This window comes from Betta splendens, chromosome 1 (assembly GCF_900634795.4).
Source record: "Betta splendens chromosome 1, fBetSpl5.4, whole genome shotgun sequence".
Lineage (NCBI taxonomy): Eukaryota > Metazoa > Chordata > Actinopteri > Anabantiformes > Osphronemidae > Betta > Betta splendens.
In genome coordinates this window covers 8,751,025-8,889,196 of record NC_040881.3, presented here as the reverse complement: position 1 = coordinate 8,889,196, position 138,172 = coordinate 8,751,025, and the positions used below count along the sequence as shown (strand labels likewise).

Genomic DNA, 138,172 nt, shown 5'->3' with positions numbered 1-138,172 from the left:
ACAACCCGGTGCTGATTCGGGCCCTGCACTGGGTCGAGCCCGACTCCGGCTCTGGTCTCTCAGACCCAGAATGACACTATCAGTCGCACACAGGCTGAAAGGGGAAAACCTGACTCTGACTCTAATAGACGTCCTCAGGCACCTCTGCTTGATGAAGGCATTTAAAAAAGAACCTTTGGGTGTGAATTTGACCCCCAGCTCACCCTGACACCCCCCACCCCCCCTCGCCCCATTCTCTGCTCTCCGGTACAACATGGCCGCTGTCTTTCGGCCCGAGGGAGCGGCGGCGGTTGCGTGGCGGCTGAGTCGCAGCCATGAGGGAAGCACACTGCCGGTCCTGTGATAGCCATATGAGACTCCACATGCTCTGATGAGTAATTCCTCCCTCCCTCCTCCATCGCCATGTGGTTCGTGGCCCTGAGTCATCGTCCACACTTTCCCTCGCTCCCCTCGCGCGCGCTTCATTCTCTTGCTCCTTCGCTCCGGGGCGAGGGGGATTTTTCCTTCCTCGCTTCCTTTCGTCCTTCCCTCCCTCCTTCTCTTCCTTCCTTTCTCCATCCCGCGGGGATCCTCGGCAGAAAAGCCTCCCTCCGGTGACTCATGCGCCGACACGGAGCGCTCCACTCCACACCGCCGTGACGGCCCACGGCGCCACACCCAGGCCTGGCTCCCAGTCCTCCGTGGCCTGCTGTTCCCTTCCTCACCTCGTGCTCTCCACCTCCGCCGTTTTCCCCTCGTGGTCTTCGTCAACCTGCCTTTAAGCCTCCCCTTTCCCCACCACTCGATGCACTCGATGCACTGCTCCCAGGATTTTTTCTGGACCTGCACGGCCACCAGCCAGCCCGTCTCTCCGTCTGTCCCCTTGCATCCCGATGCAAAGTCAAAACAGCGAAGGACGCGGCACGTCCTCCGCCGTCTGCATGCAGAACCCACCAGAAAGCTAATGACGGCGTGGCTGGCAGGCGAACACGCCGGTGCCGTTAGCGTGAAAAGCATCTCCCGGATCCCCAGATAAAGCCGCTCGCGTTTCCAACCCGCTGCTAATCTGCATCGGCAAACGTTGTGAAACTTTTTTATCGGAGGCCGCCGTTCGACTCCAGCAGCTCGGCTCTGGAGCGTGTCTGTGTCGAACAGAGGTTGAAATTCTCCGCGTAACCTATGTAACCCATACATAAACAATGGCTTGTGCTCTGGGCCTGCGCTGCAGCAGACGTGAATTCCTGCACCCTTCAGACATCCCCTACATGTTGCAACAGGAGATTTGTTGACCATTGCAAGAGCAATAAGGATTTTTAGGGGCATTATGACTGGGTTAATAAAACACAGCTGCCCCTAAAAGTCCCTCACTTTTCTTGCTGCCTTTTCTTTCTCCCTTCCTCCCTCTCTCGCCTAATCTCTCTATTTCTCATTCCAAACTTTTGAGATCAAACTACAGCATTTGCTGGCTGCTGGAGTGCACTTCGCTCAGCGGCGGCTAGCAACCGGCGCAGCGTGACCTTTCGACACGGCCTCGGGGTCACGCGTTCACGTAAATGCAGCTTTCTTCGCGTTTGTACATTGACAACGGCAGATTTTTTTCATGGGGACTTTTGCTGTGGCGTTTTCAGAGGGGCCTGAGCGATTCTCAGGGCGCGCCGCGCGTTCGTTAGAAGGTCGAAGCGTAAACACAATCGACAGCTCCGCGGAGCCGGGGTGAACTCGATGACCCGCGGCACAAAGCAGCCTGGGAAACGTAGGAAAAGTCTATTTAAAGTCAGCCCACGACCCCGCTAACAAATGGTGTGAGGAGAGAATATGATCCAGCGTGCCGTTAAAAAAAAAAAAAAGAAGAAGAAGAAGATGTAAGCAACACTGTGCAGCAAGTGGCAAGATGAGTCCGATTAGGCCTTTTAAACAATGTGAAATGCCACTGAGGGAGGCTTGGCAGGCAGCAGCAGCAGGCAGCGCTGTTTAATATCACAACTTTAATCAGCCCACTTGGTGACTATCCCAGAGCTCCCCGTAGCCATGCTGCTTATTCAAACCAGGCTCATTCCACCAAGCCTCCCTTACTAGGCCCTCAGCTCTCGCACTGGCTCGTCCTCCGCTGCAGCATATATGGAGAGCTTTTGGCTCGAGTGCCTCTATCAGCTTTCGGCGATGTGTCACTGCTCTTTAGCGGGCTACGTTGGAGGGAATCGAGGAGGATCGGGGCCCGATCGGACGCCTGCGCTCAGGTTCTGACAACGAGGACACCGGCAGGAGCGCGCCATCGCTAGCATTAGCATTAGACGCTTACTGCAACTTTAGCCACAAAATAAAAATAATAATATCAATAGTAACACACGGCCTGCCACCGTCACACACAAGCCTGCAAATCACTTATCATCCGCGTGCGAACGCTTTTAGAAACCAGTCCGACCACGAGATGAAGCTAACGGCTTCCCACCTACAGCCGCGTCTGCTTTATTTACAGCGCTAGCTGAGCGTTTTAACGGCCGCCGAGCTCTTGTGTGCTTTAAAATAAAACTCCTGCGCTGCAGCCAATGTCTTACCTACGTGCCACTTGCAGCACGGAGATGCCACCATGCACCCCCCTCCGCTCTATTAATTACATAAAGCATCTAGTGTCAGGATGCTAAATTCATTAGTGAGGTATGTACGGCATGCTAGGGTCAGGACAGATATAGCAACAGGCCACCAAAACAACTTCTCCATCTGACATCCTTGTTCGTCATAATAGAGTGCAGCACCTCTGTCTCTAATTAATTCAGGTATGTTTGCGCCAAGCTGGAGTTTTATGGTCAAATGTGCTCATTTAAATTCAGGAATGCTCTGAGTAATTTGTCTGTGATGCTAATTGAAGGTTTTATATTTGAAAGAGGTATTAATTGAGCTAATTTAACTGGTCCTCCCAGGAAGTTTAACTGTTTTGGGTTTTTTTTAATTTGGCCTATTTCTGGTCCGGCAAAAAATAAATAAAAAAATAAGCGCCTAGAGAAAAAATTGAGTTGCTTTGAAAACAATTTATCAAGGGCTGTGCTGCAGAATGAGGCCAGCTACGAGACGCAGGACCGAGAAACGGTGTGATAGTTGTTCATCACTGGATGAATCGGAGAGAAGAGCAGCTCTGCCCGGGTTTTTCTGCGACGCTCGTGCGAAACATGTGGTCTTATGAGAAAAAGTTCAGGTTTGACTAATTTAAAGGTTGTTTTTCTGCCAATTATCTAGCAGTGACATTCAACAACACAGTTATTAACCAGTTAATTTATAAACCTATTACAGTTCTTTTGGTGGTGCATCTGCAGCTCTTTGAGGGAAGTTTACTGTCTTTAACTTCACTTTAACTTTCTAAAATTCTAAAACGATTATTCTCTGCCTATTGGCACTTTCCCTAAAACCTCTCATCTGCACCCTGCTTTTCCTCCCTGGAAGATGACCATGCAGCCGAAGGGTCATGTCTAACCTGGTGGCCACATGAGCCAGAAACTGGGACTTTGTAGGCCAGTTGAATTAGCTGAGGACTCACCTTGCCCGCAAAGACCCAGCCTCTGACACACACCATCACACTAGTCCCGTGTGCGGAGGACGCTCCCAGCCTTTACCTATTGATTGTGCAACTGTCAGTGTCTGGAGAAGTAGGTGATGCTGCCCGGCTGCTGCTGCTGCTGCTGCTGCTGCTGTTGTTACCTGCGCACCGGGCAGGTGTCGGCATCCTGTAGTCGTGTATGGGGGGGGGGGGCTTCACGTGGAAAAAAAACGCGCCGACCGTCTGGCTGCTCGTCTGGCCGCGCGGGGGGAGATCAGATCGCTCCTGCGAGCGAAGTTGAACTTTAGCGTCCATCCGCCAGCACCACCGCCGCCCAGTAACGTCTAATCAGTCGGTGTGGCACGCATTCCAAATTGAGTTAGGATATCCTCGTGCGGGTGGGAGGAACGAGTTGTCTTTTTGGAATAAGTCGGACAGACCCCCCCCCCCCTCGGCCCATGTTTTCCCCCCTCTGTCCAAGGTTGAAAAAACATGCAGACGCAACAGTGTCGCGCTTTGTGCCAGTCTCCCCCTCCCGTCCTCATAAAAAAAAAAATAAAATGCTTCTGCATTTCCCACCGAGAGATCCCCGGTGCGCACCCAGCACCGGCCGGGCTCCCGGTATCCGACCTGGAAGGAGGCGTTCGGGAGGACGGGGAGAAGGGAGAGGCGGACGGAACGCGGGCCGCCGCCGCCGCCGCCGCCGCCGCCGCTGCCATGCTGCATCGTCGATATGAGCAGGATATTCCCAAACAGCTGGAAGGAGCTGATATATGGTGCTGCGCCCTCGTGTTGGGCCCTCCCCAAAATGGACCGGCGCTAAGTGGTAACCTGGTTATTTTCAGCGCGTCACTGGCACGTCTCCAATTATAGGTTCCCGTCGGGGGCGCAGCAGCGTGGCCCCGAATTGACAATAATTCTCTCGGAGGACTTGCAGCCGCTCGAGACCACAGCGCGCGCTAACGTCCGAACATGTGTGCCGGCCGACGCATTCCTGCGCCGCGCTGCGCCGGTGGATCCGCCCGCACGCGCCGCTCGGAGCGGCCCCGTGCCGTGCGCGCCGCGTCTCCGGGGCGGCTCGTGTGCGGCTGCCTCAAGGTGTTCCCTCTTTTATCGGCGCTGTTCGGCAGGCTATATGCATCCCAGGTTCATCGCACCTCTCCTGTTACCTCCCCGGCCCGGCGACATGCTGGCGCGGCGCGACGCCTGGCGGCGGCCACGCGCCACGGCGCCCGCTTCCACGCACGTGTCGGGCGACCTTTGTGGCGGCATTATTATTCGCGTCACCGCGTGTCGGTCGCGCGTGTCCGCGCACCAGCAGCGAGACGTGTGGATTCACCTGTGAGTTTGTGCTAAATGCTGAACTTTGTACAATCACTGTGCGCCATAAATCGGTTCTGTCTGCCGTGCTGCGTTTTGTCTTATTGTGACATTTAAATGTTTAAATCTGCTATTTTTAATTTTTAATTATAGTCTGATATTTTGCATCCGAGGTGTCTAATTTGAAAACGATTTCCTGCGTTTTCTCGTGACGTTCGGTCCCATCTGTGTCCCCTGCGGTGTCAATAGGCCACACAACTCTATATTCTATTCTATTCTATTCTATTCTATTCTATTCTATTCTATTCCACTCTCGCGGTCATGCTCTACTTTTAGTGCCTGTGGTGACGCTGGGAGTCAGCTGCTTCAGTGCCGATTAAGCTCGCTGCGTTGCCGGAAACTGGCTGACTTTCCTATAAATTAAATTAAAGAATATACAGACAAGTTGATGCAGATTGCTTGTTATATATTTTTGTATATTTATTTTTAACCACGTGGCATATGATGGTCTTAATACCGTCCACTTTTGAATTTTCCTGCGAGTATTGTTTTAACTGACGTTAGCAGGGAGTCGTTTTATTTTGAATTCTCAATCGGAAGCGATGTGTTTGACTCTGATGCTTTGACACCAAATAGAAATGTCCGAAACGGTCCCTGCCAAGAGCAGCCAGGCCCTGCCAGGCTTCTCCTCCACAGGGAAAGCGGTTAGTTGATGAGCAACAGCGGGACGGATGTTCATCACCAGCTCCATCATCGCTCTGACCTCTGACACCCGTCGGTGAGTTTCGCCTCCAGGCAGAAGTGTGCGTCCGTTAGGTCTTTGCGTCTTTTCCACGCGGCCCCTCGTTTCCCTCAAACTGCGGTTCCTGTTTGTGTCCCTCTCCTTGCTTTTGCTAGATCATATGTCAGATCATGTGAACCAGGCTTCACATGAGCCAAGCTTGTAACACTGCCCTGACGTCAGGTTGTGGGAGTCGACCAGTGGATCAGAGAGAGAGAGAGAGAGAGAGAGAGAGAGATGAAAAGACGAGTGTTTTTGCAGATAGTGGATTATTGTTTTTCACTCAGCTGAGTCATTGTTTCACATGTTTCCTCACTAAATTATGTAAAAAAGCTAATTCATACCTCACCAAGAGATTAGTTCTTGCTTTGCACCCTTGTCTTCATTCACTTTTCATAATTATAATAAATTAGGCTGTAATAAAATGTCATGCTGTTTTCTCTGGACACAGGATCCATTGTTATCAAGTTATCAAGTCAAGTTCTTACAGCTTTGCTTTTGTAACAAAAAAACAGACCCAAAATGTGTTGCTAAAGTTTTAAAAGAAAAATACACAATAGATTTGTTTCTTATTACAAGTAAGCATTATTATTAATGATGCATAAATGTTTCCAGGAAACATACATGGATGTGAGCTACAACTATACTGAGTTATGGATTAATACCTACTGTGACATTTTCAATTTGTAATTATGAACCGGAGCTTGTATGAAAATAAAATTAATAATAACCGTAATGATAATCATAAAAAATAAGTAATTTACTGGATGGATGCATAAACTGTGAAAAAATGAATCACAAACTATATTAATAATGAATGAAACGCGTGGCTGTGGCTGCGTATGTAGCGGCAGACTCGCTGCCCACACGTTGCTCCCTCATCACCGGGTCGCCTCCTCTCTGGCTCTGCAGCGCAGTGGGGCCGTTCGCCCGCTCCCGCCTGCAGACGATGGTCTCTCCCACTATGAAAGCGGTGGTGGATGCCGTATGGGCCGTGTGGAGCATCGGGGCCTCCATCTATGACTACATCCACACCAACGCCATGGAGGAGCGCATTCATGCCCTGGAGAACGTCATCACTGTTCACCAGTGTGTGATCGGGCTGCTGTCGGCCGGAGTCTTGGCTCTCTTCACCTACATCCTCTTCAAGAAGCTCTGAGGATGAGCGAACGGACAGGGACACAGTTGAAGGGGTTAAAGACGGACATGGGGGATTCTTACACGTTAGGTTGATGAATCATCCAACAGAGGAGACGGTCCCGGAGGGATGGGACCCAACACAAACATCCACATGCAGAATTAACCTCCTCCATAATAACTATGACTCTATAATGTTGGACTTTTAGCCTTTTTTGTCAATTTTACAATTTTGTGAGTGAGCAGCTCCTCGCAGGTTTTGCAGCCTAAGCTGTGTTGGCTAAAATATGATCCCGAGCACATTTCTATATTTCCTCAGGTTGGAAGTCTTGATATGACAAAAAAATACAATAAATAAACACAGAACAGAAACTATTAGGAAATGATGTCTAGCCAGTGTGAAGCAAGTAGCTCAATATATCAGTAAAACAATACATCAGCCCACCCTGTCTGCAACTCCTACACACTGGAGTGTGTGAGGACTAGTTCATTTACATAAAGAGAAGTTCAGCTGACAGCATCTGCAGCCTCACAGGCTTCGCTCCTTTCCTGATGGAATGGATAATGAAAATAGTTTACAATGAGATCTTTCGCCTTAAAGCACATTATTTTACTTGCTTGTTGTTTCTATAATTACAGTAGATCTTGAAGGTTGATGGGATGACTTCAGTGTTTCATTTAGGGAACGGTTAAAATTTTAATAGTGTTACATTAACCACTTCTCCTTTTTGTCTGGTACTAATGCATCTTATAGTTCCTACAGTGGTACAGGTCTGGACACATTATGTTACGGCGCTATTTTATATACGATTTCTCTGTTAACACTCAGAGCTTTACCATTTGGATTAAGTGTCCTTAAAATGTTCATGTATTTATGGACAGTTGTTTCAGCTGTTTATACTTGTGCTACTACAACAAATGCTTATTTGTTAAATTATGGTTTTGTCTTCAAAGTTTAACAGTTTTATTAAGAAAGGTGGAAATAAGAGTACTTCAAAAAACTTGAGTGTGTGAAATGAGTTGTATTGTGTATAATAAACAGAAAGGCAATGGTTTATTGGCGTACATCTGTTATGTCACTGCCACAGAAAACACAACAGTGATAGAAAGTAATGAAAGACTGTTTTATTCTCATTCATGAAAATAAAGACGGGCCTCACCTAAACTGGTCAATACAACACATTTCCAATCGGTCAGGTATCAAATACAAAGTTGTAAAACGACTCAGAAGCAGTTGTCTAAACACTGGTGGAACCACCGTGAAGGAATCAACGGCGCGGGTAAGAAACGCTTCCAGCGAAAGGCAGAAGCAGGAACGAACACCTGCTGGAAACTCCGCCGTTCCTTCAAACGACAAACGCTCTCAACAGCTGTTAAACACTGGTTGCTGACCCTGCAGGCTTTGATCCACGCTATCGGGCCCCGTGCGAACGCTTACAAGTGTCCAGTCTGAAGCAGCGTATATTTAGAGATGAACCTCTCCACGCTCTCCCCCTCCAGGAACTTCATGGCTCTCCAGTGGATCTTGCCGCAGTTTTCTGGCCGTCCGAGGGGCCCCAGCTCTTCCTGGATGTACTGCAGCCACAGATCTTCACAAACACAGAGTGGCGCGTCGTAAGGGTAATGTTTCTCCATGTCACACAATACGTTTTCCCACACAGGTCATTCAGCCTTTGTTCCATTCATGTTTTTCTATCTAGCTGAATACTGATAAAAAACATTTGGCATTGGAAGGTATTCATAGAATCTGTGCAGTGTTTCTGAAAGAAAAGATGCTTTCTTTATTTTCTCACTCTTTGTTCCTTTTATACGTTTAACCCCACTTACCGTCATCTGAAGTACCAAACTCCTGCAAGGCCCTCTCATAGTAGTCTCTCAGAGAGTTCATCTTTGGAGTCTCCTAGAAACACAGACAACCTTGTTATCACACCTGTGGATTGTGAGGATCCTTTTTGGCAGAATAAAAGACATAAAAAATAAAAGACACGCACGCGCTCCTTCTCGATCTCAATCATTCGGGTGAAGAAGGCCTTGGACAGGGGGCGGTCTTCCTCCAAGCTACAGTGCAGAGAAATGATGTGTTTATTTAGCACACACGTGCTTTAAATATATATAAATATAAAAGTGACTGGTTTTTACCTTGTAAAGGTCTTCCGGGCTTTCTTGTAGCCTCCGATGGAGTAGGACCAATCAAGGTAGCGCTCTTTCATCTCCATGGCAACAGCCGCTACTGCAGACAGCAGACCTCTCTGGGAACAAACAAGGGAACAAACTGTCTGCGAGGCAGCTTCATTTGAGGCCAAAACACTGTCCAGACATGAAGGACTATTAGGAACAGCAGCGTTTTTTCCCCCCAAACCTTTCATTTCCAAATCAATTTTCCGCAGGTAGACCTTGTACACATGGCAACAAAAATAAGCACAAACCTCAATTTGGAGTCTCAGGTCAAAGGTTTTAGAAATTTAAAATGAGACACTCCAGTTATGACAGCATAGCTCATTTTAAAGAACACTGAATACATTCTGTGAGCATAAGCATTTATAAGACATGCTGTGTGGAAAGTGCCGTGAAAGGACTTGAGTTTAGAAGAGATCACATCAGCGCTGACGTGGGTTCAAACTAATTGGTGGCAGATTCAACTACCTTGAAGACAGCTTCAGTTTCCTCAGGGGTCTGGTTGGTGATGCTCCACTGGACCTGCAGCTGCCAGAGGGGAAGACTCTCCTGTCGGGACAAGACGTGGAGGTCTTAGCTCACCATCGTCCATGCAGCTACACCTCGTATACACGCTTGCATTGCTAGTGTTAGGCCCGTTACCATCTTGCACAGCTACTAGTTTGTTTCTAATTAGCATCTTCCTGCTTCATGGGTGTGACACAGCATCAATTATACTTCCAGTGACTGTTCATCTATTTATACTTCCACATTCTACAGTTAAGAAACTTTGTGTTTTACATTTCAGCTACACTATTATGGTCCTATAACATAACAGTATGTTTATCTTGAGGCAGTGGCTTACATAATGAGTACTGTGTAGTAATCCTCCTCACAGCTACTTCCCAGAGCCAGAGTCTTGTGAAACCTCAGTACAACAATACCCAGCTATTCAGCTCATAAAGGCCTGTGGCTGAGTCTAAGCATGTGTTTTCATAGCTACAGTGTGAGGTGTCATATTGTGATGATCTGTACAAGCAGCAACACTGCTGCAATGTTAGAAGAGCACACAATAAAACCATTATTACCAGTTGTTATGTTGACTAATGGCTCCCCCAGTATCTATTAGGATAGAACAGTTAATAACTACATGAGTTGTTAATCTGCATGTCAGTATTATGTCTTTAGCTTTGCTCTCATATAGGAGGATGAGGAAGCCATCTGGAAAAAGTTAAAACGATGAAATGCAGACTAATTGGGCCAAAGAGATGACCCAGTTATGCGACAGCGCAGGAAACTGATGATGACGACGACGACAACAAGGCTGTGCGTGTGTCCATGCTCCAAAGAGAGTTGTCTGTTATATATAGGAAAAAAGTATGGAGTCGAGTCTGTGCATGTGTTTGTGTGTGTGTGTGTGTGTGTCTGTATACCTTGGGATTTACATGTGTGAGGGCGTCCTTGAATAACCTGCCCACATCTCCACTCCCCAGCTGCATTAGCGTCTGCAGACTCAGGCTCCACATGGACACTGATTGGCTGTAGCGCTGTGTGGCTGCCATGGCAACGCTGGCCGCTCCCTCAGCATCTCCGGCTGAGAGCAGGATCTGTAGCTGGCATCATGGTTCGTCGTTAACATACATCAACTGCTGTTGCTTATTTTATTGCATCTTAAAGGCACAACTATACTGACATTGTTTACTTTGGCCTAATAGGGTTTGCGCAGTCACTGGATTAACAAACAAATAGTTTGACAGCAATCGGGTGTGAAAATGTAGTCTTTATAAACCTTGTCCTAATCTTAAAGGACGCTGGCTTGTGCTGCTCTCATGAAACCAAACAACTACATCATTGTAGACATTATCTTACCCAGTTTTTATAATAGTTCTCCTTCAGCAGTGAGCAGTCATGAGCGCGTTGCAGCACTCTGAGCAACCTCTCCTGCCTCTGCCACAAAAAACACAAAACAACGTTAGATTCACCATCTAAGCAAACACCTCAAAATCACAGAAGCCGCTTTGAGCTCCCTTTTTTTTTATTTGCATCAAAAAAAAACAATGATACTGTTTCATTTCAGAATTCAAGATCATTCACTTACTTTTTCCGTCAGTTCCTGGACGTTGGTCCTTCTTTTCAGTCTTTCCAAGCAGAAAGCCACATAGCAGGTCCACATTGGCTCTACAGCACAAAGCAAGAGGGCACAGCAGTGCTGTTATTACTGGCACATCATGCTGACATGAAGCGAGTCACTACAGGACAACCTAACACGTTCAGATGCTTCAAAGGTTTTCCTGGATCTCTTGACATAATGTTGGCAGATCCAGATGATTTTCACAATAAGTTGTGACAGTAAATGCATTATGAACCAAGAGAAGGAACATTTTCCTATAAGTTATCATGTTAAATGATCCAGATGCAAAGCCAGCGTGGGCTCTGCGTATTTGATAAAAGTAGTTTAGTACTGCTACTAAACCACTAAGTCAAGAGTGTGAGATGAATGGGAGATGAATGAATCTAATTGGGTTAAATCATGATGACCCTGAAGCTTTTTCATTGTGTAATAAAAATCCTTCTCTATCTGGATAATGATAAAAGACCTTCTGTTTCAACAGTTTCATGCTTTTAAGAATTTAGGACAGTGTCCTGTAATAAGGTTTTATAACTAGACTTATAATCAAATTCCCAGTGGTCCAATTGTAAAGTTCTGGCATCTCTATTCCTCTGTTTGAGTTAGCTACCAGTGCTGAGGCTCTTGACGCCCTCCTCGTAGACCTGGCAGCAACGCTCTTCTCTTCGGCTAATGTCTGAGGCCCGGCCTTTTGCCGAATGCAGCTCCTCTCCAGCACCCGGACCTTCCAGCTGCCTTTTGGCCATGAAATCCCATGTCAAGCTCTCATCTGTGTAATTGCTGTTTAAGCTGTAAAGAAGCCAGTAGAAAGAGTAGAAGGTTTGTTCATGCTCACAGAGTATTAGACAGAGTAAATGGTTTTGTTGGTAATTGAGGCTCTTACTCTTGCAAGATGGACTCCTGCAGTTCTTTGGTGAAGTCAAAGATAGCTGCTATGTTCAAAAGTGAAATGACAAACTCTGCTTCTGTGGGGCAAAAACATCCATAACATGAGGGAAGACAATCAATCAATTATTGTTATTAATAATTATTATATACTATACAATAATCACAACAGAATCTGTGTCCCTAAATACAGTAACTTTGTGTATTAAAAAAATAAATATTAGGTTGCCAATAACTGAAATTGTAAAATATGTCAGTTTCAATCTGTGCATTGTACCTTTGATTTTTCCAGTGGCATCTTTGTAAACAAGCTCAGCCAGTTTACCTGCCAGGATCTCAGGAGAGAACTCATATTCACCCTAAAAAACGTAAATTACAATTACTGAATGTTTGTGCATGTTGACGTTTACATTTTCTCTTGTGTATATTTTATATATATATTTATATATTATTGCTCACCAGGTCCATCTCAGCATCCTCCAGCTCCTTCTTCTGCTTCTTCAGTTTTTCGCAATGCAGCAGCTCCATACGGAAGTACTAACACACACACGAACAAAGAATATACAATGGTCAGAAAATGTATCATATACTTAAACTGTACAAGACTGACTTGCTTTCTCATTCTGAAAAAAAAACTAACCTCCTGGTAGACTTTCTTGTCCTTTGGGTGGAACCTTAGAGCTCTGAGAAACAGGTGTCTGGCATTTTCAGAGGAATTCCTATCCTCAAGCTCACTCTTGGCAGCCATTATCCAGAGAGCTAACGTGTAAAAAACACACAACAACAACGGTAATTGTACCTGAACACCTGTTGATTATCAAGACTGGGAGCTCTAAAGGAGTTTGTACCTGGTTTGTCAGGGTGGATAGCAAGCATGGCTGAGAACACCTTACTGATCTGACCTTTGGTGCCCTGAGGAGTGAAACGCACCATTATTAAAATGAGAAGAGATTGTTTCTAACACAAACTGAAGACTAAAAGAAACTCATGAGATTTTTACGTACCCATTTCTTACAGAAGGCAACATGTGAGAGCCAAAGCTGCACATCGTCCTGTGGTAAACAAATATATGTGGTTTCTTTATGCTTTCATCCTTAAAGTCAGATTAAAGAAACTACAAACTGTGAATATTCTCTAAAACTGTTTCGACGCGTACTTTCAAGTCAAAATTACAGGATCGATTTGTGATTAGAATGCATAGTTGGTCACATTTTATGCTAGTAATAATCTGGCATGTAAAAACATATTTTAATTAAAAAAACATTTTACTTTTGATAAAGGCTAGAAAGATGTTTTTATTTTAATTTGACTTTCAGTGAATATTTTAAATATGATGTATGATTAAAATGCTGATGAATTAAGGTAAGGTTTCCTGACAGGAGAGTCTTCCCCTCCACCTCTATGATACAATGCTTTAACTAAACGAATAACTATTACACACACTGCATGCTGAACAGTACCTTCCACTTCTTGGTTGCTCGTTTGAAGATACTATTTATTCTGTGGATGATGGGGTATTCAATCTCTTCTCTCTTGAAATGGTAGTTTATGTGCTGCAATTTAAATGATATACAGTGAAATGAAAAAGTATCCATTCAATTAAACTGTTATTTTTTTGTCCAAATCCAAAATAAATGTTAATGCATCATCTGTCGTTCATAACTTACTATTCTTCTCTTCTTGATCAACTCTAACACGTTGATTTCATACTGCAATAACATAAAGATTCAGAATTAGGTGTTTTTACCTTCATATTTAACCCTTATTAGAAACAATTACAACAGCTTCCATACCTGAATGTATGCGATAAAGTCCTCTTTTTTGACAATCAACCTGTGAAGCTTGTATTCCAGAGCTGTTGCTTTCTTAATTATAGATCTACAATAATAAAAATATATATATACTTCATTACACAGATCCCAAGGCAGAGATGACAACATCCAATTGACAGGTATGAAATGGGAGCACAAAACTGTATTTAAAGCACAGGTTCATATGATCCCTGGTCTGTCTGGTAAAATGCATTTGCGTACTGATGGAGGTTTCGAGTATAATTCGGAGCTTGCACTTCTAAACTGTTTAGTGTGTTGTCTGACGAATCTTCATATTTCTGTCAAAAGCTGCCACACAAGTCCAACAAGTAAACATTTTTCAGGTGGATGGATGTTCTTGCGACAGTAAATAAGACGCCTAGTATGTGGTGCTTTATTATAAAAGGACGAAATTGCCTTACTTGACTTCTTTCCTGGTGAACAGTCCTACTCTTTCCAGCTGTTCCAGCTCAGGGATTCTCTCCTCAATCCGGTACTGAACGACCTCCGCCATGTTGTCGACGCTGCTGAGATGGGCCTTTGTTATTTACTAATGATGGTAATAATAATAATGTAACTAACATAAGCGTTAAATTAAAACGCCGCAAAATTACAAGCCGTATGCCGATTTTCTCCCATACACATGTGTGGAAGTTGTGCTTCACCGTTGTTCCGGTTCCGTCTGCAAATAGCTCCGTCAGGAAACACGAAACAAATGTGACCGAGTAAAGTTTTACTTCTAGTCGACTAAATTTTGCATTAATTCTGTTAAATCACGTTACACTTTTGTAGCCATTCATCAAATGGACATTTTTTTAAAACTCCTAATAAAGAAACTGAAATTAGAAAATGTTGAAAATAATATTCAGATGCTGAAATATATTTCTAAAAAGGGGATGTCTATGCTTAATGGCGTTATTCTGCAAAGTTTATTTTCCATACGAAATCATAAAATTTATCGTAACATTAAAACTACTTTCCTTTGCAAAATAACATTGTATGGAAAAAAAATAATATTGCCAAAAAATTGAACTGTTTGGGGATATTTAGTGTTTTAGTGCACCATTAATATATTAACACTTGGTACTTAAATAGCAATCTTAAATATACGAGATTATAGCTGGACATCACTTTTCGCCGGACAGACGACAACGTTTAATGAAAGAAACACGTTTGAAGAACTTGTTTAATTTGCGTTTAGCTGATTGTTCAAAAAAATAGCACTTTCGTAGCACGAGGTTGTCTGGAAGATGCCCCCAGCCTCTGAGCAGACTGTTCTGTGCCTTAGACGGTGGTTCTAAATGTGTGATGATGTTTGTGTGATAAAAACTGATCAAGACGATTTCCCGCAAAATCGCAGAAAGCGAGAGCGGGTTGTGTGTCGCCTCCGGATGTCAACGGCCAATCACAGCGCGGGATTATTTTAGCGCGTCTCCCATTGGCTGAGAACGGACTAAGGCTCTGTTGTTCAGTACGAATTGAAGGAAACCTCACCGACAAATGTTAGCGATAGATCACCAGTGATTAAATTAATTATTATCAAGTCGTGTCGGATATTAAACAATATTTGTGGCAATTGAATGCGGTGGAAATCTCAGTCGTACGGAGGATTGTTATTAGTCAACTATGCTAGCAGTGCTAGCTTACTAGCCGGGTTTCTGCTGTTGAGTCTGCCAGGCTTGCGCTAGGGGCAGAGAGGACAACAAATTAATGCCATCAGCAAGGGTTGGTTTCTTTTGTTAAAATTCGTTTTTAACAGATATCGATCTTGCATGTTTAGACATTTCTTGGAACAAAAGAATCCATATACTATGAAGTAGTTACCACGTAGCTAACACGTTAGCATTTTAGCTGAGCTAACTATCGCGAATGCTAACGCTAGTGTTTGCCTACTGGCTAAGCTAACTTGTTGTACTGGCAAAATTTGATCTGTACTGCTTTATATGTTAACACGTGCTGTTGTCTGACTCGCAGAACTCAGGTCATATTATGAGTGGGGCGAGTTGCAAAGCTAACGGAGCTGTATACCCTGCCTCATCAGCAATGATGAACTCCGTGAAGAAGCCGAAGATGGAGCAGATTCAGGCCGACCATGAGCTGTTCCTACAGGCCTTTGAAAGTAAGACTTCACCGCTTGTTAGTCCGTGAAGCAAATTTTATACTCTATAGTAAGAGTCAACTCGACAGTAACTTCCCCTCTGCTTTTAACAATACGATTGCAACGACCCTCTTTTACTAATCCAGTTGTTTTAATTTTCTGGTTCTATTTGACAGGCCGCGGGATTAACTGGTAGTTCAAAAGGCAGAGTTTGATTATAACGTTTGCCATAAATACATTTAGGGAGCAATAGTCAGCAATGAATCTGTAAAACATCCTGTTTGTTAGAGTGTCTTTAGCTGATGGGGTGAAGCCACCACCTGTTACCATGTGTCGGCATGTGTTAGTAATCACCTGGCTTACTTTCCCAGATGACACACAGACGTTGAAACACAGCAGACTGAAGGCGTTCTAGTCTCATAAAGCAACAAAACCTTTTATATACTAACAGTCAGTTTCTAAGCTTATTTTCCAGATTTTGATGTTTTTTACCTGTCAGTTTCTGAATTAGAGATTGTTTTTTTTTCTTCTTCTTTTTCCAGAACCCACTCAGATATACAGGTTTCTCCGCACAAGGAACTTGATTGCAGTAAGTTTGAAAACTCAACAGACTGCTTATCTGTTGCTGTTCTTGAAATTAAAAATTAATTTGTTGTCATTGTTTTTAGCCCATATTTTTGCACAGGACACTCACATTCATGTCTCACAGAAACAGCCGATCAAACGCCAAAAGGTAAGTTTTTATTTTTAATAAACAAACAGAAAGCACTTTCACAGCTGATGCGTTTTGTATTTTATATTCTTTTATTTGGTGTAAATAGTTTGAATTGTAAAATTTACATTTTGTATCCTTACTCCTAGGAAAGCTTTTAAGGTGGATAGTATGTTGCAGACGGTGGAGAAGATGAAGGGAGAGCTGGATTCTCCAAGGTAACATAGCTCTACAAGTGTCATGTTATAAACTAAAGGGATATCAGCATAATTTCTGACTCTAAACTATACAACAGTTAATGACTGGTGAATCTTGATTTTTCTTTTTTTAGCTTGTCGTCACATCTACAGTTAACCTTTACTGGGTTCTTCCATAAGGATGGTAAGCAGACTCTAGTATGTTTAAGGAACATCTTACATTCGTGACAGACTGGTAGACTAACATGTGTTTTGTTGTTGTCTCATAGAAAAGCCATCTCAGAATTCAGAAAATGAACAAAATTCTGTGTCCTTAGAGGTGCTACTTGTCAAAGTCTGCCATAAAAAACGCAAGGTAAGTAGAAAAGTCCTACCACAGATCACTTTCTGATAGATTCTTCAATTGTGATAATTTTTGGCGTTTGTTCTTTTCAGGATGTCAGCTGCCCGATAAAGCAAGTGCCTACAGGTAAAAAGCAGGTGCCTTTGAATCCTGACAGTAACCAAACCAAGCCTGGCTCCTGCCCGTCCTTACTGGTCTCCAGCAATGAATTTGAGCCCAGCAACAGCCACATGGTGAAGTCCTATTCGCTCCTCTTCAGGGTGTCACGCACAGGGAGGAGGGAAACCAATGGTCTTGTCAATGGGGAGGCCAATGAGAACATTGGTAAGAAATTCAGCCTTTGTGGAAGTTCATTATAATTGCTAAAATTGTTTATGGACGCACCATCACCACAATGTTGGATATAACTGAAGTATTCTTTTTTTTTCTTGTGTGTGTGTATATAAAGATGTTACAGATACTCCCAGTAGAAAGAAGAGGAGCTCATCTCATAGAGATGAAGGAGAGACCACAGAGATATATGTTGCACAAATGACAGTCTTTGATAAAAATAGGTAAGGTTTCGTGATTAAAGTTAAGACTCATTGATTTCTGCTGTTGCCTTTACCCTCTAAGTCACTGGCTTGTGTCTGTCCTTTGCAGGAGATTGCAGCTGCTGGATGGGGAGTATGAGGTGTCCATGCAAGGCATGGAGGACAGTCCTCTGAGCAAGAAGCGAGCCACATGGGAAACGATTCTTGATGGAAGGGTAGGAGAAGTTTAGATCACGGGTTGTTCATTATGAGTTAAATGCGTTGTCTTACTTGGCTTGTTACACTAGTTTTCCTCGTCATGCCATGACTCCGTAACTGTCCCACAGAGACTGCCACCATTTGAGACATTCTCTCAGGGACCCACACTTCAGTTCACACTGCGCTGGACAGGTGATGCGAGTGGAAAGTCAACTGCCCCAGTGGCCAAACCTCTTGCTACACGCAACTCAGACAGCTCCAGCCCGATGGAGACCAGGACCAGCAACCACAGAGCTGCCCTAATGAGTAAGTAAAGAAAGCGCCCACTAGGTACCTTGGACCTTTTTGTAATGACAAATTTGACAAACTATTTCATAATATCTTGTGTTACGTCATGTATTACAAGCAGGACACAGACGATAAGGGATGGCGGGAAGGGGGCGGACTAATGGTTTATTGTCCCCACCTTTTAATGAAATGGACTTTACTTCAGGACACACTCTGTGCAAAACTAAATGGTTTGGGATTTTCACCCACTGATATTTGTGTGGGATGTTCTATTTGTAACTGAATCTGACAAAACACGTGAGTCATAGCTGTTGAGTCCCTTTCACACTACAAATGTGCAGATAAATTGTCTGTGCTATACTTCTCTACTTTAATTTACTTTACTGTGTTCTCTCATTGACTACTTTGTAAAAACCATAATGAAAATCCTATAAGCCAAGTTTATTATGTACGGTCATGTGAAAAAAAAACAAGACACCCAAAGAAAGCCTGTGCACATAATTACTAAATTGTTACTTCACATTCTGAATTAGGCTTGCCTTATTAGACATTTAGTTTGGTGTGCTCCTGACTGTTGAAGTGAGAATGAGCACCATCGTGAAAGCAAAAGAGCTGAGGAGGCCTTCAGAAAAAACATTGTACCATCCTATGAGTCTGGGTCTGGTCGCCCCAGCAAGTTTACTCCAAGAGCAGACTGCAAAATGCTGAAAGAGGTGTCCAAAACCCTAAAACGTCGTCCAGGGAACTACACCAGGCACTGGCTCCTGTGTGGTGAGCAAGGAGGAAACCCTTGCTTTTTAAGAAAAACATCAAGGTCAGATTGACATTTGCCAGAGGGCATGTGAACAATGACCAGTACTTCTGAAATAATGTTCTTTGGACAGATGAGTCAAAAATCGACTTATATGGACACCAGAGTAGACGACATGTTTGGCGTAAACCAAAGACAGCATTCCAGGAAAAGAACTTGATGCCAACTGTGAAGCATGGGGGTGGAAGTGTCATGGCTTGGGGCTGCTTTGCTGCAGCAGGGCCTGGTCAGCTCACCATCATAGAATCCACCATGAATTCTATTGTGCATCAGAATCTGCTTGAAGAAAATATGAGACCATCTGTTAGGAAATAACCATGCAACATGACGATGACCCAAAACAAACCAGTAAAGCAAAGTCAAAGTCCAGATCTGAATCCTACCAAGATGTTGCGGGGTGACTTGAAAAGGGCCGTACATGCAAGAATCCCCTCAAATATCTCGCAGCTGACAAAATACTGCATTAAGGAGAGGGGTAAGATTTCCTCAGACCGGTGTCAGAGACTGGTAGGTGGCTACAAAAGGCGCCTCACTGCAGTTATATCAGGCAAAGGAGGTAACACTAGCTATTAGGAGCTAGGGTGTCCTAACTTTTCCTCAGTAGGAATAGGCAGTTTTGTAAAATGTCATTTACAGAAAACCTTAAAAGGGCCATTCTTCAGTTTTAATTTAGTTACATTACTTTAATCTCTCTATTGTTAAAATTTAGGTAAAATAAACATATTAAAAATGTGACAAAAAACACATGCTTTCAAAGGGTGCCCTAATTTTTTCACATGACTGTAATTAGCCGTTACCTAACACTTTGTAATATGAAACTGCTTGTTTAACAGAAGTGTACAGGTTATAACCTTTTTATGAAGAGATTTATATAATAATACATATATTTAAAACATGTATCATGATCTGCAGCGGGTTTGAGCCAAACATCAGACTTCATATCTTGATGTCATTGTGATTTTCACAAATGGATTTATAACCTATGGAATCAACAGGTTTTTACATGGCAACTTCTCAGCAGGTAACCTCTCCATCTGTTCTCGTCAGCAGTGAAAGAGTCGGTCAGCACAGACATTCAAACGAGGAAAGAGCAGGTCCCATGTGAGCCGCGGCAGAAGCTACGCATATTTTATCAGGTACACCACACAGACGTTAAGAGTACATACGACCTACTGACCTGAGCCTGGTTGGCATCAAAATGTCTGGTTTGCCTTTAGTAAAAGGTCCGAGTGCATAGGTTGTGCCAGAGACAGTTTATCAAGCTCATTGTTCATCTACCGAAACAAACAAAAGGCATACCTGAGCATTGACACAGACTTAGTGTGTGCATGTAGATATATGTTTCTGAGTAACTTTTATGACTGGAACCAGTTTGAACGTGTTCTTGTTCCCAAAGTTGCAGTTGATCAGCTCTCAGATCTCACCTTTCATTCAGTGTCGTCCGCTAGTACAAAAATTTGCATACCAGGTAATGTTAAGAAAACAGTAGCCTGCAACAGTTTACGGTAGCAATTTTGTGCTGGTACATGTAACTGTGACATGGACCGTACAGGAATCACCTATCTACGTTTACTGCAGGTTGATCGTCTTAGTTTTACCCCGTAGTAACTAGTGTCACATGTCCTCACTCAGTTCCTGTACAACAACAACACGCGGCAGCAGACGGAGGCCAGAGATGACCTCCACTGTCCTTGGTGCACCCTGAACTGCAGCAAACTCTACAGCCTACTCAAACACCTCAAACTCTCCCACTCCCGCTTCATTTTCAACTATGTGGTAAGTGACTCTCCTTGTTTTTACAAGCTTTAGCACTAAATGGGCTCTATCGTTCCTAGTGAGAAAAACTCACATCAATTAGATATGCTTCAGCTCTGACTGACTGGAGGAGCAGGTTTATAAACCCTATTAGCATTCAAATGGTCAATTTGGTCCAATTACAAATCTGTTCATTCTTTACTGCATATACTACATCACTCTGTTTGTGTTTGGATGTTTTGATGTCCACTAATCTGTTAAATCTACAGCCTCACCCCAAAGGAGCAAGGATAGACGTGTCCATCAATGAGTGCTATGACGGTTCATACGTTGGCAACCCTCAGGATATTCATAGTCAGCCAGGCTTCGCTTTCAGCCGCAATGGCCCAGTAAAGAGGACTGCAGTCACTCGCATACTAGTTTGCAGGTAAAGGGTTATTTGTTTTTTTTTTAAACTTGACCTTGCTCAGCCTAAGATGGGTGATAACTTTAAGTTCCACCATACATATGGTGTTTAAAGGATTTATTCATTCCACTCACTTCATTAGGCCCAAGAGGACAAAACCAAGCTTGTCAGAGTTCCTAGAGTCTGAGGATGGGGAGTTGGAGCAACAGAGGACCTACGTCAGTGGACACAACCGCCTCTACTTCCACAGCGACAGCTGCATGCCCCTGCGGCCCCAGGAAATGGATGTGGACAGTGAGGACGAGCGGGATCCAGAGTGGCTCAGAGAGAAGACTGCCACGGTGAGAAGGCGTCACTGGGTCACTTTATATCTGACTTTGCTGTAAATTAAGAGAGCTCTCTCAGAGCTTGGGAAAACACCAATAAATAGTCAACAGAGGGGGAGTTTTTCCACACTATTCCCATTTGATGAGGGGGAACATTAAATGTAGGGAACCATACCAGGAATGGGTAGAAACAGAAACTGTGGAAATAGTTGTGTAGAAGTGAGTTTTTCCTGAAATGTCCGGAGAATTTTAATAGGAGAAAAACACACACAGAGGCAATACTGATTATGGTGCGTTACCCTGGCAACAAGAAGTCCAACTATTTGGGATGACCCTGTATGCTATAAATAACTTAAAGGTGCTAAGAGCATAAAGTGCTGCCAACACTTCTTCAGCTGACTCTTAACCAAGCACAACTTTTGATCGACTCAGTATTGATTACCTGAACTTGCCAGTTCAGGTCTCCATTTCTCCTAAGACAACTTTATTAAAAATCCATATTTGTTCAGAACAGTGTATGTACACGATCTGCTTTACTGTCATGGAACAAGTGTATTGCCTGAAGACCTAATCTGTTTGTTTGTTTTGTTTACCTACAGCAACTTGATGAGTTCACAGATGTCAATGAGGGAGAGAAGGAGGTGATGAAGCTGTGGAACCTGCATGTCATGAAGCATGGGTAGGTTCAGTGGTGTATGTTCATATTAATGTTATTGGAGTTTTGGCTCCAAATGTGGTTATTTCATGTTCATTTTAGTTTAAAACTGAGTTGCTTCATGTCGTAGTGTTTTAAGGTTGTCATTTGTGTGAACGGTTACCATGTTTACATGTGTGTTAGATTTGAGCTTTGCTGTTCTGTGTCACTGCAGCTTTATAGCAGACAACCAGATGAATCAAGCCATCATGCTTTTTGTGGAGAACTGTGGTGCTCACATCATCCGCCGCAACCTCTGTCGCAACTTCCTCCTGCATTTAGTCAGCATGCACGACTTCAATTTGGTAAACACGACTACTATCGACCGAGCCATGGCCCGCCTGCGGCAGATCCGGGAGGAGCTGCCGGACACTGAGGTGGAGCAGCAGGACCAGATTCTGGTACCAGCAGGGGCCTGCAACGGCAACGTCGTCTGCTCCAGTGGAGGAAAGCAAGGCAAGAGGACAAAAAGCGCACTGACAGACTGATGCAAAATAGATGAAAGGAACAGAGATCGTCGCATTTTCTTTCTTTACTTTTTGTTTTCTTCTTTGTAAATGAACAGACCCTGTGGTGCTTAGATAGACAAAGTTTCAGTGGATAATCTGACCCGAAGCAGACCAGGATATAGGGTGAATACATTTTTGGAACTTGAGAAATGAACCAAATAAGAACAACATAGAATTTACCCCCCCCCCCTCCCCAAGAATGTGGGGACTGGATGATACACATTAAACCTACATTATATACATTTTGTAGGAGCCACTAAAGTATCTGGATAAGAGTGAACAAACAGGATGTGGCATGATTTCTTTTGGTTTGTCCATGTTAGAGGAAACTAACTACAGTTAAAACTGTAGTGGTAACATTGTCACTTTTGATTGTACACATATATACCTTGTTAAAAACACACTTTGAGTTTGTGTTAAAAAATCTGAACTATAATTTTTTTATTATTATTATTTATGCCACACCAAGACCTTAGTGCAGCTTCTCCACTGTCCTCAGTGGAGAAATGTTTCTGGCTTGTTTCTATTTCACTGTTGTGAAGACATTTAGGTTGAAGGTTCTTACAGGTAAAGCAAAATCTAAACTTTGCATCAATGCAAAGAAAATGTTAATATTTTTAATAAGCTTGTTTAGGGCCCCCAGAAGAATTATGGGTTTGCTAATCTGGTGCCATGACAGTAGTGTTGCAACTCTAATGTAAGTTTGCATCCTGGACAGCAGAATAAATTCAGACTTTGGGTTCAGGCTGTAACTCCTACTTTATTGCCCCTGCGCCTTTTGGCCTTTATTGATCTTAACTCAAGGAAAGCCAGGGAAAATAAATTATATTTTCTGAAATAACCAGCAGCACATCGCATCATCCCATGTATGATGTAGATTACACTGCATCAAAGCTATTAAGGTCAAGTAAGTCGGCCACGTATAGTTTATTTTCACACTGAGGTTGTTTTTTTATTAACATGGTTTCATTAGCTGATTGACAGACATGAGTATGTGTGTAACTGCATCAAATGTCAGACTTGTTGCAGTAATTAACACATTGAAGATCTTCTCTCAGAGCAATATGCTGTTTATTGGATGGTTGTTTTTCAGATCCAAATCAGTCGTCTGTTCTTTTAGGTGCAATTTATGCCAAAGGGGAGTTTTTCTTTCATCTGTCTTAGTTCTGTACATTTTTAGCATCTTTCGTTTGTTCATTCCACAATAACTTTTTGAAACTCAGTAGTGGTGTTTTTGTAGTATTCACATGAAGGTCACCTTCACATTCATAATGTTATCAGACTTCCCTTGTGTATAACCAGATTAACAATATATTTTTCTCCCTCCATTATTGCTGGAGGGCGTCTGTGTTCATCTGGAAAAGGGAGACTTTCGTCATCATTATTGTCAAGACATGCTGTTAAAATTCTGAACTGTACATTATGGCTAAGGCGGTTTTTATATTTAAAGAAATAAAATACATTTGACCCTATCAAATGAGTTTTGAACATTAACTTTCTCCATTGTGATCTCCTATATAATATTAATAATGGAAATTCCATTTCTTTCTCCACCTTTGGACCAAACATTTACAACTACAGCCTCTCCATCACCAGTGAGTGTTTTCAGACTGATCGACCCACTTTCTAATCGGAAAAACAAACTGGTTTGGCCTTGCAGCCTTTCCCACCTAAACAGCACCTAAGAGTCGTTGCTGTTTATCTATTCTGAACAAGCAAATAATAATAATAACGCTGTGGCCATGGTCTTATCTCAATCATTGCAGCAACTCAAACATTTAATGGACAGATCTAGTTCATCTATCGGAAAAATAAGATAACGGACCAAGATTTACCGTTTTAGAGAGACACACTGTTCCTGGATACGATCTTTGGCGGCACGCGCATGTTTCATACGTCATTCGTGACGTAGCAGAAGCAACGTTCGCCTTTAAAAGCAAATCTCGTGCGCGGTAGAGTGATTTATTCACACTTTTAACACGTTATGAAATTAGCGGACTCACGCGGTTAGCTAGTCGTTGTAAACTACACTACAGGTACACAACTACAAGGTTGCACAAACTGACGTCACCCACTTCGTCACGAAAACAGCAGCTGAGCGCCAAATGCAAAATGTCTGCGGGCAGGTTTCCCCGTTGCAGTCCTTTAAAATGCGACACAAACGTACACGGAACACAGGAACCGAGGACGCGACGCGCCAGAGGAGGCGAACCGACGGGGGGTCAGCGACGCGCGCGCGCGCGCGCCTCGTGTTTGTCTGCCGGAACGGACGAGCCGCCGCGGCGCACGGGAGACGTGCAGATAGCGCCGATCTTCTGCGCAGCGCTGCGGAGAGAGATCAAAGGCATCGGTGAAGGCGCGACGGGCCAGCACGTGGAGAAGACCCGCAAACCGGCAGCCGGCGCCTCCCCGACTGACGGCGGGCTGAGGGTGAAAGGTCAGCGGATGTCCCCAGCGCTGACAGACAGGAGAGAACAGATGTCAGGCTCCGCTCTGAACATCTGCCTGGAGCGCATCCACACCTGCAACGCGACGTCTCCACTTCAGACAGCGTTCAGCACTTTGCAGACGAGAGCCGGAGCGGGGCCTCAGCGTTCACATTCCACAGGTCGTATCAGGCAGCAACGCTTCCCTGTAGTGACTCCCCTCTCTATAAAATGCCCCTGTGACCTTTTCCACAGGCAAGAGGAGACGATCCGACGAAAGCTCGGAGACCGCGTCCAAGCGCCTCAGGTGTGGCTTCACCGGAGCGAGCAAACTGAGCCGCACGCGCCGGCTGAAGCGGAGGGGGGGCGGCTCGGCGGGCCCGCCGGGCCACCGCGAGCCGCCCGGCGCTGCGGAACGGAGCAGCGGTGAGCGGTCACGGCGACACGGCTGCTGTTCGCACGCTCGTGTTTTACCTGCTGCCTTTGTCCAGGATCCGGTTGCGAGGAGGTCCTCTGGACAGACAAGTACGGTCCTCAGCATCCGGGAGACGTCATCGGGAACGCGGTGCCGGTGAATACACTGCATAGGTCAGTTTTCATATTGGCCTCTTTAATTCGTTTTTTTTAATGTAAAATATACACATCGTCTAATTGTTTCAATTGACTTTTCCTCCCATAATTCAGCTGGTTGAAGAAATGGAAACTGAGAGCTGACACCGAAGAGAGGAAAACCTCCGATGGAAGGAAACTAGAAGACAACACTAACGGTATGTGCCGGCGTTCCTCCATGACAGTTTTAAATGGCACGACCCAACATTTGTCTTAAGCCCGTTTCCTCTCCTGTTTCCTCAAGGCCGCGGTCGCGTTTAACGGCCCGGCGCTTCGCAGAACCTTGTGCGCGCGAACGTTTTTGTTGGAAAAGTAACGCCTCCCCCTCCTTCGCAGACTCGTGGGACTGTGGCGACTTCCAGGGCGAAGCTGGGCCGGACGGCGCCGGCGGGTCGTCGCTGGGCAGCGCCGTGCTGCTGACGGGACCCCCTGGGGTGGGGAAGACCGCGGCGGTGTACGCCTGCGCCCTGGAGCTCGGCTTCCAGGTTGGAAGTCCCTGCCAATTCTCCCTTTGAATGTGTAGACGACCTAGTATTTGATATAGTGCATGTGGTTTGGCCACTGGCGGGTCTTCCCAGTCACAGGCATAATTCTCAAGCTTAATGGATTTCTTGTGGCACCGAAACACTAACTTACTTGAGTTCCCAGACGTGATGTGACGGAATCTGGGCGTCACGCGTGAAAACGACTGCTTCTCCGTTTCCTCTTCGATCAAAGGTATTTGAGGTGAACTGCTCCTCGCAGCGCAGCGGCCGCCAGGTTCTGTCCCAGTTGCGGGAGGCCACCCAGTCCCACCTGGTGGAGACCTCGGGGAAGGACCCGCTGAAACCCGCTTCCTTCAGAGTCTACACCGGCACCAGCTGCTCCGCTAAATCGGAGGCTTCACCTGGTAGGACGTGAACGTCTTCCCTGAAAAACACAAAACGGCCTCTTTATTCCCTGGATGCAGACCACTATGAACATTTATCGCTGTCTTGTCTTTCAGCAAACGGTGCAGTTCGTCCTAAAAATGTCCTCCGGACCACAAAAAGGGGAGCAGAGCTGAGCGGCGGTCGTCGCGGGGGAAAGGCCACACCAGCCGCCCGCGCTCTGGCCCATTACTTTAAGATGAAGGCCAGAGCCGATGGCTTACGCTTCGGTGGCCTGTCGTCAGCCCAGAAACCAGACACCAGCGAACCCAGCGACCCACCGGGGGACCGGGACCACACGGTGCCGCGGAGCAAGAGGACGACCGCATCCCTCATTCTGTTTGAAGAGGTGGAGGATCTGTTATTTAATGCGCACGAGGGCACACACAGCCCATGTCGGGTCTGATCCGTCCTCTGCTCCCACAGGTTGATGTCGTGTTTGAGGATGATGTCGGTTTCTATGCGGCCATCAGGACTTTCATGACAACCACTAAAAGACCAGTCGTTCTAACCACCACTGGTAAATGCACAAACTGTAATTTTGAGTGGGTTCGGAGCCAAAATGCATGTGTGCGACTAAATGTCCTCTTCAGATCCTTTATTCAGAGAGCGATTCGGCTGCAACCTGGACGAAATTACCTTCGAAACCCCATCAGCTGTGAGTCCCACCTGTCTTTTCTTCAGCTCCAGCCTGTGCGCTTGCTGTTTTGGCCAGGCTCTAACTGTCATGAACCTCCTGCTGGAAGGCGAGTGTCTGTGCTTACCTGCAGCTGGTGGGTTCGGCCGAGCGCGTGCGGCTGCAGGCGGATGACGTCGGCGGCCTCCTCGCCCTGACCCGCGGCGACGTCAGGCGCTGCCTGCTGCAGCTGCAGCTCTGGGTGCGCGGCGGCGGAGGACGGGCGCCTCTGGGAGGACGCTCGCGGGAGGAAGCGGCGGTTTGTGCACAGTGTAAGTTCCTCGAGGGAAATGAGAATCCCCTTTCACGGATAAAAAACAACTCCTGGTCCGATTTGCAGTAATTGATTCAGTCCCATTATGTAGATGCAGGCTCTTTGGACCCACGAGTTCCCTCATGTGAAACAGGCTGCACCTCCAGCATGCTGGGTCTCGGACCCGTCACACAAACCCAACTGCTGAACTACTTGAAGGCAAGTATTTATTTCATGTTAACTTGGTGAGACAGTGCCTAAAGATAAAATGAATGCAACTTTAAGAAGCTTTTGATTCTTTAGAGTCGGTACTGGTCCGAAGCGGACATGAAGGAGCTGCTGATGCTTTTAGCTGAGAGCTGGAGACAGCGTGTGCCTCTCCTCTACTCCAACCTTGAGCTTTTACTACCCATCGGAGCCTGTGGAGCTTCAGTCCACTATCTGAACAGGGCTGCTTCCCCTGAGCTCCAGAGTGCAAACGTTACCTCAAAGCCGACTGACGGCAACCATGTTAGGAAAATCTCCAGGCTGAGCAGGAGGAAACACAACACATGTGCCACCACCTCATCGTGTGGCGTGAACCGCGGCAGCTCTGCGTCATTACCCAAAGCCCCGACTTCAAGTGACAACGTAGGACACAAAGCAGCCAAACTGGAAACTGACATCCTCGTTGCGGTGGCGGATTTTTTTGACGTCATGTCGTACCTTGATGCCACGCTTCCAGCTCCAGCACCGCTTGTTTCAGGTTTCAGGCCTGAGGGTTTTGTCTGGACCGGAGCAGAGCTAAAGGACGGTTTGTGGGACGACAGAGGCGATGAGGAGGGAGGGGGCTGGGGCCAGGAGAATCTGCTGCATATCCAGGCTGCTGTTGAGGGTCTGGGGTGTCACAGGTGCTGCTGGCTGTTGTCGGAGGCGTGGACCGCAGCCCAAAAGCACAGACAGACAATGGAGGACAAATTGTGGGAGACACTGGAGCGACCTGCTGCTTCTGAAACACAGAGCCTCCGCTTTGGCGTCCAGCCTCTGTGTTCCCCAAGGTGCGTCTGTTCTCCAGCTCTCCGTAACAGCCAGCATTCAAATAGTTGATATTTTGGTGTCGCTATGCAATAATGGAATAAAATACACCACTATTTTCAAAATGTCCATGTTTGTTTTTTCACCATGTACCTCCAGCGTGTCCCAAAAGAGATATGAGCTGAGCAGGGCAGTGTTTGGCAGTGAACCCTTCAGCCTGTTGGGGAACAGACGAGCCGTCAGTGTCGACTACATGCCCATCCTCCGGTCCATCTGTCGCTTCCAGAAAGCACAGCAACAGAACGAAAAGCCAGTCAGGTGAGAAAGACACACAAGGCTGGTGGCTGGATCAGGACTCAAAATCTGTCAAACTCATTGCAAAATAGCTTAAAGTTTACTATTTATTTATTGTCCTTCTAAGACGCATCTGTGTGACAGTAAAGGAGAGATGACAGTAGTGATTACTGAATTACCATTGCTTTTGTTAAATAGTAGTAATTGTGAAAGTTAATTCATTGTTTATGATGCATTTCAATGTGTGTTTTTTTTACAGAAACTATACTAATACTATCTTTGGTCATTAGGTATATTAACTACATGAGTGGCACAGGCCTGGGCCTCTCAAAGTCAACTATGAAACTACTTGCAGAAGATTTCCCATAAAGACCAAACTGCTCATTTTCAATACCTGTATTGTGCCGGAAAACATGAAATCTTTCTGAACACTAACACACTCACTTTAAACTGCTATGTTTATTCATATGTAAGTGCAACAATGAAATGTAAATAAATTTATTTTCATAAATTGTCTAACAAATTTTGTCTTAATTTAAAAAAAATACCCAAAACTATTATGCCTGAGAAAATTTGTTTCATGTAACATAAATATCCACAATATTTGACATGTAGCCACAACCACCAATAACAGTTTTTGGTAAAACTCAAAGGTTTGCATGGGCTCAGTCTGCCACTTTCGCAGATGTAGTGCGTTTTCTGGATGTGAGATGGGATCTTTAACTAGCGGATTCGCTGAGCAGCTCGTAAAAAGCCACAGCCTGAAGCAGGGAGTCACACAGTTCATCTCCTTCTTCTCTGCTCCCCATTTGGAAGGAGTTCCTGTACTTGATTAGCATCTCTCGAGTGAAGTTTACCCTGGGGAGCTTCTGTGTCACCGACTCACTCATCAGCTGACGCAGTGTCTGTGCCCCACTAGTCCGACACTCACCGACCATCAGTCCGAAATGGCGTCCTACAGCGATGCGCATCATATTGAGAACCCTGAAGAATATAGATGATATATATAAATGTAGTTCGCAAAGCCAATAATAACTCAAAATAGTATATAGGCATCATTTATAGCTAAATACAGTAAATCTGTTCACCTGGGAGGAATATTCAAATCTGGGGAGATTTTGGGCTCCAGCAGAGCGAACAACATGGCCTCTACTGCCCTCATATGGGCCATGATATGGAAGAGAGACGTATTCTGGATGGAGATGGAGGACTTCTCTACTATGTAAAAGTCTGCTGAAGGGAGGACTGACACGACTGCAGAGATCTGTTGACAGAAATTAACCAAATCTGTATACGCAGTCCTAAATTATGCACAACCTACACAAGGACAAGGCTGTAAATGCGTCTCAGCAACATGACATTTTAACTCCTCACATCATTCAAGTACGATGAAGCCATGTACGTTCCTCTGAGGAAATTCGGACAATCCAGCTGTTGCCAGTCCAGTACTGTCATCCCACGGTCGACATGAGCCCAGGCGATTTTATTTGTGCCACATACTATTGACACTATGGAATTGGCATCCTGGGTAAACACGTATAGAATAATGACAAGTTATCTGGTTGTTTAGTAAATGTGAGAGAGAAACACAAGCAGTTAACCTAAGTGGGCCAGAGCCTCACCTCCAGCCAGGTCCTGTCAATCTCTGGCCTGATGAACTTGGCCAGCTGGATCCTCACTTTCTTCTCCTTCTTAACCGGATTAAGGATAGAGTTGAAGACTACGACAGCACTTTTGTGTTTGAGCAGCGGCACGTTCACCACACTCTCCAGCGTTTTGAAGGGTCCGTTTTTAGTCCGGTACTCCACGAGGTTGACCGACTTGCGGCCCCTCAGAAGCTTGACACTCGCCAGCTCTGACGGGGTGGCGTTGTTGAGGAGCTGGAGGATGGTGTGTCGTTGCTCGGGGCTGTAGCAGGCGTCCAGGGGCTTGGCGGCGTCATCCTGGCAGGGCTCATTGGTGGAGGACAGGGTGGCGTTTAGGGTCTCGAAGTTCGCCACGGGAACCCGGCTTCTCCAACAACACGTGCACTGGAGATAGCGCAGGTCCAGTTCGGGGAGGCAGCCGTGCTGAGGGCGGTGGAACAGACCGTACCTGCCTGTGGGGGAAACACACCGAGGGCTGTGACAACTTAAAGTAGCTTAGAGCAATACTATGATGTAGCATGGTCTAGCGTAGCGTAACCCATCCGTAGGTGAGAATCTTATATTATCAGACAGCTACAGACACTCACCTCTTTGAACGACCACAGACAGGAACCGCCGAGCGACCCACATCGTCTTCAATTAAAACGGCTAATCACGCATTTTTAAGATGCAACAGAGAGTAGGTTGAACAACTTCACCCTTCGGTTATTTTCCGTCGCTTTACAATCGTCCGGTGTTGCACAGATACGCCACTTACTTTGGTTCCGGGTTGTTTCTTCTGTTCTGTACTTAGTTAATATGAATAGCCCCAACATTATTCTAATCCACCGAGCTGCTTTCATGCATATTTGTTTAATTTTGTTGGTTTCATATTTTTATTTCCTTCCTCTGTTCATCACTTTTAGTTCCTTATTGTTTGTAAGACAATCTGATATACTGGCACATCATTAATTATAACATCTCTCCAATTAGCAAATATCCTAAATTAATACGTTGTATTTTATATATTTTATATTTTATACGTTGCACATTGTGTATTTTTACATTTGACTCATTGACTCCCTATAACAATTCAATTAGCATTTTTCCATAATCAGCTTGATCCTGCCACCTAGTGACATGTTTATATAACTGCGCAGCTTTTCCTTATGTATAGGCCTTCACCATTACTTCTGTCATTACCTTACATTTAAATACACGAGGTCTTTCAATAAAAAAACAAGCAGAAGTCAAGTGATACTGGAGGTTTTTACTGTTGAGCTCAAGTTGGAAAAAAAACTATTTATTTTAAGATAAAATAAGTAATGAATGTAAAAATTCCTAACTATAGATTCCAGTGATGACTTAAAGCTTTTGAAGATGCCAAAGCATTTCAAATGAAATAAAACATTTATTAAATATTTATACCCATATTATATAAACCAGATAAACACTGACTGACTGAACCTTTGATCAGGTTGAAGTTATGAGGTATAATCTGTTCTTTCCCGTTAAATATATGTAAACAGTTTATAAAAAAGTATTTTACTAATTTAAAGCCAACCCTATCAGACTATTCAGTCTCCAGTATTACATGCATTATGCCCATAATGGATTTTAATCAACAGCAACGATGAAATGTGACTTTATTTGAAATAAAGTATTAACATCACAATCCACATTTCTTAAAATAAAATGAGTTACACAAGTGTATCAGCCCAACATATAATTCAGTCACCCTGTAACATGGTGAGGTCTGTTTCACTTCCTTTCTCTGTTATTTCTGGACACCGGTTTGTGTGCAGAACAATAAACTTCATGATGCTCTGCTGGTAAGAGGAAATGCTGAGCCAATGACCAGTGAGAACAAATAACCCTTCATCAGCTAAACAGAATACGCAGCTCTGTACCATAGGCAATTTGGAGTCAATATGGAGTTAATAGCGAAAAGCTCATCTACTGGAACCCACCTGGCAGTCTGACAGAAGCAAAGTGTCTTCACCTATGGCCAGTCTGGAGAGAAATAACAAGATCCTGCTGGATTTGGTGCGTCAGCCAGGGAACAGCTCATGTGCTGACTGTGGAGCTCCGGGTGAGTGCAATAACAAAGACTCAGAATCAAAACATAATTAAAACATACAAACATCTTAATTTAACCAGGATTCCTATACAGTAATGTGTAATGCTTGCTGTACCTTTAAACATAGATAATTTAAATTATATATTATATATATATGTATTACAATTATATATTATTAGACCCATTCACTGAATGTTATTCAGTGTAGTTTTATGTTTTAATTAAATTTAAAGATTAGTAAACCAGGATCCAGCCTGGGTCACGTTTAATAGATGGCTTATAAACCTCCGATAGGGGAAGTGGAACTGCTGCATATTCTACAGTGTGAGTTCATGATTGTTCCTCTGTAAATCACTGTCACAAACAAGGAGGTTTTACACTGTGTGCTCACGTGAAGAGGAGGAAAAGAGAACATTATTTTCACTCTAAGTCTAATAAGAGATGACTTCTTCTCCCAGATTCTCCCTAGAAAAGACACGGTCGCGTGATTGGTGGTGTAGTTATTGTTAACAGAACAAGTCACACTGTGAACTTGCTGTATTTATTAGAGGTTCCGTTGTGTTCACAGAGCCCGACTGGGCGTCCTACACTCTCGGCATCTTTGTGTGTTTGAACTGTTCGGGGATGCATCGCAACCTGCCCTCTGTCAGCAAAGTCAAATCCATACGTCTGGATCTCTGGGAAGATTCACTCATAGAGGTACACGTTTGTTGTCCATTTTAATTTTATAGGTCTTTGCTTGACAGCTTTATAAATTGAAAAGGTACATATATTTTTATAGTTTCATTTTTCTTCTTCTGACCTTCTAATATGCCTCGATTCAAACATCACCAGTTACATTATTTTGCTACTTTATTTGGTTATGTATGATGAAATGAACACTGAATATTTAATGCTCTGTTATGACACGGATCCAGTTCATGCGAGAGAGAGGAAATTCTGCAGCCAAAGCCATTTTTGAGAAGTTTGTCCCTGCCTTCATTTATCAGCCACAGCAGAAAGACTGTATGTGAGTGTCACCACTGAACCCACTTCAGTTTAAAAAGACATTCACGTTCGAGCCGTGAGGAGACAATGATGGGTGCTTCGCTCTTTTGCTTTAAGCGTTCTCAAGGACCAGTGGATCCGAGCAAAGTATGAAAGGAGAGAATTCACGGCAGAAAACAACTTCCTTTATCAGTCCTATTATGCAGGTGATTATCCTATACACAACACACAACTTCCCATTGACACAATGTTCAATTAAAGGTGTTTTATCTGGCTGTTTTGAATTTGGCGTATCTCATTCAGATCCATTTGAGTCAACGCTGTGGAAAAAGGGCAAAGACAACAAGCAGTTTCTAAAGAGAATCTTTCTGCTGTCTCGGAAAGACTTCACCCTAAAATACTTCATTAAAGAGGATGTGAGCATTTCCTTTACCTCATCATCAGTAACAGTGTTCTGTGAGAGTGTAGGCATTTCAAAGCGTTTCTTATGGTGCATTATTTTATTTCATCTCGTTAACTGGAACAAAGTCCAAGGTTCCCAAAGCTGTCATCTCCATGAAGGACCTGAATGCAGTTTTCCAGCCAGAGAAGATCGGCCACGCTCACGGGCTGCAGATCTCCTACCTGCAGGGCGACCGCACCAGGAACCTGTTTGTGTACCACGAGAACGGGCAGGTGATCGTGTCAGTGTTCAACGCCATCCGAGCGACGCGCTTCGCGTACCTTCAGAAGAAACATCCCAGTCAGCAGGACAGCGAAGTGAGTTTGTTTAAAGCGTCAACCTGCAGCTTCAGGGCAGTTACGCGTGAGTCTCACCTTCTTCTCTTTTAGTTGATACCTCAGATAACGAGACACTACCTGAAAGAGGGCTACATGGAGAAAACAGGCCCCACGGTCTGTTTGCATTTACAATATGCACCTTCATCTTTATAATCTGATGAAACATGATCTGGGCTCATGTTTTTACTCACTCTCTCTCCCCACGTCCTCAGCAACGGGAGTCATTCAAGAAGAGGTGGTTCACACTGTGCTCCATAAGCAGAAAGCTTCTGTATTTTAAAACGCCACTGGTAAGTGTGTGTGTGTGTGTGTGTGTGTGTGTGTGTGTGTGTGTGTGTGTGTGTGTGTGTGTGTGTGTGTGTGTGTGTGTGTGTGTGTGATGAGGGAACTTATTGTTTGACACATTAATGCCTCTGACAGGACGCCACAGATCTGGGTTCCGTCTTCATCGGCTCAGAGAGACACAACTACTCCGTTTCCGAGACCACCAGCAAGAGCTCGAGGAGCGGCCGGTGGCACCGCGGCATCGCCCTGCAGACCCCCACCAGGCAGTTCGTGTTCATGTGTGAGCAGGAGCAGGAGCAGGCGGAGTGGCTGGAGGCCTTCAGAGCGATCATCTCCCAACCCATGACCCCGGAGGACTATGCTAGTAAGACACTGTTAGAGATCAGAGCAGCTAATGTCTCATATAGATTAGTTCATATAGAAATATTTACTCCTAACTCTCTGTGTTTGTCTTCTTTTAATAAAGATGAGGCCAACTTGAGAAGAGGGAAATAACTGGAACCGTTCAGGATGCATCGGACTAAACAGAAAAGAGGCTTAACAAATCAACACAAACAAAACACTTTACTGGCACGGCTACATGCAGTATTTCTTCATTCTACTGCATTGTCATTGCAAAGATCTCTATGGAAGTAATTCCTAAAAGTATTCTTTTTTTAATACACCATTAATGCTGGAACCAAATATTGTATATTTTGTATCGTATGCAGAGGCAGTATGTATACTTTGCTTTTTCACTATATATGTATATAAATTATAACTGTTTAATGCTTTCTGGTTTTATGTATACAAACTGTAAATAATGTGAATGAATGTAGCACAGCAGATCTGTACCTTTTTACTTTATTTTAGTGATACTACCCTGCTGATAAAGGAACAAAAAATCTATCACATGCTATTTGTGTAAATGCACAACACCTACAGTAGACTACTTATGCTAGTAATTCTTTTTTGTGGGAAATTTTGTGGGAATATTTTATTGTTTTGTGCATCATATTTATGTGAGAGCTTAATGTGAACAAACATTTAGTCTACTGCAGTAACAATACATGAGTAGAACTGATAAGGTCAATTAAATAATTGAGATAATATTCCCTGGCAATATAATAATACGAGTCTTATTGTTTGTTTTAAAATACTGTTTAACCTAGAAATGTTGGTACACCTCACGTGATCCTCTACAACTTCCAATTTCCTGCTGTTCCTATTATTACCTGCGGGCGGCGCACGTTGACAGGAGCTGCAGAGCTGTTAATAGACAGGAGGTCTCACTCATTCCCATATTAGGGCTAGGTCATTAACTAAGGGAGATAGCTCTGAAAATAATTCAGACCTCCGTCTGTAGACAGTAGTAGACAGTTTGTATTGGTAGTTAACAGTCATATTAGATATACAGAAAAGTGGGTGGCTTCGATTTCTTCAGGCGCTTTCCTCAGCCACAATAAACGATCTTTGCTGATCTCGCGCCGAGAGTTGAAGCGAAGGGGCGGGGTGGACCGCGCGCTCACTGTCGCCAGTAACGGCCGGGTTTGTGCGTCGGTGAGGCGGCGGGACCAGCAGGAGCCACCCCGCGGGTGACATTTAATAAAACGCCTCTCGCGTGCACGGGTAAATCACGCGTGTTGCGCTGCGCTGTGCTGTGCGTGTTTGGCGAACGCGGCGTCCGCGGGCGTCCGACATGCGAACGTAGCCGTTAGCGGGCGAGCCAGGCCGAGGAGAGCTGGTCCCGGGTCGTCTCCCTCCCGGGCGGCAGCGCCGATGCGTCACAGCCCCGCGGACCGAGCTGGTCGTCGCCGCCGGAGAAGATGCGCAAGGACGTGAGGATACTGTTGGTGGGAGAGCGTAAGTACGAGTGGGGCGCTAACGGATGCTAGCGGCTGGGACCGCGATGCTAGCAGCTGGGCAGCGTCCGGGTGGCGATGATGCTCGTGCCCGCTTTAAAGTCGCGTCCCCTCTTTGCAGATATTACATTGAAAACAGAGCAGCTAATTGTCTTAAACCAGCCTCTTTTGAATGAACGAAACCGTTCTCATCTTCCTCTGTGTTATATTTGTTCATTGACTCGCTGAATAAAGGGAAGCGTCCTCCAAAATGATTTCTTTTCCAGCTGCTCATTTTTTAGGAACTAAAATGTTTCCCTTTGTTTTTCTAAACACCGGTTCCGTAAAGTAAACCCACGAAGAAGCCTAATGTTTAAAAGTCAATACGGCAGCGCTTCAGGTTGTGTGGAGTTGTGTGTGTCCTGGTCACATGTGCAGTGTTGCCTGTGAAGCTCTATAACTATATTCGTGATTAATCGAGAAGTTGTGTCACTCACTGAGTGTGTGAACAGAAGCGGTTTCTCCCTTGCACAGCCAAAGTGGGGAAGACCTCTCTCATCATGTCCCTGGTCAGCGAGGAGTTCCCAGATGTGGTACGGAGAACACCATTAACCCCTCGACCTCTCGCTGTTTCACCCTCGTGTCCTGTTGCCAACGCTTGTGTCCGTCCTAGGTTCCCTATCGAGCTGAAGAGATCACGATACCTGCGGATGTCACTCCTGAGAGAGTCCCCACGCACATCGTGGACTATTCAGGTTGTTGTGCGCTGTCGTTAAGTCGTGTCTTCGTCCGGTTATGCCTTTTGCTGTCTGGTGAATTGTGAGAGATGAGTAGTTGATTGTAGTACACGTTTCCCTCCCACAGAGGCGGAGCAGACAGATGAGCAGCTGTTTCAGGAGATCTCCAAGGTCAGTTGGTGTATGATGCAGAGAGGAACAGAAAAGCAAAGAGAAAACTGCTGAGTTCAGGTTAAATCCTGATGGATGTGTGTTGCTGTTGTTGTTTGCTTACAGGCAAATGTGATTTGCATCGTCTACTCTGTCAACAACAAGAAGTCCATAGAAAAGGTGAGTGGTTCTGCTGTTGAGTAGTACAACTGAACTCGAGTGTAGATTACAACCTGTCAATCAAAACCTCTGTTTGCCGTAGGTGACCAGTCACTGGATCCCACTCATAACTGAGAACACAGACAAAGACAGCAGGTGTGTGCAAGTCTTACGTCTACAAACAGTCAGCATGCACCAGTAGCCTTAGAAACCACAACAGGTTTAAAAGCCAGTGTTCTCTCTATCCGTTTGATTCCCGCTGTCGGCTTGGGTTCTGTGGTGTCCTATTACAGAAATATAGTCTTTAAGTGTGTGAATGTGTGATGGACCGGTGGTCTGTGCAAGCTGAACCACACATCCCACCCACCTGACAGCTGGGATAGGCTCCAGCATCAAGCAGTTATACTTGGTAACATAATAAAACAAGATGGATATTAAATTGGACAGATACACAAAAGATATGTGTGATGTTATTTGTTTGTTTAGTAAATGCTACACAACTTATTAATTAAAAGAAATATTCTTGAAAACTCCAGTTTGTTAATGCCCAAAGAAATGTAAATAAGACCCTTTTTGTGAAGCAACACCTTAACTTTGGAAATTGCCTACTGCAGCTTGAAGTGATGACACAGGGTCACAGGCTGGAAAATTGCTTCACTGTGAGCTGCAGACAAAATGCATCAATACACATGAGAACCTTCTGCCTTCTTTTATGTGGGATTTCACTGTGAAATTACTCGCTGGGGAACAAAATAACGAAATATGTAAAAAAATAAAACAGTCTTTCTATTTTAGTTTGGTAATCTGTCTTGTGTCCTGCATTGTGATTGTGTCCAGGGTTCCTCTGATCCTCGTAGGGAACAAGTCTGACCTGGTGGAACACAGCAGCATGGAGACCATACTGCCCATAATGAACCAGTACAGTGAGATAGAGACTTGTGTTGAGGTGAGACAACGGCCGCACTGTGTTATTGCTGTTGTGTCTCTAATATTAAAGTTTCATTTTCATCTTAAGATCATTAAGAGCTTTATTAAAAACGTTGTTCAGGGTTTTTTTTTAACATGTTTTCGACAACTGTTCATTTAGTCACACGTTGGTGCTGAGTTCACTGACTGCTGCTTCCTAACAGGGCGTCGCCTGTGGTTGTTTCTTTTCCTCAGACCGGTTAATTACATGAGGCGTGTCGCTCAGACAGATCCTGTGTGTTAATACCCTGTCTGGCCTGTACTTAACTCTCACACATATACACTCGTACAGCATATATACAGACTCACACTGACACGTGGGTGAACTGCCATGAAGCTGCTTTGCCGGGTCACTGTTGCATTTACAGATACTGCTGTTGCTGATCCCCAATACATGTCAGGAAGGAAGCTGAAAACATATGTATAACCAAATTCTCTAATTTTTACTTGTTTGTAGTGTTCAGCAAAGAACCTTAAGAACATCTCAGAGCTGTTCTACTACGCCCAGAAGGCGGTTCTGCACCCCACAGGCCCTCTCTACTGTCCAGAGAAAAAAGATGTGAGAGCAAAGATTAGCTGTTTGGCTCAATAAGTGCTTAATGGCCTGTTTTACTGCAGTTGACAGTGGCTGCTTTTATGAAACTTAAAGAATAAAATTATTTCAAGTACCTTAAATTCAATTATTCTAAATAAGTAGCTTGACTTGTTATTGATTTGCAGATGAAGCCACTTTGTGTTAAAGCCCTCACTCGGATTTTCAAAGTGTCAGACCTGGACAATGATGGGATTCTAAATGACAACGAGCTCAACTTCTTCCAGGTAAATCAAGTGATGGCTGTTGTGATGAACATTAGAATTCATGAACCTCAACTTGTCTTGGGTGATCAGCTCCACCTATGTTTGTCCCCTCACAGCGGACATGTTTCAACGCCCCACTAGAGCCTCAGGCATTGGAGGATGTAAAAAATGTGGTGAGGAAGAATTTAAACGATGGAGTCTGTGACAACGGACTCACTCTGAAAGGTAGGGATTAAGTGATCGAACTTCCCCCTGTGCTGATTTGACACAGAAACTGCATTCACATTATTCCTGCTTTGTTTTTCTCTGACCCCTTTTTCAGGGTTTCTCTTCCTGCACACCTTGTTCATTCAGCGCGGTCGCCATGAAACGACTTGGACAGTGCTGAGGAGATTTGGATATGATGACGACCTGGAGTTAAATCAGGACTACCTCTTCCCTCCGTGAGACTCAGTCTATCTTTCAGATGCATGGCTCCAATGAAAAAACAGTCACAGCTGGTAGTGTTGTTAGTGTAAACCTGTAAATTGTACAATACAGGCAGTACTTGATTTAACACTCCTGTCAGATATGTGCACAAAGAGCAGAGCAGTAAGTGAAGCATAAAAAATGTGTAATGCTACTCGTATGTCTCACTTTTTGGCGCATTGGTTTCATTTATGTGTCTTCTTTGCGACGTCTCTCTCTTTAGGTTGAAAATCCCTCCAGACTGCACCACCGAGCTCAACCATAATGCCTACCTCTTCCTCCAAAGCGTCTTTGACAAACATGACAAGGTATAATCCTGTGCGCCTTGTTCTTTATTTACATTGGCCTTTGCCCTGGGGAGGCACTTAGAAGAAGCTGCTAAGTAGCCAGCACAGGAGAAAACCAAAATACACTCCAACAGCCAACACTGACCACCTGCTGAGGCGTTATTCAACGTCCTGCCGCTGAGAAGGGATTGACAGACGAATTAGCCACGAGGTTCGAATGAAAGTCAAAGAGTGAATGTGGCAGCTTGTGCCCAGTTTGTCCACCAGGAAATATGTGCGTTTATAAGGCAACTGATTATCTTATTAGTTATTATTAGTGAAAGTTGATGAACTGGGGCCGGTGTACACTTTAAGTCCTAGTATAACACTAACAAACTTTTGTGTCTATCAGGACCGTGACTGTGCCTTGTCACCAGATGAGTTGAAGGACCTGTTTGATGTGTTTCCATACATGCCCTGGGGTCCAGATGTCAATAACACAGTTTGCACTAATGACCAGGGCTGGATTACATACCAGGGGTACCTCTCCCAGTGGACGTAAGTTAAAAAATGTTCAAGAGGTGTTTTACTTTGCCATATTTCTTCTGTTGCTTGTTCTGAGGCTCTTGTCTCAGTGCAACTATTTATATTTTAAACAGCATGCAACACTAACATTGCATTAATTCTACAAAATATTAACGTTCTACACAAGCTTTGAATTGAGTTTATGTTCTTTTAAAGAGTTTTCAAATGTTTCTGGAAGATACTTCTGTTAAAATGTTAATGTAAATAAAGAAATACTTCTTGTTTTTTATTTGTATGAATTTTCATTCCTGTTGCCTTTTCATATTTGTCAGGCTGACTACGTATCTCGATGTCCAACGATGCCTGGAGTATTTGGGTTACCTCGGTTATTCAATAATTGCTGAGCAGGAGTCTCATGCATCAGGGATTACAGGTAAACCACACCACTATCTTTATACTCATTGTTATTATGGTATGGGAATCATTCGTAATAATAATAAATTAAGTTGTGGGTAGTTAATTTGCAGTTTTATTAATTTATGTGTTTAACATATCAGTATTGTTAAGGATTATTGGTTATTATCATCTTTCGTGGGTTATTGAGCAGCTCATGCAACACTTCAAAGCGTTGTTGCTGACTGATTGCAGGCATGTGTTTTGTGTACGACTGATCCACCGAAGCCTGTGTTTTCCCCCCCTGCAGTGACCAGAGATAAGAAGATTGACCTGCAGAAGAAGCAGACGCAGCGCAGCGTTTTCCGCTGCAACGTCTTCGGGGATATTGGCAGCGGCAAGAGCGGCTTCCTTCAAGCTTTTCTGGGCCAAAACTTGATGGTAAACAAACAAACGCCAGCATGTTAGGTTGTCTACGGATGTTAAAGGGACGGTGGTAATGGGTTTCAACACTGTCCAACTAAGAGACTACATAAAGCAATATAAATATGCTGTATTCAGTTTATACATTTTTATATTATGTCCCTTTTTCAGCAGCAAAATATGATTAAAGAGGAGCACAGATCCTATTATGCCATCAGCACAACATATGTTTACGGCCAAGAGAAATATCTTCTTGTAAGTATGAATGTTACCTGAAATGTTGTATTACACGAGTCATGTAGTTTTTATTACATAGAACAATAAGATAATGAAGTCATGTGTTTAGGCAGTTTTGCGTGCGTCCGTGTGTGAGACTGCAGTGTGAGGCACAACACAGTTGCGGCCCACTATGTGGTTGCTGTTCTTATCTGTCTCTTTTACATAAGCTACTTATAGTTTTAACCTGGCGCTATTGTTTGACGTAGCGTTTCTACATGGTTCGCATATGTTCTTAGACTTCTTTCAAACATGGCTGCTCTTTGTCTGGATGTAAACACCTAGAAAAATATTTAAGCGTCAGTTTTATCCATTTGCATCTAATTTGTTATAACGTCTGAAGATCACAGTCATTGTACTGTTTATATTCTCCTCTCAGCTTCATGAGGTCTTCCCTGACTTTGACTACCTGTCTGACGCCGATATGGCCTGTGACATCGTCTGCCTGGTCTACGACGTCAGCAACCCCTACTCCTTCGAATACTGTGCAAAAGTCTTCAAGGTAAAACTTGACTGCACTGTCTCGTCGAATGCCAAACCAGAAACCACATTAAAACAGCATCGCTTCTTCTCTCATCCTTCTACAGCAATACTTCATGGACAGCAAAACGCCCTGTATGATGATAGCGGCGAAGTCCGACCTGACCGAGGTCAAACAGATGTACCGCTGCAGTCCTCTGGAGTTCTGCAGGAGGCACAAGATGCCTCCTCCCCAGTCCTTCACCTGTAACACAGCGGCAGCACCCAGCAAGGACATCTACACCAAACTTACCACTATGGCCATGCACCCGTAAGTATGCACACACCTACCGTCAGAAGGTGTCAAACGTCCTCTATGAAGTAGATTTTCAAGAGAAACTACATTGATGTAGAGAAATTCATAAATACAATGAAATTAAGTTGTGAGACCCCATTAAAGTGCTATTGTATTATACTTACAGTAGATAGGATGCTTTTGTGTTTTTATCTTATCTCATGACTGGGAATTCTGTCCGTTCGTTTGGACAGACTTCCTCCCTGTCCATATCAGACATCACCTCTGTGACTTGTGGACATGTTGCGGGTGAATGCTGGGTTTCCTGCTGAGTAGTGTGCTTCAGCTCTCCCAGAGGCTCACTCTTCAGCAGTCACTCACTCTCACTCTGCTCTCTGTAGACCTGACTCTCATCCACGCAGATCTCTGCTAACGGTGGTGGCATCTTTTAGCTGTTAACCTCTCCCCCCTTCGCCCGTTGGGTTGTTGTGTTTCCCCTCATCTTTCCCCAGCCACGCCCGGTTGCGCTGCATGTGCACTTGTAATCGGTGCACTTTCTGCTTGTGTCAGAACCTCCTCAACTCTGAGCTGCTGCAGACGGTCAGGACTAAACTCTACGCTGTCGTACACAGAAGGTCCTCTTCTCTTTTTGCTCTTGTGACATCACGGTGCGCTGTCATCTCTGAATCATCTGCCATTCTTTAAGTTGTTTGCGGTGGTGCTGCATCACCGCTGATGACAGTGGCTGTATGTGTTTGTCTTTGTTGTGAAGACATCGAATGAAGCAATGCTTTTTGCATTTCTGTTCAGTTGCTCTTTTTTCTTTTTTTTTCTTTGCAAGCTACGTATAGTGTTTGTTCTGTTTGATTCATATTTCATTGTCATCCGAGTCCCGTGTTGTTTTCTTTGCTTATGTCTCATATAACAATGTCTAAACTTGTCTCTTGTGTTGTCACAATCCTGCATGTCTCATGTTAATGCTTAGTTTTTGCTTTAGCATCATATTTCATTACCATCTTTTTATATGTTCTTTTTGATGGTGTTATGCATCATTATTTTGTTCTTGCGGTCATCTCATTCTGTTCTATTTTTGTCTTCCCTTCATCCTGTATTTGCCTTTTCTCTCTTCAACAGACACGTAAACCAGGCAGACCTGAAGAACTCCACCTTCTGGCTGAGAATGAGTGTCGGGGCCACAGTGTTTGCAGTGTTGGGCTTTGCCATGTACAGAGTTCTTCTTAGGCCACGGTGATTCCCAGGACCTGGGTTGGACCCACTTATACAGTAGAGCTCTTGTGACCATAAGACTCTTCCCTATATAAAATCTGTCATAGATTTGTAGATTTGTCAAAAAGAAACTATTTTGTCTGAGTCAAAAGTAATGATTAAAATTATCTTAGCCAAGTTAATTTTCATTACATGTTACATTTTTATTCCACTGTAAATTTCTCTGCTTGGGGATAAAAGAGAAAAATCTTTAATTTTGTACCAAAATTGCTAATTTGCATAACTTGTCTGCAAATATTTAAAAACGAAAGTAATATATTTATATACCAATGAGAGAACGCTGCTGGTAAGTCTTTAAATAGCTATTTTTTTGGTTGCTTGCAGTTAAATGAACAGCTTCGTGTCTCTGTGATGGGTGACGGCAATAGAAGTGATGCTTTTAATATGGTCAGCTATATGTAAATATTGTATATAATAGACAGTACTTTTGTTTGTCTTTGTCTGATTCACACAACACAAATACAGAATGCAAAGGTGTTGGTTGAATAGCCAGCTTCTAAAATCACTGTCTCAGCATTAATGCTGTCACTGATGACCCTTGTCCTCTCATGGCCAAATGCTTGGACACTTGGGGATGTCGGTGATGGATCTGTTTGTGTGTGATGTGCGGTCAGGTGTGCTGCTCTTTCTCATGTCTTCCCATGTTGGCCACTGTGTCAGCGTGTGTGTGTCTGTGTGTGTGTGCGCGTGTGCTAACCGTACATGTCCAAAATATTCTATACAGCCATTTTATGTCTTTTCTTTGCATGCTTTTGGTTTTCTGACTACATTCCAGTGTTTGGGCATGACGCTACCACTAAATGTTGACTCGGCTTCTCCACTTTGCTTGTCATCTTCCACTAATCCAGGAATGTGGTGAAGGGTATTGATAGTAGTGGTGTCTAGATGCCAGTTGGGCCACAGTGAAGTAGTTTGATCCCGTCGTCAGATCAGCCCTTGGTTGTAGAATATATGTATCATTGTCATCCGACACTGCTGCTGTACTGCTTGTTACAGGGTTCAGCTTGATGTATTCATGCAGCCCTGCCTTTCCAAGTTTACAATAAAGAAATGTCTCATCAGGTGCCTGATTTGATTATTGTGTTTGCAAAAGACATATAACGATTTTAATTTATTCAGTGGAAATTGGATAATAGCAAAATTATTTATAATAAATCTACCAACATATGAAGTGGTACTTCTGTGGGGAGATCAAGTATTTATATTTCCTGACCATCCTTATAATCATATCTTAATGTCTGTGTGTGACATGAGTTTTGTAAACGCAGACGATTGACTCAAACTAAATGTAAACTGTATCACTAGACACAGGAGGGCAGCATTGTCCAAGACTACAGCAAACACTACTAAACTCTTACTAAGCTATGTATTAGGAGTCTAGTCAGATTTTAAACCCTAATTTATACATGCATATTTCTAATACCTTATTTTACCCTGAGCCTCATGAAGCAGACTTGCAAAAACAAGCCAGCATCCATGCATGCACTGCTTGGGTTTGTTGAAGCCATAGTTCTAAGGCACAGCAATAGTGAGTGTGAGTTCAAAGCAACAGGGATTTCTCTAGTTTTAGTTTTTAAGAACAGCACAAATGATCCAGAAAGTAGAAGCTTAAGGTCTGTGTTGACCATGCATGATACAGGGACAACTGTTTTAACTGAGAGAGAAATAAAACTGTGTTAGTGGCACATGAAACAAAAGCTGCTGGGATTGTCTAGGGAGTTTACGGTAAATATAAATTAGGCCTCCTGAGCTGTTAATTTATACATGAGCTTAGCTGTCGCACAGCAGGTGTTTTCCTGCTGCACATCTCGTCTGTCTCTCCTTTGTGTTCGCACCCTTTCCCCCCCTCACGCTTCCACCTCCGACACCATGACAGGAGTTCACGCTGCTCAGTGATATGATGCTGGTGGGACTTGTGAGGACGCAGTGAAGCTACGTCACAGAGAACGTGGGTCTGGATGTAAAATGGGGGAATTTGTGCAGCTGTGGACCACACGAGCTCAGCACGGACGGTGGTGAATACTGTGATGAACAACTGAGCTGTGGCTCAGGAAAAGACCCTCCAGGTTTCAGATGATCACTTAGCCTTTTTGTTTCCATGGCAATGATCTGACTGGAGAAGTTAGTGGACCTCACCGGTATGACGGACTGGACATCGAGTCCGTTGGACAGATGCACAGTGAAAGGTACCATAGAGAATACAAGACTTTAGGATCATACGCCAGTGATGGAGAGACAGGCAGCTGTTCTGACAGTGACCCAAGGTTCCTGGAAAGTGCGGGGGTGGCTGGTGCCCCCCCCCCTACAATCTCTACCGTCTCTCCGCCCCCTCAGCATCTCTCTCTCTCTCTCTCTCTCTCTTTCTCCCTCTCTCTCTCTCTCTCTCTCTCGCCTGGCAGGACGCACGCAGCCGTGGACGAGTCCCGGCGTCTCCTGCTCTCCTGGAGCCGACCCAAGCATCCCAGCAGAACCCCACCACCACCACCAACAGACGACTGCGCCACCGAACCGGCGCGAACCACCGTGCCAGGTATCGTGACGCACCAAAATTGGGCACTTGCTGGACTTTTTCTGTGTGACGCAGTTCAAGTGGAGTTTACCGGCTCCCTGCGTTCGCTCAGCCCGGCGAGTCTCGCGCGTCGTGCGGTCCAGTACGTCCGCCCCGTGTTTGATGATGTCATTATTTCTTTCAGACGGATCTGCGCGGAGCCGCCGCCGCGTCGCATCTGCCAGGACTCGCTCTGCCTCCGTCGCGCTGAGGGGAAATCAGCCCTGCGAACCTCAGTCACTGCTGAGTGACGACGCGGTTCACGCCGGTTTGACCCCACGAGGAGCCGTAATAGACCAGAACTGTCCCCAAACTGTTACCACGTCAACTTTTTCTCCGCCGCGGACTGCATGACATCTCGGACCCGTCTGGCCTGCGCGGAAGTGCGCTCGGACTAACTCCAGCGCGCGCGCGCCTCTCATCCAAGACACCTCCGAGCCGAAAAGGATGCGGGGGCGTGCGTGATGCTCGTGCTTCTCGCCTCCCGTCGTCGCTGACGCGCAGCCTGCCGAGGGCGTGATGGGACCGTGAGCCGCGGCATGTGGAGTCACCGTTGAGGGCCGAGTCGCTGCTCTGCCGCGGCCGGATGGAGAGGCGCAGCCCGACGATGGCAGGCGGAGCCCGGGAGGCGCCGCTCAACTCCTCCCCGGCGGTGGCGGCCAACGCCGAGGGCGAGGAGATCGAGGTTTTGGAAAGTACCGACGTCCTTCCAGTGGCTCCGGAGGACGTAAGTCCACGCACAGACCCCCACCCCCTCCTTCCGCAGCTCATACTCACATGTAATCGGGCAAATGCTGCCCGAGCAAAGGCTCCATCGTTTCCAAACAGGTGCAGGTCACCTGCTTTTTCTCCTCCTCCCGTCTCTGTCGTTCACTCACTGCTTTGCTTTCTCTTTTTTTCTCCCGTTTGCTTCTCTCAGCAATGGAAGTCTCTGTTTGACAAGGTATGTAGCTGAACCGGCTCTTTCCACGTGCATGTGTTGTGAGGACGCTGATCTAAGTGCGCGTGACCTTTGGCTGTTTAACCAAACCCCACGTGTACAGGTCACTGATCTGATGAGCCTGTACTGCTTTTATTACTAATGAAAGTAACTTAATCCTCCCACTAATTATCAAGTACCAAGACCAGATGCTGCTTTGATGTGGGTGGCCATGTTTGATGACTGCTTGTGGCTGTTTGTATTGTAGCGTGTGCGTTACTACTTTTTACGTAATCAAGCTTAAACACATTTACACAGAGTTTAAATTGACTAAATGAGCTGAATACGCCGGGTCTCAGCTGGGAAAGTTTTCTGTCACTCAGTCCCAGTTTGTGATCGAGTCTGATTAGGCAAATGTATTTTTAGATCAAAAATCTTGTCTGGTGCAGCTTTAAATCCTTGGCCTGCTGGCGAGGAATCGCTGCTTTATCGGACCAGAGTCGTGCAGAGATGAGAGCATCGGGGGAGCGGGGCCACACTGGAGCAGTGGGCGTGTTGTCTGCTGACACTGACCCCAATAATGCTATTAGAGTGATACATAATCCTGGAGGCAGTGAGTCACACCAATCCGCTAACACAAACACACACACACACACACACACACACACACACACACACACACACACACACACACACACACACACACACACGCACAGATTCAGCCAAAAAGCCCCCGAGAGAAGAAAAACGCACACTGTCTAATCATGCGAGCAGCAGGTTGAGCCGACAGACGGCCAACAGGCTCCGCGCACACACTGACGCGGGGCAGCCCCAGCACCTGCCCACCCCCGGGGTTCCCCCTGCTCCTGGGGTGCAAATGTATGCGTGTTGTGCAGGGGTCAGCGCTGAGGTTCACGGCTGAGCCAGAGGCTCGTGTCAGGCTCGCTTTGTCAGAGGGAGGTCCCACGGGATGATGGGAAAGACTGGCGTGTGTGTGTGTGTGTGTGTGTGTGTGTGTGTGTGTGTGTGTGTGTGTGTGTGTGTGTGCGCGTGTGTGCGCTGGTGATGGAGCATGAAAGGCTTTGAAAGCCGGCCTCTGAGCCCCCTGTCTGTGTCCATGGGCCACAGCTTTGAGTTTCCTCAAGTGGAAGTCCGGCGACAAAGCGTGCGCTCGTCCAAATGGTTGAGGTCGCTGGACGGTCCGGCAGCGCCAAACGTCCTTTCGCTCCTTTCATCCTGCCGAACGAGGCTTCTCATTGGTCGAGCGATTGAACTTGGAGAGTTCAGTGACGAGCCTGCAGCCTGGAAGGTCTCCTCTCCCCCTTCTCTCCTTCCTTTGTTGCCGCATAAATGCTGGCGTCCTCCGTCCCAAGAGGTCAAAGGTCAAGCGTCAGATCGCTGTGATTCATGTCCCCATCAGCTAAAAAGCAGCGGGACTAATGAAGCAGAGGTGACGCCTGCAGAAGGTCAGCGGATGCTCCGGCCCCTCCTCTCTCCATCATTACGTGACCCCGCCTCGCTCTGTCCTTTAGGATGCGCCCTGAATGCACACAGCGCAAGCAAGACAAGGTTGTTGTTTAACATGAACCGTCCCACAGTCCCAGAGTTAATAAAGCCTGATGTTAGAGTGGCGCATAAAAACCTGTGGAGCTCCTGCTCCTGAGTCTGAGTCTGCAGGAAGCTGTAGCTTTCCCATTCCTGCATGTTTTTCCACGGAGCCTCTGATGTTTAGATTTACATACGACCTCTCGCACCAAGCGGAGACGACGAGGTGTTACGTTAAAATAAGTCCTCCAGCGCGTTGAGCAGAAGCCGCCTGTTCCCGCTGGAACTCCCTCTGGCTGAAACCAAAGGCCGCGTCACAGTCCCACCGCTCTGCCCCCTTTTTTACATTTGTGCATTTTAAACGGGTGGCCCAACTCTCGACTGGTGCTTAACGGGGAAGACAAGAGAGCCTCAGCTGTGCTCAGTGAAGCACGCAGCCACAGCGAGCCTCTGCGCCGCCCGTCATTCCGAACGTCGCAAAAACCAGCCTTTTTCTTCTGTTGCTGTGAATCGGGACTTTTGTTTTCTGCATATTTGGCTTCATTGAAAAGAATAAAGGGGGGGGGTTTGTTCATGCTGTTTTTTCTTTCTGGCACCTTTTGTGTCCGTAAGATGTGATTTTTTCCATCTGTCGCCCACCTCTTGACGACCTCTCCTGCACAATGCGCATATTGTGCGGCGTTTTTTCCTCTTTCATCCACTTCGCCCCTGCTTCCCGTCGACACGCGCCCAGATGGCGACCTGCTCCTTTAGCACCATCGCTGTGTTTGACACCTGAGTCCTGGAGATTGAGCGTCCACCAGCAGCTGGCGGTGACATTCAATCGTCTCGTCCCGGTTTGGGTTCTAGAGGGTTCTAGTCAGCGAACGCGTCCCCGGTCGGTTTTAATAAGAAGCGCCGCGTCCGCGCGGTGATGAAATAACAGACAGGGCCTTAAACATTTCATTGAGCGACGTAATCGGAGCTCATCTTTCCCGGCTCTGTCTCTTGGCTCTAAATAGATTTGTCTAATGAAAGGCCCGGTTCCAGTTGGCGGACTGTACAAACGGGCCGTGCTTTCATGCGGGGGGTAAAAATAGCTCCTGTACCTGCCAGTCTGTAAACAGGGGAAAGATGATGCGCCGCCTCATCCGTAATTGGCTGCTCAGCGCACGCGGCTTTGGATTAAAATGCAAACGTGTTGCTGCAGGTCAGAGCGGGTTCAGAGTAACGCGTCTTTGCTCCGAGGTCCAATTCCGCGTCGGCGCCAAAGCAGTGACGCTGCAGATGCGAAGCGGCTTCGGTTTCAGTATCGATGCTGTCGTCTCATCTCTTTTCATTAGATCCGCTCACAGTTCTCGCTGCTCCTACGGTCTTATAATAAACCTCTCCACCGAACGCAAAGGGCTCCCGGGGGAAAAGCATCAAATCGCGGTTTGATCGGGAAGATCCACGACCGCTGGAGTTTTTCATTGGACTTTCTAAATTAGCCTCTAACCATTAGCCGGGCGAACAGTAATCACCGCGCTGCTGCAATCAGATCAGCTCTCCGCGCTCACGCAGGGGGTGCAGCAGGGTTCGTATAGAGGCGGATCGCAGGCGGTGGGAAGGAGGTTTTCTCTCAGGAATTACCAGACGCGCAGCTTCGCTTTAGGGAATTTGAAACACTCCAAGGTTGTTGGAACAGAAAAACAACTCGGGTAATGTTTGAAAGAGTCCAGACCTCGGTGATTCCCTGGGTTGCCTGACAAATTGGAGAATCAATTGAAAGTGATTGTTTGATTGTTGGTTTCAGGAAGCCTCCACAGTCCCAGCGGAGGCTGAATGGTGTGTGGGTCACGACTGAACAACAACACGTAGCTGTGACCCGTCACATTGACCTGGGGGTTGTGTGTGTGTGTGTGTGTGTGTGTGTGTGTGTGTGTGTGTGTGCATGTGTGTGCGTGTGTGCATGCGTGTGTGTGTGTGTGCGTGCGCGCGTGTGTGTGCATGCGTGTGTGTGTGTGCGTGAGTGTGCGTGTGCGTGTGTGTGTGCGTGTGTGTGCATGTGTGTGCGTGTGTGTGCGTGCGCGCGTGTGTGTACATGCGTGTGTGTGTGTGTGTGTGTGCGTGTGTGTGTGCGTGTGTGTGTGTGTGCGTGTGTGTGTGCATGCGTGTGTGTGTGCGTGCGCGCGCGTGTGTGCATGCGTGCCTGCGTGTGTGTGTGTGTGTGTGTGTGCGCGCCCATTAGCTCTGCTCACGGTTCAGCTTGTCAGACAGACTTCACGTAGCTCTGGAGAAACCTGACAACTGTCGGATCAAACCAGATGTTCGTGTCCGTGTGCTGCCTTCAAAGCGTCAGCTGCGCCGTCTGGATTCCAGCTCCCGCAGCTCACCATCACTTCGCTGTACTATGTGCTCAGCTGCGCATGAAGCCTCACCGGCGTCTCCTTGTTTACCCCCACTTCTCCTCATCCTCTGGAGAACATGTGCTTAAATAAAAGCAGACACGCACACCATTCAAAGGCAGCGCCGTGTGCTGCTCTACAACACGGATGCACTCGCTTTTTTTTTGTTTACAAGCATTTAATATCTAGTTGGGAATAAAAAGCCCTGGTTCGTGTGTTCGCTTCCCGCTCAGCAGGGCACGGCCTTCACTCCACACCCCACTTACAGGAACAATGGTTCCCACGTGGCACGCAGCAGGTGTGGTCGCAGTCAGTCGTGGACCCGCGATACAGTGATAATCACAGCGATCGCTCCCGCGGCGCCCGTGCGTCTGATGAGCGCTGGGAGATGGTTCAGATAAATGCAGAGCCCGAGTGGCTTCCCCTGTTTGGCCTAGTTCACCGGATCAGAGGCCAAAGAAAGATAGTGAAGTGGAAACTGTTTATACTGGCAGAATTATAGCTTACTTAATTATTTGGTATTCCAGGATTTTTTGTTTTTACTGGGATGCTGGGTTTTAGTCTCTTAAGTAAACTGATGATGTTATTCTGGCGGTTTTGAAGGCGAACACCCTCAGCAGATAGTTAGTTCACATGCAGTTTAATAATTTATAGTTAGTTAATTATGTGTTGGTAGCTTAACCCCACCAGCTGCCTGTTACTGCATGTGCTCCCCCACATTCCAGTCTAACCTCCACCTTATCCAGTTATTTGTAAATATCTTGATAACATTTTTTTCTTTCAGTACCACAGCGTGGACTAAGTCCATTTTTCTCCTGCCTTGAAATGAAAGGGGGAGTTGTTTGTGGAGAGGGAGGGTGCTCGCTCGCCCGCTCGCCCGCTCGCCCGCTCGCTTGCTGAACCCTCAGTATTGTGGAAATAGGATTATGAGGCCGAGGGAGCCCCGGTGGGGCTTCCACCGACACCAGGCGTCAGCAGACTGGCTGGCCGCCGGCCTGAATGAGACCGCTAATGAAAACCCCTGATGGAAAAGGGCTCCGGAGCAGCCGAGGACGTGAAATGTCACCTTCCCGTGCTGTTCCGACCTCGGAGCCCAGCAGCCGGAGCCTTCTGTGCTGATCGCTGACGGACAACCTGAGAGGTTTCTCCTGACACAGACGCCAACCTCGAAAATGTTTCCGACAGCCTCGAACCCCCCTTTTTCTACATTTCCTTTGTAGAAATGAAGGGGGGGGGGGGGGGGGGGGTTCCTGGGCCCCAGATCTCTGCCAGCTATTAGAGATCATAAATCTGCACGGTGAATGGAGCTGCTGCCGTCGGCGGGGTGGGGTTTTGATGGTGGAGGTGGGGGGGCTGACCTCAGGGCAGGCCTGCAGCAAGGAAAAGGGACAGAGAGAGAAAGACGGCTCGTTAAACAAATGTTTCTTTCCCCTTATTCTGCGGAGGGCGGCTGAATACGCGCAGCAGCGAAGGGGGGTTTGATGGAGAGTTTGGCCCAGTAGAATCCAATGGTTCCCAGCTTGTAACTGGGAGGTGTGTGGGGGGGGGGTCACCATCTCTGTCTTTGTCTGTGACCTGCCGGTGCACTGGGCCTTGGTGACACGGAGCCTCCATCACAGCTTCAAGGCTTGTGTGTGACGGAAGGTGACTCTCCCTCGCTGGCCCATGTTTGTGCGTTTGTTCCCACGTGCCTTCGCCAACGCTGCCTCTCTCCGGCGGCAGCGGCGGAATGAATCTGAGGGCTTTCGCCGGCAGCAGCAGGGGGCAGAGTGTTTATTTGAACACATGCTAGACGGCGTGCTGAGGCTGTAATCCCCCCGAGCTTTTACAGAGTCCCTGTGGGACAGCGCACTTAGTGGCTCCCTCTTCCGCTGCGCTTCCTGTTAGTGAGTTGAGTCTCGATGTGTTGAATCAGATAATTAATTTAAACCCAAACCAAGAAAGCCAGCAGCGATGGATCCAGTTGCAGGGACACTGTGTCTTATTGTAGCAGCATAATAAGCCTTGGAGCTGAGTTGATGGAGCTGCTGTAATATAGTGGAGCTCTAAACATGCTGCTCACTGATTGGGCACATTCCATCCATTGCCATCGTTTCGGATTGGGATTGAGGATTTTCACACTTCACCGTGTTGTTTTATTCTGCCTTAATCCGTCCATCAGCATGAACAGGGCGGCGGCACAGCAGTGGGTGGACGCACGGGAAGGAGAGGTTGCATGTTTCACACTCGGTGCTGAACGTACGCCATGATCACACTATACAAGTGCCACGTTATCATCACCTCACCTCCACTATTAAAGAATAGAACGAAGAAGACAGCACTTAACATTGAAGGGAGTTAGTGTCACATAGAGCTGTGAGGGAATGAGGCTCTAATCATTCTCTCAGCCGCTGGTCACGGCCTGCTGTGAACCGCGGGGCAGGAATCCTGCTCTATTCTGGGTCTCATCTGGTGTGGACTTTCTTTTTTTAACCCTTTAATGGTCACCGTTGCTAAAAGCATTCAGACTGCAGCCATGTGACACTTGTTGGTCACAATTAGATTGTTCCCCCGCTGTTTATCGAGCCTTTGTCTGTGCAAGTGCACTGTGAGAGGGAGGATGTGAAATAGTACTTAGTTTCTGTCACCAACACGCGTATCGAGCCCCATCATCTGTGTTTACGTGCACATTTGCATGCACCCGCCGAAGACGTCTTCGCGCCGGCCCACGTTGCCTGGTTACAGGCCAGTTGGCAAGGAAACGGTCCGCGCCGGCCTCGGGCGGCCGCACGCGTGCTTGTGCGTGAGCCGGAGCAGCTCAGGTGACCCGACGATCAGCTGATTGGCCCCGGCCGACGCGCCGGGCGCTCCGCGGGGGCCCTGGGGTCCGGACGCGCTGAAATCCACGGTTGGAGAGAGGAGAGAATGAAGATGAGGATGAGGCCACAGCTCGGCCTGTGTCTGCTGATAACGCTGGTCTGACTGGCGCGCTTGAAATCTCCATCTCCTCTGAACCGATGGTGTGACGGTGACTCTGTGCCGCTTGCAGCCGCCGCAGGAAGGGTGAGGGTTCGCTCTCATTTTAACGATCATGGTTTTCCCCTTCCTCCATTGAAAACATTAAAAGTTGGGTGTTGCTGAGGCGTCGCCGGGCCGGACGCTAAAACACAGAGACACCTGTTGGGACAATAGGCTGCGCGTCTGAAAACCCAGTCTACCCGGTGTTTTGCCACTCGTTTCCCTCCCGACCGTCTCATTCCAGACCACAAACGGCCCTCACCTGGAGCCGCTCGCTTCCTCTTCCTGTGCCTCTTCTACTTCAAAGAGTCACAACGCGCTGCTCTGAACCCTACAACCATTATTTTCTTGCGTATAAGCCGGGGAAATAACAAGTTCAACTGAGCAAAACCCAGTTCTCACGCGAGTAACGAGGACCAGGAAGAACCACCTGTTAGCATCAGGTTTTTAGGTCCCTCTGTGTTTTATCCATAATAAGAAAAGTCATACTTTTCTTTTATACTTCTTGTTTTCTGCCTCCCCTCCAGTCATTCCTTCCCTCATTCCTCTCTGTGTTGTTTATGGCCTGTTTCCTGTTGGGGCCTATTGGACGCCCGGCTGAGTGCACCGAGCGCTGACTGGGGACCAGCAGCGACGCCTGGTTAGCATGCGGCTACGTGGGTGGGTGCGTTCTGTAGCGTTCTGTGCGTTGAAGTGGACGTGCCGCCCCTGGTCGCGCCTGTGTTCCCGGGTACTTGAGTGTAATTGTAGAGAGAGCAGCGAGGCCGGCTTTTGATTAGCGCACCTAAAAGGACGACGCGCCAGACGATTAGTGGTAACAGCTGGTTCCATAAGGAGCCGTGGACTGTGCACGGAGCGTGAACACGTTGGGGACTGCTCACTTCCTCCAGCCACATCTGTCTGGACCCCACACCTGTAATCACACACTCACTGTTTAGCCAGCATCAGCCTAATGGCCACCATTGTTTGTCCTCTCTGCCCAGGTTCCACTTCATTGCCCGCTAATCAGTGATTATGACCCAGTAACAGGAAACAAGGCTTGTTTAAATCACGGTAGGTCGATTGTTGTAGTTTTTAAATAGTAAATTGATCTACTATGTGATACACACCAGTAGCTGCATAATCTAGGATTAATCTGTCGTCGGATTGTATTTAATCTGACTGCTGAACAGACTGGACTCTAACATGCACCCACCGTGGACGACTGGGCTCAGAGCTCGCGTTCTTCTCTGGTGTCTGTTTATCTCAAGCGAATGCTGCAGAAAGCGTCGTTTTGGTCACTTTCTCCTCACATCCTCCAGCGTTGTTGGCTCCTTCACATGACAATACTCAAGGTCGTACAGTAGCTCGGGGGCTGTGGGGGCTTCTGTCGCTGTGTGACTGGATTAATTCGGCCCCAGCGGTGCCTGTCGCCGCGCTGAATGACCGCGGTCATGCCTGGAGCCGGTGGATATTATTATTTAAGATGTGTGACATCAGGTTTATTGTCGCCTCGGGGGAAACCATGTGTTTATTTTTCATGCTTTGTCCACATTGCTTTGCTGTCATTACAGGTTCATGTAATAGTTCCACGTAATGAAGAAATTATAACAATAGCAGTTCATTTTTAATGGTTCATTTTTAATGGTATTTCTACTTTAATGTGTAAATGAGAGACTCTGTTCTAGAACTCACCTCCTCTTTGTTCTTTTATTCTTTTTAGGTTGTTATGGGCAGGTTGAAGTCATATTACAGAGTGATGGCTGCAATTTCCCAAAATACATAATTGGAAGAGTGTTTTCTTTTCTTTCCCATCGCCCGATATTCCAATTCTTCCCGTGTTTTCTATATACAGTAATGCTGTATTGGAAATGCTGGAAATGCTGGAAATGACCCTGTTCCTTACAAACCGCCTGCTACTGTATGTGGTGCTTTAATATTCAGCCTCATGAAAATAAGCTTGAAGACAGAAAGCCTTGCATTGTGTCCTCTCTGCTCCGCCTCACCGCTGTCCCAGCCCAGGAATGTGTGTGTGTGTGTGTGTGTGTGTGTGTGTGTGTGTGTGTGTGTGTGTGTGTGTGTGTGTGTGTGTGTGTGTGTGTGTGTGTACTAATTTAGCAATGTTTCATCATAAAGTCATTCCAGAAAGAACTGATTAGAGTAAAGTATAAGTGTAAACCTTTACATGGCATGACTGGTGCATGCATCTGTCTGTCTGTCTGTCTGTCTGTCTCTGGGAGTGAAGACAGAAGAGAGAGCAGGAACAGCTGTTGAAGGACCTTCCTTCTGGGGCACTTGTTTGTTTGCTGTGGAGAAAGCGAAGGAGAAAGTGAAGGAGAGGCGGATGAATGTGGGTAAAGGCGGAGCAGGAGGGTGAGAGAAGGTTTTAGCGGTATGTGAGTGTGTGAAGGGGGGGGGGGGGTCTTGGGTTGGAGTATAATCCTTTAGTCCTGGTTGGAAAAATCCCTGAATAGTCTGGTTCAAACAATATGACACACAGCAGACTGGCCCACATGCTGAGCGGTGGGAGCGGCTTTGGCCGACATCACTGTGACATCAGGACAGAATGTGCTCTGCAGAACCGGGCCGACTTTTGGGCCAAAGCTGGCGACTGAACGTCGTAGACGCGTGGCGCTATTAGCGTGTGTGACCCACCAAAGGACACGGGAATGGGAGGCGTGATTGCTACAGCTACAAGACCGGGCCGGCCTCGCTGGAAGTCTGCCGGCGCCGGCGTAAACACACATGTTCACGCCCACGGCCTCTATTCCTGCTTCTGAGTCTAAATGTCACATCTTTATGCATGAACGTCTGTCTCCACGCGGGCGCACATGGATGCGCTCGCACATATACTGTATTTGCGGCTTCCATCTGGGGTCGGGGGTCATTTACGTGGGCGCCTTACTTTCTCAAGAACCAATTGTGAATGAGCCGCTAAGGTTGCGCTCAGACTTAATGCTCTGCCTGTGTGCGTTTGCAGTACGACCCGGAGAACTCGGGCTTCATCAGCACGGAGCGGTTCAGGGAGCTGCTGGAGGCCCACGGCTCGGAGCTCGACCCCCACAAGCTGGAAGTGCTTCTGGCCCTGGCCGACGGCAACGCGGACGGGAAGATCTGCTACCAGGACTTTGTCAACCTGGTAAAATGTTCTAACTCTACATGGTTCCAGGCCTCAATTAATCCTAATCATGACGCAGGGTGACCCACCTTATAACCTGTAGTTTATAAACCCCTGTGGCTGCTTCAGATGATGGATTCTCTTCACCTTGGCCCACTTTCTCTGTCACCTTCAAACCGTTTTTCAAGGCTTTCAAGGTTTTTCAAGGATCTCCCTTGAAGCTTTGGTGGGAAGCTGAACTGCTGACCCCGAACAGGGTGGAGTGGGTGCAGTGGGAGTAGTTTAGCGTTAAGCAGTGTCTGCAGGGTGGTGGGTCGGGGCGTCTGCAGGGAGGCTGTGGGGAGTTCATTGCCGTCTCCGAGGGCGAGGGTCCCGCCTCGCTCTCTCTTCTGAGCCGTGCATTGTTCGATACAGTGGGTGAGCAACGAGGCCTGTAGGACGCTTGGAAAGATGTCAAAGGGCTTCGCGCTGTTTCTACTGGCGCATCCGTGTCACGTGACGGGGCCACGGGTCACGGCGAGCTACTGGAAGTGAGACAGAGAGGAACGGGACGCGTCCAGTTGTGTCCGCATTCACTCGTTTTTTTTTTTCTTAGGCTCTTTTGTGTCTAAGCGCTCACTGAGGCAGCTGCAACCAAGGGGAACAGGACAGTGCAAGAATGAGAGGATAAAAGAGGAGGCAGGAGCCATGTGAGCTCAGCTATGATTTCACTTCATTAATAAGTCTCAATTATTTTAGAAATAGCAGAAAGATGACCCTCACAAACACAAACACAATGAAGACCTTATCTATGCTCTTCATGTTTTCTGTCTGTCTCTCTTAGATGTGATGATGCTGTGAGCGTCATCACATTTGTGCCAGTGCTCACAACTGTACCCTACGTGTCCCGTATTAGTTTTCTGTCACTGTCCTCTGATCGTGTTTTACATTAATGAAACTATCAGCTTGTCGATTGCGTTCAAAACATCTATTCATCCCTTCCCTACGTGTCCACACCCCCATCGCCTACGGGAAAACAGAATGTCATTCTTTCTCGTTGCACAAAGAGAGGAATTGCAGCCACCTCACACAAAGAACTGTCCGTCTTTGTGAAGCCCAGCGGCCTGGGGGAGGTCTGTGTGTGTGTGTGTGTGTGTGTGTGTGTGTGTGTGTGTGTGTGTGTGTGTGTGTGTGTGTGTGTGTGCTGTACATTTTAACTCGGTAAGACCTCCCCGTATAAATCCATGGTTAACCTGAGTTTATGGGTCTGAGAGGAGCATTCTGTCAGTAAGTGAGTCCGTACAGCCACACAAAGTTGATTGCACGTGCGTATGTGTGTGCGTGTGCGAGTGTGTACTTGCGTTGGTGCGCAGTCAGGATGTGGCCATGGTAACCCATAATCATTTTCCCACAGTCCTCTGTTCCTGACAGAACGGCTGAAATAATTGGCTTTTTCTGAAGTTTATCTCCAAACAGTGGTCTCTGCAGTGACACTAAAAGTCTCATTAAGCCGAGCCAGTAGCGCCGTCAGCCGGCTGCTCAGGCCTTTTATTGATGCTCTGCTCTCACATCTGTCTTCTGAGGACACTGTAGTTTCCCGGATCACATGGCAGTATGTACCCTCGTTGCCTGGCTGGTTTCGATGCGATGGATCTGTGTTTGCACACGGGTTGAACAGCCTGCACTCGTGACACATGATGCCAAATACTGCAATATGAGAAAATGTGTTAAACAGCACAAAGGTCAGCAGTGATTTAGACAGAATCCAACAGCAAACAAGTACCATGTGCAGCTGCTTGTATAGTCACTATATGATCAGTACTATCTACCTCCTACATTGAGGTGAAAATTAATTCATTTAAGGAGACTCAGCTTGATAATGTTCATGATTTAAACTGTCCCATCTGTGCTGGGTGAACCGGATGGACAGTAAATATATGCTGGAAATGAACTTTGTAAGGAACAGAGAAAGATGGACACCAGGTTCTGTAGGTTGCTAGGTGACGGTGCAGGCATTTTGTTGCCACGGTGATGTGGAAGGAGTCGCTCATTGTGGTGAACTGAAGAGGACCGGCGTGCGATACGCCGGCCTGTACCCACATCACCCCTGCACCAAGGCTCCATTTGGACATGAACAGTTCTTTTCTGAAATTTCAAAATAAAACGCGTTCCCAAAAAGTCACTCATACATGACCTCTGCTTCGTTCTCCATCATTCAGGAGCTTCCTTCCTGTTTTCTCCAGATGAGTAACAAGCGCTCCAACAGCTTCCGGAGGGCCATCCTGCAGGGGAGCAGGCAAATCAAAGGCTGCAGCCTCAGGGATGAGGTGGGCCTGGGGCTGTCCCAGCAGCTGGTCCGCCACGTCGCCTACGAGACTCTGCCCCGCGAGGTCGACCGCAAGTGGTACTTCGACAGCTACACCTACTGCCCCCCGCCCTGGCTCATCTTGGCTGTCACCATAGCAGAGGTAAAGAGTCCTGTAAACACTGCAGACAAAAGCTATGGTAATAACATGTGTAATTTAGCATCAGTGCTTTTAAAAGTTTCCTCCTTGAATCGCTGACCTTCTGTTTGCTTTTCCAGGTAGCAGTGTTCATGTACTACGGGTTCCAGCTGGACCGCTTGGTCCTGCAGGTGTCCAGCCCGTCCTTTCTAAAGAGCCCCCTTCCCTACCACCCCCAGCTCCGAGCACAGGCCTGGAGGTACCTCAGCTACATCTTCATGCACACTGGGTGAGTTCCTACTCTTTTACAAACTCCAGCCTCTAGCAAGCAGTATGTTTTCAATATATGTGATGAGAGTGTTATGCCTTTTAAAAAACAAAAGTCATTCAGAGCCTGTTTGCTGATAATTCTGTCTTCATACGCATTTATTTTTTTGCAGCATCACAGCATCTCAGGATTCATTTATTGTCATAAAACAAATAAAACGAGTGACCATTATTGCTAATAATACCATCGTGTATATACGGCATCGCTACTGTGGTGTGTGGGGAACATTTCTAGCTGTTATTCCTCTTCTTTGCCTAAACAAACTGCTCAGCTGACACAAGATTTATTAAATCTCCTCCAGCTTACTATGTACCTCCTCTCATCTCCTCTCAGTCTATTTTATTATCGGTTCAGGTCAGGTTATCCAGGTTTAATTACCCTTCTGAGTAAATGTGGTCTCAAGCAATAGTGAGAACTAATAAAATGGAAAATTTAATTAGGAGAAGCTGGAGGTTCTGGAGAGAGATGGCGCAGGCTGAACAGATAAAGTGGAGGAGGATGAATGAAGCCGTGGAACAAGGCGGCTGTGAGGTTTAACACCTCAGGGGAAGTGACTATAAGTAAAATAAGATGCAGCTCCTATTTTGTGCTACGATAACATTCATTTGTGATGTAAATCAATTTAATATGTTGTTTACCAAAAACCTTACACAACAAAATCCTGACAAATCCCACATAAAGCAAGCTTTTAATTGGTTGGACCAGTAACTGCACAATGGAGACACACACACACACACACACACACACACACACACACACACACACACACACACACACACACACACACATGCTGGGCAATGAAGACTGGTTACTGGACAGAATAGATGAAGGAGGGGTCAGACTTACTCTCTCAAAACCTGATCAGCTGTTTTCCAATGGCCTGAACACTAGAAGAGCTCAAATAAATCCCACAAACACTGTGTTCGCTGATCCACCTATTCACCAGCACACACAGTACTGTCCAATACGTACCGCTCTCATTATTAAAGTACATAATGAAAATCCTTTGCGACTGACACAATTTCCATATTTTCCTTCCGTCTATACGCTCACACATGAACACACGCACACATCTACACACACACGCACACTCTGCAAACCGTGTAATCCTGTCAGATGCTCAGCAGCACCGCTCCCTCCCAAATCTCAGCCCCAAGAACAGGCTGTGAAAATTGGCCCCGAAACGTCCCTCGGTGGAGCTGAACGTAGTAAAACCGCTCTTTAAAGTTGTCTCTCGGCCGCGTCGCTCCACCTTATGGAGATACAACATGAGGCAGCTGTGAAAGGCATCGAAGATTTGGTCTCAAGCTGAAAAGATGCCTTGTGTTGTGTTCATTTAGTCATTTACTAATGCTTGTGATGACTGCTTATCTCATCCATTCATATGGTTGGAATATGTGGAATATATGGAAGGAACTAGTGGAAAATGTGGATGTTCTCGCTTGATTGTTGGTTTAACCTGCATCACTGTTTGGTGCCAGAGTGTGATGCGTTTTCTGCAGCGTATGTTGCGTTCATGTCGAGCTGCTGTCTCACTGACGCTGGCTTTTTGTTTGGTTTCGGTCTCGCAGGACGCACGCAGTCAACGTACGCATTCTTCTCCCTTGCTGTAATCACCATGTAATCCTGTCAACAGCTCAGCGGGGCAGATCCTTGGCAGTTGTCACAACAAAAGCAATGAGCAGCCAACAAGCGCCGCTTCGTGGAGACACGGGCCCGAACCCGGGTTCTGAGGACCGCGTGCCGGCGCCTTTAACGGACCCGACTGTGACGTCGCGTCCTTTTGTCTTTTACAGGATCGAACACCTGAGTCTGAACATGGCCATGCAGCTGCTGGTGGGAGTCCCTCTAGAAATGGTCCACGGAGCGCTGAGGATCGGACTGGTCTACGCGTGTGGTGTGCTGGCAGGTGGCCGCTTGATCTCATGCATACATACATGCAATTACTGACTGGGTGCTTCTGCAGACGCGCTCACACAGGCCGTCCCAGGGACAGACACGCTCGCCTCTCAGCTTCACTCTTCCATCTGCTAGTCGTGTGTTGTCTCCCGTTTAGCAGCATCAGATTCCAGCCAGTGTATTTGTAAATACTGGTAAACAAGAAATCTGAAAAAAAAGGACTATTGGTGTGTGTGTGAGTGTGTTTGAGTGTGTGAGTGTTTGGGACAGATGGTGTTTCTGTCTTCCGACCAGACGTGGTGGGATGCAGGGGGCCCCATCAAAGCCCCTGCCTCCCACCCACAGTCGCGTGTAATTGCGCAGTGGAAAGACAGACATCTCAAATGGAGATCAGTCAGAAGCACACACACACACACGCGCGCGCGCACGCACGCATGCACACAGTAATAATGAAGGAGGGGGTGGCGGTGAGAGAACAGGATGAATTCATAAGTGTTAATAAGCCGTGGAGGATTTGCAGAGGGGAGGCAGGATATGAGAAGCCCGAGGATGGAAGAGGAGGTGAGCCGAGCGAGCGACTGCAAATGAGAAGGAGAAAGCACAAACACTGCAACAAAATGCCACCAGCTCCTCTGGTAACCTCAGGCACCGCTGCAGCTCCAGAGACAGTGAGTCTGCACTTCTGAAGCAGCACACAGCAAAGTGCTCCACACCGGTGCAGCTCGTGGTGAGCGTGTGTGTGTGTGTGTGTGTGTGTGTGTGTGTGTGTGTGTGTGTGTGTGTGTGTGTGTGTGTGTGTGTGTGTGTGCGTGGGTTAGTGACAAACACCCTGGGGAGACCAGCTGTGGTAGTCGGTTGTCTTACATGACCCTTGTACTGTAATGAGGAGGAAACACGTCATAAATCACACCAACTTACGTACCACACACACACACACACACACACACACACACACACACACACACACACACACACACACACACACACGTCGGCTGTTTTAATTAGATATCGACCACAAGCGGAAGAGGGGAGGCCTCGCTCTGGTTGTCCTGCCTTTGATGGTTATGTTTGTTGTGTCTGACCGTTTTTTCTTTACTTTGGTGGCAGGAGACAGTTCAAGTCGTAGATCACAGACGTGTGAGCCATTTAGTACCTGGTATCCACACTTAGAACGCAAATATAACAATTCTGTTAACATCTCATCCTACACATGACTGCACATCTTTCTCTCAAGTGGTTAAAACCTTATTTTCAAAGTATAACAAATAATCCATATAGTATCATTTTTTGTAAATACAAAGAAGTCAGTACTACTAACAAATAATAATACACACCAATAATAAAGTATCAGCAGACAATGCACACAGATGGCTGTAAAACTTTCTTCTAGATGATAAACGATTACTCTCTATACCTATTGAATTGTATTGTATTTGTATTCGAACAGTTCTAATCATTTCACTTTTTCAACATGTCGTGTAATTTGTCAGCGTAACAGTATCAGTGGGGCTCAGCTGGCACAAGGTCAAGGCAAAGTTCAAAGGTCAAGTAATAACTCTCCAAGAGGTTGAGGACTCTTCAACAGCTTCAACAGCTCTACGTAAACATCAACGATCTATTGTGTTCGACTGACAAGAACATGGACACAATGACCCGGTCTAGACAGATGACGTCTATAGAAAAACATGCAGTCAACTGCAAACAGGCAGTAAAATGAAGAGCAGATAAACAAACCACCGCCATCCAGCGACCTGAGCACTGATGCTTCATTATCCTCCTCATGTCCTGGGCTCTTCCTCTGCAGCTTGGACATGTGACGACTCCAGCTGAGAGGCCGTGACCTTGTCTCGATGTGCGTGCGCTGCTGCCGTAACGCTGTTAAACCTGGGTTTAATACCCACACACACTGGGCACAGGTCAGACGTCCCAGTGTTGTTTAAAAACTGATCAACATTCAGCCTTAATAAATGAATGCACATCAAGAATTGATCTACATTTATTGGAGTGATCAAACTATGCCTAACATCGAACAGAGAAAACTTTATGTTGTGGCTTAATGGTCCAAATAACCTTTTTTTATTGTGTATCTTACATAAAGGCTGCAGTGAGAACAAATCTCCTACGGTGACTCTGAATGTCCCCACTTTTAAACAGGCCAATGCTCGATTGGCCCTTTTGTTGGTGCGCTGAATTGGTACCAAGGTGCTGAGGAGACAGCTCCCTGTTGGCGGCCGCTGACTTCATGTGAATGCGTTTTGTCCCACACAAACATCGCACAATGTGCTTCTACAGTGAGAGCAGGCCTCCATTCACGAGTGTCTGCTGATAACACACCCCCTTTAAGCGCTGTATGTGTTGATTCCCGTGACTCGTCCCGTCCCCGCAGGGTCTCTGGCAGTGTCCGTCACCGACATGAGCGCCCCGGTGGTCGGATCCTCCGGCGGAGTGTACGCCCTGGTCTCAGCACACTTGGCTAATGTGGTGATGGTGAGTGTGTGCGCACAATCCTGTTCCGTGTGTGTGTCTCAGCAGGTTCTCTTCACTTCACATCTCTCTCTCTCTCTCTCTCTCGCGCTCTCTCTCTCGCTCGCTCGCTCTTTCGTAGAACTGGTCGGGAATGAAGTGTCAGTTCAAGCTGTTCCGCATGGCCATGGCGCTCGTGTGCAGTAAGTGTGGATAACGAGGCCTCTCACCTCGTTGTGACGCATCAGTCGGCTGCTGTTTAAACGGTTTATGGATCATTTACAGTACATGAACTGAATGCCTGCATATCCACGCGCCGCTCTCCTCCTCTGCTCTCTCGCAGTGAGCGTGGAGTTCGGCCGGGCCGTGTGGCTGCGCTTCTATCCGCCGGCCTTCCCGCCCTGCCCCAACCCCAGCTTCGTGGCCCACCTGGGTGGGGTGGCGGTGGGCCTGACGCTGGGCGTGGTGGTGCTGCAGAACTACGAGCAGAAGCTCCAGGAGCAGTCCCTGTTCTGGATCTTCTTCTGCGTCTACGCCGTGTTCGTGCTTTGTGCCGTGTTCTGGAACGTTTTCGCCTACAACCTGCTGGACGTGCGGCTGCCCCCCCCACCGTGACCCTGGACCCGGCCTCCTGGGGGCCGGCGGCTCGCCTCCTCCGCTGACGTTACGGGGCGTTGGCAGCAGCCGCAGCCGCAGCCGCCTCTGTGGACGTGGATCTGAAAAAGCATCGATCACGCTGGACTCTTGTTGATGAGCAGCGCGGGCGAAGCAGGAACGGCCCCGTTTCCGCGGCTCAACCTCCTCCGCCTCGTCCGTCTCTGTCCACCCGTGCCTACTCACGCAGACGAAAGTGTTGCTGCGCAGCTGCTTGTCGTGTTGACGGTTGAACTCGGGCTCAGCTTGCGCTTTGCCTCCATTACAACTGGCTCAAACAGCGAAGCAGCTCCTCCTCGGCACAGAGAACGTGGATTTGACCTTTGACCTAATACGTGTGTCATTAGTCAGATTCGTCTTCAGTGTTTGCCACAGACAGAGGAAGTTCAGTTCAGCGCTGTTATTTGACTGTTTCTATCTGGATACTGCAGATACTCGCAGAAGTGCCATTCAGACTTTTAGCTTTCAGACATGATGCCAAACTATTGTGCAAGCACCAGGGAAAGAACCCAACGCCTGATAAGTATTATTATTACCGCGTGTTAGACAAAAGAATCTCAATTTGTCCACAAAGACCTGCTCGAATGTAAAAAAAACCTGAAGTGGGCTAAAAAGCTACATGCCTCCACCTGTATCGTACTGTAACCTCATGTTACACTGGCAACTGCTTCGCACAAGAACTGTTATAATGTCATTAAATACAAATTAATATTTTAACATGCATTTACTGTTGATATTTTTTTACTTGGTGACGTTGGTACGTTGTGCTCCGTCTGCATTGTGATATCTTACCTATATCTTGTGCGTGTGCTATTTTACATTGGTTCAAACCGGGTCTAGGATTGTGTATGTTAAGGGCTATGTGGGGCAAATCTATGATAACAGTTTTAACACATTTTGCAGATTTGATATGTACATGGTGGAGTTCATTCAACGGTTTTATATTAAACTTAATGTGTTCTTCCGCCATTGTCTCTGTTTCACCGATGTCGATAGCTACAGATAAATCTAACATTTACAGTATTTTGCTGCTTTTCAGAATTTGTAAATGGAGCTTATTTATTTAAGGTATAACGGTATATTATATTTTCACATATCCTCTCAAAATTCTGACATCTGAGTTTGCATACGCTCAAATAAATGTTGCACTCAATATATAATAGGGACAAACTGCCATTGTAACAAGAACACATCTCATACTAAGCATGTCTGCAACTTTGGAAACCTCAGACGCCTCACTCAGTATTTGAAGAGCACTTGGGTGGAGAGCAGGAGTCAGAGGCCATTGTGAACACGTCAAAGTGAGTGATGAAGTGTGTGAACACATGTGAATCTGTCTTATTTCAGAGAAGGGACCCTGTGAGCTGTCGTCTCTGTGTAGCAGGTTGAACCCTATTTAGCGGAGTATGAAAGATTCAGTGAACTTCCCAAAGGAAGATGCTTTAGATGAATCCTTTCTCCATAAATGTCTGATTTCTCTGGTGATCATTCACCATATTAAAAAAAACATAAGGCAAGAAATCTGCTTAAACGCCTGCTGTCTGCGCTTAGTTAAACTTGTTACTTGTGCTTCTATTTTGATACAGATTTCGCACCCTTTGATCAGCATTCCGTTGGAGAGGCGAACACGGAGGGTGCCGCCTAATTATTGCGGTGTTTCCAATTATAACAAAGTGCAGTTGTCACACAAGTATAGTGTTAAAAACCCCAACGTATCACCTTGGAGTCAGATGCAAACTGTTACTAAATACGGTACAAGAAGGCATTTGCTACACGCTACAATAACTGTACAGATTCTCTTCTGGCATGTTACCAGCCTGCTCTCATTTGTTTTCATTATACACACTGGTTATTTCAAAATAAGGTGTGTGGATTCTATTTGCTACTGTAGCTGGTACAGTAAAGGTGACACTTATTTTAATGCTTTAATGTGCTGCAAGGTAGTTAGTCCATGATGAAGCAACTTAATGTTTTATTGTTAATGTATTATATAGTTGATGATATGTTGTAAGTACAGCTACTTAGCTATGGTACTTGAGTTACCAACCATTCAACCTAACAATCCATGAGGCCATTGAAGGAGGAATGCTGGTCTTTTTCTGCAGCGTTGTCTCCATCAAGAGGACGTTGACTGAATACCATGGTTTGTGCAGCGGAGCCTGAGCTGCTCAAGCAGCCAAAGCCACTAGACATGCAATTCGGTTTTCTATCTGATTTACACGTCCATCCGTTATCCATCGGTACCTTTCTGGTACATGACATGTTTTCATATGAAATGTTAGGATGTTCCAGTACTTTTTTACAGTATTATTTACAGTGGGATTAAATGTTTCTGTTGCATATTAATTTAACACACATTTAAAATTGCAGGTTTGGGTTTCAGTATATAGAATCAAACAAAATATGTATTATTAGAGCTTTATAATAGATGCACTAGTGTGGGGAAAAAGGGAAAACTTCCCTGAAGCTGGAAGAAACTGTCATAATATCAATGTAATGGCAAATCGAGAAGGATAATGGAAGGTTTTTGGTTCAGCAGCGAACCAAAGGTGTAATTAACAAAAGCTGAAGAGAAGCACGTCACGGGCAGTTGTGAGTTTTGGGACGTATATATTACCAATTTTGGTTTTCTAAAATCGTATACCTTAATAGGGAGGATATGCATTTAAAGTCCTTATTAACACTGCAGCCCAGCTGGTGGCGCTAATGCGCCTCATGGTTGTTTGCCAACCGCTAATATTCACTAAAAAAGAAGAAGAAGAGGCGTTGGCAAAACTGCTTCCGCTAGCAAAGCGCCATTTTCGGCGTTGTCACGGGACTACAGCATGCTGTTAATCAGATAATAGGACTAGTATTTAACGTCTGAGACCTACTTTTCAGTATTTTTTAAACATGGGACGCAAAAAGAAGAAGCAGATGAAGCCATGGTGCTGGTATCCTTTGGACAGAGCTACTAAATACCAGTGTAGAAGGGCTCGAGTTTCGCGTTAGCTTGACAAAGGAAAGGCCTTCGCTAACGTCGCTTCTGTGGGTTTATGGGCTTTTAGGCTAACGCTATATTACCCAAATGGGGACTGGAGGCTGGATTTGATTTTGTTTAGTCTGGATGTAACCTTTGTTGGTCATCCTTTTGTCGGATGTGTAAATGGTTAACTGCACCGAGGCAGCAGCGGCAGCGCCAGGAGGATGCTGGCTAAGCTAACGAGCTAACTAATGGTTTAGCTCGGTGTTGTTGGCGGATTTGTTGGCCCGATAGCTATAGTTCCCGTCAACACAAGTTTGACTGAATCTGTCGTCGCTTGTAGCGTTAATGATTTTAGTAACTAATCGAATAAACGAGCAGTCTGTGGAGTTTTAATGTCAAGAATGATGCCAGTCACTTTTTGAGCTTAGCTGCTTTATATGATCTACATTATAGATGCTGTGTTTAAAGAGAAAAACATCAACGCTGATATAAAACCAGCACGATTATGTAAATACATTTCAAATGGTCGAACTTTTTTCTGTTCACGTAGATGGTTTTCGATAACAACCTTAACTCCTGACTTAAGGTACTGTAATCGAGACTTTGATGATGAAAAGATTCTCATTCAGCATCAGAAGGCAAAGCATTTCAAATGCCACATTTGCCACAAGAAGCTGTACACAGGCCCAGGCTTGGCCATCCACTGCATGCAGGTTGGTGCTTTACCTTTATGTTTGTCAAGTTGTGCTCCTGTACCTGTTTTAGATGAGCTTGTAAAGTTGGATTTGAATCTAGTTTGCGTGTTGTTGCCACTGAGTCACTCTCTGTGTTTCAGGTGCACAAAGAAACTATTGACAGTGTACCAAATGCAATTCCTGGAAGAACGGATATTGAGTTGGAAATCTATGGCATGGAAGGGATTCCAGAAAAAGACATGCAGGAACGAAGACGGACATTGGAACAGAAATCACAAGGTCTGTACACCTACATATACTACGTGTCAGTGCCACAAAGATTATTGCTTCCCTGGCCCAGATAAATAAATGTTTTCTTAGACTTTGAAAATGATTGTTGCAACAAAAGTTGTGTTTTATCATTTATACCTAAAACTGTTTTATGGTTCTGTTTCAGAGAGCCAAAAGAAGAAGTCAAATATGGATGACTCTGATGAGGATGATGATGATGATGAAGCAGGACCGTCAGTTCAGCAGGTTGCTGCTGTCCCACCCCAGGCAGGCTATGCTGCAGCCATGGTTCAGCCTGGTATTCCTCCTGTGGCGGGTGGACCCGGGATGCCTCCTGGAGGATATCAAGGCAAGCGCCTCATAGTAAACTGCAGACTTTGGGAATCTACTCAGATGAAAAGTACACATACCTCAATAATAACCTGAACACTTGGAGCTGGGCTTCAACTGTTCTTCAGGATTAAAGCTGAAATATCCTAGGGGACTGCAGTGGGCATTCATTCCAAGTAGATCTAGCTTGTGCAGTCCCATAAGTTAGATGTTTACTGCCTGAGTAGAGCAGCTTTAGGTTGTGGGTAAACTAAAAATGTTGTCTTGTGCTTTAATATAGGAATGCCTCCCATGATGCCCGGCGTCCCTCCCATGATGCACGGCATGCCCCCTGCTATGCATGGAATGCCACCAGGGTAAGACGCCTTTTACTGAATTTTACTCTTGCCCCACAAATCATGCCAGAATTCAAAAACTTTATTTGATACATCCCACAGCGGGGAAATTCAATTGCAGCCACAAGAAACAGCAAGATACAAAAACAGTGTGCAGAAATGAGCAGACCTGTACAGAAGAATTTATAACACATTTACAACTCTCACACACTATTAGAGGGGGGAAGAGCTGTACAGTTTAATAGCTGCTACGAGGGAGTTTCCTGTGAAGATCTTGACATTGATTAAGCTTTGATCAAAAATACCTCACTTTTCCAACCTAAATTGGAAAAACAAATACACACAACAATTCATTCAATTCACATTGCAGTGTGATTCAATGAGTGATCGGAGACTGTCTGCTCCAGCCAATGATGATGTATTTACGCAGCTAAGCAACGTCATTGGCAGGTTATGAACGCGTCATTACTTGCCGCCATTGTCATTGTATTATTATTATTCTACTGCAAAGGTCTCTCGCCCACTGCACAGCAGCAGCTTCACACACTGGCTTATACTCGTAATATAAGTCAGAGCTTTAAAATGAAAATGTTAGGTGCGTTTTAAGCCTTAATATACTACACATGTCTTTTATTGAGATTTTCGTAATTTTCATTGTAAGTGGGCTAAAGCAGTTAGCTTAGCTTTTTTAGTAAGTATTCTAACAGAAATGTAAATGCTGTAATTAGAACCATGTAACTTGTATGGATGCCACGCTGATGTGGCCAATGTACACACATCTGATGTCAAAGGGGGTTTGTGTGTTTGGTGGGCGTCAACACTAAACACTTCCTCATACATGTGACCTTGACACATAAAATTAGAGAAGTAAAATCTTAAGATTTTCTTTTTTGATTGTAGGATGATGCCAATGGGCGGGATGATGCCTCCCATGATGCCAGGGATGCCGGGTATACCGCCAGGTGAGGTGTTGTCTGTGTTTATATTAGGAATGTTGTACAGAGGTTTGACCTTTTTAAAGGCAGATCAGCTTATACCCCTTATTTCATATGCTAACAGGTTTGTATGAATCCTCAGGAATGCCACCTCACATGGCTCCAAGACCAGGGATGCCTCATATGGGTCCAGCCCCCACAGCAGGGGCCATACCTAGTCGACCGACAGCCCCAGTAGCACAGCCCGTAGTGACCAAACCCCTCTTCCCTAGTGCTGCACAGGTGAGAACCATGCACCCCACCCCCACACAACCCCAGGGGTACCATTGACATATGGTTGTTTGAGACCTTTTTTATTTGTTTTTGTGTTTTTAGTAAAATAACCATCTATATTTGGTAAATTTTGTGAATACATTTGTATTTTGTACGTCTTTTTCCAATTACCTTCTGTCTCTATCTGTTCTTCTTTCTCATTCTTATTTTATTTCAAAAACCATTGTATTTTTTTGCCATGGTACCTGAGGTAGAATAAGTTATTTGGACATGTTACATGCCAATGCTGTGATCTCCTTTCCACCATGCTGCAGATGGGCTCTGGTGTTCACAGCAGCACAGCAGCCATTTCCTCTCCACCTGCAGACCTTCAGTCTGCCTCTTCCCAGCCACCCTTTCCTAACACGCCACAAGTATGCTCACAGACAGGACTTTGACTTGGACTGTGGCAGATGCATGATGCTTATTCATTAACTCTGTCTGCAAATGTTGAACTTGGAAACTAGGCTGTTTGCTAACAGCTCTTGCTTGTGAGCCTAGTTGTGCACTAAATCAAGCACGTTGGCCATTATTATTGTCGAACAAGAATCCTACTGGTATATTTTTTTGTCTGAGCTTTATTTACTGCATGTGCTTGGCATATGTTTTATTTCCATTATCTGAATTCTAAATTTCTGAGGTGGTGGCGTGTTGGTGGTCATAAGCAGGATTTGCTTTATGTAATTAAAAATTTTAGTTTTTCTGTTTCCTGCTATTTGCACTCTAGGGAGATGTAAATGTTTGGTAATATTCAGCATTCTTCTTGCTGAGATAGTCTAAGTCACATTGGTTTGTATTTTCCCTGTTCAGAATACAAATGGACCAAATAATAAATAGACCTTCATCCCTAAAGTTTAGGTCTGCAGTTTGAGGAATGTATTTACTTTTTTTTTTTTTTTTTTTAACTTTACAATCTGTTCGTTTTTTTTTTTTTTTTTTTTTTTAATTTTTGGCTTTAAGTGAGAGAATAGCATCTGATTACAGGCACTATGTTTGTGTACAGGCCCAGCAGAGCGCTTCAGGAGCTGCCGCTTTAAACTCCCACAGCACAGCCGCCTCCTCCGAACCTCCGAAAGCAACTTTTCCTGCCTACACCCAACCCTCTGTCTCCTCTTCCACTTCTTCCTCTTCTAACCCCTCTAGCAGCACTGTGGCTAAACCCCCAGCCACAGTGACCAGTAAGCCTGCCACCCTCACCACCACGAGTGCAACTAGTAAGTTGATCCACCCTGATGAGGATATCTCACTGGTAAGTTGCTTGAGCTTTCTGTTTTGCCCTTTTCACAGTAAGTAATGACAAATACATATAATAAAATAAGGCCATAAAAGATAAATGCCATACTTATTAGTATTATTTTTTTATTACTTATTATTTTATAGAATACGCACCTGATGGATGGAGCATTAAATTGTATATTATCAAAGTCTTGTTTTGTGGTTATGGTAAAGGATGATTCTGAATTTGAATATCAATGTGAAACCCGGACAGGCCTTTGGTCCGCAATCCTTGATCATTTTTGTGAGCATGTATATTGGCTTTGTCCTAATGTTTGCTTTTGTGTGGTTCCTGTCGACAGGAGGAGATGAAATCTCAGCTGCCACGTTACCAGCGCCTTCTCCCTAGGCCTGGTCAGGCCCACGCAGCAGCTCCTCCGGTGGCAGCTGTGGGCGGCATCATGCCCCCACAGCCAGGCATTCCACCACAGCAGCCTGGCATGAGGCATCCCATGCATGGTAGGAGATAATGCTCCATGAAAGTTGTGTATTCAACATTGTAAGGAAAGGTTTAAATCTGAACTGCAGTTTTAACGCATTCTGGGGTTCCTGTTATCTGCAGGTCAGTATGGTGCTCCTCCTCAGGGCATGCCAAGCTACATGCCTGGAGGCATACCTCCTTATGGGCAAGGTCCTCCCATGGTTCCCCCTTACCAGGGAGGTCCTCCCATGGGCATGAGACCCCCCGTCATGTCTCCAGCTGGACGCTACTGAAGCAGCAAAGCAGCCACCACATTAGGTTTGAGGTTAACACCTTTCTCACATCCCTGTGCTTTTTCAAACCTAGCTGCAAGCACAGGGCGTTAAGACCAGTGGTGGTGAAGACAAAACATTATTTGTTATGACACATGGACGTTTAATAGAACATGTTTATTTGAGAATAACCAAACACCACATGTTTCTGACAGTTATTCTGTTGTTTAATTACATGTGAGGATATATTTTTCCCATAGGTCTCACTCAGGTTTATAGAAGTGAAGTGTGTTAAAATGATTCATATTTCTTTTGAAGCTGCTGGAGTTACATGAACGTACCAACCCCTTAAAGGCAAGTTTCTCTTGTAAACATTCGATCATTTTAGTTTGATTTCTTTGGTATAGTGATTGAGGCCCTCACAGCATGCTCGTGCTGTTGGACTTGCGTCCCCAACCTTGGTTGGTGAGGGTCTCAGTGATGAATGTGATTCCAACTTAGTAGTGTTTCAAATTCATAACTCATCATACTCTAGCTTTATTCTTATTTCAGGTTTGGTTTTAATGTTTCCTGGTCACAAGGGTACATGTGTACATCATTTGTAATGTTTTATGAATCTGTTGTAATAAAATCCATCTTGAAATCCAATGCTGGTTTGTCCTGACGTACGTGGAGGTGAGTCTTAAAGGTTGGTACTGGTGCTTTGTTTCTAGACTTCTTATGACTCTGTTTAATTTCAGAATTTCACCAGTTATTCAGAGACCAAGTTTGCCATCATCTGTTTTTGTAGAGTTCATTTCACTTTGTCTGGCTGTTTCAATACAGAAGAGAGGTTCTTCATTTCAGTAACTCAATAAAGCTTTATTAGATTCAAATATTGTCTATCACAGGACCAAAACTAAGATGTTGGCCAACTTCTGGTTCCAAATGCCGCATGTTACCCATAAGATTATAAAATGACGTAACAGTGATGCATAGCTATACATAACAACAGAAGGAACGGTTTCATTTCTGAATCATGACTTTTTTTGTCTGCACATACGTGCAAATTCTCAGAAATGCATGAATGATTTAATGTCACTTTGTCTTAGTCATGGATCCGTAATCTGCTGTGGGGGGGGCAACAAAACAAACCAACAATACAGTAGCTCTTTGTTTAAATTCCAATCGTGTGAAGCTCACTTCTCAGTAACCGCTTCCATCCTGGATCAAAACCATGTCTAGTATAACTGAGTGCAACCCTCACTGATTGGTCCCTCACACTGTAGCTCACATTGCTCGAATGGTTGCTGTGAGGGTCTCTAGAGAAACTGCTTTGCTGAGTTGGAATTTGCTGCAGTGCTAACTTGTATTGCTTCGTTTGTGTGAATTTATTTTTTTGTATTTTTGTCCGTCCTCTTTTTTTTTTTTTTTTTTTTTTTTTTTTTTTTTTTTTTCCATGATCATCGGCACTTCTCTAATGCTTATTGAAAGTACAGACATTTATGAAGATGTAGCCAGCAGGTACTCAAAGCCAAGTCTGTGCTTCCCACATAGATTAAACAAGAAGAAATATGGTGGCACACACAGATCTTGGCGGTGTTTAGTGTGTCACGGTTTACTTACTGCTTTGTATTTGTTTTTGTTGTCTGTAGCCCCTCCATATCAGCTTTTCAGCCTTAATACGCACTCAGCTGGCATAACAGGTCAGTTAAACCCAGTAAGTACCTGATGTTTATTCCAGTGTGGCTCTGTCCTGTTCAATCTGGTGCTAGGCTTTCATTTACATGTAGTGTGTTTAACCTGTGCTTTCAGAATATAGAATATGTATATTATATTACCTTGATGTGGAAGATTTGGTTTGTTTTAATGTCTGGTATAAAGTGGACACACATGGTAAGTAGTCGAGTGTTTAAATGTCACACTGTCTGACTTGTACTTGTTCAAAGCTCTGATCAGTATTTCTTGTGCAGAGTGACTTTGACCTTTTAAATTTGGTGGATGAGCACCTTTTTTAAAATGAAGCAGTCAGTTGTTGCCACTAATCACGAGTCATTAAACTTACTGCTCGTTCCATCAGGTTTGTCTAAACAATGGAAGGTTTACCAAGACTTTTTTTTTTTTACGTTTTCTTTAATCTCTGGTTATTCAGATTTAGAGAGAAGTGTAGTCAAGTGGAAATGTTGATCATTTTAGTCAGTTTTAAAATAAGAGCAAAGTTTACGTGTACAAATTATATAAACACTGTTTGTGGGTGAGACACACTTGAATCAATTCTCAAATATCACAATAATACAAGCTGTCCCATAAGCATCGTAGTCAGAAAGTAACACGGTGAATGTAACTTCACTCTTTGTTGATGGTTAATAAATGGTTTGGGGTCATTTTTATTGCCTGTTGTCTTTTTGCTTGTGTGTAATGTGCTGCAGTAACATTGAGTGTCTAAGAGCAGGTCCATTGAAGAACCAGTGCGTCACCTAGTGGCCCGTGTTGGTTAAAACACGCAAATCACAACTAGGCCCGCTTCATTGTATTTAAACCGTACCTGGTAACACTGGAGACTCGGCCACAGCAGGATACGCACGTGCAATCACAGCTTTTTCCTGCTCAGCTTCATCAGAACGTCAGACAAGCGCGTTCACAGCGGGGCAACTAAGGGTTCTGACACCGGTTCTAGTGCGGTTCCTGAGCCACTGTAGGTGCCGTGATTCCCCTTTGTAAGTTCCCAGAGAACTTTTCAGTATTTTCCTGCTCTGGGAAATTAGGAATAATTTGATTAGGTAGTAGACTTTTCACAGAGGAGCTCCTACTGGTTCTGGCAGTAAGTCAATTCAGTCCTCGTGCTCTCGGACGACATGCGTTTTTCACAACAGTGAGCAACCAGAGGACGACGCTGGTGGGTAAATTCAGCCAGATGGCGCTGGTTTGACACCGAGTCGAAAGTAGACTGATGACACGGATCGACCACCTGATGATGTCTCCTGCTGAAGACACGGTAATTAACGTAAGTGTTAATAGGAGCAGCCAATCAGAGAGGGGCCAGCAGTATTAGCCATCACTTCAGATGAAGTGACGGCTCTCGGAGCTCTGTGACGTGGTGGTGGTGGGGGGAGAAGGGGGCGTAATTACACTTCCAGATTAAAAATTACTTGGGTGTGATTTTCTATGTCTATTTTAACGTGAGGTGGTTGATAAAAGCTCGGACCGGCTTGTTATGCAGTACTTTTAGACTTTCTGGTGTAAAGTTACCAAAGGTACATCACACATGCATTTATATAGTGCAAGACATGGTGGTTTTAAGTTATCAGCGACATCTCGACTCGACAACTTTTGCTCTAATACGTTGATTGTATTCAAAGTGCCGCTGGCAGCAAAGCGTCGACGCAAACGGGAACAAACAGACGCAGGTGAGAGTGAATTTTCCGCCCAAAAAAGGGAACAAATGGTTCTTGGAGATAACTTTTTGTCTCTTCTTTAAGTGAAACAGTCGCTTAAAAACCACCTGCTTCAACCTTTATGACTGTGGTTTCCTGGTGGACCATGAGAAAACAATTGTCTCCGAGTGGCTTGTTTGTGCTGATCCTGTTCACTGATAGAAGAGCTTCAACCACGGTGCAAAATGTCTGGTTAAAGCTAAAACAACTGCACCTAAAAGCATTTTTCTCTTCCTGTGTGTGAACAGCTCTTTTAAACCACCCCTCATTTTCCTCTTGAATGATAAATGATGCTTTCCTTATTATACGTTTTTGACTTTAAAATCATTAATTATCGTTAAATAAAAACAATATGCTGTTATAGTTGCTTCAGGTGGTCGCCACTGGAAAATATATAACTTTAGTCAAACCCAATAATAACGTTTAATATTGTTGGTTGTTATAAATATATTATTATAATTTGAATTATTTTATTATAACATCATGATAACAACAATAATAGTAACGATAGTGCGTGTTATCATGAAAAAGCAGGCATATCCTGTTCACGGACTGCTAACCATCATTTCCTCTGTGGTTATGCAAACATTTGTTCTCAATTGACACATCTTCCTAAAGCATGAAAAAAACAATCCATGCAAATTTCAAATTTATTTTGTGAATTAAACTGATTAAGGTCAGTGGGAGGTCAGTTCCAGCTTGAGGAGTGGGAGCTTCAGGACAGGTCGGGGCCAGTGTGCTGCTGCTGCTGCTTTGTGTATCATTTATGAGTGAATGGCTCAGAGACTGGTTTACGGCGTGCGGCGTCTCCTTGAGGTTGAAAGGTGGAGCCTGATGGAGTTCCTCTTCATGTCACGTACAGTTAACCTCAGTCTTTAACGTTCATTGTGAGCGCGAGCATATGTGTGTGCTGTCATGACTGACCTCCACCAGGCTCTTATTTAGTGTTTTCTGACGGTGTTAATGATGACCCGGACCCAGTGGCCTTTTCTGTGGACTCTGCTCCTGGTTCCAGGGTTTGGTGAGTACTGAATCTTCTCTAGATCTTCTCTGGGACAATTCATTTGTTTTTAAAGGGTGCACAAGAAAAAAAAAACAAGTTTAAATAAATGGGGACCTAATTAATTAAATTAATTTTCATGCGACTCTAACACGTTTTTTTCTGCTTCTGTCAAGTTCTCGGTGAAATTGCGTTCCTGGAGCGGCACGAGGGCGAGTCCGTGGTTCTGCCGTGCGCGGTCGAACCGGGGGCGCAGGCGCCCTACGGCGCGTACCTGAAGCGCGGCTGGCTGCGCCGCGGCGACGTGCTCTACATGTACACCGCCACCGCGGCCACGGTGTTCGACGACGCCGACAGCAACCGCACCGCCGTGAGCGGGGACCCCGCCGACCACGCGCTCAACGTGACCGTCTCCCGGCTGAGGCCCAGCGACACGGACCGGTACCGCTGCGAGTTTCTGGTGAACAACCCGTCCTCCGAGGACCTACGGGTGCCGGGGAAGACCGAGTTCTTCCTGCTGGTTCACGCAGGTGAGGGTTCCACTCGCACCCGCACGCACGCTGCGCGCGCCGCAACGCACGGGGCGCGTCCGCAGGTGGACGAGCGCATCAGCGGCGCGCGGTGCTGTTGTTTCCATACACACTCTGCGTGAAGGGCTCGCGATCACAGCTGCACTCCACATTCTCACACTATTCTAACAGCGTGGTGATGCGCCTGTGCACTACATCCGTATTTCTCATTCCCTTCACTCGGAGAAGCCCCGGCGCCTGCGGTCATAGAGCTGGTTCAGACGTGTGCGGGGGGCTCGGCCGTGCTGCCCTGTGTCCCCCCGCGAGGGCAGCGCTCGGCCGCGGAGGCGGTGACCCTGAGGCGGCAGAGGGCGCGTGAGCCCGTGGAGCTCCTGTACACCTCCAGCCACCAGCACCACGGCAGCAGCTCCGCCTCCCCCGGCGCCCGGTTCCCGGCGGAGAACGTGCGCCTGTCGCTGACGCCGCGCCCCGGCGGCTTCGCCTACAACGTCACCCTGCGGCGGCTGCAGCCGGACGACAGCGCCCTGTACAGCTGCCAGCTGCACGCGCACGGCGGGCCCGACGGAGGCGCCGGTCTGGGGGGACGCGCGTTCTTTGTTTCCGTGCAAGGTGGGTCGCGTCAGCTGATCGTGACGTAGTAGAGTGGAGCGGCGTGTTGACAGGACGCGAGGCTGGCGTCGGAGCTCGCTCCGCATCCTACAGAGGCGTTTAAAACGTCAACCACAGGGGTCAAAGGTTAAATGTCACTGCTCATTTCAGTGAGGAGGGCGTCCAGAAACACAGACCTCCAAAAAGTGAATTTGTGCAAAATATATACAAAGTGTGTGAATAATATTTGTAAATATTGTATTTGTATTAGTAATGCATTTGTGGGAAATGAAGTAATTATGTGGATAAGACTGGAATTTACAGATTTCACAACTGTGAGTTCTCTTTTTCTTCAAGACAGTTGACGTCTTGAGCATAAACCACCACTCACAAGTACCAATTTCATTGTCCATCCTAAGCACATCTAGATCTTCTGAAATATAATAACAATGTTGCCATTGTAAACCAGGTAACGGGAGTTTGCCTCCGCTTTTTCCACCTCAAACCGCGCTGCCTGTGTCTCCGCAGGCGAAGCGTGCGGCTGCTCCGGCCACTCCACGCTGACCTACGCCCTCTTCTCGGCCGTGGCCGTCCTCCTCCTGCTCCTGCTCCTGCTCGGGCTCCTGGTGGTTTTCAAAGTGAGCCCATTTCACAGCTCCGTCATGTGCCGTTGCGACGGCGCTCGAGAATAACGTGTCTAGTGACAAACAGCACCTGCTCGCACAGAGCGTGCCGCACTTCCTCTGCAGCTCACCGCAAACCGCTGCAGTTTCAACACGGGCTGCTGTCAGTTGTCAGCATGTTTGTCCTAAAAGTCAGGGAAGAAGGTAGTGAAACTTGAATGGATATGATTTAATATTAGAGCTAAACTACTGTATTTTTATGGATTTTTACTGTATGTTTCTCATGTGCCGCTAACACGTTACAGTAAGAATAACGCTCATAATCATAATCCTCTCATGGACGGATGCAGCGAGAGAGAAAATGAAAAACTGTGATTTTAACACAGGAAATCTCGAGCAGCCGTTAACTCCGTTTGTTGCTCTCACTGATTTGTTTCGCTCCAGCGGAGGAAGACGCGCCGCGGCAGCAAGTCGCGCCCTCCCGCCCCCATCTACGAGGAGATGACGGGGGTGCAGCCCCTCCGGGGCAAGCGCGCGCCCGGCCGCCTGGACGAAACGGACGCCTCAGAGTACAGGAACTGCAGCCTGAAGAAACCCTGCCCCGAAAACTATTACGAGAGGCCGAGTGGAGCCCTGAGCCCCCGCACCGAGGCCCAGAAGTAACACCTCAGCGCTGAAGCCTGCACGAGACTTGATATATGTGATATGGTGTTTGAACACCTGGTTATAAACGCTCGTGAGAGTTCTATGATGTGCTTCACATCAAACATGAGGGATTTTTGTACATATATTATATTTATCCAAAATGCTATTAACTCAATTTATTACATTGTTATTGAAGATAGAAGGTATAGATTTATAGATACTCATATGACTTTGAGGGAAATTTGAATCTTTTTAAATATATATATAAATATATAGATTCTTTTTATCTTAAGTGATACTTTTCTTATTAAAGCATACATTTTCATACTTTGCATCTATATTTTCTGAGTCTACAAATTCTTGCAAGTATATGTTGACTTGTATGCTGCTTTTGAATACTCACACGAAAGAACACAGCGATGCTACAATAATATGAAGAAAAAACAAATCCAGTGTTGCGTTACAGAATTACACAGGACAGTACAGCAAAGAGGAACGTGGGAGAAATCACCCACAGTTCACTGTGGTGTCACCAGCGCTGCATGATCACGATAGGACTCTAAAATCATCACAAACGAATCAAACAAACGGGACAGGCAGTAACAGCCAAGAAAAGTCGTAATTTATTAATATAGTCCGAAAGAAGCTCCATAATCCATGGAAACATTTTTTTTCGGTGCATGTCCTTAACAATCACATTCTATGAGGAGAAAAAAAGAACAACATTAAAAGCCACAACTTTGTATTTCAGTTACAGACATTTTTCCTTAATGTTTTTTCCAAAGTAAAGAGAAAGGCAAAGGCAAAGTCCCTCCCCTCCCTCCCCCCTCCCCTTAAAAAACAGACAGCCTTAAAAGTCATGGGCTTTTTTTTCAGTACAACCCACAGTGCTTTAGCAGAAGGATAAGCGCTCATTGGTTAAGGATTACACAGCATGACAATGCAATGTAACGTTTGCTAAAACATCAGATGATGATGATGATGATGATTATGACGATGATGAGAAGGAGGGGGAAGAAAGTAGAGTGGAGGAAATCTGAGCAAGAGACAACACAAGAACCACACTACGTGGAACCCTGAACCCCAGTGTGAGTCGACAGGCGGCCGCGGAACGGCTCGCGGGCTTTGGACTCGTCCTTCCCACTTGTGCATAGATCATGATCCTTTTGAAAACCAGCTTCACTCTCCCACCTCCACCTGCCTGCGAAAAACCTTCTTTTACATGTTTAAGAAATCTCTCCACTACTGAAAATCTGTCACAGGAGCACGCGTGTTAACAGAGAGGACAGATGATTGACAACAAAAACATAAAAACACCAAACACTCTGTCGCCAACCAAACAATTCATCATTGTTTAAATGTAAAGCAATTTTGTACTTAGATTTGTAAAGCATTCCACTCTTCAACGTTTCTTCTCAGTCTTATTTGGTAAATATGTAACTTGCTACGAACATTTTGTTGTTTTAAAGAAACAATGGTTCTCTAGATTCGGCTGAACTCATAACCATTAGTGCCTTGCTGGAGATTCATTTTCAGTATTTTCCCCCACACAAACATTAAACCTTGAGTTGATGGAATTGGTATCTGGAACCGTGGCCTTCCTGAGACAAAATCCACAACTTCTATGAGTGTGCAAGATCGAGAGCAAACTGCGTCGCTTATAGAAAACAAAGAAAACGCATCACAACACGAATAGTCTGTCAACGGAAACATGACACAACACTGATCAATCCCAGAGTTCTGAAAGTAGCATAAATCTTCAGTTTGCAAAATTTTATGTCCATATTTAATGGAAGATGACCTTTTGTACAACATTCCTGTTATAAATTCCTTGAACGTCACACAAATGAAATGCTTGTAAACGACGGTGGCTTTTGCAAAACAGAAAAGATAGGCACCTCTGAAATGAGTCCTGTAACAAACTCCCTTTCCATTTCTCCATGAAGTTAACATAAGGATTACTAGTCCTTCTACAGCTATCTATGGCCACAGGTCTTTGTTTTTTTCTCCTTTTATAGAATTTTTTTGTTTTTTTTTAAACAGTTTTAAAAGTTTAAATTTTTTTTTAACCTCAGTTTTTTTCTACAAGTAAAACATAATGGTGCAATACTCAAAGATAATCCTTGTTTTGGATTATTTCACATAAAAGCCACTATAAGGTAGATAAACTTTTTACAGATAAAATGAAAAAGAACAAAAAAAAAAAGAAATCCATTAAGTCCTTGAGTAAACATGTACACATGAATTGTCATGATCTCCCCTCTGTACTTGAACTCGTTCACCTACGATTAGCTGAGTGAGGGGCAGGAGACACTCAGTGCAACGTTAGAAGATATTAACAATGTCCATCAGAATAGTTTGACAGAACAACAGCAACAAAAAAAAAAAAACAACAACAAAGACCAAAACCAACATAAACCCGATCGTACTGAGTGGAACGGAACAGCAGGCCGTGAGCCCTGCACACAAACAGTGTCTTGTGCACACATTCATACAAACATCTGACTTTCAAGCACACATCTACAAAGACTTTTGCATTTTTTTTAACCCAAACGTTTCGTTTGTTACTGTAATGCAGTACATTTCTGATATTCTCTAAAGCCTCCAAGTGTACCTGTCAGATGGAGAGAACAAAAACAGAACGACTGTCTTCACATTACGTTATTGGCGCTCGATGATTCAAGTATTTGTGGTCAATATTTTATTTTGTTTTGATATGTTTATGATTTTTTTTAATTAACTGGGTAAAAACAATGCATCTAACCAGTCGATTCTGTTTGGGCTTTTGAATAGGCTAATCAACAAACAAGTACTCATATAGACAGTACAAGCACTTCATAGTACTGTAATATGTCATCAAAATCAGAACGTGCATATCCAACTCCACAAGAAAGACGCAGCTTTCTGTCAATCAAGTATCAGTTTACACCCGACCCAAATTCCTTCCTTTCTATCATTTATTTGCGGGGAAAATATATATATGTATATGTGTATATATATATATATATTGCTCATTTTCAGCTGTATCAAACCAAGACTATTCTAAACAAAAATGAAAACTTTCAGCGGTTACGATCCAAGAAGTCTGCAGAGGTGATACCACACAATATACTCACAGTATAAATGTACATGTGTGTGCGTGTGTGTAGTGTATACATATATACTGTTATCTAGAACAGAGCTGTAGAGAGGAGAGCCTCTCGATGCTGGTGCAGCATGGGAAACCCCCTTCACTGTTAGGGTTCTCCAGTTAGTACAGGATGCTGGGAGGTCCTCGGCTATTGGGTCTGTCTGAGCTTGGATCAAGGCAGTTACAGAAACAGGCAATAGTGATTTTTGCTTGTGTGCTGCAGGACTGCGAGTCCTGAAAGGTAGCCTTTTCCTGTTTTCTTTGTTTTTTTGTTTATTTTTCAACAGTTTTTTTATTTTAATGATTTTAAGACTTTGTACCTCTTGAAATGTGCCCCTCCCCTCCTGCTGATGCAGAGCGGGGTGAGTGGGGCTGATACAGTGGGCCCAAGCCATCAGGGTCTGTGGAAACGTACAGTTCAGTGGGCCCCGCTTTGAGCAGGACACAAACATAAAAAGATAAATACAGCATCCACAAAAAGGCACCCTGGCCACCACTCCACTCCTTTAGATGTAGGTAGCAGAGGCTGACGACCAGAGACATTTCAGCTAGAAGTGCAGAGCTTTAACATATTATAGTTTTTTTTTCATTTAGCTTTTTTAGCATTTTTTAAAATTTTTATGTCAAACTTCATAAAAATGACGTTAAAATGCGATTTCATTTTTGGTTTTAAAAAAATACGTACCCGGGATTACCCATCATCAACTGTGCACTGTAGCAAACTTGAACCCCCAACTGAGTGAAGATTTCTCCTTAGCGTGGGGCATTCCCCACCAAAGCATGAATTAAAAAAAACAAAACAAAAACCAAAACAACAAAACTGAATCTCAGTCATTTAAGCGTGTGATGTTGCCGCCCATTTGTTTGATCCCTCCTGTCCCCCGCTGCACCTTCTGCAAAGGTTCTCAAAGTTCATTCATTCAGGGAACAGAAGTGCTGTCTGCAAAAGTCACAGCAAATCTATATATTGGCACGATAAGTTGGCATCGTTTCCATGCAAGTACGAGCCCCTAAACAGAAGTGACAGGCCACCTTCACCTCCAGCCTTTTCTCTTCCAATTGGGTTTAAGTTCAAGGCGTGAGCTCTGCTGCACAGACGGCCTTGTAATTTAAGACTTCGCTCTCACAGTAGAAAGGACAGATACGGAGAGCTGCATCTCATACTATGGTCAACTCCCCTACCCTGAGATCAAGCCGGACAGAAGCGTCTTCAGCGCAGAGAGAAAGGCCGACCTTTGATAAAGTGTTCGGACTTTCGTACAGGACAGTGTTCTGGTGGCTTAGCCTGACTTTACAGAAACCACAGCCATTCTGGACTGCTGACAGAAGCGCACATGGGGGGGTGTGGTGGGGGGGCAGCGACAAAGGTTTGCCAAGCTCTGGGAGGAGTGCTTGTTCCAGAGTCAGGTTTGGCGTGCTATAAAGGGCCCCAGGCTCTAGACTTTTGCATAGAAACAGATTCAAGGGCTCGTTGGTGCCTGGTCGGGGTGAGGGGTGGGGGGGGTGGGGGGGGGGGGGGGGGTGGGGGGGGGGCTACTGGGTCTGGTAGAGGTGGAGCAGGGGGCTATAGCGTAGCAGCTGGGCAAAGAGTGAGGGAGGACAGCCTGTGGGCAGGTGGAGCAGCTTGGAGCGACAAACACCCACACCCGTGTCTGAGACACCCATTTTTCATCCTAGAAACAATAATAACACACATCTCAAGATACTACCTGGAAGTTCTACAGAATACTGTCAAACACAAAAGCATGATCAGTGAAAAACAAATAGACAATCAATAACGGTCTGTAGTATTGATCCTCGTTTTGCATTCAATACACAGGATGAACATACAGAGGCACCTCTGACCAAAGTGTTCTGCATATGAACAGTGAACGGGGCTAGTTCAGCAGCCGGTATTTCGTAGACCACTGCATGTAGACAAAAGTTAAGCATAGAACACGAAACGAACACAAACACCTTCCAGCTCCTTGTGCCAAAGAGCTGGGAGATGGGCATAGATGGGTCAGGGTGACGGGGTCGGGGTGGGGGTCGGGGTGGGGGACTCCCAGAGGAGAGCTGCGACTGGCCAGTCTTCGAGGAGCTGCTTTTGTGTTTTTGGCCAGACTGAGGGAGGGTCAAACGGAGCCCAGGAGGAGGAGGCAGCGTACGCACCCCCCCCCACACACACTCTGACTCACCCACCCACCCACTGACTGACCCACTGGCCGGCGGGACAGCCGACGTTGCAAGTCTAGTGCCTCCAAACAGAACAAGGCGAAACATTTGGAGTAACAGTGATATTCACTTTGATAAACACGAATCATAGACTGCAGTACCCCCACAAAGTCCTATGGTGCATTTCAGTTTAGTTTCCCTTCATCTTGCTACCAGAGGAACAACACCAGACACATTTTAATGGAACAGATACAGTACATAAAAGAGCAGTACTTGTTTTTTTTTCCGTTGTTTTTTTTCAGTGTTATTTGCTGCTCCTTATTTGATTTACTGGATTGCAGTTGAAGTGATTTGCTCTTCTTAAGTGCTATGATAAAACCCTTTGAATTTATAAAAGTCTTAGTCTCTTCTGTTTGTACAGTACCAAACGCAAGGAACACTCGTAGGTCTACTGCATTAGGAGAAACCCCTCTTATTTGGTATTGTGCCAGATACCCAGAGCCGTCCGGCCCCGCTGTGGATTCAGTCTCTGTTGGGTGTGGCTGTGGCGTGCAGAGAGGAAGTGTGCATTGCTGTGTGCCCAGTTTCACTCTTCAGTCTTTAGTTTGCTGCATGCACAGTTACAACTGCTGCCTCTTCCTCTTTGCAGTGTTTTTCCCAACAGTTTCAGGGGGGATAGGTGGCCTGGAAGGAATCCAGGTTGTTGAAAAGGGGTAAAGTCTGTGAAGTTCCAAAGTCTTTTGCTGCAATCAGCAACAACAACAACAAAAAAACTAATAAAAGAGAATCCAGCTACGGTGGACATCGAGTATGGACGGAAGAAAGATCTATGGCGTATATTGCACAATGTTACTGTCACATGAAGGTGAAATTGTGTTCTCTTTTTTTCCTCCCGAAATGGGCCGACCATACTGACCACTGGGTTCCACAGAGCGAGCAACAGGAAATCCAGCCAAGCACCAGCAGGCGACTGGGTTTCAAGCTGAAAGCGACCCGTAGGATCTGGCCTTTCAGACCTCAACGATTTGGTGCCGCCTCAATTACATAGTGGAGACAAAGAGAGGCCGGCAAATAATCTTCTCTCAGCTTATATGTTACGACAGGTATCAAAAGACGAGTTAGGATCCAAAACCCACAAAGAACATTGATCAGCTGTGTTAAAATAATTAAGCTGATGATTGGTAGGGCCAGTCACGTGGCCAGGCCTTCTTACAGCCCAGTGACAGGCGTGGTCACCAGTCGTGTCCTGTACCACTTGCTGGCTCAGAGGTGAAACTGTGCAAGATTTCAGCTATTTCTTTAGTTACAAAACTAAAAAAGGCGGCTTGGGAAGGACCTGGGCCAGAGAGCACTTAAGGCTAATATTAGTGCTGAGAAACAAACATTAACATAACCAATAAAGGTCGTTGAACCACATCATTGGCCATGGGCATGCTGGGAATGGTCATTTTAAGTCTTATTTTGGGATGTTTTCTTGTTTCGAAGGGAAAAGGAAAGCTTTTGATTGCTTCTCCTAAAAACACTTCACACAGAATGTCATGTATACTTATGAAAAAAAAAGAAAAATACATAAAAAAAAGGTTTCTTTGCGTTGTGTCTCTCAGTTTGTTTTATGATGCATTTGAAAATACCAAAAAGGAAAAAAAATAGTTTTCTTCCAAAAGACGTAAACAAAGAAAAGGACACGAGTGAAAGAGAAGGACTGGAGTCTTCAGTCTGTGTGTAGGGACCCCCGCCTTCTGATTCACAATTCACAGTTCAAAACAGTTCAAATTGATACTGATTATCACCACATGATTTGCTTGGGTTTTGCTCCTGTTCATACTGAATTTATTTTTATTTAGTTTGTTTTGTATGCTTTCTTTCCCCCCCCCACCCACCGCTGATGGCTTACATGACTTGGTGGCGGTGAGATGGCTGGTTAGTGTATCGTGGCATCGTCTTACATGGACTCCCCACTCAGCAGATCTCCAGGCAGCAGGGTGTTGATGGGGGTGGGGCTTCCGATCACGCGGGCGTCCTCCCCGCTCGGCGGCCCCCACAGGCTGGAGTACTGGGGCACGCCGCCCCACAGCAGGTCGCCTCCGTTGGCTTTGCCGCCGCCGCCGCTGCTCCACTGGCCGATGGAGTGGGACTGCGCTGCCCCACCCATGCGGTTCTGATTGGTTCCGGGGTTGGCCTGCCAGCTAGTGGTGTTCGCCCCCAGCGACTGGCCTTGTGCAAAGAAGCGGTTCACCTCCTCTTCACCGGCAAACTCTGCCAGGATAGTGGTGTTTCCGAGCACACACCTGCGAGATGAAAAATACAAGCCTGGATCAAGACATTTTCATGAAACATTAAGGAGACTGTTCATTCGGGGTTGACCATGCTGTCAAGCTTTGCTTAGGTGCTCCCTTAACTACAGAATGAAACGTGGGTCAAGCATTTTGCATTTTGCTTCCACGACAGCTAATATTTTTGGCTGTCACTATTAGAAAGACTAAATTAGGCCAAAACCTTCATGTTTACAGAGAAGATTCAGTTATTTGACACTGGTTCTACCATGGTAATTTACCCTTTCATTTCATTCTCATTTTTCATTTCCTGAAATCATTTCATCTGAAATATTATACTGTAACACATATGACTACAGCATGACTCCTCATCTACACCATGTGACTGCCAGGATACTAAAATAGCATTGATCCAAAAAGCTGAAGTGTTAGGAATCAGGAACAATGGGCTTTCCCGCAAGTCCCCCGTTTACCGTTTTTTTTTCTTGGCTAAAGTGACTTCACTCTAATAATAAGAAGTCCACACAATATAAGAAAAAAAGTAAACAAATGTGAAACCGCAGTCTCCTAGGCCCAGTTTGGTCGAGGCTTACATGTGCAGAGACTTCTGGGCTTTGGCGGCCTCGTCCTTGGAGCTGTAGCGCACCACGGCGTTGCCCTGTGTCAGGTTGAGATGGAATGTGATCAGAGGGCCGTGCTGCATGCACAGGGTCCGCAGAGTCGAACCATCAATCTGCACAAAGAAGAAATGAGCTGTTATTACAGTAAGAACTAATAAGCAAGTTTAATCATCTCATACAATGATTTACGAGCACATGTTTTATATTCTTAATATGTCTTGCTAGAACGGTGACTTTAGAATTAGGCTGCGTACTTGTGGGGTGAGATTTCTCAACACCAGCCAGCTGCTGGTTCTGTTGGAGCTGTCAGTACTCCATGTGGTTCCTTCTGGAAAAGAAATGAAGACTCTGTCAAAATATGAATAGTTTTAAGCTTAAACAAAAGTGGGACTTTCTGGTAGATGCATTTTATGAGTGCAAAGAATCATCTCTCCTTAATGATGATAGTATGTAGTCCAGTGTATTTATGTTGCCTGGGCCACTGTTGAAAGGAGTAAATGTTCCTTTTTTTCACCAACTATTTGTGAATGCAGCACTTAAACCGCTCCACTCCACAAACTGTAACTCATATAATTGACATGTCAAAACCAGGTCAGCGTGTGTGATGATCATAGGTAGCTTCAGGCAGAGCCGGTAAACCTCAAAATGTCAGTTTAGGAGGGTGTTCAACCAGCGTTTACCATGTATAGCTAGCGCTGCGAGTCACAGCTGTGTGTGTATGCCACACCTATACGCCTTCAGTGGCTTTTCTACTTGCACAGCGAGATGGATATCTGTGCTTTCAGTTTGGAGAATGTTGCCTTTAATTAGATTTTTTTCAAACCCTGTGAAATTATATATGTAAATGGCTCTGACTAGTCATTTCAGAAGCATTCTTAAAAATATACTGATACATATTTCTGTATATTCTGTACGTACAAAACACAAACCTGAAAATCCTGAGAATGAAACCTGACATTCATTTTGAAACCATTACCCACAAACAAAACATGTGAGCAGCACATAAAAATAACCTATATATGCACACAGAGAGATACTTATATTCATTTTCAACCACTTATCCAAAGTCAGGTTACATACATACAATTTTTTTAGTGATGCTTCCAAAAAATTCTGTAACCTTGTGTGATCCAGAAGAGATAGCTCACCAGAGGTGTAGGAGCCGCTCCAGCCCTGGGCCAGGCCCAGTGAGTTTCCGCCCCAGGTGGAGGACGGCTTGGTATTGGTGAGTCCTGGTGGGGGTCGAGAGGGAGCTGTGGTGCTACGTGGCCCTTGAGGGACTTTCCACAGCTCATGAGACAAAGAGGCTTGGCTCTGGGAGATGGGCCCCGGGGACCAGGTGGACTTCATGTCAGACAGCTTTCCTTTATTTGGAGAAAGGACGGGAGACAAAAATGCTAAATTTTGTGCCGACAGCTTATGGGGGTTCAGCTATAATGGAGTAATTCTTCGAAAATGAACTGCACTTAGTGAAAACATCAAAGAATAAAATGCACAAGTTCAACAAGAAGAAAAGAAAACATTATGTAACACACTGATATTTCTCTAAATAGTGTTTAAATTTGCTGCAATAAACAAATTGTGTGTATCTGTGTGTAATCCATACGTCTTTTACTCATCGTTTTACTAGCAAACCCAAAAATGTAGCTGACAGGAAAGAAATGTTTAAGTACTGCAAAACACATTTTACAAGGTCCAAAAAGACATGCCCACACAAACACACTCATCTGGGTGTGTAGAAATGACAAGACCACATTATGGTGGTTGGAGAGATGGTTGAGCAAAACAAAACTGCAAAAACATCATTTGCATTGCTTCTGTTCATACCTCCATTCCTATCGCGCAGCAAGTATCGGTTGACATCGTGGATGTTGGTGTTGATGGTGGGACCGCTGGGGACACTGCCAGGGGTCATGTTAGGGTCATTTTCTGGGTCGATGTTCTGAAGGCCTTTCCACGGCACACCGGGGCAAAACTCTGAGCGAGGGAAGCCATGACCAGACAAGACATGAAGACTTGTTTAAGCAACAAAATGAAATATTCAGGAACTTGCAGTCTGCCATCTCATGATGTCCATGCCACCACTTTCTTTAACATTACACCAAAATGATTAAACACATTACTCTGTTCCTCTTTTCACAGCACCTCAACTATGTTCAGACAAAGCTGAAAGATTTGAAGAAGTGTATTGTTTAAACTATCTTTATCATTAACATCGCGTCCTCACCAGGGGGCCAGTTAATGTTGGTCCCGTTGGAGATCTTTTCACTGGGGCTCTTGCCCTGGCCCCAGCTGTCTGCGGTGACTAAGGGGCTGGTAGGGGACTCAGAGCTGGACATTAGATTGTAAGGGCTGTAGGAGTCATCCATCTGAGGGGGCTTTCCTGGGGGGACCAGTGTAGAGGAAGCAGATATGGCACCTAGTGTAAGGAAAAGGAAAACTGTCAATGTCTACAATGTTTTAAGAACAACTTTTGTCTGCAATACATTAACACTAAAAATGACCTACATGTGCATTTATAAAGTCAACAAATTAGCAGTGATATGACTGATATAATAAAGGAAATACATATTTACATAATAGGAGGAAAGAAAGTGATGGCATTTTGACAGATTGTTATCTCAACATTATTAGTTGAAGTCTATCTTTATATCTCGTCATTAAAATAAGAAGCGTAGGAGTCACTCACTTTTTGCTCACTTTGCAACAAAATACAATGAACCAGTAGATGCCCACAGTGAGGGAATATAGGGTATGAGAGACATTTGGTTGATAAAATCTTATTTATTTCTTATCAGAGACTGTCAGACGCAAGCACTCCAGCAGTTTCTGACCCATCCCCCGCAGGATTCTGCTCAGTGAACGAGCTTGCAGTTAGAATGTGTGAAAAACGTTGGTTGGCGATAACGTTCAAGTGACAGGAAACCAGAGAGGTAGAATTTTCTCACATTCTTTGCCTAAACATGACTTTAATATACTGTTTCTATAATTACTACATGGAGTTCACACATAGAACCTTCATAAAAGAGGCTTTGTTGATACTTTTACTTTCTGTGAGGGAAAGTGTGCTTGCGTTGCTGGGGTCGGTTCCAACGTACCGTGCTTATTGAGGTTGTTCTCCATGTTTGAGGAGTTGCCAGAGAGGTTGTCCATGGAGTTGGAGTGTGTCCACTGGGACAGGCGGGACTGAGGCTGAGGGGGTTCCTTTAGGGACAGGCCCCCAACATCCATGCAGTTTACATTCATGTTTGGATTCAGTCCAGCTGCAAACAAAAATATATTTATAATATTTAGGTTATTTTAGTTTATTTCAATTATGAATTTGCGGTTCATTGAAGAAAGTGTGCTGTGTCTTTGGTTGGGTACAGTATGAGACAACTGACAGAAACCTCCTTCCCAGCCCAGACTCACAGAGAGGGTAGGTGCTGTAGGCGTTGGGTGAAGATGGTGACTCTTTGGTGTGCAGTGTGTCGGCAAGGCCCGAAGACTGATGTGGGCCAGTGAAGGGGTCCAGGGTTGATTTGCTGGAGCCAGGGCCTCCGGCAGGGCCACCAGGGGGATGCAGACCAGCGGAAGAGGAGGACGAGGACGAGGAATGGGAGGGAAGCTGCTGCTGCTTCATCAGCAACGCTTGGTACAGCTGTCGTTGGTGCTGCTGGATTTGCTGCTGCATGTTGGTGATTGTACGTGCAACCTAAAAAAAAAAACAAGAGGTGATTTGTCCTCACGGAGTAAAAGCAACAGATAAAAAACAATTAGCAATTTGAAAAAAAAACAAAACAATTAGCAATATTCAAAAACAAAAAAAGCAGAACATCATCTTCCTCCTTTTCAAAAAAGGTTGAGAAAAGGTTGCAAGGTTCAGAAGAAGTAACCCGTTTCTCACACAGACGCACGTTCACAGGTTAAATATAAGGATCCAACACCCCTGTTGTCATCATATGAGAATCAAAATATTTCTTAATATCCTAAAGTTGTGTCACAGTCTTTATAGTCACCAGTCACACACAAACCTAATGACCTCTATGGTCATATTGTGTTGTTGACTCACTTGCTGCTCTTGTTGTCTAATGGGGCCAGAAACATTGCGTTGAGCCTGCATCATCTGCTGCTGGATTTGTAAACGCTGGTACGCCTGGTAAAAAAGGGAAAACAAAAATAGGATAAATGCATTAATGGAGGAGGAAAGAGGTTTGTTTTTTCTTGAAGTCTTTTCAAATACATAAGCTTTTAGTCAATCATTGGAGCCCAGTATAGGGCATGAACTTAAAAAGTACAATTAAGCCATTACAACAGTAAGGCCGTTTTTAATACTTTGTAGTTTTTGACATGTAAGAGGTTCTAATGTAAGTGGAGATGAAACCAATCACAAAGAAGAGAGTGAAGAAGGAAGCATCCTGACTCACCATTTGCAATTGCTGAAGTTGGTACAACAGGGTCATTTGTTGAGGGTTTATTGGTGAAGTTAAAAGTGCAGGATTCAGACCGATGTTTTTTGCTGCGAATTGCAAGAGCTGTGCTTGGACCTGGAGGGAAAGCACAAATTCAAAGGGTAGAAACAGAAGAAGAAACGTTAGTTATTGCAGATGAAACCCGGTGAACTGGAGCAGCTACGACACAAAACAAAACAGAAGTCTTGCTAAATCAAAAGGTTTTAAAGGTCACAATATTTTATCCAACACTAACTTTTAACAATGTTCTAGTTTCTATAATACAGTCTGTTGGCAGGAGAGTATGTAGCAAGTGTCAAGCAAATTACTAAGTGGTGAATAAAAGGTACAGTCAGATGACAATTGACGTAATTAAGATATGTCTGATACAGATATATAGACTATATATAGTCTATATAGTACTTCTTATATAAAGAGAACACTCATAGAAAACTAAGAAACTGTACATATTCAGGTGTGGTTTCTAATAGTAGGAAACTACATCAGCTGACACAGAGGCCCGTTTCCTACCAACAACATCTACATTGTGAGTGTCTACCTGAGGGGAGAGAAACTGAGGCACTTGAGCACGTAGACTAGGCTGGGAGGAGCTGAGAGGTGGCACTGGTGGCTGAGGAGGCTGCTGCTGCATGGCCCGGGTTTGTGCTGCTCCACTACCGCCAAACATTCCACTGGGTATCTGTAAGTCAGAGAGGCACACTTTAGGTGCATTTAAATTACTGCAGCTGTTTCATATCTTGAGAACTGAGCCAGTTCTTTGGGAGTAACCTATGGCAATACTGATGAATCCTGTATTGTGTGGAGGGAATTTCCCAAAAACAGGCAGATGAGAAATCAAAAACATGGATGTTGATCGTGCACATCAACAAACCAAAAACCAGCTGGGGAGATCAGTGCATACACCACAAAGATGTGATGCAAAGAGCCCACGATCCTCAAGTTGCCCCTGCCTTTTAACGCCTCTGTCCGCCTACAGTGGAACGTCTGTGTAGCCCAATCAGACTGCATGCACCATCTCATCCTTTTTACCGTGTGTGTGGAGATGTTTACATTCTCACACCTGCATCGCTGGCGTCTGACTATCAGAGAGGAAGGAGCGCTAAGTCTCAACAGACAGAGACACACATCTCCCTGGCCTTGGTTTAGAGCTAGAGTCCATCAGGCAGAGACAACCAGTGAACAATCTAGGTGAAATGTCCAATACATAAAACAGATGACAAAACATAAGATATTGATTGCAGAACATAAGCCATGAATCATATAATAACCGCATAGAAAAAGGAAGAAGTCAAATCAATTCAACACCTGACTGATTGCACTTGAATAAAACAAAAGACGACTTAAGAGCAATTACATGTTTGTCTCACACAGCTTTAAATGTGCACAAGGAAAAACCACAAGCTTAGGTTTAACTTCACATTATACTCTCTGCCCCGAAGCATTTACTGCATGAACAATATATAAATAATGATGAAAAATTAGTTATTTAGATCAACATTGCCTGTAAAAGCTAGCTTCATCCATATTTTCATTCCCGTGTTGTAGAACAGGCCTTTCTATTGGGTGTAATAAATGAATAAATAAGGCGTGCTTAAAGTGTCTTTGTTTGGCCTTCAAGGGCATACTGTAGTTTTTCTAGGCCATGGCTGCCTCTAGGGGTGATATCTGATAGAGCATAACTATCTGATTTCAACAGGCACTTCAGGCAAGGTCACACACGAGTGGGCGATATAAAAGTAGACATTTAGCAGGGTATGTGTGGTGTGCGTATAACTAATTAGATTGGTGTTGTTTCTATCACCATTACATTTAAAATAAAAACTATTCAGCCACGAAAGATATAGTAAATTTTTACTTTTAGTTTAAAATGTATGAATGTGGCTTTTATGTTGTTTTGGAATTCAGAGGCATTAGAGTCTCTGAGTCGTTACTAATGTATCTTCAACTGTGGACTATAGGTTTTGTGCAATATTGTTGTGTTGGATATTTCACCATTTCCCCTTATACATTACGGCCATTTTGAACCTATGAACCTATCCTCTTACTATATATAAAAAAGGAGAAAACAGTAAATATGTATGCATGAAAATACTGCTGTTCTATTTTATATCAATTTATCAAAAAACATACACTTTGAACATTATTAGTACAGTATCAACAGAATATATTCAGCATCACTAAGGGAGGTTTACTACAGGTTTTTAACCAGCTGAAGCTTGGTTCACTAGGAATGTTTTTACCTGTCTGTTGTTCAAGTTTTGCATGGCTAGCCCCGGGCTGCCCTGTCCCAGACCCTGCCCAGGAAGGCTACTGTTGGCCAGGGGGAGCTTCAGGCTGGGGGAAGGCAGAAACGGTGATGGGGGGGCGTCATCTGAAAGAACACCATCCTGGACCAGGTCGAAAGAAAAGAGACACAAGTTAATATGTGAAAACAGTTCTTATGATGACATTTTACTACAGGAAATGAAACTTATATAACAACTTATATATTTTTTTTGTATGTGTCAAAACAGGTTAGGTTTGTTCTTCATTATAACATAAATAATAATTTTTTTTCTACCTTGTCAAGAAAGGCGGTGCGGTCGGAGGGGTCTTTAGAGAGTGCAGAGGGCCGACACATGAGGGGCTTGTTCATGCCATTGCTGTAATCAGACATACACATGCCCCGTTTGTCCAGGTCTGTCTTCTTCTCCAACAGGGCGGCTGGAAGCAGAAAGGCAGAGCTACGCGGTAAGAAAATATTCAAATATTGGATTTATGTACTGATGGTCTTTAAGCTGCCTTCTCTTAACAATACATAATTAGAAATTTCCAGCATAATCAAATAAAAGACAAACTCATATAAATATACTGACAAACTTACTCATGGCCTGGTCAAGATTCATGTTGTTGCTCTTTAAAGCCTCCTCAGCAGGGTCTCTCTGTAACACAGTAAACAGGGTTTTAAAGATCGTATTGTAGCGTGACTCATGGAAAGGCTAGCGCTAATTCTGAATGCAAACTGAGCATGAGTCTCAAGTTTAGATGGTTGTGTTCATGCTTAATTAACTAATTGTGTTTCTAGCCTGTAGTGCAGTGCATTAATTAAACATTTTAAAAGTGGGACATTTGTGGTTATTTTGGGGAAAAAAATGCCTGCTTGACAGTAGGATCTTTCAGTTCTTTGTGTGTCAGTGTGAGTCCAACTTACTGGGAAGCCCATGTCAGTTAGCTGTTTGATTAGACGGTTCATGATCCAGGTTTCATCTGGTTTATTGCCCATCTTCCCCTAAAAAACACAAATAAAACAGATTTCACCATGATTAAAATTCTTTCACACACTTCTACAATACATCATTATCATCTGCCTGATTTCGTGTGTTGTCCAACCTTGCTTGGGCCCTTCTTGGGTCCATTTCCCCAAGAGTTGCACGAGGAGCTGCTCTCCTGTGAGGTGGGGCTATTCCACATGTCCCCATCGTCAGCGTCCCATTGGCCAGTAGACATAGATATTTCCTCGCCTCCATTTCCCCATCCATCTTGCATAGGTTTGGGGCCTGAGGATGATACGATGTTCGACATTACCATCCAGTCTCAATAAAGCTATGAAAACAAGAAATCTGGCTGGTCTCAAGGTACCTTCTGCTGGACTGTACATCTACATTTAAAATGCACAGAAACATTTCAGAGAAGGTGCGGCAGGTCATTTTTAACCCGACCACTTGGTGTCACTGTTGCCATTTTACAGTCTGCTTTTTTGTCTCCCAAACCTCACTATTCCGTTTTCAACATTTCTAACCAGCAGCACAAATAACAAAGACCTACTGAGGCGTTGAATTGCTTTAATCTCAGCAAGATGCCAGTAGCACTATCAAAAAACGTGCCAGAAATGGCACAGGTCTCAAGAAACTTCCTGTTTTTGTTCCTTTAACTGACGTTAAGTCGTCCGACTCTGTGCTGCAAGTATAAAATCATATAAAATAGTAGTATGGCTAAATTATATCCTATGGTAGTACAGACACCAAAATAAGGTGTGCATACAAGAGTGTGATGATCACAGCCAATGGTACTTAACTAATTCCTGCTTGTCACTACAATCCAACACTGCAAGGCCAGTTTTACCACCACACATCACTGTCATCTGAGTGATACCTGGTTTGCAAGGTGCAGAACCTGAGGCTCCATTGGCCCTTCCATAGGGTCCAGAGGGCTCGTGGCCACTGCCCCCCCATCCTCCTACTCCTTGTGGCTTGCCCCAGGCAGAGGTGCCATTGTCCACAGTTGATGTTGGAGCTGCTGGCTCACCCCAGGCAGGCTCTGACTTGGGATGAACATTGGGAAGCTCCCCCCAGCCTTGAAGAAAGAGGTATGAGTTATAATTTTTGCAGGTCCTCATAATAAGCTGCAGTGACACTTTTAACAGTAAACAAATTATTTGTGTGGGTGTCTATTTGAGACAGTTCAAGCCAGATTGTGCAGGCATATACGTCATCTCTTTTATATCCATTTATATTGGCTTCAGTAGAAATGGCTAAATATAGCAGTGTTCAGAACTGTGCCACAAGGTGGTTATGATGGTCATACAGTAGCGCAAACAGCAGGGGGCAATGGTCTGTTTCCATACTTAAGTGTTTAATGCTAAAGCTGAGCCCTGTTTACATTTGTGGCCTTTGTCTTTAGAAACACTGTTTCTAACGTCTGCAGTACAAGCGTAAGTGTGTACCAAGTCTTGAACATGATTGCAGGATTCTAGATGACCATGCCTATATGATAGACTACCTGCTTGGTTAGATGGATTATACATTTTCTTTACATTTTTAGAAAACAAAGATCACTTTATTTTCACGTAGTACAAAAAAAACCACAGCTTTATTACCTGGGTTGGCGAGAGGGGGTCTACCCTGAGGGCCTGCAGCTGGATGAGACGCGCCATTGTTGGGTGACCCATTGTTGTTTCCATGATGTTGCAGGTGTGTTGGGGCTTGGCCATGATGGGTGTGGTTGTGCATGTGATGAGTATGATGGTGATTGTTGTTGCCAGGGCCGACAGAGTGATTGTTGTTGTTATTGTTTGGCATAATAATTCCACCATTTTTACTGGGTGGTGGGCCATTGTTTGCAGGGTTACTGCTGAGATTGTTACGATCCCACATGTTGACAGTCTTCTTATAGGTGTTGGGATCGCCCCAAGTAGATGTTCCATCATCAATCTCCATCTTCCTGCGAATAGAAGGGGGGGAAGGCTCCTCCCAGCCGGTGGGTTCCATGCCCTGGTCCTGTTTGTTGGCACTACCCCAGTTAGAGGTGTTTTGCTTCACAGAACCAGGACCACCCCAAGAGCCAATGCTTCCACCTCCTCCACTGCCGGTGCTGCTGCTGCTGCTTTCTTGAGGCTTGGATGAGCCCCAGCCTCCCTGCACAGGGCCACTGGTACGTGGTGTTTCCCCCCAGCTGCTATTTTTCACCGTAGGAGTGGTCTTAGCCCATCCTCCTCCTCCATTTCCTCCTCTTTCCTTCCATCCACTACTTCCTCCATTGCTTCCTTCTCCTTCCCACATACTACTGGAGGACACATTGTTCTTAACCTCTGGCTCTCCCCAGTCACCTGTGCTGGAGCCGCTGGAGCCTCCATTACCATTGCCCCAGCCACGTGAGCCTTTGGGGCTCTCTCCCCAGCCAGTAGATTGGCTTTTTGTTAAGCCATCATCCCAGCTAGTTGACTTGTCCTCAGAACCCCAGGATGAGTTACCTCCGCTTTTAGGACCACTGGCAGGCAAAGGATCACCCCAACCACTTGTAGTGCCATTAGAGGCTTTGTTGAGTGGCTGTGTAGCTTCTCCCCATCCTGGTCCGCTCTGAACTGGCTGAGGTGGAGGAGCTCCCCAGCCAGAGGATGATGATCCCTCAATTTTGCCTCCAGACCCAGGTCGCTGACTTGGGCAAATGTTAGGGCTGATGGTACCTCCATTAGTGGTTAAAGGACCACCATTAGAGCTGGAGACTCCTATTGTGTCTGAGCTACTGTTGCTCTTTCCATCATCAGAGTTGGCTTCTTCCATTTCCCATACAGTGTGCTGCCGGATGGGTGTTTGTCCCCACCCCGAGTTGCTTAGCACCCTCGGATCCAAGTCTTGCCGAGGTAGCAGAGGGGTAAAATCCATGCTGGAGGACCTGTCTCTGTGGTGAGAATGACCTTCGCTGCTGTCACCACTTCCCTCACTTGCTGGGGCTGTTCCAGGCTGCTGGCCCCATGAGCTAAGTTGCTGGTCTTGGCCAGTACCAGTATCTACAGAGTCCCAGCCTTTGGATGCTTCTCCACCGGTTGAGGATTTACCCCAGTCACCCCAGCCACCACTTCCATTACTCCCACCAGCACTGCCTTGGCGGCCCCAGGCAGAAGGGCCTCCGGAGGGAGTTGAGTCCCAGCCTGAGTCTTTGGGGGAGTCAGGCGCCTTGGTTTCTCCACTACCCCATACAGAGCTGCCTGTTGTGTCCCCATTAAGCTGGGATGATTCAGTGGGTGACTGGCCTCCCCAGCCAGTTATCCCATGGATAGGGCTCATAGGCTCCTGAGCTTGCTGCTGTTGTTGTTTGGTGTGGTTTGGTCCATCTGTGTTAAGGTTAGTAGGTTCCATATTGAACGACAAGCTTGTCTTGGTTGATGGGTGCGGTTGATCATTTTCATTAGCATTTATCATGCCAACCCAGCCTCCACTACCATTGCCTGCAGCTCCCAGGCATCCATTTGCCATATTTACATTGCCATTAATACCTGGTGGAAGTGAAGAGGGCTTTGACACCCCATTTGGGCCAATGCCACCTCCACCACCCTCATGGCCCAGAACAGGCCAGGCCGATGGGTTGGCATTAGGATTGAGGTTTAAGTTAAAATTAGGAGTGCCCCAGTTGTTAGGCATTCCTACATCTTGTTTCCCATCTGAACCCCAACTTCTACTACCACCTATTGTGTTGGCTGATCCAGAGCCTGTCATCATGTTACTGTTACTTTTGAGAGAGGGGTAGTGGGCCTGCTGGCCTGCGGCACCTGTGGCCATACTCAGAAAACAACTACTAGTGGTAGTGACAGCACTGGTGTCTGAGCTAGAGCTGACTGAACCCAAGGGGCATTCTGGTTCTGCAGGCTGATTGGGACCACTGCTGTGGCTAACAGTTGGCCAAGTTTCTCCGTCAGTAATCACTTTATCCCAGGTGTTGGCACTGGTAGAGATGTCAACTGGCAAAGAGCTGCTCCAGTGAGAGGACTCATACTGGGCACCAGGGACACGCTGAGGAGATATGTCTAAAGAGAGGACAGAGTGGGGGTGAGGAAACAGAAGTTGTGTGTGAGGGGAAGGGGGATGCAATACAATGCAATATAGGGGAGATAAATCAGAGAGAAGAAACAGAGAGAACAGAGAGAGAGAAACAGAAGAAGATTTGTTTTAGAAAAGATAAAAAAATGCAAGATATAATACAGAAGAGATTGTGAAGGGGGCAGAAGGTAGAAAAGGGAAAAAAACAGGTCAAAATACAAAACATGTAATATATTTTATGTTAATTTCCTAGACAAATTCTATCAGTTATACATTCAAAAACCCAATATACTATCAGAATGCACAGTGGAGCGTGTGTGGCAGACACATACATTTTTGCACTAGAGCAGTCAGCCAAACAGAATTATGGAGATGGAGTCCATATTGCCTTTACCCATCCTCATTCTCCTCCTTTTTGCAGTTACTTCACTTAACTTCATTTCCACTACTGTTTGCAACTCATTTTATGTCAAGTTGTTTCAATAACGCTACCTGTCTAGCTGCCCTTACCCATTATAATACCCCATCCCCCCATGTCTTTCTCTGGCCACGTCGCATCACTTTTATCTGTTCTGCCCCCACCATTCCCTACCCTTTAATTCCTCCCCCTCTCCCCTCTGCTCTCCCCTAGCACCCAGCAGTGAGAGGCCCATCAGTCTCCATCGTGGCTTCGTAGCTGGGACTGTGAAGGGAAGCCCAAGTGGAACGCTGCTCATTTATTGGAATGAAACCGAGACGGCTTCTCATCCATCACTCCCTACGCTCTGATGAGCCTACTCCTCCTTTAACTGCACCACAAAACACTTCCTACAAGCTCGTCTGAATAGATGCATGTGTATGCAATACTCTCACTATCATGTATCTACTCAATACTGTATAAATATAATTGTGCATAAATTATTTATTATTTACTACACCAAATTCTGAAAGACTTTTAGACCATTGAGTAATGAATTCAGGTCTGTAACAAAGAACATAACTTTTACAGCAATTCTCTAATCAACATGATAGTGCCCATAAGCTATTTGATTAGGCAGAAAAGCATCCCATCTGAGGGGGAACTAATAATAGGCAGAGTCCCTGCTCGAAAGGGGTAATCAATCAGTTGGAGGCAGCTAATCAATGATCTTATTAATGCTAGTGGGTGAAAGCAGGGAGGATATTGATCCACCATGCAAACATTCTAACCACTAGGCTGGCTTTGTATAATGGGTTTAGAAACCAATGAGAACTATGAATACCACTAGCACAGACCGACCACGGTTATACACGTACAAAAACTAGATATTTATCAGGGTATGTCTTTTTTACCATCCAAGCTACAAATAGGCAGGTGTTTCAACTGTAACACACCAAATGTTACAGAATTTAAAATACAAATTGTTATGCAACTAATTTTTGTGAAATATTTGCTAGGATTGGTACTAAGGGCTCCTTACCTCATTATTTTGCTATTATGTTCAAAGATTTCAATAGTTAGAAGTTAGCCATCATTAAATAATTATATTAAAAAAATTGGTTAAACTAATTCAATCAGATGATGGAAAATCCATTTGTTTGGATTGTTTGGACACACATGCCTTACTGTAAAGGTGCTGTAAACGCATCTGCCAGTAACAAAACACTGCATCATTAAAGCCAAAGTGATCTCTGCAAACCGCTGTACCTGTGCCATATTTAGCGCTCTTCTAACGCAAAGAGAGGCTGTCAATTAGAAAAGTTACTGCCTAATCCCAGTTTGCTTGACAAATAGAGACAGACAAAAATAAAAGTAATGCCTGCATGTAAATCTTTCTTTGAAACGTTTAAGTGAACAAAAAACAAAAAGGCAACTACCTAGGACCCAATGTCTGCAACACTGACTGCTTGGCAAAAAATAAGCATCCAATTAGATCTATAGATTTAGCAAGCAATCAATAAACCCTAAACGAGTTCTTTTTAAAAACATGCTAGGGTAAAGTACATGTAGTTCTGTATAATAAATAGGGTACTTCAACATCTGGAATGAGGCCACCTTTTTCATAAAGTGGTTCTTTCATCGACCATATAAGCAAGGGTTAAAAAACCCCAACCCCTCCCCCCAGAGATAAAAGTCACATAGACACAACACAAAAAGTAAAAGCAGTGCATGTTACAGTAGGGAAACGTGGTCAGTGAGACAGAGGGAGGAAGTGAAAAATACCTGAGGAAGAGATGCACAAGCACCACTTTCTTACACAGATCTGTGCTGAGATGAGACACAATAAACATCCTCTTTGTCATTCAGTGACAGGATAAAACTCATGCAGTATGACTGGGTGGGTTTCTGCAAACGTACTAAGATCTGTATGGTATGAGCAACTTTGATTATTCACTTCAACAAACATGTAACATAACATCCGACACAAGTGCAGCATGTTATGTGCGACTACGAGTGCATTACACTGCATGGACGTCAAGTCTGTGTGTGCGTGTGGAATAATGGAAAACACTTTTATTCTTTCACCTCTGCATGCCTTGAACTCCCTCTCCAGACATTTCAACAAAAAAGGGTCTTGATGGTTCTTGGCAAATTAGTGATTTGGCAATGAAGGGGGCAGATAGTGGGACAAAAACGAGCTGAACATGCAAAAACAAAGAAAGGGGAACAATTATTTCCATCTAGCGTTTACAATCATGTGTCAGTAATGTGGTTGGTTGCAATTAGCAGGGCAGACTCTGATTATGCTCTGTGAAAGAAGAGGGTCAAAAATAAAAACAAAGAGGGCCCTCAATGGCTCCTTATTCTTCCAACAGCCCTTTTTGTGTCCATGCATGCGTGCACACAAGTCTGCTTTAATAAAAATCTGAATGCTGCAGTTAAATATAACTAAAAATACCTAAAAAAACTATTGAATAGAGGAAATCGGTAAATGTGCTGTGACAGAAACATTAAACAACAGCAGCAAGACATTAAAACTATGTGAAGCCAGTTCGCGGGTGCTGAGGCAAAAATAAGCTTGAGATGAGCTGATAATGAGGCGACCTGCCATCATAGAAATGGGCAGGTAGCCAAGAATTAAATGTCTCCCCTCCCCTCTGAATCAGATGAAAGGCAGGGTGACAGAAAGAGCGGAGGAGAGGGTGGTGGGGAGAGATGGGGGAAAGTCTGGGGGGAGGGGACGGCAAAGAAAAACAGAGGGAGATGGTAAAGATGAGAAACATGAAGAGACTGGGTGAGGCGGCGTGGCAATAAACCAGTCCTTTAGTTTGACGGCGAGCCACATACTAATCTGTTTTCTCTGAGCAAACTGTGGAGTGACATAACACCAGAACCACAGCAGGAGGGGACGTTCAGTGGTCTTTTGTCTCTTAAACAGATTCTCTCCATCTTTCTTAAGGGTGGGGGGCTTTACGCCCACACGCGTGAAAAGGCAGTGCACTTGTTTTCCTGGAGGGGGCCAGAATGCTTTAAAAAGCTTATTGTTCATGTTTGTTTACCTGTGCCCGGAGAAGACAGAAAATTAGAGAGTGAGACCACGGCGGCTTCCCAGCTTTCCCCGATGGAGCACAGATTAATGAAGCCACTAGGGGGTTGTATACTTGTTAGTCTGTGTGTGTGTGTGTGTGTGTGTGTGTGTGTGTGTGTGTGTGTGTGTGTCTCAGCCTCAGCACACAGGGAAATACTGTATATACCTCCCTGGCTTCATTTGTCAAACCCATCTTAAGGTTACTTGACTATTTTAAAACATAAATAACAGTGGCTATTCATATAAATATAAGACTACTTCTCATGACCTGGGGCTTGGGGTTAATAAGCCATACTGCACTGTAAGATATATTTAAAAATATCACATCATCATATCATCACACGCAGAAGAGTTTGTTAGTCAAGGCTAAAGGTTTACCTTAAATAAATGTCAAACATTAAAGAGCTTTACATCATAAGGGCCAAGTGTTTTAACAGACCTCAGTGCCTTCTGCGTGACCAGCCAACAGCTGTTAGGCTGCAGTTCCCACAGTTAACAGACCCCCACTCCAGCACCTGCTACAGAGGAGCCTGTCTGGATGGCTGCAGGCTGCTTTACACTACTTAATGGTCCCCAGTCAGCTGGAGAGATGGGGATAGTGGGTGCAACAGAAGGAGGGAGAAGGCACAAGGGGTCCCTGTCTGGTCGCTGGGGTAATTCATTGGTGTAGGAAGAGCAGGGCTATATGTGGGAATGGTTTAGATGCCCTTAAACCTTAATACTTTAGGTAAGAGAACACAAATAGGTTAGAATGAGTTTTACTGCTGCTCAGCCACTACATCTATATGTTAATGAAAACTGGGGGTTTAAGTGAATTAACTATCACTTCACCACATCCCTGTTGGGTTAAATAAACCTTACCAGAAGGGTGAGGTATATGTCCTCAAAAACATTTATATTCAATGTGAAAGTTACAGAGAGAGAGAGAAGGGTAGTTTTTATAGGCAATGTAGATAAAAATAAATACAGTAACATGTCAATATGCTAAAGTTTTAACTAACGCAATGTCTTAAAAGGCACGTTTGAGGTTTTTCTGTCTTTATTCTAGCGCAGTTTTCCTTCCTCTTTGTGAAATGAATGGATACTAACACAGGTATAAAGCCACAAAATGCCAGTGATGTTGTTAACTACCAAGGTAACCACTGCTCTGAAGTGGCTACTGTCGCCACTTTCCACAAGTTATTTATGCTAGAATCACTGCAACAACAGGAGCAGTGGCTTGAGGCAATTTGATGAACAGGCAAGAAAGAACAGTGTGTTGATTACAAGCCCTCAGGACAAGTACATGAGGGAAATGAGACAAAAAGCAAGCAGCCACTGGCAACTCTGCTTCTGGTGGTTCTCAGCACAGTACGACCATGGTGAGGAAAAAAAACAGGACAACAAAGGCTAAACCAGAGCATTGATTAAAGCTCTGAATCAGCAACGCCTCTCATCAATGTCTTCAAAGTGTGTATATGTGAACACTTCAGACAGGGACACAAATCACATCAAGACGAACCTAAAATCAAAAATGAGGTGGGCATAATAATAATAATAATAATGAAAAAATACCTTTAAATGGTAATAATTAATAATAAAATGGTAGTAATTTACAAAATGAACTTAATACAAACAGCCCAACAGCCACCTGAGCATCTTCATCATGTTCAACATAATATTAAACAAATACCAACTCCCACTGTAACAGCCAAACCACCTCTAGGCCTTTTCCCTGCTTGATTAGTCATGAAGTACCAAGGGTGCCTTATTTTAAGTCCAAAAGTAAGAAAGACAAACGCCAAATAAAATAGTAGTGTTCCGTTAATTAAGTTATAGTGCATGCAATTACATGCAAGCAATGTGCAACAAACATCACAGACAGGAGAAAGCGGCCACCACTGCATGGGGTCTGTGTGTGTTTGTTCCCATGCGTGAAGCAAAAGAGTAAAGAGAAGCTAAACAACTGAATCATGATCTTTTCAACGTTTCCATCTTTCAAGGAGAGGCATTATTGCATGCTAATAGCAACGCTATACCTGAGAAACAAGCACACAGCTACCCTTAGAGCTAAAAGCTCATTTTAATTTGTTTTTATATGGGTTTAATCCATTCACATGATTTAGTAGATGTGTCTAGTCATTATTTAATGCCTTAAGGAATTTAAGCTGCACAGTTACAATACAATTATAATCATCATAATTTATTGTGCACACAATGCAATAAATGTACCAGTGATGCTTTGCATACCAATATATCTATGTCAGGGCAAACTGAATATAAACTAGGGAGTGCAGCTTTATTACAGAGATAAGCTAAGGTTCTACAAATTCAAAACCTTCCAAAATGTCTGATTGCGATACTTCCTAAAAATCATAACCAACTTACAACCAACATGCATGAAGGTGACAAACAAAATCAACAAAATTAAACCTAAAAGTAAATAAGTCACCACCCAAAAGGTCACACGTAGAAACACTTTACACTATATTGACACAAACCTGTGTGGCGTTTGCCTGCAGTGGACGTGGCAGAGTTTGGGGCAGTGTTGCTAGTAGCCGCAGAAGAAGAGTAAGATGATGAGGGTGGAGAGGAGGAAGAAGAGGAAGAGAGGGTGAGAGCACTGAGGGCTCCTGCAGGCAGTGGCTGGCCTCTCTTCAGTAGCTGCTTGTGCTCCTGCTGGCGGAAGCGCGGGGGCACCTCTCTGGGCGGGTAGCGAGCACTGGCAGAAGACAACTGGCACTGCTGCTGAGAGGGAGTCTGAGTCGGGAGCTGGCTACTGGAGGAGGCACGCTTGCCATTGCCAGAAGAAGAAGAAGAAGAGGAGGAGGAGGAGGAGAGGGGCAGCGTGGGGCTGGCAGGGTGGAGGTGATGGGGTGGGCCGGGACTGGGCTTAGAGGGAGCAGGCTCTGGCACTGGATGGATACAATACACAGGTACAAGCAAACACACACACACACATACACACACACACACAGAGAAGACACATGCAGGTAGCAAGGTATTAATGTCACTACTGGTTTGTTTTCTTTACAGAAATCCCTCTCGCCTTTTTCACTCGATCGGGCTGCACTTGGCAAAGGACACATAAACAGCAGATGTCTGTATTTCCCTGACATGGTCAGGTTTTCCAGAGAGCTACTCTTCAATAATTTAAAGCATCTTAATTCCCCTATTTTATAAATATTTATAAAACATACCCTCACAAACATGTGGTGACAGCACAGGACTAATGTTCACAATACTATATTATTAAACGAAAGAATGTTTTACTGCCTTGATTGTGCTCTCTTTAAATGTATTTCTATTAAAATAAATTATATATTATGATATAACTGAATAGGTTTCAGCATGTTGTTTTGATGTGAACGGTTCCTTTAAGCCAGATGCTTCATGCAGATTGTTGAAAATGCATTACTAGCCTAGGCAGACACTATGAAAAGGTCGTATTATTTTCTACTGACTGAACGCAGATGTGCAAACACACAGAGACGCCTTCTTTCCTCTTCATTACACCCTCCTCTCTGGCTCTTTTCACACAGACACCGTTCCCTAATAGACTGGCCTTACCCTGACCTGTTCCTCGTAGCTGCAGTCACCAGCCGGCTGTCTAACCGTGCATTAGCTCAGAGTGCATTATTAGCAGGTAAGGAAAGTGGTGTGTTGCGCGATTGTGCGTTTGGGCCAAGGGGGAATGGTATTGCACTGCTCCACACAGCACAGGAATAGCTGCTAAAATACAGCCAAGATCTGCTGCTGCTTTGAATAAGCGTTTCTTACTCCATGGGTAAATGCATGATGAATAGTTGATGATGTTGTTTTCTAAGGTCCTGAGACAGATTTGGCTGTTCTGCACAACAGCTGAGACTGCTGCCACACAAGGGAGAAGGGCTGGAGACAGAAAGACAAGGGGGTGGGAGGGGGGGGGGGGGTTCAAACGTGCATTACAGGCCTCTTCTTTCTTCAAATGGTGTCATTCACAGACATACTTCCACAGGGCCACAAACGTGTTCCCACACACTTCCAGGGGACATTCACAAAAAGAGCAAACCCCTCCACTGTGGAAATTTTAGCGAGACGCATATGCAGGGAAATAATGAAAGGCAGACTCCTGCCCCCCTCCAGCAGTATCTGGCTGTTGGCTTGGAACTGCAGCTGGTGACGCATATCTCTGAATAAATTCAGCTCAAGCCGCCTGACGCTGCCTCTGCCAATCAGGCACCAGGGCAGTGAATACACGCTGCCCTGCCCCCTTTCCTCCTCGAACCTCACCACTCTCCCACAGCTTCCCTTTTCCTCCCACCCTGGTGTAGACCCCATCTCCTTACATTGCTACCATACTACAGAAACCTATCCTCCAGCATCTCATCTCTTAAAGCTACAAACAATTAAGGCTTTATAACTTTGTCTATTTGTCTACAATCTTTGCTGTAAACTACCTCTTTGTGCTAATATAAAACAATCTTTACTGTAAACTACCTCTTAATGAAGCTTAAACTTGGTTGGCTGAAAAACAGGAACAACCTGATTACAGCATTGGATTTTACTCACTGCTCCATTTTCCTTCTAAATCCGTTGTATTTGCTGTGAGTTTCAGACAAAGTTTGATCATTAGGCCCATATGGATATTACCCAGCTCACGTTCTCCTGCTAGAAACCAGATGAAGACACAAGATGCAAAATTCCCTCAGCTCAAGCAAACCTTAAACACACTGTCAAAGGTGCCTTGTTGCAGCAAATCCCAAATGCCACGTGTGTGTGTGTACAAGTATCTAACACCGTATTGCTCTCTTTGCAGGAAGAAAGTATGCGTGCATGTTTGTAAGCACAAACCCAGGAAAGCTGAATCCGAATGTGTGGAGAAAACTCAGTAGACATGAGTGAGACAGGCCTCTTTGCATCTTAACAAACATAAATACACTTGCTCAGGAGGAGATGTCTCCTCCTAATCCGTGATAGTGGCTAAGTGCTTTTGAAGTGGTGGGGGTGGGATGTACAGAAAATGAGTAAGAAGGAAAAACTGCAGAACGGAGGGGGAATCCCTCAGATGATAGTGTGCCTGCAAAACATTAAAGGAGGAAAGTGAAACGTACGCTGCGTGCACACACGTCCAGCGAGAGGCAGAACAAGTGTAGATTAGCAAAGCTGCACACTATCGCATGGGAATTTAACTTCATGACTCTGCACACATGCTTTTATGCTCATTATATCCTACGGATGGTTAACTTTGTTTCTTCGGATGCTAACAGGCTTTGATTTAAGTGTCATCATGGCGCTTACAATCTGTACTATTTGAATTCCTCGTCCAACAAAATGGAACGAAATCATTGCCAATTCAAAAAAATAGGAAGGTGGAAAATGGAAGCTGAAAATACATCCTTTTGCCATATTTGTGGGAGAATACAGCACCACTTTAATTACATATAAGGGTTTTATGAAAATCAAATTTAAACTCTTGGTGGTAGTGGCCTTAGTACCACTAATTGAAGCTGAATAGGGGAGACGATTAAATAAGCATTTGTATCAAGTGCACTGCAAATTCCATTAAACCCTCCAGCTGAGGCGCTCTCTGCAACCTTGCACCAAACTTTTAATTACAGTCTTTCTTCACACTAAATGGTTAATTACACACAATGAGAGAGCACGGGAGAAAGAGCAAAGGCTCGAGAACAGAGCACTCGAGAGCACGTGGAAAAAAACAGTAGAGGTTTACAAGGCAGAGTAAAACATAAATACAAGAAATCAGATATGAAGTTGAAAATACATTAACAAGGCATAAGAAGCAAAGGCTGAACGTAATCTTTTGTAGTAAACCCTGAGCACGGTGCCAGGCAGTGCAGGTTCCCACAACTCTTCTATTGTCTGCACAACCACTTTATTATGCAGCCATGTTTATGTGAGGGGGAGGGATGGATACACAACAGAGGCTGATACGAACTAACAATGGTGCAGTTCTTAATCCAGTAGGAACAGAACAGTGCAAACGCGAGGTGAATGCAGTTTATTTTGTGTGCTTACTGCATCCATGTGTACGAAGACAAGAAACATATCCACTACATACAGTACGATTGTGTAAAACAATAGGCTTTACTCACTTTAAAGTCATAACTGGTACAAACTGGGCAGGTAGTGGGCGCATGACGTCAATGCTACTGGCGCGGCATAAAAAAAAACTGTTCCCATCCCTCAGCTTCCAGATAAGTTTCAGATAGAGTATAAATGAGAAAGAGAAACACCTGCTTAAAGTCCCATTTCATGTCACTGAGTGAGCTGTTCAACACTGATGTCATAGCAAATCCTCTTTATCAAAAACTATGACTAAATAAACGTCTATTGCAATGGAAGTCTTTAACATGTATGGCAGTGCAATCAATTAGTGTATAACATTTAATAAAATGCATAGCAACTAAAAAATAAAATTAACATGATTGATGCAGCTAGTGTGGGACCGTGGAGAAAATACACTGCTACTTTGACACGGTTAGCAACCTTTTAGTCACAGAAGGCAAATGTACGTGCCTTTATGCAAACCACTGTGCGAGTCTATAAAAGATCCCATCTGTCAGCATTAGGGAAGAAAAACTAACTCACTCACTCACTCGTACGCAGAATAGAAGGAAAAGATTCCCACCCCTCACCCTCTAGAAAGGGGCGTTGCTATAGAGACTGGCAGTTGCCTCTTGCCTCCCGTGACCCCTTCCCTTCCAGCTCCTTTCTGACCCCCTCACTCTCGCTCTAATTAGTGGCCCCATGTCCTATCCATACCTCATGTCTTGGCCGATCACCTTGGGTAAGCATGGCCTGTCTCAGTGAAATAATTATAATAAGGAAGGAGTTTTGTTTTTGAATCCTTTTAGAAGTTAACTTTACTCTCTTGGTAATGACACTTTAAAGGATCCATTCACAGCCATGCCTGAGGGCAACCACTGCCTAGTATAGGCATACTTTGAACTAGACTGATAAACTATAAAACTGCCAAAAAGCAGAAGTGGAAGTTCTGGAGGATCAAGCATTTGCCACATTAACCAAAGACATCCCACTCAACATTTATTAATAACTAATACTATAACTAATAGCCTTAGACATTTTTCCACATATTTTGAGAGTTCCATGGCAACAGCACATGAAACTGACACTATTAACTTGCAAACCTAATGTTAAGGTCATACAATATTGACCTTATGGTGTCTGGACAACACTCTCCTCTTTGTGGTTTAACTCGAGACACGTGCTTTCATAGTTACAGTCTTTGACCTCTGCGCGCACACATCAGCACTTTGCAGTGAGAAGGCAAGTTAATCTGTCATTCATGCAGTATGAGCTGCATCCTATTAATCTGCCTGATATTTGACATAAAACAGCACACTGTTGGGGACAAGGGAGCGATGGGGGAGGGGCGGTAGGCGCTGAATGGGCTCTTCTGAGCAGTGATCATACAACATTAATATACAGAAAGCACAGCATTGTTTAAGTTTATGCGTGCTTCTTGCTTCCTTTCTCGCTTAGTGCCCCCCCCCCAGCACTTGACATGCACGCGGGATGAGCACACAGGCGGTGGAGGAAAAACAATTATACTTGGCAGTCACAAATCCACGGGACATAATTCGCTAGATATTCGCTATTAATTCATTCAGTGTTTATAAACGTGCTCAACAGAAGAGAAAAGCACACCGAATGCTAAAGTAAATTAGCCTCTAATTAGATTGTGATTCATAAAATTCCCTTTCAAAAGTGTTGATATAATTAATAGCATGAGAAATTGCAAATTAATTCGATACAGAATTCTGCGACACACTCGCTCTCGCCACTTTGAAAACGATAATGTTGCTTTTACTGCGGTGACACCATGTAAATATTGCAGCGGAGGAGCATATCGCGTGCAAAATGAAACAGAGACACAATGGCATGGGTGAGGAGGGAAGCGAGGGATGAGGCGCTCACAGGAAGTGTACTGTACGTTTCTCTAACCGTTCCACAGTAGAGGAGGCGAGGTGCAGAGGCAGAGACTGCACATATAGGGATTTCCTGGGTGTGGAAGCGATACTGTGGTATTGGAGTGTTCTGTGTGCCGATCCATAGCTACAGATATCATTAGCATTTGTGTAACGTCCTGTTTTTCTACGTGGTCTTAAAATGTGTGTGCGTTAACAGACAGAGAAAGTTACAAAGACATTAATGTGACTCAGGGCGTCTAAGAATACACATTTGAACCACTGGGGATGCGTGAGCTTTTCATAAGCTCCTTTTGTTGTGTGCGCGTCTTGTCACGTGCACGTTTCTGCCGGGGCTGGTGGGTCGGTGTAGCAGCCCGACTGACTGATTGGGATTGCAGCGGTGGTGGATGAGGCTGCGTGTGTGCTCGGTGTGAATAATCAGCATCCCTCTGAGGTAATGGGGGCCGTGAGGGAGGGGAGGCAGGGGGGAGGTCCAGCTCGCGTTGGCTTTGGTGTGTGTGTGTGTGTGTGTGTGTGTGGTGGGGGGAAGGGGAGGGGGGTGCAGCAGGGAGGCAGGCTGGGCCAGCAGGACACAGCCTCCCGGAACCCTGCATTTGTGAAGCTTCATTCCTAATGGGGGGCAGAGAAGTTAATTCCACTGCACCGAAGCTTTATCTCATTTTCATACATATGAACGCGCCAGGCTGAGATCGATTACCGCAAACAAATTGAAATGCCTGGGACCACGGAGGCCTGCAGAGAGGGAAGCAGAAAAAGACTATGAGGAGGGGGGAGGCGGCGTGCATGTGTATGTGTCTATGAATTTCTGAGTGTATAAGGAAGGCAGAATTCACTGATATGGATGGAAAGGCACAAATCACCACTGCATACTGATTTTCTTAGCCCCACACACACACACATGCACACCTCTATTATTTAGTGTCATGCATGAAAACTCAACTCATTCCAGTTGACGCCTTCTTTTGAGAATATATTGCAGATGAGAGGTTATGAGCGTACCGAGAGGTCCTGATGGCTCGCTGAACAATTAGTTTTCAAACACTTCTCCCCACTTTCTGTTTTTTTTTTTCTTTCTATCTGCATGAGTCCCCACTACATAAACACAATCAGTTCCTCATTCTATGTCCCTTTCTCTCCATCTCTCATTAAACATACCATTAAATGAATGTCCGTGTCATTAGCCCTCTTCCATATTAGCACCATCATTGACTCCCAGTGGTCATTTTTTCCTGTTCACAGCTTCGTTGCCTTCATTCTTCCCTCTCCTTCCTGATGTCTTTGCCTTTGGCTGGCCTTAGAATACCCCATTCCACACTCTCCGCTTTTCCTCCTTCTCAGCTGTGCCCCTGATCGTGGGCCCCTCTCTCTCAGGCAGACTTTTCAATATTCCCAACCTGGGTCTCTGCATGTTCTTTACCACTCCTAGAATCACCTAAATCCAATCCACGTATGCACAATCTGCAGAGCAGTAGCAAATGATTAGGGTTATGATTTGGATTATTAAGCACCATTTGAATATACAGGCTCCTGGAATCCACAATTTGTTAAAAATGATTGTAACACAGTGGGAATAGGTCTAGAGAACTAGGACATGTGTCTCATAGCTTTAAGCCAACTTTTGTCAGCCATGGTTCCTTCAGAGGACAATGAGCAACGTACTCTGCAACAATAAGCAGGAACCTACTCGTGTAAAGCCCACTCTCCTGCATGTGCTTGCTCTCCGACACTTGAGCAAGCACACAGGGGCCCAAAATGATGGTTCTGTGCCAAAGCCCATCAGTTAACAGCTTACTGCACTTTTATGTTCTTCAAGGGGCTTTCGAAATCAGTTGCTGACCTTATTATTGATGCGCTTTGGAAAGAAGCAGTAGGAGAAGTGTCTTGGTCAAGTTCCTATAGATCTATTAACTATGCAGGTTAGAGTTTAGACAAACATCGAGGACCCAACAGTTACATCAAGAGCTGCATATGAAGATGGAATTTAAAGGCTATCTTGCTGGAAATCTACAGTCTACCTCAGCTCAGTCTAAACAGATCACGGAACATCAGCAATGTTGGATTTGCATTGTTTTTTACTGCTCATCTGGAGGACATATTGTCTGGTAATACACAAAAGCAAACCTATTTTATCAGTAGGCTCGTCTTTCAGTAAACCTTGTTTCAGCACAACCCAGTGCCTGCCTTTTATTCCTCCCATCCCTCCCCCAACCCACACCACCCTCAGTGTGCTGTCTGTGTGCCCTCACGCTTCACTGCCTGGTGCCACGGGCGCACGGAGCGTCACTGTGCGTGACACACCGCTGTATTTGTTGTGTAGTGTCTGTGTGCGCGTGCGTGCGTTTGAGGAACACAGAGTCAAACGCCGCGACTGCTCATGCATGCAACAAAAATGTGTGTGTCCATCTGTGTACAAGAACGCTAAATGCTATGTGTGTATGATGTGTGAATAATATGTCGGTAAGTCCTTAAGGATCAGCCTGTGTTAATCAGAGCTGATTAATGTAAATCATTGGTTGAAATGTCATTTGAGAAAATGAGGCAGATGAAGGGTGTAGTTTACTTGATTGTGACACTCACCTTTGGGTTTCTGATCAGCAGCCTGTGGGGGAGGAGAGAAAATATCCTTAAGAATGTAATGTACCAAAGATTATGTTTAACATTTAGTCATAAATGTAAATCGGTCTGATCTGCATTGAATACCGTATTTAGCAAGAACACAAAGCACAATGGATCCAATCTTTTGAAGTTATCTTTCGTCATCGTTCATCGATTTCAAATTGATACATTTACATTTATAAATCAGTCTAAATGTAAATGATTTGCATCTTTACCTTTTTCTGTGCAACGTCCTTCTTAGTCTTTTCTTCTTGTTTTTTCTTTTTCTTTTCTTCCATCAAATGGTTCTCTTTCTTCGTTTGCTAGCTTCTCTCAGCTGTCCAGAGAGAAAAGCAGAGAGCAATGAGTGAAACATAAGGACAAAGGAAGAGGGTTCAGCTCAATTGCTCCGTGTGTTGTGCCTTTTCATTAGTACACCTATGTGGACCAATATGCATCAGCTGGCAACAAATGGCTTTCAAACACGTACTGTACACATGCACACAAGCACGCACATGTGTGTGAGTCAGAGCCAAGGTGCACTCAGAGTCTGGAAAACATCCACATCATCCATCCACAGTCATCAGTTCATACATAAAATCTAGACAGGAACTTTTGAAGAACCCTTTCCCTCATGGTCAAAAAACTAAAAGGAAATTATACAATATGGACTAGAAGGGTAGAGAAAGGAAACAAAAACAATGAAAAACAACGCATGAGTTGGATAAAAATGCTTAGAGAAAGAGCGGGTGAACAGAACAGAAAAGGGTTAAAGGGATAATAAGAAGATGCAAAGGCCAATAGTCTAATAGAATAAGACACAGAGCCTTTTTACAAAGATCCATTGTCTGTGGGGGTTAGTCAAACTAGCTGGATTGCTCGCCAGAGGCCCAGGGAAACTAAGTGTTCCATTGCAGCCTCTATTTCCTTTGGCTCAGTCTTAGTGACAGCTCCTGGAAACTATGAGAGGTATGAGCTGGGCCATAGGCGGCGAATGTGTGTGTTTACTTTTCAGCAAATGCACTAATCTATAATACAACACTATGTCACACCAGCGAGACTCCGATCTGAAATGTGCCAATTAAATCAACTCCCTCCATGTCAGTCTAAAATAATGGGCCGATTCTGTTCGTGGCTGTGCTGTGAAGACCGCACTGACAAAGACACACATGCCTGAACGGTGAGCCATCGTGATTGGGAAAAATGCTGAATTCGTTTGGCAACACAGATACAAAATGTACCACCACCGTGGTACAAATAAACACACTTTCTGCTAAAGCCACAAAAGTGCTATCCACTGCTTAATACATGGACCACATGTATGCGTGTTCAATCAAGCTGTAAGATTCTAGCTCAGGTAGGTAAAGTGAACTGCTATCTTCTGGCAGAGCAGCCACACTGAGGGCCAGGTTTGCCTAAGCCTGCTTTAGCCTTATAATGATGGTTGTTTTTCAATTACTCTTCGATTCAAAATTTTTTTTCTAGTCAATCTACGGGAATTTATTCTTCATTCATCTTGATTCATTTGTAGGAAATCATATGTCAGGCAATAAATAACATGCTGGTTCTAGGTGCTGGTAATGAAAACATACTATTTCTTAACTGTAAAAATTGTAATTAACAATTTTAAATTGTGAGTTACTTTTTAATACAAATCAACTTTAACAAAATTAAGTTAAAGCCTTTAAAATAGTGAAGGTAACTGGATGCTGAAATATAGTTTGTTTGAAATGCCAATAACAAAAAGAAACATCTACACAGTGTTCAGAGAAGATCTGAAATTTGAATGTGGGAATGACTCATGAAAAGATTAATGAAAGGTTTACCACCCACTGCTCTGCCCACTGGCAGGGGGAGGGGCTGTCAATCAAAAAAAAGATGGTGATGGTGTGGTAACGTCTCTATAACAATAAGGCAGAATAGGAAAGAGAAAAACGTAGGGAGGTTAGAGAGACTTTCATTTGAGAGGCGGATAAGTTTAGACCTTGAAGGAGGCTGGAAAAGATGAGTAGTCCAGTGGCAGGAAGGCAGAAAGGTAAAATTGGAGAATATCCATATTTTTATTTTTCACCTGTATCTGGAGTTCCCCTTCATACCCTGTACCTGATACTCTCTCTTTCTCCCTATCCTACTGACACGATCCTATTTTTCACACTGTGGAGTCCGAGCGCATCATTGTGCTATCTCAGCATCCTCTATTAATAAATAGGGACTGAGAAAGTGTGGATGTGGGTATGCGTGTGTGTGCGCGCATTCAGATAATTGTACACTGCATGTGCTGTATAGGGTATCTGTGCATCTTCTGCTAACCCTTCGTGTGAATCTATCCCAAACCACCCAATAGCATGATAGGTCAGACACCACCTATGAAATTAACAGGATCTCTTTGTCTAAGCCCAAGCACAGAAGCGAAAAAATAATAACACTAATTATAAATAGGCCCCTTAAACAGACAATTATGTGAAATGTGCTGCTAGTCAGTTGTCGTTTGAGCCGACATGGTCAGCACTTAAGTTAGAGTCAGCCCTAGCCTTCGCTAACCCTGCACATCTCTCTACCTGCCTTGCTCCCTCATTACTGCTGACAGCAGCATCTCCTTAGTAGTGACCCTGGCGTGTCTCTGTGTTGGCTTCTAGCATCAGCTTTGTCCATGCTCCCAGTATGACACTACAATTAGACGGAATGTGTTGTGTTTGAGGTTAGTGACCTACACGTCCGCAGTGCATTGTTATTTTTTCCTCTTTGCTGAAGGCCTTAGATCATAACATAGCAAGTAACTGCCAATAAGTTGTACCACTAGTAGGAAGCTATAATTACTTAACTCTTTCTGGTGGCTACAGTCACGTTTGTCTGTTTGAGTTTTAGTGCAGGAAATCTCAGTGCTGGCATGTTGTGGATGCCAGTGCATGTGTGACATGGGTTTGTTACTGTGTTCAGCTAGGCTGAGACTACGACCCCCAGAGTTTTACAGGATAATAAATGCTTTCAAAAATTATCCCCCATAAGAACTGATGGTAGAAATGTCCTATGCAAACCTTTACTCAACTACTATATAATAGAATCCAACTTCCTCTAATTTAAATGCTGACCCAACTAGTTTTCCTGTACTGTGCTTTTCTTCATAATAAATTGAACATAAAATATGTTGAGTCTAAAAAAAGGTCTTTTGTGAAGAAATTGCACAGGTAGGTACTGAACGATCACATGTCCAGGGAATATGGGGCTATGCTAAGCTTTAGATTAGGAAGTGTGACAACAGGAACACACGGCACAGAAATGAAACGTCTAGGAACTCACAAAGCACACAAACCCAGCCACATAAAAACACACAGCGAAGCTTGATGTACACAAGCGAGAGGCAGTGTGTCTGATGCCTGCCTTTTCCCGCCAGGGGTGCAGAAAAGTGGGAGCTTGGAGGAGGAGAAGAAGAAATGAAGCGGAGGTGGGGAGGGGTGGTAGACGGGCGGAGGATGAAAGCAGATGCGAAGCAACACCAATTAAGAACGACAGCCGCTGGAGAACCAGACAGGGCGCAGAGAGGAAGACGACACACCTCGCTGGAAGGGGGAAAAGACGGAAAACAAGCCTCGCTGAAGAAATGGAAGAGTTGGAGAAAACTCAACACAGCATTATCAATGCTGGCAGACAAGGGAGACGGGAAAGGAGGGGGGGTTGGGTTAAAAACATCCACACTCATTCTCTGCTAATACCAAGAGGTGCAGTAAAAACAAGGAAAGGGGAAAATGCAAGTGTGAGAATAAAACAGAGAGTGAAAGTAGACTGAGAAAGACAAAGAAAAGGGAAAGAAGTGAAAGAAAAAACACACAGCTAGAGCTCTGAGCGGCTGTCAGACCAACCACAGACAAAACACCAATCACACAGATTTGCCTTTCTCAGCAAATATAAATGTCCTTTGGCCACGGTGGTAGATCACAGCCCCACCACTATTACCATTCGACCCGGCTCCCATTCCTGTGGCATTACAGAAGCCATGGTACTCTCCTGAGCCTTATTAGATGAAGCATTATCCCGAACTGCCCTTACCTGGGGAATAATTCCTCAGTACCTCGTACAAACCTCAACTACTTTCCACACATGTGTGCGAGTTGCATTTGTGTCCACCCAACCTGAATGAGTTGGGGAAAACAAGCCTGTAGGTTCCACAGTTGATAAGCAGTAATAACGATGCTGTTGTTGCCGCGTGTTGTTTCCATCTCGCGGTCACACCGCCTTTCTGACTGGCTGCTTGGTTTGCAAGCATTCTGTGCATACCAGCTTCGCCCGTAGCAGGTGGAGAGAGCGGCTTGTGAAAATATACAACACGCTTTATTGCTACTAGACTGGACATGCTCAATGAAAAGTGACAGTATTATTCTCCGCCGCTGGAATCTGCAGATGGAGCATTGTGGAAGGGCAGACGGGTGGGTGAAGAGCAGCGAAAGAGGGGAGACGCGAGGCGGAGAAAAAAGAAAGTCGGAGAATCACGTAGCGAGAGAGACAGAGCTGTGCTATAAATACCAGCTTTGAGGTTTGCCTCCAGAAAATTGCCTCTCAGAGACTTGGTTGCTTCCTCTGCCAAGAAGATATGAAAACTTTAGCACAGTGGCAGCTCATTAAATAGAAAACAGCACAAAGCACAAGACCAACAGAGCCTGCTTCCCGCCAGCGCCGCAACTAAAGCCTATTGAATTCAAGAAGAAGCTGTCAAGTCTAGCGTCCCGGTGTAGGCATTTGTCTTTGCTTATGACTGCTTTGTGTTTATTCTAATTTGTGGATGTGCATGTTCTGCATACGCCAGCAAATTTCAAGTGTGGTTTCACAGCTTCTAGACTGACCCAAGTGCCAGTTTTGAAGTCCAGAAATGAATGCATGTCTCAAGGTGGGTAGTTGGTTGCCTGGTAGCTCAATTGGTAGAGGGTCAGAACCAGAAGGTGACTAGTTCGATCCCACCAGTTGTTCCCCCATTGGAGGGTTGGGTCAAATGCAGAGAACACAATTTTGTATTTTATCTTAGCTGTGAGGAAAAATCTGAGATACACAGACACAGGGTAATTATTTTGGTCTGTGCCATGATATGCCTGTACATCATGTCATTAAAGCAATTTATTGTGGTTTAGGAAACACAGGCTTCAACTTCTATGCTTTACGCACTATTCTGTTTGGTAGTTTAAAAGCACTAAAGCTTCAAGTACGCCACCTTCAAACCATCAGAACCACGATTCAGAATCAGAAGAAGCTGCATCAAAAGGACACATGCACACATACATGTTGAAGCCCTAGACAAATGAGATAATGAGCTGAGCTACGCCACCCTCAAGGTTACTTTGACACAGTCTCAGCCTGTAAATAAAAACACACACACGCCGAGAGACACCGGCTGTCAATGGTGTAAGTAATAACACAAACCCTGAAAGGGAGACAGAAAATAAGTGCTGTCCTTGGTTCGGTGAGCAAAATCTATTTTGAAGTAAGGACAGACAGCAGGAAAACAGCAGAGAGAGACTTATGTAGCATTCTTCTCTGAAAGCTGTAAAGAGATGGGAACACCAACAACTCCAGAGAGTAAAGATAAACACAAAAGGTACATGGGATGGTTGCTCACTAGAAGATAAATGAGCCAGGTTTGTTGGTGTTATACTGAGATTGAGAATGTTAACTACACACTCTGCAGAAGTCCATTATGGATCATATAACACGTTTTATACTTGGATCATATAACACTTTTCTTCTGAGTCTTATTAACTATGAATGAAACCATGCCAGAAATTATAAATTGTAGTTAAATAGGTCGCTACTCAAACATTACAGTGTTACTGTCCAGCAAATCTGTTGAAATAAAAAAAGCTCTTATGGTAAAAATTCCCAGTAAAGTCATTTACCATTGACTGCTTTCAAGTTGATATTAAGATCATAAAGTCCAAACAGTAAACAACCTAAGCTTACTAGCCTAAGCCATAGCCCCAACACAGAGGCAGACACCACATGCTAGTGCTATTTACACAGCTTTAACTATGAGCTTTAAAAGCGCTGTGGGGCCTAAGCCCCGTTACATAATGAGCAGGGCGGTCTAGTGTTTCTTTGGAGCAGAAAAAAGAAAACATTGTAGGGTGGACGTCCTGGATATTCTCTGTCAGCTACCATGTGATGCCCCGCTCCTTCGCTCCACGTCTCTCCAATTAGCTGACATGGAACAGAGGAAGGGAAGGAGGCCCTCACCAAAACCCGGCACGTTCAACATTCCCCCTGGACCCCCGCCAAGACTCTCAGGCTGCAGCTCGCTGGTTTTGGCTTCACTTCCCACATCCCCCTGCTTTCACCACAACCTGCCTTACCCCTGGTGGGGCCCCTAAACACCCGCCCCCTCCATTGGCATACGAGTTCGATGAGAAGGGGGGGGTTACACAGACCATTCACCACCCCAGCACCCACAGAACGTTAATAATTCTCCTGCTCCATCAAGTCCCATGCACGCCATACACAAAACCGACGTATAACGATGCCATTCACACAAAACTAAAAACTAACTTTAAACCTCGAACTGAAAGGCAAATTAAGCATATACTCTTCACAGATGCAATTTGGAAGTGCATAAATTATGTTTGACAGTAGTGTAAGATAAGAATATACTGTAACTATCACAACATGAGCCAACTGTCTCAAATCAGTAGCTCGGTCACAGACCTGAGGTGAGCTCTATTAGGCCACAAAACAGTCAGTCATATGATAAAAGCATTGCCAATTACTATAACCATGTCAATGGTGGCCTGGTGCCGTTTGCATTTCAGGGGGATGTCTGTGGAAGTGAGAATGCTGCTTCTGGCTTTCAGGCTATTACTGCTGTCAACATACCCCCCCCCCCATTTTCTGTTGCTCACACTCATACAAACACTCCTTATCTAGTACAGTGACCAACACCAAACACAACTGCCTGGCAAGTCTTTATCCTACCCCCCCTGACTTCCAAATAACCATCCATAGAGCAGAGGAAGAGGGTAATGGCTTTTGGCAGCCTCCCATTGAAGCCAGCTGATTCCACTGTCAATGCCCCCCTACTGGAGCAGCACCCTGCAGCGGTGTTAAGCGCGTTATCTATTATGACTCTGCCAGTTGTTTGAGAAGCCCTATAATCACAGGCTCAGTAACAAACACAGCCAATCCTGGGCTAAGGTCACTGATGAGGAAAAGGGATAGACACCACAAGCCTCTTTTCCAAAACACTATGTGGAATTTACCAGTCTAAACACAAGATGTCTGGCAAAGGATGGACTCAACATTAAAAAAAAAACATTAACAACAAGTATAAGGGATGTAGCAACAAACAGGTTCGTTGTAGTTACTTTAACCCTGGCTAAGGACACCAAGCTGAGGGCCAGCCTAATTTTGTATCTGTCACAGGTCAAACATGGGGAAACAAGCCTCGAGTTTCCTTTTAAACAAATGATCCAAGCTCTTGAGAGATAAGGGGCTGCAGATGGAGTTACAGTCAGGGTTTGCCCTCATGGCTTTGATACAATAAACTCTAATCAAAACAATGTGTATATGCCAACAGCCTACAGCCTGTTTGGATCCAGAGCCAACACGGGCTTTGGGTTCCCTGCTAGCATGCTGCCAAACGGCAAAAGTAGTAATACGATTTAGGGAAGTCCGAGTCCCTGCCCAATTCTGCTCTTGAATTTTTATATGGGGTGTTTATTGCACGAGTAACAATATATTTTGACGCAGATTCATCACCTATGCAAAGTCTACCAATTAATGCTTTCCCACAGAAGAAAAGACAACTATATATTTACAGCCTTGTGTTTCCCTTTACATGAGCCACTTCTCTGTAGGTGTAGTGGTATCGGTAACAATCATGAGGTTGTGTACGGGGAGGGAAAGCCTAACTTTAAGCTTTTCTTTCTTCCTAACCATTTAACACACACCAGAAGGCCCTTGCAGAACTTCACCACCACCCACTTAATGTGTGCCCGGCCTCTCTTTGGAAAATGTGAGTGCGCATAGAAAGAAAGACCCTTAACCCCTGGGTGAGAACAGGGTCCTCTGTGTGTTGGCTGTCTACAGCATGCAGGAGGCAGCTCACAACCTGATTAACAAGTGCGGGACATTAACCAGCTGCCATCGCTTTGGACACATCGCCAACGATCGCACGCTCCTGATGTAGAAGGGACCAGAACGACGCATGTGAACACAAACCGATGCACGCACCAACGTCTGCGGCGGCGCACGCACATTTCGACACATACAAACAGTCGTACTTGTGCTGCTGCTCACGCACGTATGTTTAATTCCGCCACCTCAGTCGTGTGTAACGACACCGATAAGACGGCGGTGACAGAGATGTCAGATGGGGAAAGGAATAGAGGGGTTGAAATTGAACAGGAAATTATGTACTTCAATTAAGACATGCAGAGGAGATATTAAAAGCTATACTCCAGTGCCTGGGGAAAGGATGCCGGATGGGGGGGGGGGTTCATTTAAAATCCCAAGCTTGCGCACCAAGCCGGGGGGCGACGGAGGAAGAGGAAATAGACAGGATAGCTATGTTTAACAATGTACTTGGAATTAGTGTAGCGGAATGTACAGCAGTGTGCAAGATGCGTGTGGTGATAAAGCTACTGCGTGAAGCAAAGGCGGGGGATAAAACACAGGACCGTCGAGATGGAAGCACTGCAGCTACAACCTGCAAATATGGATCGCTCCAGTCCACAGCAAAAGCACGGGAGACGCGTCGAAAAAATGTGAACCACCATCCGCAGCCTGTGCAGGAAATCATCATGTTACTGGCTCACATGTACAGAGATGGGCTCCAGCGCCCTCAGCCAATGGTAACAGAGCTATGATATAACACAAAAGTTGCCAATATTAAGAAGCCATGTCCAGTCAAAGAAAATCTATTTATATCCAAAAAGCAGCATAAGGTAGATAAAGGTTGCCTCTGTGATGGAGACTGATCTTGTTTTTTTATTAGGGAACCCCCACAATAAAAGCATATTGGTGGCTGGATGTTACTACTAAAACACTAATGCCTGCATCAACACAATGGAACTGGACACTAATAACGTAATAAAGAGCCCACAGAGAGGAAGCCCAACACAAATAAGCAGATAAAGGGTGTTTTAACGATGCCCCCCTTAACTTTGCTGGCTGTTGTATTGAAGTGGGGCAGCTGTGATGGAGCATAAAGACATAAGCGAAATAATAAAGCGATGCAGATCACCAAATCCAGAAGTGAGACTTGGGTCCTTGCGCCTATACGAATTGTACATAAAGACAACAACGGCATTATTGCATGTAATAAGCAGGACGTCAGCGGCTTACCTTGCGTTAAGCACAGCTTTGGCAGCTCCCGGCGAAGAGTCGGTGCACGGCAGAAACACTGAGCAGAAAAGCATTTTCCGACGTCTTCTCTAAAGTTACCCGTAAAAAGAGACGGAGCGGAGATTCAGTCGCAGACTTGGCAGAGGAGCCGAGCGCTGCAGACGCAGCTTGGTGACAAGATACCGAGGTAAACAGCGGCTTCTCAGCCAGATACACGCACAGCAAGTACGGCGATGTACGCTTTCAGCAAAAAAAAAAAATACACACGTTCGTTTAAGTTAAAAAGGTGTATGAAATTACACTTGCCAAAAAAATAAAAACAGCAAAACACTTTGTTAAAACGTCACGATATACCGAGGGGGGCGGGGAGGGGACCGCAGCACCACTAACAACAAAAACACGAACACGGATAAAAACGAGTTTAAAGCAGCTATATGATGCGAGCTAACGTTAGCCGTCGACAGCGCGAGCTTCTGCAGGAGCGAACGAGCCACGCAGCTGTCGCTAAATCGCCGTAGACTCGTCGCGAGCCGACCGCGGCCAGCCAACTTGTTTTAAAGTGCAAAAAGAAATGTTTTTTGTTGTTGTTGTTGTTGTCGTTTAGTTTTGTTTAGGTCACCAGCTGGACGACTAGCGACGAGCTGGCTACCGCGAAAGCAGAGGGAGAAACGACTCCGGGGAAATACATTCTGTGTGGATCCAGGCAGCGGAGCGGACAGTCATGGCAGGCGTTCAGTCGGCTCTCGTTGACAGTGGTCTCGCAGCCATTTTGTTCAAACTAACAACACCGCAGTCTGGCTCTCCTCCTCCCCGAGAGCGGACGGACCAGGAAGTGGCTACAGATACGTCACCCGCGACCAACCAAAACACCGGACGCTAACCCCGCCCACCGCGCCCCGCCCTCCGGCTCGCCCACCCCGCGCGCCGAACCTCCGAGCGGCCGCGGAGGATGGGCAGAGGAGCGGGCGGCTCGCAGCTTCGACGCAGTTGCTGAAACATGCTGCAAGAACGAACGTGACGCTGGTAAACACGTCGAAAGCGTGATATTGTACCGATAATGAACTACAAAACACATGATTAAGCGCAAGTTATAATACACGTGATGTTGAGGTAGGCCTTAGTAAATATCATGTAATATTTGGCCCATGTTTATGTTCGGTTTGTGGCTTTTTAAAGTGATGTTTCTGTTTCAAAGAATTCCTTAAATGACTCCTAAAATCTAAAAATAGCTTTAATTTATCACCCAACTCTTAGTCTCCTTTAACTAATTGTTCTGGTTTCAGAATCTTTTATCTTTATTGCTATGGTTCACGCTCATGATATGAGGAAAACCTTACAAATACAGGTAGTTCACTGAACAATATCATAAGTCAAACCTGCACTCCTGTTCTATGTTATAGACTTTTTATTACTAGCTTGTAATGATTCATGATGGCTTGCTTGCAAAATGTGATTATGTCATTGCAGATATATTCTATCTATGTGAGCCTTGACAAGCAATCGAGAAGTTGCATCATGATTTTTATTTAGCAGATTTAAAGGTCTCTTAAAGGGGCCACTGCAAGTTTCCCTGCCCCAGGTGACCTTTCTTTCTTGATCACGTTACGTCCAATACTATTGGGCAGTGTTTCCAGCCGATTCTCGGCATGATGGATGAGGTCGCCCTTGTGCTCCCTGAACTGCATCTGCAGCCATCTTGGAGAAAGGAAAACGCGGCCGGCCCCTGTCCATTCTCCACACTCTTTTCTTATGGAAATGACTGCTCCACGGCACAGACAAACAGCCACAGGAACGCACAGTGTGTGGTGGGAACAGGTCAAGGCTGCGGGACACAAATAGGAAGGCTGACCAGTGAGAACGCTCAGCAAAGCTCTGGGCTCTATACATCACTGGGAGAGACTACAAATGAGAGAGCCAGGGGCCCCGGCCAAAAGGTTTTTCCCCCTCGTTTCAAGGCGGAATGCCCAGAGCTATTAAAGCTGCAAGCTCCAACTCAATGGAGAAAGCAGATGTTCCGTACTCAGGGTTAAGAGAGGTGAGAGCAAGGGTGAATGCCCTGAGAAGCGCCTCGAGGGATATGTAGTTCACTGATGACACTAATAAACCATAGTAGGGGATTTGCTGTTTATTATAGCACCTAAATAAACATTTGCACATTTTTATTTTACACATTAATTAAGTGATATACACGCAAACTAGCATAGTATAGAAATTGAAAGTGTTTATATTATTAGCCTAAATTATCTTACTCCTTATAGGTGGAGATAAATTAAAGGTGAGGCCTTCTCAAGTGTGTGTATATTAATCTGAAGAGGAAGAAGAGGAAGAAGGGGAGTGTGAGTATGTGTGTGCGTCATGTGCCAATATGTGTTTATGTGCATGTGATTGTGTGCCGCACACCCTTCCTTATGAGCATCTGCTCTCCTTTTCACCGCCGCCATTCTTTTAGGTGTCTCCGGGACGTTTCTTTGACTCCGCCAATTTCCCTAATTGCTTTCACATTTAGGCAGACTGCTGACAGAAGCAAGCCAATGGGAAAGGTCTGCGTGACATTCTGATAAGAAGCAGCCCAGACGCGAGCTGTGGCGGCGCAGCGCAGGCAATCGCTCACTCAGACAATGCGTTTCTCCGGCCCCCTGCTCCTGCCACTCCGCGCTCCGCGCCTCCTCTCCGTTGCTCTCCACGTGCTCCCCTGACTTTTGTTTTAATTTCGGTCCGATCCCGAGCCGCGTTCCGCATAAGGTTTTAATTTCAAGCTTGCTGCCAGAGTCTGTCAGGCTCACGCGCACAGATTCGCATAAGAATTCACGTGCACGCACCGAACCGCGGGTATTTGTGCGTTCACCTGCCTCTGACATCACAAACACACACATGCATGCTTGCATGTTACGTGACTACATGCATATTTAATGCATGCGCGCTGTTTCCCATGGAAGACTGTTTCTGTCTAGATACATTAATAATAACACAGGTTCATAAAACGCAGACACATCATCAGACACATTACATAAAAGAGTCCCAACTGACTGTATTATTTGCTTTTGAATTAATTCCATAGTTTATGACAAACCAGTTAAATTTAGGATCATGAAATACGTTTTAGTCAAAATCAATTTTTTTAAATACAAAGCACATCTCCAAATGTGGCTTTTTAACATTTCATCCAGTTGGAACCAAACAAACATGATCTGAGAGGGAGCCAAACATTTCATGACATTCCAAAAGCAGATCCTGATTCCCCAGACACTGGATTCCAGAAGAAGACATTTCTACTTCTGCGATGCAGAATGACTGATGAGTCGGGGGGCGTCAATGTTTTGGTATTGATTATGAATCCACGGTCCCCATCCACAGTCGGCGTGAGTAATCAAAATGCAGACAGCGATCCACCGCTGTTTCGCTCAAAGTGACATTTCCAAAGGCATGACTTGACATATGCAAAAGGCCCGTCGCGATGGTGACTCTTACAGGGGAGGGATTCAAATTAAAACATCTCCTAACTGCACATGAAGGAGGAACGCGGGCGCAGCCGTTCTCCTCACACAGCGACTTCAAGGCAAAATCTTGCGAGGGGAAGCGATGCGGTGGAGCTGAAGCGTTCATTGTGAGTTTTTCCCACTCTGATTAACAATGTGATTGAAGTGCCTATCCAATAATAGCACGGAGTGGTAGAACCCTGCTGAGATGCTCATTGCTCATCTCCAAGGTCTGGAGCATTGTAATGAAAGATAAGAGAGTGTGAAGGCAGCTGAAGGCATGGTATGGACTCAGAGGGAGAGGGGGCCTTTTCATTAGCTTTCATTAGGACTAAAAGGGGAATTAGGGTAAAATATACACACACTCGCTCATGCACCCAAACAAACGCACGTACATGCAACCATTGCTGCAGATGCGCAGTCTATTCAGAGAAGGACACAGATACACCCTCAGGTTATTCCCTGGTCATAATCGAGGTGCAGACCTTGGCATGAAGCTGAATCCAACCCCTCACACAGATATCTGGATAATACGCAATATATTATGGGGGCAGCACAATAGCACGGAGGAAGAGTGGATGTGATGGGCGGAAAAAGGGACAGGGCTGATTGGAAAAAAGGGGTGTGGATGGAAACGTGCAGCTCCGGTGTGTTTTCGTGTTTGCGCGTCCACACGTGCGCGCGCGTGCACGCGCCCGTTCGCGTCCGGCGTATTTCTGCTCGTATAATGGGGTGGGGGGGGGGGGGGGGGGGGGGGGGGGGGGTTGGGGGTGAGCGGAGCGTTGCAGTGCAGCAGCACAGCTTTTCGGCGCCGTGGTAATTTCCCTTGAGATCAGCGAGCAGGTAAAGGCCAGCGAGAGAAGGGAGGGGGGAGGGGGTGGGGGGTAGAGAGAGAGAGCGACAGCCAGCGAGTGTGTCAGAGAATGAAAAGAGGCCAACGCATTCATGGCTTTAACAGCATCTCAAGGTTGAATTTAGTGGCTCTCATTGTCAACACATTAACATTAATGCTTCTGTTTTCATTCCCAATGCCTTATCTTGTTAATGATGCTTCTGAACTGACTCATTGTTTTCCTAATGAATTCGTCTATTAATTACACGTGCGCCGTTTTTTGATGACCTTGCTTTATTTTGTTACATGCTGCAGACCTCACTATTAGCATACATTAGGCCCTGCTTATCTTTCATCCCTAATAGCTAATACATCAAATTATCGCCCACAAAAAAAGGGCCCGGGCGCAGCAGGGGTTTGTAAACGCAGGTCTGTGTGTACGTGCGTGTTTGTGGGTGAGCACCCTCACTTATTAGCCCCCGCCCCTCCCCACTCGCAAACTCATTACAAGGGTATAAGACCTGCATTGATTTTATGGTGTTTTGGGAACTGACTGGTTAATCAGATTTATTGCACACTTAAGCTTAATTGATTTCCTTTATGGATTGAAATGAATAATTAAGTGTTAACAAGCCCAGTTTCTGTTTCATCGTTCTGAAATGATGATAATGACCCACAGAGAGCTGAGGTGGTGGAAGTGTCAATCAAAGACGCTAACATCACAGGTTTTACTTTTTAGCCTTATTCATAACTGATTATAATAATTGTGGGAATTGCTCCACTCGCCTGTCACTCAAACGCAGATGCAACACAGATTGTCCACCTTATCTGTGATGCAGGAGATTCTCCGCTCACACACACACACACACACACACACACACACACACACACACACACACACACACACACACACACTGATATTGGATGTTGCTGTTAGAAATGAAGCCGTGAAAGCTATTATATACCTGCAGTGAAAGGACATACAGTGTATTAACATCATGGCAGCCGAGAGACAACATATCCTGACCTTCACATGCTCTTCAACAGATCAATACTATCATCAGCGCAGACAAGTGGTCACAGATTAACCCAGCCTGCTGTAACCATCCCCAACCCAAACACACACACACTCCTCTCTCTCTCTCTCTCTCTCTCTCTCTCTCTCTCTCTCTCTCTCTCTCTCTCTCCTTTTCTTGATCTCGCACACGGGCACACAGTAAAACACACCTTTTCAGTAACAGCCCTGCGTGTATTGATTGGTTTGTATTGACTGACGCAGAGAACTGCAACAAAGACACACTTGCTTGTTGACTTTACTTTTCACTGGCTGGTGGCGTGGCAGGAGGCAGGAGAAGGTAAAACCAGAAGCATCGGGTCGGGGAAGTCCTCTTATAACGATAGAAAACAAGAGCAAGTGGTTGCATTAGCCAAGACTGAAACGTTGAGCTGAGGTTTCAGATCTGTCTGTGCTCATTGGCCACGACTGAACAGCCATTTCTACAAAACATGCAGCCACACACAGCAAAACAAGCGAATCAATATCCACACGCCCGCACGTGGCCAGAAGGCAACTAACTCAATCTCATATCCAATGTAAATGTTGGTGGCGTATCCACAGGCAAGGGCTGATATTTAGAACTCCATTAACACGGGGCGGAGATGGGTTAATTTACTGTTTGTGGTGCTGGCGACGCAGCGAAGGCAAAAAGAGACAGAAGCGAAAACGCTCGAAAAGAGAAAGAGGGTGAATGAAAGATGTCACGGTAGGAGTGCAGATAAATGTGCCGTGAGTCAGATGTGTGTTTGAGGAGGGTGGGAGCTGGGTGAGTGTGGGGGAGAGGAGGGGGGAGGCGGGTTTGTTGTGAGCATTGCTGCCTGCTATCACCCGCCTCAGTCTGGGCGTCAGTTTGATTAATGCTGCTTTCCTCCCGCTGACCTCCAAGGTCACTGGAATAGTGGGTACTCAGCCTCTCCCATTCGCTGCGGCACCGGAGGTGGTGGTGTGTGTGTGTGTGTGTGTGGGGGGGGGGGCTCCCCTGGAGGCTCTCTCACTCCCGTTTCCCCTCTTTTTCTCCGTCCGTCGCTCTCTCTCCCCTTGATCTGCCCTTCCTCATCCGACTCTCGTGCCCCCCCCTCGTTCTCTCTCGCCGGCGCTGTCGAATCTGAAATACAATCAACAGTAGCAATAATGCAGTGTGTTTAAAAGGCGCCAGAGAGAGAGAGGGATGGAGAGGAAGCGGGCCTTCGAGGGCCCATTAGAGCTCCCAGCGAGGCTCGGACAAACGAGCGGCTCCCGTAGCTCCGCTCCCAGACAGACGGACAGACGCTCGCCGGCGAGGGGAATGAATAGAGTCGTCCTACACCAGCAGACACTTGGCGCTCACGCACTTCTCCTGGCTTTGAAGCTTATGCTGCTCATTGTGCCAGACGCTCTCTCCTGGCATGAGCCCGGTGAGAAGTGAGGAGCAGAGAGACCTGTGGAGAGTGATAGGACCGACGCACGGGAGGAAAGTGGAGTGTTTGGAGTGCTGCAGCCTTAATGCTACTTGCTAGTAATTACTTGTTGGAGTCTTCCTGTTTTTTTTCTCTCACTACAAATCAATAAGAGAAGCAGCCTCTTCAGTGAGCTGTATTATAAGCTACCTAGAGCCTACACACATTAATGCAGAAGACTTAAGAAAACAACTGTTCATGTTCATGTTCTGGTCATATTGGATGTGAGCTAATGTCTCAGCATTGCTTTAATAAGGACCTTGCTAATAAAAATTAAGGATCATTTGGAAAACAGTTGCATTTTGAAGGCTAGCGTCTGAGGAAAACGTGAGACACCGTCCGGCTGGATTCATTCTCTTCAAACCTCTCGATGCTGGTGGTTTCCCCACGACAGGCATGCACGACCAAGATGGCGCCCAAAAAGTGTGCAGAGCAGCCTGTGGTATAATCGCAGCCGGGAGAGTTAGGCCCGCTGTGCACCGTCAATTTGTCTCACACTCTGTACCCTACATCCCCCCAACCCACCTTCCCTTCTTCTCTGTCGCTCCTTGTTCCCTTTTTCCAGTCAGTGGCTGAGCGTGAGTGACTTAAAACACACACACACACACACACACACACACACACACACACACACACACACACACACACACACACACACACACACACACACACACACACACACACACACACACACACTCTCCCCAAGCATCATGAATCTTTCATGTGAGCGGTCTGGATAATCCCTGAGGCGTGCTCCTGGAAACCCACACACGCCCGCCTCCATCACCTTGCACCGGGAGAGAAGGAAAGATAGAGAGCAGGGGGGGGGGGGGTTGACAGAGAGAAACAGGGCGACAGATAGAGAGAAGGACGCATGCATCGGGAAGGGAAGGGAGGAGGCAGCAGCAGATGACAAATTGAAGGTGTGAAGTAGGATCTGCCTGAAATTACGTTCCTCCTTTTGACCATCTAGGAGGAATGAATGAGGAGGGGATGGGAGCACGCTGAACACTTGGTCCACTAAACCCAGGGATTTTGTGATACAGGGTGATATCTATGTATATGTGAGACAGACCGTTTGCTTGTTTAGCCCTGGGTCTATCTGCAGTTGTGTAGAAATTAGTTTATTCCACACAAAGGTTTCATACCTGTGAAAAGCATGAAGCCCGTCTCCTGCCGTTCGCCTCGGGGTCGGCCCAGTGCGAAACAGTATCCGCTGTGCAAACATTCCACTGCATTATCCAGTCTGCGAGCGTCGCAACCGCAGGCCAGCGAGCTTCATCCCTCCATCTGCTCAGCTCTTACAGTACGCAGCCTGCACGCTGCAAGGCCTTAAAGTAGGACACAATGATGCTGGTGGCTCCTGTTGACCTGGTCGTTTAACCTGTAATATTCATCCTATGTGTTTTAAACAACATCCTATGTGTTTTGAACAACATTACACCACATTGCCACTAGAAGATGCCAACTGTCTGATGACTGCTCAGCAAATGTTCCCATGGCATGAACTCCAAAGTTCTCATCAGAGATGATAACATGTACGTAATGAGGGAAATATTACTGTACTGTGTAACTGTGGAATAAACGTGGGGGACAAAACCACACTGATGATCAAAAGCAAAAGCAGCTATTCTTCTGAGCGACCTCTTCCGCGTTAAGGAATGGATTTTATATCAATGAATAAACATCAGATTAACGCATACAGTGACATCACTGCGGAGCAGATAACAGCGTTGTTAAGGTGCCGCTGTGTTCTCTGATACGTTATCATGATACCAGCTCACAGTTGACATTTTGCTCTGCGCGTGTGTCTTTTCATCTTCCTGCCTCGGGCGCGTTCGTACAAACACCGCGTAAGAGTCCCACCAACAGACCGGCAGCACAGTTGATTAGCGTCACAGCGCCCCCCCCCCCACCACCCCATGCAGGTTGTCCAGGTTAGTTACTAATGGAGCGACAATGGAGGACTCGCAGGGGACCCGGCAACGCGGCCGCGGCGGCGGCTTTAATTACCTGAGATCAGTCAACAAGAAGCGGAGGAAAGCCTCTCATCGGAGATATGAGCTTATTATGCTTCCCACCCTCGCGCTGCGGGCCTCTGATTTACTGTGACACTGATTAAGAACGCTGTCCTGGAAGCGAGCGGAGCGTGTGGCTCGCCGCGACTGCTGAGCGCGCGGCGCGTCGGCGTTCGCCCGGGAGAAGGTCGAATAAAGGACGAAAGGTGCGGCATCTCCTTCGTCCCCCTGTTTGTTTGTGGACGGGCGATGATGTGCACGTTGAGAGGCCGTGTTTTGGGTGTTTTCTTTGCGGAGGCCACTGGGTCGGCCGTTTCCCTCCTCCCCGTGCCTCGCCCTCACCCCCATTACTGCTCTCTCGCGGTCCCGGCCACGTTTGGCCGCGCACTCTACGTCTGAGCATCACCTCCTAAATCCCATTACCGTGAGTTATGATCACTCCATAGGAGGGCGGTTGAGCATGTGCATTGCTGAAAAGACGGAAGGAGCACGGAGGGGGGTGGATGCATTGCTGGGGGATCCGGAGAGCCCCGCATCCCCTCCGTCGGTGCAGGAACCCCAGTCGATACGCTCTCGCGGTGCGGTCAGAAGACGAGGCCCCCCTCCTCGAAGGTGTCGAGCGGGAGGTGGTGGGGGGTGGGGGTAGTGAAGGAGCGGTGGGGGCTGGAGGGTGGTGGACGGTGCAGTGCCAATTTCACGCCTGCACTCATCTCTGCCTCTTCCAGCTGCACGCTCCCCCCCCCCCCATCCAATCTATCTATCCCTCCTCAGCCCTCCCTCCCTGCTTCCATAGGTTGGAGCACGGGAGCTCCAACAGCAGCACACCCAGGGCACGTAATGAAGCGCGCTGGAGGTGGCCTGGACGGAAAAAGCGAGACAAAGAGACGCGGCTCGACGTTAGCTCTCTGGTTAAAGATGGACGCCTCCGCCTGCTCCCTCCCGACGCTCGGCGGCGCAGGGACAAAACGAGGACGCAGGGAAACGTCAACGGCTCCATTTGCATTGGTTTCCGCAGCACTTGTTTATGGCGCGCGTGACACCTTCTTTAATGACCCCGCCGCTGATTGAAGCGAGCCTCCTAATTAACTATTAATTACACAACAACAGAAGCGGCAATTAGACGGCGGTGATGCCGCGCTGACATATTCCCACCTGGACTAATGTCAACACAGCATTATTACCGGCACCGCCTGCTGCGGTTATGGCTATCCAAACACTCATAAACATCAGCTCCTGCGCATTGTACCGCACTTTCTCTCCGAGCAGGCAATACGTCCTGCCGGCGGCAAACACCAGCGCCTGGTGCACGCGTGCGGGTTTCTCTCCTAGCGGTAATTGGCGAAAGCGGTGGGATTCGCCGGTCGGGCAGGTGGCGAGGGTTCTGCCTTCGTGTTTACAGCCCTGCTGCAGCGCAGACGCCGGCTTTGTTGGTGCCCTCGTCACCCAGAGACGGGAGATAAGACCACACGCTCAGACGCAACTCGCACGCACCTGACAGGGAACGAGCCGGGGGATAAAGGGTACTGGTGGACAGATGGGGAGGCAAGTGTGTGTGCGCTGGGCAGTGTGTCACAGATAAGATGACACCTCTTTTGAACATATAGTGTGTTAGGCTTCATAACCACCACAGATTAGAGAGATGAGGGAAAAATAGAAAATCATGTTTGGAGAGTACAGTACCCTCATGTACCCTCGTATAGTTTGACTGCTGTCATTTAAACGCTTTATTGCTCTTGTAGTCCAACCTACAGTAGGTCGGAGTAGGAGCTCCCATTTGGAGTGAAGGATGTGATACGACGTCAACAACTAACAAGAACAACAACTACTACTACTACTAACTAAGCCATTCTTGAATAACTCATCTCTGGGATCTCTAAAATATCCGGTCAGTGACTCTTCCCTAAAAAAGTCCAGAATAGGCAGGTGACACATTTGCCTGTGTGCAAAATGACCAGCAGGAGAACCATCTCCGGATCCCCTTGGCCCATTTCCCCCACCTCTAAATTAGTGGAATTTTCTCAAAGTGGGAATACATTAGGGAGAGATCCAAGCACATTATGAAAAATGTCAGAAGAGGCCTATTAAAGAGGGATCCGACATTATCGACGCCTACGTATCTAGCCAACAATCTCAGCTAAGCTAATAACGTGCAATTAATCATAGGTCACTTAGCCCAGAATGGAGCGTAACGCAGCGCAGTGGAAGCAGGCCTCATCTGTCGTACATCCGTCCCGAGGAGGAGAGAGATGGATGGAGGCGGGCTGGCGAGGCGTCGCTCCCGGATGGAGAGCTGGGTTTGGGGGTTCGACAGCTAGCCACGTGGGCTGCTGCTCCGCTACTGTCACCCCCAGTGAGAAGTCTGTCAGAGCTGAGGTAAGTGGCCGTGACCTACATGTACGGCTCCTGAATTTCACCGGATCAAAAGCCGCGGGCCTCTCCAGAAAATTACAGCATACCCTGAAAGTCATTTCCTGGAGGACTTCACCATTCGGAGACAGTTACTTATTCTTGTCTTTTTGTCTGAAGCGCTCCCTCTCAGAGAGGTTCTTATTATGCCGGCTGCAGCCTGTAATGGAGCTCAGCTGATGGATTTCACGCAGAATGGTACCGGGTTCAATAAGGACATAGGAACCTGTAACCACCTACTGCTGAGAAGCTCTTGTCCCAGACACATGGAAAATCTATATTTCAAATGCACACGTGGAACTAATAGTGTTGGGAGGCATTGTTGTCACTATACACTCGCCTCCCCTGGAGATGGCTGCGTGTTTTACTAACAATGTAGAAATATGCTCTATAGCATCCTCAGTCATCTGGAGTGAGGAAATGCTTTCTTATATTACTTAATGTCCCATAAAGTACTTATAAGGTAAGGACTGATCGGGAGCCTTTGTATGTAAGAAGAAGAACAGGAGACTAAGGGAGTATGATGTTATAACACAACAGAATTGGAAAGGATTTAGGAATTTAATCCACAGCTCAGGGACAGGGAAGAAACGGGAGGGTCAGAGAAGATGAGAGGCAGAGAGAGAGAGAGAGAGAGAGAGAGAGAGAGAGAGGTGGAGGAAGAGCAGACTAGCAGGGGAAAAATCCACTTCCACACTTGGCTGATCTAGGAAATCCTGCAATCTCACAGCAGTCAGAAAAGCAGAAGCAGATGAGCCATGTCTCACCATCTCTCATCCTCTTACTCTATCCATCTTCCCCACTCCTTTCCCTTTCTCCCTCATTCTCCACATGAATTGGCCTCAATCTTTCCCCCCCTTCTTTCCTCGTTTCTTTGTTCTCCCTCCTCTCACTAGTAATCTTCTATATTGTTTTTTTCTTCCGTCTGCCCCGTCTCTCTTGTGGGTCTGTTCGACCAGTGTTCAAGCCAGACTATAGGTCCCATTGGGCTCATTTCACAGCTTCGGGCCTGATGCCAGCCAGTGGACCGGGCCTGTGGCGTTACAGGCCCCGTGATCAGGATACATATAGGAGGGGAAGCGCGCAGCGGCTCCGTTTAATCCCGTATCTAGATCATCTGGGCGGGAAGGGTTCCAAAAAAGGCAAAGAAGGAAGATGCAAGCGCAGATTTGTGAGCGTGTGTGCACGCTTGTCTGTGTGCATTTGCGTTTGTCTGCCCACAGGAGCTGCACGTATGTTTAAAGCTGGCTGTGTGTCAGCACGCGTGCGTGTGTGCGTGTCTGGAACAACGATTGTTTCTGACACAGGCAGCGCCTTCAGGCTTCCTCATTGTACTTCACAGCAAAATAACAAACAAAACACAAGAAAAAGACGCAGCCACTGAAAGCCCCATTTCTCTGCATAAAGACAATAAAGGCAAGCCTCCACGCTTACGGAATAACAACTGAAGGGGGTGTCACATATTACATCGCAGGTCAAGTATGGATGAATGGAGTATGGAGTAAACGGTGCACAACAAGGACAAATTGAGACACTCCAACAAAGCAATTACATCTTCTAATAAAGCTGTAATTGTGTTTCATTATGGCGAGACGGCGTCTATTCGCATCATCCTTTATTCCCTCGCTCGTGGATTGGTGCCTGCTCGCTAACCCCTGACTGGCTCCGGCGACGGCTTATTATGCGAACGGCGGCGATCGCACGCAAACACGGGCGACGCGGAAATGCCCACGCGCGCACGTGAGCGTCGGGAGCCAGACAATGAGGCGAGGGAAGCCTGCAGCGCCACGCCGTCGATCTCTCCATTGAGAACCAGTAATTATAGACCCTGTCTCCAGATAAATCAATTAACGCCAACATATAGCTTTTAATTTAATCCGGAGGTAATTAAAGAGAGGAGACGTGTGTGTGTGTGTGTGTGGGGGGGGGGGGTTGGTGGAGGTAAGATGGTGCAGGAGGTGTGGGTCCCGCTGTGGAGGATGGGGGATTGTCTGGGTCTCTGAGATGATTGAAATGAACTCCGCTGGCGGTTTGGTTTGGGGATCATCCGTGTTGGCTTAACACCGCAAAGCATCACCTGGAGCCGCCTGACTGACAGCTGACACTTTAATTGAAATAATTTAGTCGCTCATTAAGAAGGAAAGACTGAGCCTTCAAAAAAGCAGGAGAGGGCGAGGGTGTGTGTGTGCGTGTGTGTGTGTGTGTGTGTGTGTGTGTGTGTGTGTGTGTGCGTGTGTGTGTGTGTGTGTGTGTGTGGAGCGATACAAAGGAGATAATAGAGCAATTTGCCTGGAAGGAGCCTCATAACGCTCCTGCAGTTGCAAGTATGAAGTGACACAGCCCTGGAGCTGCATGGTAACCAAATCAATGCATGCCGCGCGTGAGTGAGATGTGTCCGATAAAACCCGGGCCGCTCGTGTATGTACAGTGTTTGTGGCCTCGTTGGAGAAATGAAGCGTATCTCATCCTCTCCCTAATCGTGGCTGGAATCTCTGAAAAGCCCGGCTCTAATGGAAACCGCACCAGTCTTCAATCTACCCATCGCTGTGGTTTATGAGCTGTGGTTCCGCCGCTGCTGATTATCAGGGGTTTTTTTTTTTCTCAGTTGTGCCAAACCACTATTAGCTCCTATTGCCTCATGTTAACTCTGTGAAGGCTGCAGAAAATGTGCTCTCACTTTAATGGAGACGGACAATCCTGACAAGTGCAGGCTCCGTAATGGTTCAGCCTGTAATTGGTCCGAGATTGGGCCCTAGAAATATCACAGCCCATGAATTATAACCAATGGAGCTATAAATAAATATGCACATATACATATGTATTGTTCATTATAAAGTTAAACCTCAACATGTAGTAGAATAATCAACCTGTGTAAATATACTCCGTTACTTGCATCAACACAAAATCTAGCGTTGATTTCACCAAACTATTTATTTATTTGGGAAAAGCACATACTGAAACTATTACTTTTAGTTACACCAATAAATCTGAGCCACAAGTACATAAGTCCAAAGGTAAACAACCGACTGGAACACTTCCTCCCACAATTCCTAGTATAAATACATATTACACTGCAATGTGAAGATGATCAGCCCAGCTTGTTGTTTTAGAGCCAGTCAGTCCTAACGAGGGAGAGCACAGACTTTGGCATTGTGATAGCGACTGCTTGGTTGTGAACCAGATACAGCGCAGCACGGTAAACCTTTACCATCGGTCACCATTACAAAATCTGTAACTGGTAATAAGAAGCTAATGGTGTGTGGCGCTGTACAATAACACAAATACAGTAAAAAATGTTTTATTGGACCCAGACAGGAAAACAGTGAAAAAGTGGTGTATTCATCTGTAACTAAAAATAATGTGAGGTTATTAAAGGGTTATAAAAAGAATACAAGCGGGTTGAAACAATAATTGAGCTCCAATGAATGAGTAGAGTCACAGTTAACTTTCACTCATTATTTGCACACACACACACACACACACACACACACACACACACACACACACACACACACACACACACACACACACACACACACACACACACACACACACACTACAGTGCCTTCATGGTGCACTGACTGAACTTGTGTAGACCCTGATCTCTGTAGCTGCCTTCACGTTCAGTGTCTGGCATTAACGGCTGGCAGATCATTAGGAAAAGAGACGGGAATGGCAGAAATCTGGGAAAGCTCAGAAACGTATGGTTTGTCAACAATTAAGTCGAACTTTGACAGCACGTTGACTTTTGTTCCTTTGCCACGCGAAGACTTTAATTTGAGCTCATTTGCCAACACTCACCCCAACGGCGGATGGAAATTTCACTGCCATTAGCATGCAAATACTTGGCGACTGTGAAAAATGTGAAGCAGAAACAATAGCAGAACCTCATGAATAAAATAAGTCCAGAAAAATATCACGGTAAGTGAGAGCTGTTCATCTACATTGAGATAAAATTATAGCCATGTATCACGTCCCGTACTTTAAAAGGGGCTGGAGCTGGAACGTGGCTGGAAGGAAGCGCTGCCTGGTTATTTGGTTGACAAAGCTGCCTTTCAGGCTCACGGGGTAATTAAAGCCACAATGAGGAGGACATTAGTTACTTTACATATCTGGGAGAGCGAGAGAGACTCTCACAAGGAGGGACGAAGGAAGAGAATGGAGAGTGAAGGACAGCTCAGAGATGAATGGGACAATGCACCATCTGTCCATCCCAACGTACACTTCAACCAGCTACTCGGCTCTCATGGCTCCATCATAGACATGAAATACCTTTTGTATTTAATGGCTC

The 138,172-nt window shown here is 45.5% G+C and overlaps 11 protein-coding genes and 1 long non-coding RNA gene across 39 annotated transcripts in view; 8 read left to right on the top strand and 4 right to left on the bottom strand.

Moving 5' to 3' along the window:
• Positions 1-4,083, bottom strand: part of LOC114862077 (uncharacterized) — an 18,880-nt gene extending 14,797 nt beyond the window's left edge. For 6 of the 7 annotated variants that reach the window (XM_055511550.1, XM_055511546.1, XM_055511560.1 and 3 more), the window contains exon 1: positions 1-3,477. This exon is cut by the window's left edge. In XM_055511550.1, the coding sequence (XP_055367525.1) occupies positions 1-1,302 (1,302 nt within the window). In that variant the 5' untranslated portion in view covers positions 1,303-3,477. Of the gene's footprint in view, positions 3,478-3,508 lie in introns of those variants that run through there. The other variant, XR_008695588.1, reaches the window with a different exon arrangement.
• Positions 4,084-7,851: 3,768 nt separating this feature from the next.
• On the bottom strand, positions 7,852-14,464 carry utp6 (UTP6 small subunit processome component). 4 transcript variants are annotated; one of them, XM_029161944.3, is made up of 20 exons: positions 14,339-14,464; positions 14,147-14,248; positions 13,707-13,791; positions 13,581-13,622; positions 13,374-13,466; positions 12,918-12,965; positions 12,762-12,825; positions 12,554-12,672; positions 12,373-12,450; positions 12,191-12,272; positions 11,912-11,993; positions 11,639-11,817; positions 10,999-11,078; positions 10,770-10,847; positions 10,334-10,513; positions 9,390-9,470; positions 8,886-8,995; positions 8,738-8,804; positions 8,574-8,646; positions 7,852-8,335 (listed from the first exon to the last, which is right to left on the bottom strand). In XM_029161944.3, the coding sequence occupies exons 2-20, from the start codon at positions 14,236-14,238 to the stop codon at positions 8,181-8,183; spliced, it is 1,788 nt and encodes a 595-aa protein (XP_029017777.1). In that variant the 5' UTR covers positions 14,239-14,248; positions 14,339-14,464; the 3' UTR covers positions 7,852-8,180. The 4 variants fall into 4 exon arrangements, with proteins under 4 accessions (XP_029017777.1, XP_029017786.1, XP_029017795.1 ...); XM_029161953.3 differs by having other exon boundaries at positions 14,147-14,251; positions 14,339-14,436; XM_029161962.3 differs by having other exon boundaries at positions 14,366-14,384.
• LOC129604581 (uncharacterized) lies at positions 8,247-13,561 on the top strand. 2 transcript variants are annotated; one of them, XR_008695599.1, is made up of 4 exons: positions 10,383-10,524; positions 11,635-11,847; positions 12,206-12,281; positions 12,376-13,561. It is a non-coding gene; the product is annotated as an uncharacterized LOC129604581 (long non-coding RNA). The 2 variants fall into 2 exon arrangements; XR_008695598.1 differs by lacking the exons at positions 10,383-10,524; positions 11,635-11,847 and adding an exon at positions 8,247-8,366.
• Positions 14,465-15,158: 694 nt separating the features above from the next.
• suz12b (SUZ12 polycomb repressive complex 2 subunit b) lies at positions 15,159-24,072 on the top strand. Of its 3 annotated transcripts, none has more exons than XM_029161920.2 (17): positions 15,159-15,449; positions 15,699-15,843; positions 16,365-16,411; positions 16,491-16,555; positions 16,684-16,752; positions 16,866-16,915; positions 17,001-17,086; positions 17,167-17,398; positions 17,523-17,628; positions 17,717-17,822; positions 17,934-18,111; positions 19,955-20,040; positions 20,537-20,680; positions 20,929-21,086; positions 21,208-21,406; positions 21,991-22,070; positions 22,261-24,072. In XM_029161920.2, the coding sequence occupies exons 1-17, from the start codon at positions 15,435-15,437 to the stop codon at positions 22,571-22,573; spliced, it is 2,079 nt and encodes a 692-aa protein (XP_029017753.1). In that variant the 5' UTR covers positions 15,159-15,434; the 3' UTR covers positions 22,574-24,072. The 3 variants fall into 3 exon arrangements, with proteins under 3 accessions (XP_029017753.1, XP_029017743.1, XP_029017763.1); XM_029161910.3 differs by having other exon boundaries at positions 19,952-20,040; XM_029161930.3 differs by lacking the exon at positions 15,159-15,449 and adding an exon at positions 16,194-16,272 and having other exon boundaries at positions 15,711-15,843; positions 19,952-20,040.
• Positions 24,073-24,512: 440 nt separating this feature from the next.
• On the top strand, positions 24,513-29,285 carry atad5b (ATPase family AAA domain containing 5b). 2 transcript variants are annotated; one of them, XM_029161895.3, is made up of 14 exons: positions 24,513-25,202; positions 25,276-25,446; positions 25,512-25,608; positions 25,705-25,787; positions 25,966-26,114; positions 26,347-26,518; positions 26,615-26,886; positions 26,964-27,057; positions 27,131-27,195; positions 27,308-27,485; positions 27,579-27,685; positions 27,770-28,503; positions 28,640-28,798; positions 29,065-29,285. In XM_029161895.3, the coding sequence occupies exons 1-14, from the start codon at positions 24,707-24,709 to the stop codon at positions 29,141-29,143; spliced, it is 2,856 nt and encodes a 951-aa protein (XP_029017728.1). In that variant the 5' UTR covers positions 24,513-24,706; the 3' UTR covers positions 29,144-29,285. The 2 variants fall into 2 exon arrangements, with proteins under 2 accessions (XP_029017728.1, XP_029017719.1); XM_029161886.3 differs by having other exon boundaries at positions 24,514-25,202; positions 27,284-27,485.
• tefm (transcription elongation factor, mitochondrial) lies at positions 29,215-31,168 on the bottom strand. Its single transcript, XM_029161986.1, has 5 exons — positions 31,008-31,168; positions 30,397-30,872; positions 30,149-30,298; positions 29,863-30,038; positions 29,215-29,758 (listed from the first exon to the last, which is right to left on the bottom strand). The coding sequence occupies exons 1-5, from the start codon at positions 31,048-31,050 to the stop codon at positions 29,494-29,496; spliced, it is 1,110 nt and encodes a 369-aa protein (XP_029017819.1). The 5' UTR covers positions 31,051-31,168; the 3' UTR covers positions 29,215-29,493.
• Positions 31,169-32,215: 1,047 nt separating this feature from the next.
• Positions 32,216-35,419, top strand: LOC114862665 (arf-GAP with dual PH domain-containing protein 2). Its single transcript, XM_029163234.3, has 10 exons — positions 32,216-32,491; positions 33,048-33,178; positions 33,397-33,488; positions 33,584-33,672; positions 33,770-33,882; positions 33,995-34,225; positions 34,298-34,360; positions 34,459-34,536; positions 34,667-34,895; positions 34,998-35,419. The coding sequence occupies exons 1-10, from the start codon at positions 32,404-32,406 to the stop codon at positions 35,024-35,026; spliced, it is 1,143 nt and encodes a 380-aa protein (XP_029019067.1). The 5' UTR covers positions 32,216-32,403; the 3' UTR covers positions 35,027-35,419.
• Positions 35,420-36,002: 583 nt separating this feature from the next.
• rhot1b (ras homolog family member T1) lies at positions 36,003-44,616 on the top strand. 6 transcript variants are annotated; one of them, XM_029156846.3, is made up of 20 exons: positions 36,003-36,373; positions 36,886-36,944; positions 37,025-37,106; positions 37,216-37,259; positions 37,365-37,418; positions 37,501-37,553; positions 38,235-38,343; positions 38,821-38,922; positions 39,084-39,182; positions 39,278-39,386; positions 39,484-39,604; positions 39,853-39,937; positions 40,308-40,453; positions 40,753-40,853; positions 41,124-41,254; positions 41,411-41,491; positions 41,892-42,014; positions 42,100-42,302; positions 42,779-42,901; positions 43,401-44,616. In XM_029156846.3, exons 1-20 carry the CDS (start codon positions 36,337-36,339, stop codon positions 43,516-43,518), a joined length of 1,980 nt encoding a protein of 659 aa, XP_029012679.1. In that variant the 5' UTR covers positions 36,003-36,336; the 3' UTR covers positions 43,519-44,616. The 6 variants fall into 6 exon arrangements, with proteins under 6 accessions (XP_029012679.1, XP_029012696.1, XP_029012671.1 ...); XM_029156863.3 differs by having other exon boundaries at positions 41,408-41,491; positions 42,837-42,901; XM_029156838.3 differs by having other exon boundaries at positions 36,004-36,373; positions 41,408-41,491.
• Positions 44,617-45,923: 1,307 nt separating this feature from the next.
• Positions 45,924-65,757, top strand: rhbdl3 (rhomboid, veinlet-like 3 (Drosophila)). 4 transcript variants are annotated; one of them, XM_055510373.1, is made up of 10 exons: positions 45,924-46,083; positions 46,247-46,828; positions 47,021-47,044; positions 56,888-57,046; positions 59,224-59,472; positions 59,589-59,737; positions 61,573-61,685; positions 64,062-64,162; positions 64,281-64,341; positions 64,482-65,757. In XM_055510373.1, the coding sequence occupies exons 2-10, from the start codon at positions 46,688-46,690 to the stop codon at positions 64,751-64,753; spliced, it is 1,269 nt and encodes a 422-aa protein (XP_055366348.1). In that variant the 5' UTR covers positions 45,924-46,083; positions 46,247-46,687; the 3' UTR covers positions 64,754-65,757. The 4 variants fall into 4 exon arrangements, with proteins under 4 accessions (XP_055366348.1, XP_029011192.1, XP_055366351.1 ...); XM_029155359.3 differs by having other exon boundaries at positions 45,926-46,083; positions 59,248-59,472; XM_055510376.1 differs by lacking the exon at positions 47,021-47,044 and having other exon boundaries at positions 45,926-46,083.
• Positions 65,758-67,548: 1,791 nt separating this feature from the next.
• znf207b (zinc finger protein 207, b) lies at positions 67,549-73,250 on the top strand. Of its 5 annotated transcripts, none has more exons than XM_029156168.3 (11): positions 67,551-67,725; positions 68,344-68,470; positions 68,593-68,731; positions 68,889-69,071; positions 69,333-69,408; positions 70,288-70,349; positions 70,447-70,604; positions 70,910-71,008; positions 71,638-71,883; positions 72,212-72,368; positions 72,472-73,250. In XM_029156168.3, exons 1-11 carry the CDS (start codon positions 67,685-67,687, stop codon positions 72,621-72,623), a joined length of 1,440 nt encoding a protein of 479 aa, XP_029012001.1. In that variant the 5' UTR covers positions 67,551-67,684; the 3' UTR covers positions 72,624-73,250. The 5 variants fall into 5 exon arrangements, with proteins under 5 accessions (XP_055367211.1, XP_029012001.1, XP_029012008.1 ...); XM_029156175.3 differs by having other exon boundaries at positions 67,552-67,725; positions 70,465-70,604; XM_029156182.3 differs by lacking the exon at positions 70,910-71,008 and having other exon boundaries at positions 67,553-67,725.
• A 3,557-nt stretch (positions 73,251-76,807) lies between these two features.
• On the top strand, positions 76,808-79,729 carry cd7al (cd7 antigen-like). The gene is made up of 5 exons (XM_029151484.3): positions 76,808-77,036; positions 77,192-77,545; positions 77,774-78,154; positions 78,662-78,771; positions 79,201-79,729. The coding sequence occupies exons 1-5, from the start codon at positions 76,979-76,981 to the stop codon at positions 79,417-79,419; spliced, it is 1,122 nt and encodes a 373-aa protein (XP_029007317.1). The 5' UTR covers positions 76,808-76,978; the 3' UTR covers positions 79,420-79,729.
• Positions 79,730-80,001: 272 nt separating this feature from the next.
• On the bottom strand, positions 80,002-122,797 carry tnrc6c2 (trinucleotide repeat containing adaptor 6C2). Of its 3 annotated transcripts, none has more exons than XM_029151402.3 (22): positions 122,657-122,797; positions 113,575-113,675; positions 113,321-113,342; positions 105,290-105,703; positions 96,885-99,308; positions 96,161-96,361; positions 95,399-95,565; positions 95,220-95,297; positions 94,893-94,950; positions 94,590-94,732; positions 94,270-94,416; positions 92,568-92,708; positions 91,985-92,104; positions 91,630-91,713; positions 90,990-91,272; positions 90,677-90,841; positions 89,806-89,997; positions 89,406-89,555; positions 88,727-88,942; positions 87,833-87,906; positions 87,552-87,691; positions 80,002-86,973 (listed from the first exon to the last, which is right to left on the bottom strand). In XM_029151402.3, exons 2-22 carry the CDS (start codon positions 113,635-113,637, stop codon positions 86,628-86,630), a joined length of 5,628 nt encoding a protein of 1,875 aa, XP_029007235.1. In that variant the 5' UTR covers positions 113,638-113,675; positions 122,657-122,797; the 3' UTR covers positions 80,002-86,627. The 3 variants fall into 3 exon arrangements, with proteins under 3 accessions (XP_029007235.1, XP_029007244.1, XP_029007254.1); XM_029151411.3 differs by having other exon boundaries at positions 87,833-87,903; XM_029151421.3 differs by lacking the exon at positions 105,290-105,703.
• Between the last annotated feature and the right edge of the window lie 15,375 nt (positions 122,798-138,172).

Bases quoted from the DNA above. Each gene is read 5' to 3' on its own strand.
- utp6 (XM_029161944.3), bottom strand. From the start codon at position 14,238: ATGGCGGAGGTCGTTCAGTACCGGATTGAGGAGAGAATCCCTGAGCTG. The intron at 12,966-13,373 runs GTACTGTTCAGC...TGTTTACCACAG, and splicing joins GAGCAACCAAGAAGTGGAAG to GACGATGTGCAGCTTTGGCT. The intron at 11,079-11,638 runs GTAGCTAACTCA...TTTGTGCTGTAG, and splicing joins CGTCAAGAGCCTCAGCACTG to AGCCAATGTGGACCTGCTAT.
- suz12b (XM_029161910.3), top strand. The intron at 17,629-17,716 runs GTAAGGTTTCGT...TGTCCTTTGCAG, and splicing joins ACAGTCTTTGATAAAAATAG to GAGATTGCAGCTGCTGGATG. The intron at 18,112-19,951 runs GTAAGTAAAGAA...TGTTCTCGTCAG, and splicing joins CCACAGAGCTGCCCTAATGA to CAGTGAAAGAGTCGGTCAGC.
- atad5b (XM_029161886.3), top strand. From the start codon at position 24,707: ATGTCTGCGGGCAGGTTTCCCCGTTGCAGTCCTTTAAAATGCGACACA. The intron at 27,058-27,130 runs GTAAATGCACAA...TGTCCTCTTCAG, and splicing joins AGTCGTTCTAACCACCACTG to ATCCTTTATTCAGAGAGCGA. The intron at 27,686-27,769 runs GCAAGTATTTAT...TTGATTCTTTAG, and splicing joins AACTGCTGAACTACTTGAAG to AGTCGGTACTGGTCCGAAGC.
- tefm (XM_029161986.1), bottom strand. From the start codon at position 31,050: ATGTGGGTCGCTCGGCGGTTCCTGTCTGTGGTCGTTCAAAGAG. The intron at 30,873-31,007 runs GTGAGTGTCTGT...TTTCCCCCACAG, and splicing joins GTCTGTGGTCGTTCAAAGAG to GCAGGTACGGTCTGTTCCAC. The intron at 29,759-29,862 runs GTGAACAGATTT...TATATTCTTCAG, and splicing joins GATTTGAATATTCCTCCCAG to GGTTCTCAATATGATGCGCA.
- LOC114862665 (XM_029163234.3), top strand. From the start codon at position 32,404: ATGGCCAGTCTGGAGAGAAATAACAAGATCCTGCTGGATTTGGTGCGT. The intron at 33,489-33,583 runs GTGAGTGTCACC...TTTTGCTTTAAG, and splicing joins CCACAGCAGAAAGACTGTAT to CGTTCTCAAGGACCAGTGGA. The intron at 34,537-34,666 runs GTAAGTGTGTGT...TGCCTCTGACAG, and splicing joins TGTATTTTAAAACGCCACTG to GACGCCACAGATCTGGGTTC.
- rhot1b (XM_029156838.3), top strand. From the start codon at position 36,337: ATGCGCAAGGACGTGAGGATACTGTTGGTGGGAGAGC. The intron at 39,183-39,277 runs GTAAATCAAGTG...GTCCCCTCACAG, and splicing joins ACGAGCTCAACTTCTTCCAG to CGGACATGTTTCAACGCCCC. The intron at 39,605-39,852 runs GTGAGACTCAGT...CTCTCTCTTTAG, and splicing joins CAGGACTACCTCTTCCCTCC to GTTGAAAATCCCTCCAGACT.
- rhbdl3 (XM_055510373.1), top strand. From the start codon at position 46,688: ATGGAGAGGCGCAGCCCGACGATGGCAGGCGGAGCCCGGGAGGCGCCG. The intron at 46,829-47,020 runs GTAAGTCCACGC...TGCTTCTCTCAG, and splicing joins TTCCAGTGGCTCCGGAGGAC to CAATGGAAGTCTCTGTTTGA. The intron at 59,738-61,572 runs GTGAGTTCCTAC...TGTCTTTTACAG, and splicing joins TACATCTTCATGCACACTGG to GATCGAACACCTGAGTCTGA.
- znf207b (XM_029156168.3), top strand. From the start codon at position 67,685: ATGGGACGCAAAAAGAAGAAGCAGATGAAGCCATGGTGCTG. The intron at 68,732-68,888 runs GTCTGTACACCT...GTTCTGTTTCAG, and splicing joins ATTGGAACAGAAATCACAAG to AGAGCCAAAAGAAGAAGTCA. The intron at 70,350-70,446 runs GTGAGGTGTTGT...ATATGCTAACAG, and splicing joins GATGCCGGGTATACCGCCAG to GTTTGTATGAATCCTCAGGA.
- cd7al (XM_029151484.3), top strand. From the start codon at position 76,979: ATGATGACCCGGACCCAGTGGCCTTTTCTGTGGACTCTGCTCCTGGTT. The intron at 77,037-77,191 runs GTGAGTACTGAA...GCTTCTGTCAAG, and splicing joins GCTCCTGGTTCCAGGGTTTG to TTCTCGGTGAAATTGCGTTC. The intron at 78,155-78,661 runs GTGGGTCGCGTC...GTGTCTCCGCAG, and splicing joins GTTCTTTGTTTCCGTGCAAG to GCGAAGCGTGCGGCTGCTCC.
- tnrc6c2 (XM_029151402.3), bottom strand. From the start codon at position 113,637: ATGGAAGAAAAGAAAAAGAAAAAACAAGAAGAAAAGACTAAGAAGGAC. The intron at 113,343-113,574 runs GTAAAGATGCAA...CCTCCCCCACAG, and splicing joins AGGACGTTGCACAGAAAAAG to GCTGCTGATCAGAAACCCAA. The intron at 86,974-87,551 runs GTAAGCCTCGAC...TTCATCTCGCAG, and splicing joins GCCCAGAAGTCTCTGCACAT to GTGTGTGCTCGGAAACACCA.